This window comes from Emys orbicularis, chromosome 1 (genome assembly GCF_028017835.1).
Source record: "Emys orbicularis isolate rEmyOrb1 chromosome 1, rEmyOrb1.hap1, whole genome shotgun sequence".
NCBI classification, from domain to species: Eukaryota; Metazoa; Chordata; order Testudines; family Emydidae; genus Emys; species Emys orbicularis.
The window spans coordinates 178,853,537-178,977,935 of NC_088683.1; the positions used below are offsets into that span (position 1 = coordinate 178,853,537).

The 124,399-nt window shown below is 43.9% G+C and overlaps 2 protein-coding genes across 5 annotated transcripts; both read left to right on the forward strand.

Moving 5' to 3' along the window:
• The first annotated feature begins 5,510 nt into the window (after window positions 1–5,510).
• On the forward strand, window positions 5,511–20,299 carry CREG1 (cellular repressor of E1A stimulated genes 1). The gene is made up of 5 exons (XM_065420397.1): window positions 5,511–5,706; window positions 8,827–8,952; window positions 11,676–11,998; window positions 17,091–17,210; window positions 20,114–20,299. Exons 1-5 carry the CDS (start codon window positions 5,511–5,513, stop codon window positions 20,297–20,299), a joined length of 951 nt encoding a protein of 316 aa, XP_065276469.1.
• A 17,732-nt stretch (window positions 20,300–38,031) lies between these two features.
• On the forward strand, window positions 38,032–120,264 carry CD247 (CD247 molecule). 4 transcript variants are annotated; one of them, XM_065414248.1, is made up of 8 exons: window positions 38,032–38,184; window positions 101,785–101,891; window positions 107,198–107,251; window positions 110,461–110,547; window positions 111,953–111,991; window positions 114,000–114,056; window positions 115,644–115,692; window positions 119,020–120,264. In XM_065414248.1, the coding sequence occupies exons 1-8, from the start codon at window positions 38,127–38,129 to the stop codon at window positions 119,250–119,252; spliced, it is 684 nt and encodes a 227-aa protein (XP_065270320.1). In that variant the 5' UTR covers window positions 38,032–38,126; the 3' UTR covers window positions 119,253–120,264. The 4 variants fall into 4 exon arrangements, with proteins under 4 accessions (XP_065270320.1, XP_065270327.1, XP_065270335.1 ...); XM_065414255.1 differs by having other exon boundaries at window positions 111,956–111,991; XM_065414263.1 differs by having other exon boundaries at window positions 115,644–115,685; window positions 119,012–119,170.
• Window positions 120,265–124,399: the final 4,135 nt, after the last annotated feature.

A 124,399-nucleotide genomic window follows, 5' to 3' on the forward strand; every position in this document is an offset into this window, starting at 1 on the left:
GCAAAGAGACTAAGAATTGAACAGGATGTCGAGACTCAACTCCCCTCTTACTCCTAAATGGTCCCTTACGTTGGCACATGCTTGCAACTTAAGTTGGTCCCTTAAGTTACCATTGATGGAGGAATGTAGGGGGGCACTTTGGCTGTTCTTGCTGTACCTGTTCTGGTGATAGCAAGAGGACTTAATCCTCCATGGATTTCAATGTGACATCTTTCACCTGGGTTTGTTGCTGATATGTCTGTCCAATAACAGGCCTTCAAAAACCACACTTCTCACCCAAATATAACAATTGCTTCATCTCACTGAGACTCTATTTCAGCATTATTCTTTTCTGGTTTGAGGGGGTTGTGTATTGCAAGAGGGTGTTTTTCTTCACAAAACAGGGAGCGGAAGTTGCCAGCTGAGGTCTATGAAAAAGGAAACTGTTAGGCAAAGATAGTATCACTTCAGCCGTATTTTCAAATGAAGATAGCTGCAGCTGCCCAGTATCAAGTCTTTACTTTGTTTGCCTTCTGTAGTTATCACTGCAACAAACTATCACTCCACAAGGCAAATAAGCCCTTCTCTGGTTTTCCTACAAACAGGATTCCCAAACAGCAGTTTAAATGCGAATACCGTGAGCATAGTCCAGCATTTTCAGTATGACAAAGAGGTTTTTCTTCTTGAAGAAGCAGAATGTGAACATGTAGAATCCTGGTGGATGTTGAAGTCTCAAGACTGGAAAATGTGAAGTATGAATTGTTCTAGAATCCCTTGTGTAAATGGAGGTTTCTGGACTGAAAACCACTAGAAAACCTGAGCCAAACTAGCCACACTCTTTAATTCTGTAAAATCTTTTGGCAAAAAATTTGGGAAGGGCAATTATAGGCTGTAGGGTAGGGGAAGGCAAGGGGAATTGTGTGCCCTTACATACTGCGTGTGTGAAGAGGCCGACAAGTGAAAGATATCCTTGTGTGCACCTATCTGCCACATTGTGTATCTATTTGGTTATGGTTCTTCTCAGGGTATAGTAGTGTCCACGGGTCTGTCTGATGTGTTTGTATATAGAAAGGAACATGTGAATCTTTCTGTTTCTATTCTGTTCAGCAGAAAAAAATTTAGCTGTCGCAAGTGTCATGAAATCAGACTCTGGTGAAGAGGGGTTAGAAAATAATGTGGTTGTGGTCCATTTGGGCTTTGTAGCTTCCCAGCTGATCAATACTGCAGTGGGAGAAGGTCAGCCTAAAAAGCTTAGGGCCAAATTACTGCTGTTCCTGTAGGAGTGCACAAAATGTGCGGGAAAAGGCAGAGGACACAAAGAGCTCCTTCCTTCCCTCCCAGCACATCCCTGGAGGAGGCAGCATATAGCCTAGCTGTGCTCGGGAACACTTAGCACAGTGTTTGCTGGCCTCTTGGGATTTTGGTTATTAACCCTTGAGAGGAGCTCATATACTGTGATGATGGGTACGAGTATAAGAACCTGGACAGATAGATGATATGCAGGGAAATGACAATTCTATGTTCAGAGACTACTGAAGAAGGAAAGCATTTACATTTGGAGTGTATCTGTGAGACCATGTGACTCAGCTTTGTATGTCTGTGCAGCTATTTCATTTGGGTGTGTATGTGAGGGCATTTAGTCTGGGAGTATGTTTGTGAGAGTGGTGAATTATTGTGGGGGATAAGGGGTGTCTGTGTGATGAATTTAGGAAGATGTTTGTTTAGGATTTGTAGAAGCATTCAATACAGGATTGTGTTTTTGTATTTGGCTGGCTATATACACCACTTGTCAGCAGTGATGTTAGTAAGCAGAAGTTGTGGCCAAGTTTCCTTCTGAATCTCTCCTGTTCCAACCCGAACATTTAAGTCTCAGCAGAAGAAAAGGCGATAGTGCAGCCACGGAAGAGACTGCTTTTCATAGCTTAATCAACTCTAAAAGCCAACATCCTGTTTGTATGTAGGGGTTGTACATCAGCTCCTGTAACCCTTCTGTGACAATGGCAAGTTGACAGGAAGCAAATGTGAACAGCCTTTTTATATGGGACCCTCGCTTTTTTAACCCTGTCCTGCTAATTGTGTCCCGAAATATCTCTCCCCACTCACCCCTCCAAACCCTTTCCCATCTCTCACCAGTAAACTAACAGTACAAGCTCCAAACCTCACCCTCCTCTTCAGGGAGTTATCTGCAGGAAATGAAGTCAGCTGGAACGCTTTGTACTATTGACATTTTTGCTCTATTTCTGCAGCTGCACTTAAGCACATTTGAACACACACAAAACCAGCACTAACTCATTGCTCAGGATATCCAGGACCTGCTGGAATTGATGGGAGAGGGGGCAATGTCACCAGGGCGGGTGCAAGGATGTTTCGCGCCCTAGGCGAAACTTCCACCTTGTGCCCCCCCCCCCCCCCCGAGCCCTGTGGCAGCTCTCGGCCCTCCCCTCCGCCTCCTCCCCGAGCCCCAGCTCACCTCTGCTCCGCCTCCTCCCCGAGCACGCCGTCGCCGCTCCACTTCTCCCGCCTCCCAGGCTTGCGGCGCCAATCAGCTGTTTGGCGCCACAAGCCTAGGAGGGAGAGAAGCAGAGCGGAGCGGCGTGCTCAGGGGAGGAGGCGGAGCAGAGGTGAGCTGGGGCGGGGAGTTCCCCTGCGTGCCGCTCCCCCCTCCTTACTTACTGCAGGCGGCCCTCCCTGTGCCCCCCTGCCCCAGCTCCCTCCGCCTAAATGCCGACGATGACAGGGGCGGCCGAAGATCCGGCCACCGCGGTCGCCGCCCAAGGACCCGAAATGCTACCCCCCAAATGCTAGCACCCTAGGCAACTGCCTAGGTCGCCTAATGGGTTGCACCGGCCCTGCCTGTCACCACTGGAGCTCAAACCAAATTAAGGATGTTTAAATTTGAGCTAAACATGATTCCAGCTAAGCTGATTCCTAACACAGTCTGACTGGCCTAAGAGTGCAGGACTTTACTGAGTTTGTAGCCTTATACAAAATAGCTAATGGATGGATCCTAACGCTGTGAGCGTTTCAAACCTACTTGTGAGCTGGGCTGTAATATGATTGTCAGGTGGTATCTACTAACATGGTGGTTCTGCTATGCAGAGGTCAGCACTGTGTAACCAGATTAGCCAGTCCTCCTTCCTAACTCTCAAGTCCCTGTGAAGAAGCATATCCCCGCCCAGAATGTACTGGGAACATAGGAATTGCCCTACTGACAATACTTGATGTGGATTTATTTTCATATGGTGAAATATTCCCTAATTGTCTGCTTTGGTCCTAGAAACGGTATTACATTGAAAGATGTATTTTCCAAAAGCATTGCACTCACTAACACCAGACAAGGCCTCAGTACTTGGTGGGAAAGAGTGACATTGTGACACTTCCCAGAGGTACCCAGGTCTGTGAGCTACCTCACTACCACCTGCCCTTAGCGTGAGGAAGCCTTGTCTGTGTCTGCCAGGGGTCAGGGTCCCCAACTCCATCAGCAACAGGCAACACAAGCACTCCCTTTTCAGCCCAGGTGGGCTCCGCTGTTCTTCATGAATGCTAGCAATAGGCACACTCCATCCATTGAGCATTCCCCTGCAATGTCCAGCCCCTTATCCACTGGAGGGGTGGTCAACCTGAGCCTGAGAAGGAGCCAGAATTTACCAATGTACATTGCCAAAGAGCCACAGTAATAGGCCAGCAGCACCCCATCAGCTCCCCCCTCTCATGCTCCCAGTGCCTCCCGCCCACTGGCAGCCCCACTGATCAACGCCTCCTCCTCCCTCCCCACACCTCCCAATCAGCTGTTTCGTGGCATGCTGGAGGCTCTGAGGGGGAGCAGGAGGAGCTAGGGCATAGCAGGCACAGGGGAGGGGGCGGGAAGGAGTGGAGTGGGGGCAGGGCCTATGGCAGAGCCAGGGGTTGAGCAGTGAGCACCCTCTGGCCCATTGGAAAGTTGGCACCTGTAGTTCCAGCCCCAGAGTCGGTGCCTATAGAAGGAGCCGCATATTAACTTCTGAAGAGCCGCAGAGGTTGGCCACCCCTGCTGACTGGATGCTCACAGAATTATCAGATCCTCTGTTCCCAAAGGAACAGTACACACCGCTTACCAGTTACACCTTAGAACACAACTCTGCTGAACACACAGCCCTTAGATTTTATAGAGAAAGCAAGTATAAGTTTATTTAACAAAGAACAAAGATTCAAATGATAGCAAACAGAAGTATTGGAAACAAAGGGTTACATATAAAATACATTCATAACACGCATTCTAGAGCCTCAATTCCGCTAACAAGATGCCCTCTTGTCTGATAAGGTACTGCTTACCCCAACATCCTTCTCACTGTTTTCCAACCAGTAGCTGAGACCCTCTTTTCATGAGACCAAGCCCCACTGGCAGCTTGCCATCCCAGATGAAGGAAGCCAGGATGTCTTCCTGCATCCCTAGGTATACTAGACCAGTCCTTTGTTCTTCACCTCTAAAACAGGGTCCCGTCTCCCTGCTGTTTGCCTCTTTTTTTCCCTTCTGAAGTCTCAGCAATCTCTTCATTAGCATTTGACTCAGTATGCTAATAGACTTCTATTGTAAGACCCACAATACGCCATGGTCACCTAGGGGGACAAATATTTCTCACCTCCTGTCTGGTGGAATCTGTCTTAAGGTACGCTATCTCTGGGTGACCTGCTCTTAACTACACGGCCTTAAGAACATAGTTTCTAATATATATACATATCTCCTTACATAGTATCCACACATACATTTTACAAAAATTATGATGACCATTGTGGCACAAGCTTTCAGGAGAAACCTTACATGACAGTCTTTAGTGAACTAGTATGTGAATACTAGACCCAGGGATTCTTGTAACCTTTATGCATCCCTGTACCCTCTGCCAGTTGGCATCAGGAGGTCCTTGGGTTACAGACACACCAAACTGCCATTACTGTCTCTTACAGCACCTAAATTTCTTGGGAGATCTCCCATTTCAGAACTGATTCAGCTCATGTCCATGTAGCATGAGAGAACAAAGAGAATGGGAGCACAAAGTGGTTAGGTTGCAAGCATGTGCCATACTGTACAAATGCAGTCACTGGACAAGCTCACCACCGGCCAGGGCCGGCGCTTCCACTAGGTGACCCTAGGCGGTCGCCTAGGGCGGCAGGATTTGGGGGGCGGCATTTTACTGTCCCTGGCGGAAATTCGGCGGCAGGGGGTCCTTCCGCTCCACGTCTTCGGGGCGCTTCGGCGGCGGGTCCTTCACTCGCTCTGGGACCCGCCGCCGAAGCGCCCTGAAGACGCGGAGCGGAAGGACCCCCGCCGCCGAATGCTCTGAGGAGGAGCACTGCTGCCTAGGGCGGCAAAAACCCTGGCGCCGTTCCTGCCACCGGCACAAAACTCATCCTGTCACTGGCCATGGCAAAACTGTTCCAAGTAGAATAAATCACCAGTTTAATATACAGCAAGCCTTAATTTAGATATAATTTAAAAAATACAGTCAGAGCCCAGGAGCTGCGCTAATCTATGTATATTGGTACCAGACGTCAGCATGTCTCTGAATTTGGTGCTGTCAGGTCCAATTCCCAGTGGACAAACGTCAACATCACAGAAACCGCAATCACAACTGGCCTCTTTTTTAGCTGTTTCAACAGAGAGGCCAAGAACTGATTGGACCTTGGAGACTGAACCACATGCTCAGTCCCCTGAGGTGGCCCCTCCTCCAGGAGAGGGTTTCGGGCACATGAGTACAGAACTGTGAGGAGGAAGTCTGTAATGCCATTACCCGTGCGATGACTCTTGTAAGGATAAAGACGACTTCAGCCTCTCTGACTGTCAAGCTGGCATTTTTAACCAGCACTAAATTCACTTTAAAAAATGCTTAAAAAGCATATCACTGGAAGTTGTGTAAATTAAACACACACAGTTTGAATTGGGACCTTTTCCTGAAAAATAAATACAGGCTTATAGTTCTAACATGCAATATTTTTATGTTGCAATGTTTAGGGTAAGTTTTATGCAATTTCCTATTTGTAACAGAACAGGAATTGGCTGATCGTTGGGGCTGATACTTACAAACATTTTTAGTAACAAATTTGCATGGAGGGTCTCATGTGGCATTGAGTGGCTGGTACTTCAAAGCCTTGAATATTTTAGCTTTCTGACAGCACTGTATCAGAGGTCAATCTTTTCTGTGGTACATAGCGGGAAAGTGGCTTTAATCTCTCTGCTTGTCACTTGAATGCAGAGCTGGCTCAGCTCACAGACTGACCATTATCAGGCAGAGATTGCATAGCCCTCAACAAGAATTAGCCAGACAAAGAAAGGGTCCTGTTCATGGAGAGACTATATGATCTAGACAGGAAACTTGCCCCAGCTCACAGCTAGACTGTGGTATCTGAAGAGAGTACTAGTCTAGCCCACAGAAAGACTAAGAGCTGGCTCAGTGCAAAGATGGACTGTGTTATCTGCAGAGAGGGCTGGTTGTTCCCATAGACAGACCAGGTAGGACGGAAAGAGATCTTGCCTGGCTTATAGCTAGACTATTCTATCCAGAGATAGACAAGGCCTAAGCCCAGCCTCTGGAAAGAAACCAAGACTAATTCACTAACAATGTTATCCGGACAGAGGGATGGCCCAGCCCCGAGGGGGGACAGAGGACTGGACCAGCCCATGGAAAGACTGTACTGCATATTTGTTATTTTTACAAAGTGGGTAAGAATGTGAGTTAAAAAGAGAACTAGCAGCTGGCAGTGTTCCCTCAACCTCATTATGCAAGGGCTTTGGAACCCCAAGCTCCTTGTGGAGCAAGAAGAAGAGCCCTTCTCCTTTCTTGAAGAAATATTTGAGAAGAGAGAGAAGCCTAGAAGATTTATTTCTGATGAGCTGTTGATCTGAACTGGCTGGGGTTGGAGGTGCTAATGAGGCATCAACTGGCACCGCAGCCTCCTCTTCCTGATGTTGGGACTATTGCCATTGTTTTGTGATACTTTCAGCAAAAAAGCCATCAGTAGACTCACAGGGTATTTGTCCTTGCCCACTGAGTGCCCAAAGTGACTGCTCATTAAGTGTCTGCCCTACGGCCAAAGTTCAGGATATTTTGCCAGCATTCTTCAGTCCAATATACCTTGTCCAATACAGTACACTCAGCACTGTGCAAGTATGAACCCCATTGAGTCCAATGCACCAAACTGGTACATTCTGGAAGCACTGTTCAGCCTGGTAAACCCTATTCAGTTCAGTACATCCAGCAAGTACTGTTCAGCCTGGTACACTCTGTTCAATCGGTATACTGTATCCAGCAATCTCTTATTCATCTAGTACATCCAGGGAACGATTCTACAGGCTCAGCCCATTTAATTAACTTCTGCAATTCAAACGACCAAAGCTGAAAGAATAGCACCCTCTTGTGACTAGTAGGGGGGAAGCAGAATGAACATTTCAAGTTTAAAGTAAGATAAACATTCAAAGAAACCTCTAGATGTTTGTTGAAACTGTCATGTCAGGAGGATGCTCCAACGTCGCCTTTTCCAGTTATTCCCCCTTTTTAAAGAATGATATAGTTAACAATAGCTGCAGATTTTTATTGCACCGTGGAGGATCCAGTTTCAGGATTCATAATGGCATCGGTAACTTGTGAGAGCAATAGGATCCAACAGGGTCAGACGGCTGGGCACAAAAAAATCCCTAGAAGTGTGTGTAAAATACATAATATACTTCACACACTTCTACTCCTGGGATAATAGTGAAAGGTTCTTTTAAAAATACTGCTGTAGACTGTTTTCAATGGCACTTATCGCCAGACTGGCCCAGCACTTTTGTAACCAAAAGCCATGATTAATGGGAAGTTGGTAATTGTTACTTGTTGACACTACACTTTTGGTCTAATAATTGAAGTAATAAAACATAGTAGGCCTCCTTGTTCTCCTCCTTGTATCTCCATTGTTTACCTTTCTCCTTCCTTTGCCCCATTTGTTCCATCTACTGTATCTTAGGTTGTTTTTTTTCTGTCTTCTTCAGCTGTCTGGTTTCCCTCAATCCAATTTTTCTATAATATTTAATTGCTAACTCCCTCTTTCCTTCTTTCACTTACATTCCTCTCTTTCCCCTCCCTCTCTTTTTTCCCCTGTGGTGTTCTTTCCTTGTTCCACTGGTCTCCATTACTCCCTATCATTTCTTCCCTGTCCCAGTCACTCTCTCCTCTATTCACTAACGTTCTCTCCTCTTAGGCCCTTCTTTGTCCCCAATAACATTCCCTCACATACTCCTCCAGCGGTACTCCCTCCCTGTCAAGGCAGTGGAAGGGTGGCAAGGGAGTAATTAACTATTGTAGGTTCTTAGGGGACAGGATTGCAGCAAGGATTAACAGAAGCAGACTCCTTCTGGGTGAGGGGGTAGTGGTATATCCATATACAATAGTGTGTATATTTTAACAATCAGTCAAATCTCAAAAAAGAAAAAAATTGCTATTGTCTACCTCCCCCCATCCTTTATTGGGGCTCACTTTTTTCAGTACTTCCTTCTTCCCCCCCACCCATCATCCATGCGGTCTTTTCCCCTTCAAAGTTTCCCTCCCTTTCTAAATATATCCTTCTATTAATTGCTATTCAGTCTCCTTTCCTCTCATCTCCAGCTCCCTTTCCTCCCCTATTTTCTCCTTAGCCCCTTGCCCTGAAACTTAACTTCCCCCACACCATAAACAAGGGGACTTGTGTGGCTCTCCCACCATTTTGGTGGGACCCCTAACAGCTGCTTGTGCAGCTAGAGTTTTCTCCCCTCAGTTCAGCTCCATACTCAATAGCTGTTCTCCTATGCTTTGAAGGGTTAGGGGACAGCACCAGAAGAATTTTTTAATCTGTCTCCCACAGGTCTCTCTCTCCCTCACGAAGCCAAGGAGGACAAAATAGTCAGTGAGAATCTTTATTCTACCTGTCTGAAACCACAGGATTGTAGTAAACGGACTGCCAAAGAATGTGGTAAAGTCCAAGGATCTGGTAAATTATCCACCAGTTGAAGTATTTAAATCAAGACTGGATGTCTTTTGCTAACAGCGATGACCTAATTCAAGTACAAGTTTTTAGAATAGATGCAAGATTCACAGGGTGAAATTCTATGGCCTACGTGATAGAGGAGTTCAGGACAGATGATCACAATTGTCTCTTCTGGCTTTAAAATCTATTAAACAAAGAGTGTTGGGGGCCTTCTGGGGGCAGCTATCTATCTAATTTAGGGTTTTATGCTGCCACTCATCACTGTAGTATTTCAGCACCTTCCATGTAAAATCGACAGCAACAGCAGAGTCTCTAGTGAACTTCATCGATTTTCTTGCACTTCATCCCTTTTTGGAGTCAGAACTCTGCTTGGGGTAGTTTGTTTTTTTGGGGGTAGTTGGTAGGGGTTTACAAATAGAAACAGAGATTCATGTTGTGAGCATCATTTATGATGGAAAGGCTTTCTTAAAGCAGGTTTTGCAACGTTTCCCAAAAATGGTCTGATTCTGGATTCACCTGATCTTCTCTAGAAGTTTTCTCTGTTGCCGGATCCCATCGACTAAGAATGCTCTGTCCCCAGCTCTCTCCTGCTTCATTCAGGGTTTTGTGATCTGCATTGTTGCAAAGGAGTGCAGCTGTCACAGTAGTTCACAGAGCAAATTCAGTCTTTTATATAGCTGGGCTTTGAACTATTAATTGATCTATTAAATGCCAACTGGGACTTGAATAGAGAAGAGAGAGGGAGGGAGTGTTCTACTCTGTACTCAGATTACTCTGCCTACCTGTTTCAATGGTATGTTTGTACTGCAATTACAAGGTGTGAGTGCAGCTCAGCTAGACAAACCTCAGCTAGCTTTCATCTAGCTAGCTCAGGTCCCAAAGCAGTGAAGCCAAGAAACCCATGGGGCTGGCACATGCTGAAGCATGTACTGCTGCAGGTTCACTGCTCTGGGACCCAAGCTAGCTAGATTAATGCTAGCTTTGGTATGTCTAATCAAGCTGCAATCACCTTTTGACTGCAATGTAGACAGAGGTGAAAGTAAGCCGGTATGGTCCGGTATGGCTGCACCGGTTTCCGCAGCGGGGATTTAAAGGGCCCGGTGCTCTGGCCGCTGCGGGGAGCCCCGAGCCCTTTGAATCCCCGCCCGAGCCGCGGGAGCTCCAGGCCCTTTGAATCCCCACCCGAGCCCGGCTACCGGAGCTGCGGTGGGGATTTAAAGGGCCCGGAGCTAGCCCCGGGCCCTTTAATTTGCCCCTGAGCCCCGGGGGCTCCCAGCCACCTCTGCAGCTGGGAGCCCCGGGGTGATTTAAAGGCCCTGGGGCTCCCAGCCACAGCCGGTGCCCCAGGGCCTTTAAATCTCGAGAGGCCCCGCCTCTTCCGGTTGAGGCCATGCTAATCTATTAGATGCCTCATCAATCTATTAGAATTCTTTGAGGGGGTCAATAAACTTGTGGACAAGGGTGATCCAGTGTATCGAGTATACCTGGACTTTCAGAAAGCTTTTGACAAGGTCCCTCACCAAAGGCTTTTAAGCAAAGTAGGCAGTCATGGGATAAGAAGAAAGGCCCTCTCACTGATCACTAACTGGTTAAAAGATAGGAAACAAAGAGGAGGAATAAATGGTCAGTTTTCACAGTGGAGAGAGGTAAATAGCGAAGTCTCCCAAAGATCTGTACTGGGACGAGTGCTGTTCAACATATTCATAAATGATCTAAAAAGGGGGTAAACAGTGAGATGACAAAGTTTGCAGTTCATACAAAAGTATTCAAAATACAAAAGTATTCAAGATGGCAGTCAGCTTTGGATATAACTATGAGTTACAAAGGGCTCTCACTAAACTCAGTTACTGGGCAACAAAATAGCATATTACATTCAATGTTGATAAATGCAAGGTAACGCACATTGGAAAACATAATCCCAATGATACGTAGAGAATGATGGGATCCATCATCTAAATTAGCTGTTACCACCCAAGAAGGAGAGCTAGGAACCATTAGGAAAGGAACAGACACTAAAACAGAACCGAGCATAATGCCGCTATATAAATCCATGGTATCCAGGGGGCAGCCCTACCCCCTGCTGTGACGCCAGCCTGGGCCAGCCCTGGCAATATCCATGCAAAAAAATTCTAGAGGGGGCAGGGCGCTTGGGACAAATCCGGGGCGCGTCCAACAGAGACCCGGGCACCAAACGCCCCCTGTAGCCTGGGCCCGGGTGCTGCAAGGAGAGGGAAGAGCGAACCGCAGCAGCTCGCGCGCGCCGCCGCCTGGGGAGTCAGTGGCCTCGTCGCCGCACAGCTGCCCCCCTTCTCCCACGTGACCAGTTTGTTTATGTTTTACCTAACCAGTAGCTAGGTTTGTGAGTGCCACTCACTCCGCTTTAATCCCGCCTCTGCCCGCCCAGTGCGAGTTGTTATTGGAAGAGATTCCGAAGGGGGCTTTATTCGTTGGCTGACATTTGAGTGACTCTTTCCGCCGCACAGAGCTGGTGCGAGAATCGGTGATGTTTACAACCGACTGACTTCATGCCCATTAGCCCCGCCCTCTGGCAGAGCTCATTGGCGGACATGAGAGGGCGGCGTGCGCCCATTGGCTGAAAGCAGAATGACCACGCCCCACTGAAGTGGATATTGTATACCGTTGCGCATCCAACGCGCCTTCATTGGTGGAGACGGCCGGGTGGTGGGTGCCCATTGGCTGAGAATGGTGTGGCCCCACCTCTTCAGGAGGAAACCGCTTGGCCACCAGCTGCAAAGCAGGGTTAGTTACGATCTTAGTTACGATGCTGCTGCTGCCCTGGGCGCTGCTGGCGCTTCTGGCCGGCGGGGGGGCCGGGATCCCGCCGCACGACGACGCGGCGCGCGTGGCCCGCTACGTGGTTCACCAGTGCGACTGGGGGGCGCTGGCCACGCTGTCCGCGCGCGAGCCGCTGCGGGGCCGCCCCTTCGCCAACGTCTTCTCGCTGAGCGACGGGCCGCCCGGCCCCCGCGGCAGCGGCGTCCCCTACCTCTACCTCACCGCGCTGGAGGTGTCCGTGCAGGACCTGCAGGTGAGCGCGGGGCCGGGGGCGTCGGGCCCTGCTCGCTGGGACCCGCCGCCCCGGCTGGAGGAGGAGTGTGGCACCGGGCCCGCAGGGATGGGGCTGGGCGCAGCGGGCGATCGCTGACCCCAATCCGTGCAGTGGGGTTCGCGTCCGTGTTAGCGGACCATCCCCCCGCGGCGGGGCCATCTGCCCTCTCCGCGCGCCCCGGTGCCCCTCAGTGAGTCAAGTGCAATGACCGAGCTCGTCTAGGCCGGTGTGTGTCTTCAGTGCCACTCGGAGGGGACAAAGCTTGATCTAGCAGCAGAGGGGACTGGGTTCCCTATTTTAGGCTACCTTTGAGCATGTCCTTCCTCCCCCATTTGTGAGTGTTGCTGTACCCCTGCTGCGATATCCTGTGTACCCATGGCACACATGCCAGTTGTGATACGCATGAGAGCTTTGCTCACACTGAACGGGTCTCAAGCATGCCAAGATTACTGTTCAAAGGGAATTGGCAAAGGAAGTGTATATTGAGATCTGTCTTCATTTGGATGTTACTAGCACACATCCTTGCCCAACAAGTTCCATAATTAGTGATAATAAGCAAGTTAATAATCATCTTATGGTATGTGGAAATGGCAAGATGCATCACTCCTTTATTGCAATGATCCTTTGCTTAGCATCCTTGCAAAAGGTTCAAATATTAATGTGTGAAAATTTGAAATAAAAGTAGGGATATTGGCATATGAATTAGGCTGTTTTTTCAAATATCTGAGCTAACTTCCTAACCTACTTGCTGCTAATATATTTGTAGTATGTGATATTTTGTTCAGGAGTTGGAACATTCTTTCCTCTGTGACTACTATGACTTGAGTGCTGATTAAAATAGCCGTTGTGGAATACAACATCTGGAAACATCAGAAGTATAATAAAGTGAAGACAGTGAAGCTGCTAAATGTACAGAAGAGGACTGGTGACTAAAAATATTATAGCGCTTGACCAGCAAAGCATCAAGCATTCTGCCCCGGTGGTTCTGTAGATCCCTTTAATGTATCCGTGTGGAATGTTACAAGCAGCCAGAAAAGTAATCTCTAGGCAACTCTTCTCAAACATGTCATGGTAATCTATGACAAAAATGCACCAATAGATGAAACTGCTGAAGCTGTAAGAGGGGGCACTGAATAAAGAAGCAGAGGACTCCAAAAAGGGAAGGGTAGGCACCAAATGAGCCACAAAGGACTTGGGAGCTGAAAAATTGGCAGGGTGTGTGTATACGTCAGGAAAACAAAAATAAAAAAACGAGGCAGCTAGTCCGAGCCCGGATTGACTGACTTGGGCTCACGGGGCTTGCACTGTGAGGCTAAAAATATCGATGTGGATATTCCTGCTTGGTCTGGAGCAGTGGTGGGCAGCCAGTGGGTAGCATGCGGCACATCAGGGTAAGCTGATTGTGGGCCGTGAGACATTTTGCTGAGGTTGACCCTCCCCCAGCACGGCCCCCCGCAGCTCCCAGTGGCTGCGGTTCGCTGTTCCTAGCCAGTGGGAGCTGCGGGAAGCGGCGGGCGGAATGATGGGCCACATGAGGGCTGCAGGTTGCCTACCACTGGTCTGGAGCCTGGGCTCTGAGATCCTCTCACTGGGTTTGAGAGCCCAAATGGGAACATATACAATGCTATTTTTAGCCCTGTTACATGAGTCCAAGTGAGTTGACGTGATTCAGAGTCTTTTGCAGTGTAGATGTACCTGAAGAGCTTAAGAGATGCTCAGACCAAATACTTACTAAATTCATTTATAGTTGAAACAAAAGGCATATGAGAGGAGACAGAGAGTCAGAGTAGCAACCACTGAAAGTCCCTAATCCGCTCCTGCCAAACTTCTTTTCTTGGTTTGGTGAAGAATGAACTAACTAGGCTGATTTAGCACGCTTAAGGCGATAGCAGCAGTTGGTTGTATGTACAATGCAGTAGAGGAGGGGACAGGAGAGGCTTTGTGCACTAGTCACTGCTACTACTTCTGTAAATAATTTTAAAAGTAATAGAAGTGTGTCATGATTCCCACTGGGAGCATGAGATCCAAGAATGAGGAACCAATAGTGATGGTATAATAAAGAAATTATTAAACTATGTAATACCCAGGATGGTGCTACTTATTTTTACATGTCTGCACACACTCAAGTCCCTGCTGAAGAGTGCAGTCTAAAAAACACAGATTTGGAGGAGAATCCAATACGTGCTTTCCCCTCTCTTCCCTCCTGTTTTCCTTGTAAAGAAAACTAAAACATGGGCAAAACAAGCATGAAGTTTTGTTTTAGCCTTTGCCTATATAACTAATGCCAATTTGCCTCTTGAATTAGCTGTCTGTAGTCCTCACCTGGTATGCTGAATGCTTTGTAGTTACCATTTTTCCCTTTTAATTTCTATTTGTAATATTTCATTTATGAAACTGTCTGTTTTAAGAAATATGGAGGTTTGATCAAACACTGCATGTTATGACCCCTGCCTAACTGTTTTGACACTGTTATAGATTGTACTGGTTCAGTAGGCTCTTTCCAATCAGAAAGCTCCCCCACAGATGTTGTATTCTCCTATCTGTATTCTGCTGTTGCAGCACAGAGGTCAACTGTTTGGTTCACCATCACATAGAGACCTGTGCCAGCAGATAACACCAAATAACTATGACTCAGCTTTTTTGGAGTTGAGTAACTTGAGTATCTGCACTGTCATAGTCTCGTGATGGCGGTAGTTCCATAAATGCAGTGGGAACTTGTATAGTGCTTAGGTCACTTAATTTTTTTTTGCTGAAATAAGCTATTCTAATGGAATTTCCCAGATGCACATTGAACTCTTAGTTGTGTTTGGGGGGAGGTGTGAAATATAATGTCAAATGATATTAAATCTAGTGTTTTGAACGAAGACTTCAGGTTCTGAAATCAAAGAAATGCACAAGAAAGTTGGAAACTTAAGCAGACCTACAAAAAGTTTGTGCAGATATCCTTCCTTCTCTAGCTAAAAGCTCTACAGATCTTTGCAATTACAAACTAAATTCATTTGGGGCCTAATTTATATATGAAGCTTGTCCTCAGGAGATAAAAGCCTTAATAATTTCTACTTTATCAGTTAGAGGACCAGAACTTACTTAAATTTTGCCCTTCTTTGAAGTCCATTACTGCTAACCTGGTAAACTGAAACCAAGCTGAGAGGAATGAGGCTTATCTTCTATTATTGGTTAAGCAGACTTGTAAACAGACATGAGTCCTCCGCAATTGGATCTGCACTGATGGACTCTTGCCCCTGTGTGGAACCCCATTGACCAGTAGGGCTTTGGATGGGCGTAAGGGGCTGCGCATGTGATTTGACTACAACATTGGGGGGAGGGTGTTATAGTCTTATAAATATTGAAAATGAAGAAGTTCATGTGAATGTTCACTCCATGATGGGAATGCAGTTCTTTGAAGTATTCCTCTTCTGCCCCCCCCTTTTGAGGGATAACATCGGTTGAATTGTTTGTTTCCTGACATACACTTAGAGCCTGACTACACTAGGGGGTCTTTGCACTGATATAGATGCACTGCTCCATTTTTAAAGCAGGGCTTGCATTAATGCAATGTATCTTGGTTTCAGATGCAACATACCTATACCAGGAATTTGCATCCACATAGCTAATGTGGTCAGGACCCATAACCTGTATCTTAAATGCACACTGACTTTTACCGCCTCCACATCTAGCTTTGGAAGAAAAACTGATTTTCCTGATCTGGATTCTTACTACAAAAGCTTCTATGTAAATTCCTTGATGTTTTCAACAAATTAATTAATTTTTTGTAAAATTTAAAAAATCTCCATGCATGTGTTGACAACCACGAAGTGTGACAAGTTATAGTTAAGGCATTCTCATCATGTCAGCTTTTGGGCCTTTCTAATTTATTCTTGGACAGACACCTGTCATTCTTATTTTTAGGCCAAAAGTGATATATATTTTTTTAAACTAGATAGTAAGTCTTTCAGATATGTTTGTGCTACCATAATGGAGTTGAGTGCTTTTTATTTTAAACAGTTGAAGTTGCTTTCAAGTAGATTTTTACACTCCTGACTTAAACTGGATTTTTAAAACTAGCTTCAAACGTTGATGGAGTTGAGGATATATAGATTATACATTAAATTCAAGTGTTAATGAGGCCCATTTTTTGAGGCCTCCAATTGTATGTTAGACAAATTTTGCTGTTTGAACCTTCTAAACTGTGGTCTTCCAGACCTATTCAGAGGCCATCTATCTAGGGTTTCAAATAAAGTAGTTTTAGAAGAATAATATAACTAGAATAAGAAGGTGGTGACAAATGTTGGTAACTTTCTTCTCACTAAGCATTTTGGGTACTACCTGGAACTTAATTTGAAAATACCTTTTGTGACAATCATTCAGGGATGGGTATTTACCAGAGGTGTTTTTACCAGATAAAATCAAGATTTTTACAACCCCAGGAAAAACTAGTTAGTCCCAGTTTAAGGCATTTAAAAAAAACAAAAAACTGTTTCAAACGCACACCACATTACATGTAGTTTTAGTTACATATTCAGATTGCGGTTACATAAGACAATAGACTTGTATATTTATGATTTTACAAATAAAAAGTAAAGCTGCAGGGGGTGTAATATTAACATGTAACTATAATACTGAACATTGGAATGTCTATATACATATTGGTTTGGTATTTTCTCAAAGAAATTATATATATCATGACTCATGTCATGTCAGTTTTCAATATTGCATAAACAAAAGTTGAAAACATTAGATGATACAAAAAAACACCAATAATGCAGCGTTATAGGCTTGACGCATGCAGAGTTGTAGACTACAGTCCAGCATTCTGTAGCAGAAGACCAGCTTTGATGTAGTGGATAGACCGAGCCTAGTCCTCAGTTTTGAATGGATGTTTGAAAAGATGCATTCTGAACTTGCTGGACACTGATGCAATTATTTTAAACCAGGTTTAGGCTGGTATTCACCAGTACCTGGCATTTCCTGGGATATTGACAACCCTGCAATCAGTTTATTTTAACAAATTTAGTTATGTAATGTATAGTTTTGGTACAGCTTTGCCAATTACTTACTGCTTGTATTTCAGGTGGATGCAAATGCCTCCCTTACAGTGTCCTTGGCACAGACTCCTTACTGCAAGAAGAAAGGCTATGATCCCCAGAATCCCCTGTGTGCCCACATTATCTTCTCTGGGACTGTTGATAAGGTAAACAACTGAAAGTCTGCACTGAACAGGACAGTATTATGTACAAAGCAATACTCCTTAGTGAACAGAGAATAGAAATTTAAGAACTTCTGTACAGAAGTGTAACATTACATACTTGACAGAAAAGATTCAAACTAATCTAATGATTCAGGCTAAGCTCTTTGACGATGTAGCAAGCTAGCTCATAGTTTGCATTGGTAGATTAATTCACAACTTCTGAACAATACTTAAAGTATCATTGAGAGTCTCTAGAGATAATTCTATAGAGCTGTTCTTGGCAGAGCTACTACAGTGAGGGAAGTCTCTAATTTCTGTGGTTCTTTTTTTTTTTTTAAGAACTAACAAATCTAAGCCAATCTTCTGTCAGTGCAAAATAACTTGATACTATTTTAAGTGCTCAGTCCAGTTTTAAGTGACCCAAGTGATTAGGCTTCTACCACTTTGCTTGGTTAACAGCTAGTATGAGGCATAAAATTGTAGGAGTTTAAAGATGGAAAAATTATTGCATCATCTGTTGATCTTCCTGCCGGTGCAGTACAGTATTGTTTCCTACCATTTACTAGTGCTTTTTTCAGTCTAAGTTAGTTTTAGCAACCTTCTGTGGGACACTAGACTCTTTGTCATTCAGCCTAAAATTTTCCCTTTAGCATCATCTCATTACTGATAATTATTCCCTCTTAGCAATACCCTAAATAATTCCTTACTTGGTGTTTATGCCCTTCAGATACATGTACATTATATTTTCCCAATCCCTTAATTCACTGTTCCCACATTTAGCTCTCAATCTTACTTTGTAAATCCGTTCTTCAGTCCCGCATCATTTTTATTACTCATTTGAGCTCCCTCCAGTTTAATATTTTTTTTGATAATTAAGTGCCCAGAAGATACAACTGCACCAGGAACATTGCATCAGCCATGTAGAAAGGGTCTACTACAGTAGTGGGCAACCTGCAGCCCGTCCCTGTGGCCTGTGCTGCTTCCCGCAGCTCCTGTTGGCCCGGAACGGCGAACCGCGGCCACTGGGACCTGCGGGTGGCCGTGTCTGCGGACAGTCAATGTAAACAAACTGTCTTGCGGCCCACCAGCGGATTGCCCTGACGGGTGGCCCATGGGGCACAGGTTGCCCACCACTGGTCTACTACATCCCTGCTGTATGATATGGTACTGCTGCATGTACAACCGAAAACCACACTGGTCTCTTTTGCTGTTTAGACTGCTTGCTGCTCACTATTACCCATAAATGTCTGTATATCAATGTTAGGCTGGGTAGCAAAATATCTCATAAACTTTGCTATCTGCAGTTCCATCCTTGTTTTTTCCTAGTTCAGTTTCTTTCCAGCTTAGGTACTTACTCTTCAATTACTTAGTCTTACTTTCCCTTTTTCTTTTTTATCTAGTCAGGCTATGCCCTCTTTAGCCTTTGAGGATACAAGAATAAGGGAGATGGCCCCCCAAAATATGCATGATAAACATGTATTTAATACACAGTAAATTATTGAACCACTGCAGAACTATTTACAAAAGACACTACTATCAGGCTGCAGTTTGCATAAATGAATAGCTATTGTTGCTGGTTGCTCTCTCTTCAGACAAGGATTTGACATCTTTTGCCAGAGTCTCTGAGCTTTAAAGGAACTAATATAACTTTCTGATTTTTGCTGAAACTTACTTGTTTATCCAAATAATGAAGCTACCATCCCTGCTCCCTACCCTGTGTTTCCTAAAAGTTGTTTCTGTATCAATATTAAGTTATCCACTTGAGAAGTAGAATTAAACCAAGTACTGCATCATTGAGACAGTCACCTTTTTCAGCTCTTGTAGCATGTGCTCTATAGAGGTATCATTTCTAAAGCACACTAATGTGTTGTACATTAATTGCTCCATGTAAACATTGCTGGTGCGCTTCAATGTAGTGCACACGAACAGGGTCTACCTGGACTAATTAATGTGCAATACGTTAGTGTGCTTTAGAAACCGCACCTCTGTAAAGCTCAGTATCCCACCATGTAGACAAGCCTTCGGTTACCATCACCTAGTCTCATTACAGTGTCTCAAAGATTTATCTATGATTTTCCCAAACAGGGTAGTTTCAGTCTGGGGCCCATCTTTGTACCCAAGCAAAATTATTATCGCTTCTTAAAGATATTACCTTACTATTCTTTGTCTGAAACTAGCTTTTCTCTTATGGGGGAAAGAACTTAATGTGTAGCTGAAGTAGTACTTTATTGTGGCCAGAAGAGCAATGGGAATATCAAATATTCTTAATTTCCAAAGAGATCAAACTAGTAAGTAAACAAGTGTCAGTGATATCCAGTAAACATACTCAAGAACGCTCCTCTTCTTCAGGTGAAAGAAACCGAGTATCCTACAAGGAAACTTGCAAAGCTGCTATATGGCACTCTATTATTTTTTACTCACTATTACCAAATGATTGGTCTCTTCAACAGATATAGTCTTTGGCATTAGTTGATATTTTAAAGAAATAATATTGAATAAATGCAAACTTTCATGGGATTTATCTTTCTCCTCACTTTAAATTGTCATACAGCATCACTCAGGGTGCAGTGCTTTTCTATGGATATTGTTTCTCTCACTGGATAATATTTAATTATAAGAGTTACTGCTTGTTAATTTCCAGGGGTGATATTTAGAATGGTGGATATACCCATGCTACAGAGGAACTCCTGTTGGTAGATGTATCTAGCTTTCTGGGGCAAACCTTAATCTGGTGAACCCTCCCTGTCTCTGGGTGGATGTGGGGATACTATAATTTGGGGGGGAAATTTATTTTTTTATCATGTTAGTAGAATATTCTTATTGGCAGTTGATTTAAAATGCCTCTACATTTGTCTTTTACCAATGAAGTTTACATCTTTTGTAATATGTTGCTGGTTACTTGTTAGGTGAATGATACAGAAGCTGTCTTTGCAAAGCTAGCATTATTCAGTCGACACCCTGAGATGGCAAGCTGGCCTCGAGATCATAACTGGTTCTTTGCCAAATTCAACATCACCAATATCTGGGTCCTGGACTACTTTGGTGGACTGAAAACTGTGACTCCACAAGAATATTACAATGTCACACCTTAGTAAGTCCCTAAGTTTGTCATATACATGTCTGTCTCATACTTGGAAACTGCAAACTTCATCTTAGAATAGAACAGCCCCATCAGAGACAGCAGATATGAGCTGTCTTGGGTTGTGGTTTTTTTGTTTGTTTGTTTTTTTTGTGCTTGTTAATGTCTTTCCCCCAAGTGATTTATTAGGTAGATGTAAAGAAATTGCTATAATATGAATATTCCTGTTGATTGATCCCTGAGAGACAAAGCTTTCCCTTTAATAGTTTCCTTCCTTTCACCCTTCTGTATGCACTTCTTGGTATGTGAGCAGGAATTCTACCCACTTGTAATCTTAGCCGGTGGTGTATCAAAAGTTGTGAAATACAAACGTTTGGGTCACTTTCCTTTTTAAGAAGGATCATTATGGACAGTTGTAATTGTACCTCTAACTTAAACATAATTTCCAGGGGGAAGGCTCCTTTGGAAGGAGCACTGAGAGACAGTGCTGTCTCTTTATTAAGTGCAGAATGGAAAGAAATCTTGTTTGGTGTAATGGTTAAGAATTGTGAGAACACTCAAATGTACTTATGCTAGGGTGTGATTCTTATTGTTTGATAGATCATTATACCGGTTGCTGGATTATTCTGAGGCAGAATCCTCAAGAGTCATACACAATGCCTAAACTCTCTTATCACAATACTGGGGTGTCTACAAGTCCTGCTACAGACCCTTTGTCCTATGGGACAGAAGGCTGCAGAATGAAGTTTTCTTGATATAACTTTTTTTACCTGAAAGCATACTGATACATTCAACCTTAATAACTTTTCTTATTTTTACCCTCTTGTAGGTAGAGGAAAATCCTGGATATTATCGACATACAAACTAACTTCCCGGCCTTTCACCATGCTTTCTGTTTCAAGGGAGAATATCTTCTCATTCGCTCCTAGAGCTGAGTTAATACGGCAAAAAAAATCACAAATGCACTCAATTTTTAATGAGCTTGCTTTGTGTATACTCCCACATGTTTGTATTCACATCTCACAAACATTTGTGTGGTTGAGCCTATACTAGCAAGAATGATCACACAAGTGAATTTCCAAATCTCATGTGAGTATTCCTGTTGAGGAAAATGTGTTAATCAGGGCATAGCCATGGGTGGGCCACACCCAGGCCTACCCAAATCTGAGCCCGTGTGAATCCCCTCCCTCCCCTGTTCTAGGGAATGGAGAAGGAAATGGAAAGCCTCTGTTCTTTCCTCCTCCTCCCTAGCTTTTCTGGATTGGCTAGTAACGGCCTCCCCCAACAGGGAGGGAGGGGCGCTACTAGTAGGGGGAACACAGCTGCCCTGCAGGGTCATGTAAAGACACCTCATAGACCCCAGGGATTGGGGAGGGTGGAGTGCTGTGCACCCAGTGGTGGCAGGGATCAGAGCCAGGTGGCGTCAGCTACAGAACAGAGAAACAGGCGGCTGCTTCTGCAGTGTGGAGCCCCGCCAAGCTCTCTCATCACTGCCCATCTACCATAAATTGGGGCCCAGTCAAATTTCTATTTCTAGCTGTGCTACTGATGTTAATCACAACTAATCAGCACAGTTTAAATCCTATGTCTGAGCACAAACAGTTTTACAAATATCAATCTGTATGGTTTTAAACAATTATGTCTAATAAATAAGGCTAAGCTTTGGTCATGGGTATTTATAGCAAAAGTCATGGACAAGTCAGGGCCCTGAATTTTTGTTTATTGCCTCTGACCTGTCCCTGACATTTACTAAAAATACCCCTGAGTAATTCTTAGCTGCTCCTAGGGTGCCGCTGCTCTGGGGGGACTCGGGCCAAAGGCTGGGGCCATCCCCGGGGCCGCTGCTCAGCCGGCCCTGTGGTCAGCCGCACTGGCCGCTGCAGCTGTGGGGGTCAAGGAATCCGTGACCCCCGTGACAGACTCACAGCCTTACTAATAAATAACTCAAGTTATGATTTGTTGTGGATTGTCTGCATGCAGAAAAGGGCTAAGTTTATCTACAACTACTTGAGTATTAGCTCAGCTCTACACATTTCTGTGCCTTAATTAAATCATTTCTGTTTGTGGGTTCTCTAGAAAGAGAGAACTTCTTAAAATATCAGTTATGTTCTGGGTCATAGTCTTTGGGGCAGAGTAAACTGTAACCAGCTACATTCTGCAGTGTGGTCCAGGACTGACGACATCTAGAATATGGAATGGACTATTTGCATCAAGATGGAGAGTGAATTTTTGGGAATCTGAAGGCTCCAGGAACCTCGATTGCACATTATTGATGAGTACAGCTGCAGTCTGAAACACTTCCTGTTTAGGTACTTGTATAGCTCTCATCATTGTAATACAGTGATACTCAGACCTCAGTGGTTCAGGAGCCAAATTAGCGATCAACGTTACCCAAAAGAGCCATAGTAGTGTGAATTCCTTGTTTCATTTACTATTTTGTATAATTATTCTCATTCTCACAGCAAAATGATTGACTAGATAGTCTACAATTGGTTAATAACATAGTAAAAGCATCCTGATTGATTTCAAATCTAAGTTATTAACCACAGTGTTTTAATATCATGTGCTGCAAAGAGCCACAGGAGACGCATTAAAGAACTACTCCTGGCTCCCAAGCCTCAGTCTGAGTATCACTGCTGTAGTGTGTCTCTTATGAAAACTAAATGTATCCCTCAGGCTCCTGACAAGTTGCTGACATAGCCTTAAGTTGGGCAAAGCTTAATTCTTTAGAAATAAGATGCTATGAATAGTGAAAATGTCTGATACTTACATGTCAGTTACTAATTCTTCTGCTACTGAAAACTTCACCATATGAAGGTTAAATCCAGTCTTCATTCTGGAATTCCTCTTCTCACTCACTCATCACTTACATAGCATTTGGCTTGTGAATTTAGTGACTGCACTGTGAAAAGGGGGTCCATTAGTTACTAGTAGCGTCTAACTTTTGAATCCACGAAGAAAAGTTTTTTGCTTTATAAATCTAATCAGTTGATAGCTGAACAACTTTATTTTCTCCCAACAATAGAACTGGTTTGTGGGGCACTTTTTTTTTTTTAAGCATATAAAGAACTTTTCAGTGAGTAACCCAAAAGTGGGGGGGGAGGTTTATGAAATGTAATATAGCTGTTTCATCCTTTGAAGTGGTCTTAGTTCACATTAGCTAATGAAAACACTTCTGAAAAACTTAGTTCCTTGCTCTTTAAAAGTGTCTCTCCATCAAGCGGGATTGAGTTACAGAATTAAACCTCTGTTTGTGTCCTATTTGATCTCCCAAGTGCTAAGTTCACAAGAAGTGTCAGAAAGGACCACGTCAGCAGATTAATTTAAATTGAACTCATAATGAGGAAGTATTGTCTGGTGGCTAGAGCAAAGGACTTGAGAATCAGGATGCCTTAGTGAGTCAGTAGCAGGCACAGAAATAGAACAGTGTCCATGGTTAAATTGTGTAACCTCTTCTTCTCTATAGTGTGGCTGTATTACTATTTACTTTATAAAGTGTTGGAAGATTTGTAAATCACTTTGATTATCTCTGATAAATTATCAGTCTGCTGTAGGTAAACTACTCCCTTCCCTTCTTTGTAAAGGGAAAAATCTAGCAAAGTTACTACATTTTGAAACACTTTTGGTAAACTAATTGGGAAGATAATTGGGAACTGAGGAAGCTTGCAATTTGGAAATGAGTTGTGTTGGATAGATAATGCTGAATCTAGATGCAGAGTGAGCAAATAATTTTATATTAAATATATATTTTAAAAAATTGGAGAGCTCTCAAGTGACTAAATTGTCAGAAGGACTCGTTGCATCCATTCTAATGGAAGTCCTTGGATGCTCTTCTTGTGCTTCAGGAGAGTGACTTATGACTCAATATATTTTATTCTGTGTGAACAACCTCTGGTGCTGGGCATTCGTAACAATTAAAATCTATTTTTATGGTAAATGGTGTTTGGTTTAGTTATTTCACAGGATTTACTAATTTTTTTCCACTTTCCCCCCTGTTCTTGCCATGTAGCTGTTGCTCCTGGATGTAGCTTATTTGCCAGAAGGAATGGGGGAGCAGCCCTGTCAAAGTCTGACTTGCCCTAATCTATCTGACTTTATGCCTCCATCTTCCTTATTCCTTCCCTACATTAATGCTGTCACTTTTTGGTGGTCTAGAGAGCAATCTGATCTGATCTGGGGGTGGGGAGAAGGTTTCATTCATATAAACCAAGACCTAGAGGAGATGTACTATACTGGGGAAGGGAAGGACTCTTTGGGTCAACACTAGATCTAATAGGCAACAAGTCTGATTTTGACTATTCCTCTTTCCATATTTTACCACATCTAAAACTATATTCCACTGATGGTCCTTGTTGCTGACATTTTCTTGTATTCATGACTTTGTTTTTCACTTAAACCTATTGCTCTGTATTTTACTAGTAGTGATCAAAGTGTCTTCATCTTCCTTCTCTTGTATATTAACCCTCTCAGAGTTTTCAATAGTTCTGATCCCTAAATGGTTTTTTAAGACTACATTTTTCCACGTAAGGGATCATTGTTTTTTTTTTTTTTTTTTTTACTGACATTTTAGTTGATCACTGAAATGGGTCACTGTCTTGCTCTTTAAACCTTAAATGTGACTATACTCCTGAGTGTTCTCTATTAAGGTCTGTAAGCAATTATACTCTCTCCTTTGCCCCTGCCTAGCATGACAGTCTCCTTATATTAGTCTTTTCTCCTTGCACAGATTCCTTTGCTGTTCTGTGGGTTGGGGTGGAACCATTTTTTACTACCTTCCAGTAATATTACACGATTGTTTAGGATAAATTGGTTAATATTTTTTTCCAGTAGTCTATGGGGCAATTTTAGATAAGTAATGGGATTTTGGCCTACGCTAGGACTTGGGGCAGGATACTAGGATGAATGCTTCTTTTGGAAAGCATAATATGACAACCAGAAGGATCTAGCCACATATGCATTCTTCCTATCAAAGGTGCCCTGTGTAGGCCTCTGAGCTTCCAGGGGCTTGGATCTTCAGGACTAGTCATAGAATTTAAGACCAGACGGGAACACCAGATCATCTAGTGTGACTTGTATCTCACGAGCCATCAACAGCACCTGCACACTAAACCAAATGACCAAAATTAGACCAAAGTATTACAGGTAACAGGAGACTAAACTATTATATGTTATAGGCAGAGAATAGGTAGGACCAAGGCTCCTGCAGTGGCAGGGAATCCTACCAAATAACCCATACCCACATGCTGTAGAGGAAAGGAAAAAAACCCAGGGTTGCTGCCAGTCTGACCTTGGTCGAAATTCCTTCCTGTCCTCAGCCATATGGCGGTCAGTTAGACCCTGAACATGTGAACAGGAACGAACAAGCCAGAGAAGCACCTGAGAGAGAGAGAGAGAATGCTTGGTGCCACCTTAGAAACTCTGTCTTACTTCATCCAGTGTCCCATCCCCAGTCTCTGATGCTCCAGAAGAAGGAGATCAACCCTCCTTCTCCCCCAGGACATTGGGAGCAGGGCAGGTGGGGAAGAGGAATAATGGAAAAAGCCTTCTTGACCCCTGCAGATGACTGGCTGAAGCCTTTTAGGAACATAAGATAGAAACCAGATGGGAACCCCCCAGCTGAACTTAAGAGATACTAGCTTACGGTGCTAGTGTGGCTACAGGTCTTGTAGAATATTTGGGCTGAAAAAGCTTTTACCAGGTCACTGTTAAGATAGGACAGTTGGCAGGAATCCAAGCTAGTATAAGATACTTTTTTCTGAAAGTAGTACTACTATCATTGCTAATCCAGTAAAACATCTGACTTCCTCATTACTTTGCTAAGGGATAGTAATGACAAATCTTACATAAATGTTCTAGTGTCAATAGATCACTGAAGTCATTTGTTGGTCAATAAGCAAAAGTAGCTTTGGGTTACAGCACAGAAAATGCTGAGAACAGTTAGTCTTAATAGAGCAAGGGACCAGAATCAAACTTTTGGGTTCTGTCTAGTTACTTGTTTCCTGCCCCCACATCACCTAAGTATATTCCAAATACTAATGAATTTATCCTTGCAACATATAATGAGCCAGGAAAATATCCCCACTTTTCAGATAGGACTCTGAGGTAAAGGGAGACTTTAAACAACTTGCTTAGTCACACAGGATGTTTATATCAGAATCAGGAATTGAGTCCAGGTCAGTCTCAGATTGGCACCTTAACCAAGAGACAGTATTTCCTTGAGTTCTTGTTTTTGCTCATTGATTTGCTGTGTGACTTCGCTAGTTTTGCTTCCCAATCTGTAAGATGGGGTCATATTTATGTAGCTCACAGATGTGATGTTTTAACTGTTTGCAAAGTGCTCTACAGCACCTTTCATTTGAGGATCTAAGAACTGCAGAGTATGGGGTAAACATGTCAGAACAGAAATGGATCAGAATAAGTTTTGCAGTTTAAATTACGGTGTTTGAGGCAGTGCTGTATCTTTGATCTTGTACTGCTATACATAAAGTAGTCTATTGCCCAAAACAAATCCAAGCTGAGTCTTCCTTTAGTCATCTAGTTAATTGTGTCATGTTTTAGGCCTGGTCTACACTACGACTTTAATTCGGATTTAGCTGCTTTAATTCGAATTAACGCTTGACCCGTCCACACAACAAAGCCATTTAATTCGAATTAAAGAGCCCTTTAATTCGATTTCTGTACTCCTCCTCGACGAGAGGAGTAGCGTCAAAATCGGTATTGTTAATCCGAATTAAGGTTAGTGTGGCCGCAATTCGATGTTATTGGCAATTCAATGTTATTGGCTACCCACAATGCAACGCTCTGGAAATCGATGCTACTACGGTAGCTTGGACGCACACCACCGAATTAATGGTGCCTAGTGTGGCCGAATACATTCGAATTTATAAAATCGGTTTCCTAAATTCGAATTATATAAATTCGGATTAATCCCGTAGTGTAGACATACCCTTAGAGTCATGTTTCCCTCCCTAAAGACTCCCTAAAGACAGCAAAACATACTCATTGGAGCTGTTTACAACGTTGGTGTTTCCTGTCCAGTAACAAAAGTGGGAAGTATCCAAACTCTAGTAAATAGCTGTATCACTGTTGGCCACAAGAGGGTGCCATAGACTTTAGTTTCTTGGGTTGATACATTTTCAAACTATTACCTAAAATAGATTGATTTTGACCTGTTATAAATCCAGCTAAGAAGAATGGTGGGTCTGGGGTTCAGATGCGTAGAGTTCTCTTCTCAACACTTTAAATTCTTTATGCTCTTCTCCACAAAAGAAGGCATTCTATTACAATTATCTAATAAAACACTTGTAATTCTTTTGTTTTTGTAGTTAATTTGTCGTGAAAGGTGCTGGATTAGCAGCCCTGAAAATTGAAAGTTTTAAATTCACACAACATGTCTAGCAGAGGTGGTGGCATTACAGATTTTCCCACACCTGTCTCAACCTTCTGCTGGAGAAACCACCACCAGTGGTTGACCGGTTTCCTTGTTCATTCAGTCCTTAGCCCAGGGGTCTCAAACTCAAATGACCATAAGGGCCACATGAGGACTAGTACATTGGCCCGAGGGCCGCATTTACTGACACCTCTCCCCCCCACACACTGCCCTCAGCCCTGCCCCTGCTCCACCCCTTCCATGAGGCCCTGCCCCTGCCCCACCTCTTCCCACCCCTTCCCTGTCCCCATTCCAACCCCTTCTCTGAAATCCCCACCCCAACTCCGCCCCCTCCCTGCCCCCAGGGGGTGCAGGAGGGGTGTAGGGTGTGGCAGGGGCTCAGGGCAGGGAGTTGGGGTGAGGGGTGCGGCAGGGGGCTCAGGGCAGGGGGTTGGGGTGCAGGAGGGGTGTGGGGTACATTGGGGGTTCAGCGCAGGGGTGCAGGGGGCTCGGCAGGGGGTCAGGGTGCAGCAGGGGTGCAACAGGGGACTCAGGGCAGTGGGTTGGGGTGCAGGAGGGGTGTGGGGTGCAGCAGGGGGCTCAGGGAAGGGAGTTGGGGTGCGGCAGGGGGCTCAGGGCAGGGAGTTCGGCTGCAGGAGGGGTTCGGGGGGCGGGCTCCGGCCCGACGTGCACCAGGGGCAGGGCCGGCTCCCTGCCTGCCCTGCCCCCGCGCCGCTCTGGGAAGCGACCGGAACCTGGGAGAGGAGGGGTGCAGGGGTGTGTGTGACTGTTGCTTCAGGCACCGCCCCCAGCAGCTCCCATTGGCCGGGAACGGGGAACCGTGGCCACACACACCCCTGCACCCCTCCTCCTCCCCCAGGTTCCGGCCGCTTCCCGGAGTGGCGCGGGGGCAGGGCAGGCAGGCAGGCACGCAGGGAGCCTGCCCTGCCCCCGGTGCGTGTCGGGCCGGAGCCGCTCTAGGTAAATACTGGGGGAGGGCGGGGGGGGGGGGGGGGGCGCGAGGAGCTCGCGGGCCGCAGAAAATAACCCTGCGGGCCTCGTGTTTAAGACCCCTGCCTTAGCCCATCTGCTGAGAGTGGAGACAAACACTGCTGATTGTGGTGGTTCTTTGTCATGTGGACACTTGTCCACTAGCAAATGGACTGAGATACCTAAATCTCTTTTCATAATGGTCAAATAGCCATTGGATAATTAACCTTTTGTTTGCTGCGTATCTGGACCAGATTTGAATGAGTAGCCTAGAGTGTTATGAGTGGTTTGTGGGCGATCAGAGCAGGAGTCAGAAGTCAGGCTGAATCAGGTACCAGAGAGTCAGAGTCCAAGACAGGCCAGAGGGCAAACCAGTAATCAGTTGGCAGTAAGCATGCAGCATCTGGTTACTGGAGGCCAGAGTCTGAGATAGGCCTGGGAATAAACCAAGAGTCAGGCAAGGTCAGAAGCCAGAGTCTGGGAATCTCTCTCTGAAACCAGGCAGGCAGTCTGTATTGTTGCTCAGACAACTCTCTGGCATGGCTTCTGGCTTAAGTACCAGTCCCAGCCAATCAGTGGGCTGCAAGGAGCTGCCACTCAGGTCCTGCTGGGCAGTATTTCCTGCTGGGCCCAGCCTCACATGGTCCTCCCGTGGGAGCCTAGCCAATGCCTCCTGTGGTGATGTGGAGGTGTCACCAGCCCAGAACTCCCATGGTCCCAGGCTTTAGCTGTGCAGGCTCTTACACAGAGGAACAGCATTCAAGGAGAGAGTAATATTTCAAGTACTGAATGGTCTGAGACCTTGTTAGACTAGACTACTACTTGTTTTATGTTCCATCATGGCTGAGAAGCTCAATTCATCAATTTCTAAGGTTAAACTATTGGAGTTGGTCCAAAGGCTTCGCTTCTCCAAAACAAGAATTTGCTTCAGGTCAGTGTAATGGGTAGTTGGTATCATTTGGGTTTGTGCTCTGATTGTTTGGGATGAAGGCATGCAGGTAGTGAGAGACCAGAGAAGTGCTAATTTGCTATCATTGGAGGCTGGTTTATGTAATTTTTAACCAAAAGGCCCTTGTTGCTATGATGATGGTTAACATGCAAACCAATAAAAGTAATGGATTTGAAAATGTTTGTTTTAAAAATTCTCCCTGTTGCTAATCCTACATCTAGAGAGCCCTAGTCATCCTCCCAGTTACCCACTAGATTCTAACTCTCATACCAGCCTTGTGCATATAATCTTTCCAGTTTAAGTAGAATGGATGAGACACTCTGGAACTTCCCAGTGAAGCTTCTTAGGCAGCTGCAGGGGTTACTGCTGAGTGAGAGGAGGTTGTCCCTCAAAAATGTTGCCTGGTGGGTAGAAAGGAACTAGATGTTAGGACGGGTTCTCAGGGCAAATGGTTTGGTGGCTTCAGAGGGCGGCCACCAACTCTTGCTGATGGCCGCTCTCACACTTTTTCCTAAAACACTTAATTAGCTTTAGGAAAAACAAATAAATATGCACATACACACATCCAAATCATTGTAATTTATTTATTGCTAGCTAGTAAGTCTGTTGGGAAAAGTGATAATAACAAACATACAAGTATCACTTTTCCCAGCAGACTTACTCAGCCCTGGCAAGTTTGGGGATAAATTAAGCCCTGGGTGGGGGGCCAGGAGAGGCATCGGGGGGCAAGAGCCTGAAGCCCTCCCCCCTGGGGCCTGTTGCTGTGCAGCTAGAGCCCAAAGCTCCACGGCCAGAGCCTGCCACCCCGCTACCCCAGGCAGGGCCGGATTAACTTTTTGTGGGCCTGGCACCAAACATATTTGTGGCAAGGTGGGGCAAGGTGTAGGGGGGCGGGATGGTCAGTCTCCAGAGTGAAGGGCGGGCTGGGGGCAATGAGGCACAGCACGGCAGGCGCAGCCCCGCTCTGTACAGCCCAGCAGGAGCACACTGTTTACAAACCTGCCGCTGCCAGATGCACACTGGCCTGCCCAGCCCTGTGCTGGCAGCATGCCCCTTCCCCTTGAGGGCGGGCCCGCACCACACCGCCCCCCTGCCCAGTGCCCCATCTTTATGCCCAGAGACCTCCACCACAGATCTCTATACCCAGCCGCCACCCCTCCCAGAGACCTCCCCTGCTGGCCTCCCACCACAACTGCACAGCACCCTGCACACCATACCGCTTGCCCATAGACCTCCCCACTGCCCACCACCTTCCTCACAGTCCCACCATTACAGCCGCACAGCACCCCATATTCCAGAGGGGATTTTGCACCAAAAAAAATATTAAAAAATCTTTGCACAATATTTTAAAATTCTGCAAATTTTATTTGTCAATAAATAAATGTGGAGGCTCCAACATGGCAGTGGGGAACACAGGCCACTGGTTGCATGGAGGTGGGAGATTACCCTGCAGCCTCCCTCCACCCCACCCTGGGACAGGGACTCGGCAGGGAGCTGCACCCGACCCTGACACAGTGCAAGGGCCAGGCCTGCCCCAGAAACACCCTGGGGCCCTGCCCTCCTGTGCCAGGCACACCAGGTGTGGGTGAGCGGGCTCAGCCTGGCAGCAGGATCCAAGTGCAGAGGGACTTATTGTGGGGGGAATCCAGGTGGGGGTAAGAGAGTTCTCTGTGGGGCAATCTGGGTGCCGGTAGCTCAGTGGGGGGATATGGATGCACAGAAGCTCATTGAGGGGTTCCAGGTGCAGGGGCAATGGGACTCTGCAGGGTATCCAGGTGAAGGTGTTTGGGTCTCAGCAGGGGGGGGTCTAGGTGCAGGGGAAGTGGGGTTCATTTGGGTGGGGGTCCAGGTGCAGGTTGTTGGGGCTCAGTGGGGAGGGTGTGTGTGGGGGCTCATCGGGGTGGTACAGATGCAGGGGAGGTGGGGCTTGTCAGGGTGAGGGTTCGATGGGCCTGCTTAACAGGGGAGCCCCAGCTTCTGCCAAGGGGATGCCATATGCTGGGCTCCAGCTTCCCCCAGCCCCCGCTTCCCCCATCCCCTTCTCTTCCCCATCCCATGCCCCTTCCCCACCGCTCCATCTCCTCCCCACCCCACCCCCTTCCTTCCCCACTGCCTCTTTCCCCCAGCCTGGCCCTGCCCTATCTCACCATAGGCACTCACTGTTGTACAGAAAACAGGATGGCTCCCAGCACACAGAAGGGGAGCTCAACCAGCACTAGGACCCAGAAAGTGGCATCTTCTGAGCAGCACCCTCTTTTTTTTAGCCGGGCAGCTCTGTGCTTGCAGAAAGGGAGGGAGGCAGTGGCATGTGACTCTGTGTGCCCCCATGCCTCACCTCTGTTTTGGGGGCACTGCCCCCCAAACTAAGCCCATGGGCTTTCTCAGCTGCCACCTCCCTCCCTTTGCTTCTCGGTCACTTTTGAAAGGGAAGCAAAGACATCTGCAGGGGATCTGTTTTCATTCCCCCAGGAGTACCCCTCACAGAACCCCCAGTGCCCCCCCACAGACCCTCCAGAGACCCACTCCCCCACACCCTTCCTGCCCACCGGCCTGCTGGAAGTGACTATGTCCATGCGTGGGCTGAGCCTCCAGCACTGCTGGGGCCGGTCAGGGATCCCTCTGGCCCCTCGGAAGCGGCACAACCAGCCAGGACAGAGCGGGAGCACGGCCTGCCTCAGCCAGGCTCCCTCAGGACCCACATGCCTGGAGGGGCCCAGCCCACCACTCATGCCCCAGGGGTTAGGCGGGAGAGAGGGAAGTGAAGAGGAGTGAGCGGTGGGTGGGGCCTCGTCCGGGCAGAACCCAGGTAGAGCGGGTTGGAGAGGTGGGGCCACAGTCTGGACACCGTGGCCCCTTCTGAGTGTGGGACCCCAGTGCTGAACCCCAAAGCCTGAGCCCTACCGCCCCCTGGGAATGTGGGGAACTCAATGGATGCCTGCTCCTCCAGCATTGTGCCCCAACTGTCTCCAAAGGAGGGCGCACGGCCCAACCCCTGCTGGCGGCCACAGCAACCAACACCAAGGCAGGGCATCCAGGAGCAACAGGGAGGAGGAGGGGCCGCTACTTTGCCCCCCACTTCCCCAGCCCAGGAGGCTGTCGCCACAAGAAAAGGTGAGAGAAACAAGGAAGAGAACCTGAAATATGGAAATGCTTCAGGGATCACAGTAGTCTCAAGGTGTTCACCATGACTTTATACAATAAGTCAAACTAATACATAATAGCTAGTGAGGTTTGTATAAACATGAGAATAAAGTACTGAAGTTGGTTCATACTTGAAGTCAACACTTTGGGAGTGTGTGCTTTGAAAAGAAGTTCTGGAATTTTCCTACATACAGTCCAAGGGACTGTAAACCTGTGAAACTTGTGACAGCAAAATAGACTACATCAGAAATCAATGTGGAATTAACAGGTCAAATCATTAACGACCAGTGGGATTGCTTATTTCCCTTTCTGTAGGTTAATGCGATTTGCCTACTTCTTACATTCTCTCATAATCAGTTAGGGTCTCCAAAGAATTGTGGTCTGAACAGGTTGTTGCTGGTGTAAGAACCAGCTGCTGCTTTTCAATATCAGGCATCTTGAAAGTGACACTATCATGCTTGTTCAACAGGCTGAGAACTGGTGCATGTTCATAGGTGCCCCACATTAAAGTTCTTCTAATGTCTTAGATATATTTCTAACACGTTAATCAGGCTGAACATTTAAAAACAAAGCAGGAACAGATGACTGCAAGTCACAAGAAACTAAGCAGCGAATGGGAGTTTTCTGGTATAATACACAGACGCCTGTTTATTTCCCATAGGACATGTACACTCACGGACATGTTTAGCTCTTGTGTTACACAGGTGTCTGTTTTCTTCTATTCTACAGTAGCCTGTCACTTTAGATGTGGCAGGGCTTCTGTTTACACTCTGCAGCTGCAAGGAATACTGGAAGCTGAGTGGGAGGCCTTAGGAAAGCAATATTTTCACTCCCAGAGGGGAGCAGCTGTAGTAAGACAAACTCCTCTTCACTGTCTGTTGGGAGCATCTGGAGCAGGAGCCAGGAATTCTTCCTTATACTCCATACAGGGTATTAGCAAATGTGCAGAGAGGGAGGGGATAATACCCTTGGAATGCAACAATTAATACTTGTTGTGCAATCATTACTGCATTTCCAGGGGATTAGCACATAGGGTACGTCTTCACTTACATCCGGGTCCGGATGTAAGCAATCGATTTTCTGAGTTCGATTTATCGCGTCTGGTTAAGACGCGATAAATCGATCCCGGATCGATCCCGGAAGTGCCCCGGATCGATCCCGGAAGTGCTCGCCTTCGACGCTGGTACTCCAGCTCGGCGAGCGGAGTACGCAGCATCGACGGGGGAGCCTTCCTGCCGCGTCTGGACCGCGGTAACTTCGGACTAAGGTACTTCGAATTCAGCTACGTTATTAACGTAGCTGAATTTGCGTACCTTAGTCCGAAGTGGGGGGGTTAGTGTAGACCAGCCCATAGAGGCAATTATAGCAGGGTGAAGTTTCACTTATAAGTTCCAATGCACTAAAATGCAGTGGAGCAATATAGGACTGACTGCCTTGACTGCGGGTTCTCAGGACAAAATTTTTGGTGGCCTCCGAGTGCGGCCATCAACTCTTACTGGTGGCCGCTCTCACACTTTTTCCTAAAACACTTACCAGTAATTAGCTTTAGGAAAAACAAATAAATATGCACATACACATGTCCAAATCATTGTAATTTATTTATTGCTAGCTAGTAAGTCTGCTGTGAAAAATGATATTAACAAACATACAAGTATCACTTTTCACAGCAGACTTACTCAGCCCTGTCAAGCCTGGGGACAAATTAAGCCCTGGATGGGGGGCCAGGGGAGGCATCGGGGGACTAGAGCCTGAATCCCTGTTGCCAGAACCTGGGGCCTGTTGCAGTGCAGCCAAAGACCGGGACTGGAGTCCGAAGCCCCGCGGCCAGAGCCTGCCACCCCGCTACCCCAAGGCTGAACCCCAAAGCCTGAGCCCCACCACCCCTGGGAAGGTGGGGAACTCACTGGGTGTCTGCTCCTCCAGCATTGTGCCCCAGGTGTCTCCAAAGGAGGGCAGGGCCCAACCCCTGCTGGCGGCCCCAGCAACCAACACCAAGGCAGGGCATCCAGGAGCAACAGGGAGGAGGAGGGGCCGCTACTTTGCCCCCCACTTCCCCAGCCCAGGAGGCTGTCGCCACAAGAAAAGTCCCTGGTGGCCGCATTTGAGAAACGCTGCTCTAGACTACATTTTGTCAATATAAGTCAGTAGCTTGCATACCATAAACAGTGATATGCACACTTCTCTTTTCTTTGCAGTGTCTTGTGCATGAATGGCAGATCCAGCTGTGGGCTACAGCCTGCTCACCATACAGAACTACTACTGTCTATTTGGTATCCATTATCTTTGTGTGAGCATCTCCAAAAATGATTGTAAGAGCTTGGTGTTGAATTAGTTTCTGGGGACTACAACACTACCATTTATTGCTGAAAATAGGCCAGGCTCTACAGACATTGTCTCCAATGTCTTCCAGATCCTCCAACAGGTGACAGAGGTATTAAATTTGTCTGCAAGTACTAACTGTAGCAGGTAGGATCAGGAGAATCAGATATGCTGATAACAGATCTGTCCTTAATCCCAGCAGTCTGTAGTGATGATTACAGGTAGGGTCTCTGTGGTAGCAGTGCATGAGCCAGAGGGCAGTGTGTCATTATTTTTATCCCCAGCTTGACTGTGGTGCAGGTTCATTTTTAGTTTTCATTTATTTCCTGTTTAAACTCTAAACCCTGCTGGTTCTTTATACCTCAGGCAAGCACACCCAGCAAGAATGAAAACAGGCTGCCTTTGGCGATGGATTAGCCCCCTGTATCAGAGAAGCTTGTGCTAGGCCTGCCTATGGCCAGAGAGAGACAGAGAGAGATTGGCATATTGACACAGCATCTGGTCAATGTATGCTTTGTGTACTCTAGGAAATTTACCAATCATAGACAACAGGTGTCAGAAACAGGTGCAGCTTAACAATGCTGAGCACAGTTGAAATGGAAGTGTACAGTATACCAAACTGTTCAGTACATTTCCAGAAACCATGGTTAAACCCATCTCCCTCTGCCAGTAATGGGTAATTTCCCCAATAGACATGATGCTAGACCAGTGGTTCCCAAACTTTAACAACCTGTGAACCCCTTTCACTAAAATGTCAAGTCTTGCGAACCCCCTCCTAAAAATGAATATTTCCAGGGATTTTCTCCTTTACCTGAGTATAAATGCCTATTTAATTTTAAAAAACAGCAAAAAATATCCACCTCCCTTTCCATTTCTTATAAGGAGTCTTGAAGTTTAAATCTCCTCAGTGTGATAGATATGCTTGCTTTGATCTGCTTAGCTCTTGGAAGTCCAAGGGCTCCGGGCTTCTGGCCCCGTGCTGCCCAGGGTCCCTAGGGACAGCTCTGTCCGCCATTAGGGAATTTTTTCCCGAGAACCCCCTGGGTTCACGAACCCCAGTTTGGGAACCACTGTGCTAGACATATACTCAAGATAGCTAAAAGCTTCTCTTAAACCTTCAGAGAAGGTCTGCTGTCTCCACTGTGGACTTGACTCACTATAAAGTTGCAAGATTTGACAACATTGCATTGATGAGGGTTTTGTCCAGTTTTGTTATAAATATTCCAAGCAATGGAGTTCCCCACCACTTCCCGGTGGAGACTGTGCCATAACTTAACAGATCTCCCTGTTATGAAGGTTTTTTTTGTATTCAAACTAAATTTCCCCTTTCTTAATTTCATCTCATAATTCTTAGTTACCTCCTTTGTACCAGCCTAAATAATTTTGCTCCTTTTATTGGTCCGTTGCTGCTCAAGTCAATGGTAAAACGCAATCTCATTGGGTAATATTCAGGGAGATGTGTGCTCTGACCACCCCCTTGCTCCCACTGCTGTTCCGTCTGTCCCTTTAAAAATTCTGGGGCCTCATGCCCCAGAGAACTCTGGACTCCTGGGTTTTATTCCCAGCTCTGCCTGCCTTGGCAAGCTAATTTCTCCATCTACATACTGGGCATAATAATGCTTAGCTGCTGTATCAGGCATGCTTGTGAGGCTAATTTAATTCTTTGAGCTCCTCAAGGAAAAACACCGTGGAATGGCTCAGTATTATTAACACTGTGAGCTGACAACAGCTGGCCAACTGACTAAGAAAAGAGCCCTGGAGAATGAAATCTGCCAAGTTACTGTTCACTTGAAATAACTCTTCTGTTACTGCCTATGTAGTTTGCTAAATTGGAACTGGGCTACTAAAAGGTGCCTTGGTAGTCTCCCATTTGAGTCTTTTATTTTGAATTGTATATTAAGTGCTGGTTGAAGGTGTTAGATTGAAAGCCCCAAGGAGTCCTATTAATTCCCAGAGCATAACAGTTCAGGTAGAATCAGGGCAAACATCCCCCCACTGCACCCTGCTAGTGTGTCTCTATATCGTCATGGAGGGACCACTTCTAGGGATGAGAGGGTTGTTCAGTCTCCTGGCCCACTCAGGCCTTTAGTGAGAGGAGATGTGGAGTATGTAGCTCGGACACTGCAATGCCATTGTTTTAAAGGTACTACACCTTTAAATTTTCTAAGAACTCTCCCTCTGTGCAGAGGTCAGCAGCCATTGTGGCAGCCTGTCCAGAGGGCACAGACAGAGTCTCTGCGGGAGAGTGCACATTGTGCGTCTCCTCCCCTACAGGCTGCAGCAACTCTGAGAACAAAATGGCAGCTGAACTCTGAGGCGAGAGAGGCAGTTCTTAGCTATGTAAAGGAAGGGGCGGTACCTTTAAAACAAAAGGCATTGCAGTTTCCCAGCTACCTACACCCAACAGGGGCCTGTTAGTTCCAAAGTTGATGGTGCTTTCCTGTCATGTGGAGACTTGTCTATTAGGAACAAAATTGAGACCAACTCCTTTCACACAGGCCACCAAGTAGCCAAAAGAGGATAAAAACTTGTGGTCACTAGTGGCTGGTTCTGGATTTAAATCAGTGACCCAAGATGAAGAGCTCCACCAATCACCGGAGCCATGTAGTTGTCCAAGGATGATTGTGTTATGCCCCGAGTTGTATTTTCACCTCGGTTTCTGATTTACTGTACATTGGACATACAGTTATATTCCATCTCTTTTGAACTGTGAATGAATATTGTACCATGCGTACTTTATAGGCTTCTTGTAGAAGTTCAGTTGCTGCTGATTTAGAATTTCTGAGGCTCCATCAGAAAAACTAAAAAAAGAAGAGGAAAAAAGAAAACCCCAAACATCAATACCAAGAATATGAAACCAAACCTCTAAAGCTTCCTGGTTGTGAAGCAAAAGAAGGAGCGTGTGTTTCAGCCACACTGCCGGCAGGTGGACTCTGAAAGATCTTATAGACCTTGCACTTCCTGTGGAGGCAGCCAGAAGAACAAAGCCAGTGGAGGTGCCTTTTCTCCTCACCATCCCACTATCTGTTAACTCGCGGCCTCCAGCCCCCAGTGCAATCCGGGGGGAGCAAGATGAAGTGGAAGGGGATTGTTATCTCTGCTGTCCTGCAGGCACAGCTCCCAATTACAGGTAAGGCAGGCTTTTCATATGACATGGAACTATTTTAAAACCCTTTTGAGGTGGGGACAGAACACAACGTTTCTATCGGATCCCCGCCCTTCTGGTAGCAGGAGGGCATCTGCGTGTGAACCTCTAGCATATCTGTCCTCCTAATTATGACTAGTTATGCACTAGTTCAGAACCGGCAGCTGCAGGACTTGCTGAAAATGAAGTCTTTGCTATAAAGAAATCCTTTGGAAGGTGGGGAGGGGCGAACGAGGCAGCAGCAGCAGCTACCTACCATTGATGAGGCCTGCCTTTGTTGTGTCAGAGTAAAAGATACGACAGCTGAATAACATCTTGTAATTAAATGGGGTTTCTAACCCTCCCCCCAACAGTTCTCTCTTTGGGATTTAAAAAATGAAAAGTTGATATGCTGAGTGCAACCACCTTCAATATGCTGCCCAAGAGATACCTTTAATTTAGCTGGATAGAGTTAGGGCTGCGTTGATCCTTAGTGGCACGTTCAGTGCTTGGTTTCCAATAAACGCCACACCCTAGCAGCTCAGAAGCTGCTGTTGAGGGATTAGAGGAAGGGTAAAAAGGCTATGATTCCCCCCATCTTTTTCTATACCTGCACACTTGCTTTCAGGTAATTAAAATGAATAAAGTTTCCTTACCTTATGTGTTTATTTGGTTGGTGTTTATAAACGGACCCCACTCAGGCAGACAGTGGAGTGGGTTTAACATGCAAACATCCATGATTTAAGTTAATTTGGGGGAAGATGGACATACATTTTAATAATCCATAAAATCAAGGAAAACTAGATCAATTTAATTTGCATCTAGAGACTGGGCAGGAAAAGGCCTGAATTTGAGTAAGTCAGCAAAGATGAAAGACAGCGAGGCCACCTTCAAGTGTATGCAGAAAATCCATATGAAGAGTTTCATCCATGTTCTCTCTAGTCAATGTACACAACCAATGCACCATAAACAGCACTTTTACATCAAGTGTTTTGGGGACCTCAATAAACTTTCAAATAAACAAGGTTTTTGATGATTAGGAAAATGACCCAAAGCATTCACTGATGCCGTGCGACATAATCATGTTCCAGTTAACCTGTGTACCATACATTTCAACAGGATTTTAAATTAGATTTGCATTATCTGCAGTAAGTACTCACAGCTACATTTATGTTAATATATAACGAGTACATGTCCATTTGGGATATTAATGTGTTTCTACATACATTGAGCTGTGTGTGAACGTGCACAAGTATAAGATGTGTAACAAAAGTAGGAAAAGCATTTCTTTCGGTCCTCTTAGAATATTTTCAAAATGCACAAAGGCCTAGGCTGTCTGAAGGAAAGGTAATTGTACTTATAGGCACGTAAAGATTTAGAAACTACTTAAGGTCAGCATTTGTTTCTCTGATCCTTCTTCTTTCATTCTTTTATAAAACATCAGTATCTAGCATGCTACAGGCTCTTGCTCTTATTTGTTCTTTTTTAGCAGAAAGGCCGTACTGAAAAAATAGAGCAATTTAATCAAATCTGCTAATTACTAAAGTATCAACTTTATTATGGTCTCTCTGTTCACACACCTTGGGGATAACCACGCTCACAGGAAGAGACTATTTAGCTACGACACACCCTGGACCAAATTTTGCCCTACGTACAATTCCCGTTGATTTAAATAGAGATGGTTGTGTATGTATCTGAGGGCAGAATTTTTGGCTGGGTATTTTCAATATTATAAAGACCTTTTTACATTTTGGAATGAATGTAGAGTAAGAGGATGATAGTGAGATTCCATGGAATTATTCAAATAGTAGATAGGTGCACTAACAAAGATGTGAGCTCTTCACTATTAATTTAGTCTGAACATATTGCCAGGCAGATGACTTTTTGGGGTCAAGACTAAGAACCCTGAATCCGGGACCTTCCATTATTTGGAGTAAATAGGAGCCCTCTTAAAACAAAGTATATTTTTCTTTTTCACAGAACATGTTTGCTCTAAGCAAACCGTCACTAAGTGGAATTGCAGATGGCACTTTACAATGTATTCATACTATGGCGCTCAGGTTTTCAGTCTACTTCGCAATAGGAGTCTGCTTGTTTTGTAGTTAGTCCAGCAAAAGGTAGTCCAGCCCCAGGAATGGTAGCTGAAGAGCAACCATGCATTTTCCTTTTGCTCTCAACAGTGTTGAGCCAAATACATCAAGCACCAGAAACTTTTTTTTTAGAGTAATTCTAGCTATGGACCAAAGCCGCAAAATTCTGATGTAGCCATCGACCCCAGCCCATAAATTTGAGGATGTTCTGAGTTGAGGTTTGACCAATAAAGCAAGAGGAGCTGCTGGAGAAATTCAGATCCACGTTCGGATTTTGGAATGCTTCCCCTTTCCAAAGTTCAGCAGGAATGGATCTGGAGGTCTGGTTCAGGCCCTCCTATAAATATTTCACTAGAAGGAGTTTATGAAAGAAAATAAATATGTTCTGAGTCTCTGAGCAGAGTGATTTTGTTTATCACGCTGTTCTCTGCTGTTTCGGGAAATTCTGTTAAAAGACATTTCTTCTGTCTGTACTGCAAGAACCCCCCCACCCCCCAAAACAAAACAAACAAACAAAAAACAGGAAAAACCAAAAGCCCTGCAATATGCTGCAGTGATGGACACAAACCACTGCAGTTTCCAATAGCAATATGGCAGTGTTTGGGGCAATACTGCCATTTTTCCCTGTGAGGGTGATCAGCTTAATATGAGAGACATATAAAGACATGTGCAACAGGTTCCTAAAAGGGGGTTTCTCTCAAATTCTCCTCAAAATCTCCTGTTGAATTGAACCCAGCACCGGATTATTTGGCTGTAGGGAAGCTAGAACATGTCCACCCTGGAGAGACATCACTCACACAGTTCAGTCAATCAGCATTTCGCTGCCCTATGCAACTGTTTCTTCTACCCATAGGGTAGCATGCAACTCAGGAGCGATTTGCTAATCACCATATGGGTAACAGGAAGAAATGGGCAGCGTTGTGTTTTAAGGGTTCATTTGTTCGTTCATTCGTTCCTTCCTTAAAATAAGTTATTTAGAAGATCTACACTTTAAAAAACAGAAAAAAAAAAATCTTGTTTACAAATACATCCTGGATACTTCAACCAAATGTAAAAAGACAGAATATTTTTAGGTGCCACTCTCCATACCGTCTACACCGTCCTTGCTGTATTCTTGGCACTAATGCAAAAATCTACCAGGGACTTAATTTAATAATTGTGCTTCTTTCTACTCACAATGATTCATTAATAAATACTCAGAAATGGGACATTTGTGCATCAGACAAAATGTAGGCAAATATAGCCCATCTTTATAACAGGCTGTTTATTAAGCTCCTACAGTGCTAAATTCAGTTTCTTTAGCGATCATTATATGTTATATAGTAAGCACTCTCTACTAAAACAATACGATGTTAAAATCTTAATGAGTGAGGTATCAGGTTAATGATTCACTCCATCTGACTCCCCTATGCAAGAGGGAGTGTATTTAAAATGGAAGGAGCCATTTGAAAATATATTTATACATGTCCAGTACAAGTCTATCCTTGTTATACTATTGTACTATGTGGATAAATTGAAGAAATTGGGTAGTTTGCTAATAATGGATGCAAATTCATACAACATGTAGTTTAGATACCCGTTCTTTGTGGAATCAATGCACATTGTTAAATTATGATTTTGAAATACAAAATATAAAACAACAAAAAGTTTTAAATCTCAAAAAATAACACCTCACCTCCCCCCCAAAAAACCATTTAAATTCTAATTAACTCCATGTTTACACCAGTAAGAATTTTAAAATCCTTACCACTATATAACTATAGCCAAGTATTATAAAAAGACAACACCCCCGGCCACTATCTAGAACTTTAAAATGTGTCCGTGAAGAAACAGATGGGGACCTGTTAAATAACATATATGGTACATTTGCTCATTTAGGATGGCATGGGCAGAAGACACAGCATTTTAAAAAAACCTGAGAAAATATCAGGCCTGCTAAAAGCATCTGCTCTGTCTGTGTGTGTGTATGCTGAAAAGATTTCAGTGTCATATGTATATAACTTGGATCAAAACCTACATTAAAATGTTGTTACTGCTTTTATTTTATTGCTAAGAAAATGTCTATACTTACTGAATCTTGGAGAAGTTGGGTTTTACAACCTTTTTTTGATGTGTAATAATGTGCTACCTGATATTTGGAAATTAGCTCTGACTGTAGATCTGTTGTTAACTAAATTCATTTCTCTTCCTTTAAAAAAATATGTGCAAACTGTATCCTTTAGGAATGAGGTTTAGGATCAAATTTTTCAAAGAAGGGGGTAAAAGCTACGCTATGTGAAATCCCACATTGCCATAAACAGGTGACTAGTATTCACATATACAAACCAGATAACTGTGCATGCATATGAGTAGTTGAGTTTGCAGTTCCTCAATTTGCACATGCAAATACTTGTTTGCCGAAAACTGGGAAGAAAATGGGTGCGTGAGTGCTTAGCTGTGTGCAACTGGTGTGTGAGCACTTGTGTGTGTGAAAGGGGTATATGGAAGTGTTTGTGGGTGCACCATTTGCTCCCCTCTTTGACAATTTAGCCATTAAAAACAGAGAAAAAAGACCATACCTAGCCACGCTCTTTCCCCAACCCTTAAACACGCACACCCGTCAGTGCGTGTACAAGTCTGTTCAAGGGCGTGGAAGCTGAATTAGTTTCAAATATTTAAAAAAACAAAATTGCTAGAAACAAACCACTGCAATTTGAAAGCCCTCTCTGCTTTTTGTTTATGGTCATTCCTTATAAGATTGGGTTAGTCTACTGAATTGGAAATGACCACAGTCAACTTGGAGAGAAAAAGAATCCTAAACCAAAGGAAGAAAGAAAATGAAAAAGCTGGGACACGGCCACTTTCTGCACCACTGTTATTATGCTGCAACATGGCTGAAAGCAGGTTCCTGAGCCAATTCAGATATTATTGTGTACAACATACAGCCTATGTGTTATTTTGACATAATCACAGTGAAATAATAATTGCACATCTCCACCTGTCTCCTGATGCTTTCTGAAGAAAATAGTACTGACTGATTTGTGAAATTTCTAAGTGAAGGAGAAGCCACCCAAATAACGTTATGCTCTTTGGATGCACAAATAGTACAGTATAAGAACTTAGAATTGAATAGAAGTGGTGGAGGAAGGGACTGTAATATTACCAAGCAAGTATATAATACAAGGCACAGTAGAACAGAATGGGAGTGCATAGGGGGTAGCAGTGTTGCCAACTTTCATGTTTTCTTCTCAAGTCTTACAATATTTGGTGGTTTTCTTAAAGCCCCAACTCCTGGAATCATGGGATTAGGTGCAAATCTCACCTTCCATTAAAAATAAAAGTTTTCAGTCCTCATGATTGCAATTCAAAGCTAGACAATGTGAACCAGAAAGGCTCAAAAACCAGAAAGCAAATTTCCTCCCTGAATTTATTATTTTTTTAAAATCTCATGATTTTTTGGGGACCTGACCATGATTTTTGAACACTACGGGTTGGCAGTATTGAAAATTCATTCTTTGACTGGAAAGCTATTGAACTTTTAGAACCAGGGAACAGATAGTTTAGAGGGAGAGGGGATGTCCATAGCTTCTTTCAGTACAAATAAATCTCTGGACCCTGTATATTAAGATGCACAGTTCTTAAATGAGAGCTGGAAAATGGTTACTCTCAGTAAACTGCGCTGAGTTTTAGAAAGACACCCAAAAAGCCTACTCTGATGAGAGATTGACAGAGGATTTAGTACCAGGACAGTGTCTTACGCCAACATTACCAGGGCAAAATCTATTGCCAGTGTCTTCATTCTGTGTTTGTCCCCGAAACTGTGAGTAGTGAAAAGAAGCAGACAAAACCACATTTATTTAAAAAAAAAAAAAAAAACCTGACCCTACGCTGGTCTACAAGGACTGGACCCAAACACTGCACTAATGGTATTTTAAGCCGTAGCGTTTTGGTAACTTCAAGGTAGAATATTGATTTTTTTTAAAGTGATTATACAACAAAACTGGGTGAATACTGCACACTTTTAAAAATAGATAGTCATTCAGATTTTGTAATGAATTTGCTCTAGCCATAAACGTGCCCCTTTTGTGTTCACTTCCGATCAACATTAGAGTGATGGAGTTTTATTTGTATAAATGCAGCAACCAAACTTTAAATCCACTTGAACAAACATTCATGTCACAATCCCACCAATGCGTGCCCACCAATCCAGTGATGGACCAGAAACAAATGTATTTGGCTTAGATGATAAATCCCAATTAAACGACACAGCTCGGCTATCGTGTACTGAAGACTGGCAGTAAGATGTTTGCGATCAATCAATCCATACAGTTAAAATAACGTTCTTAAAAAAAGATTTGGGGAAACTCAGATCTGCTACAAACATTCCACAGCGGAAAGCTACATTAATGAAGTATATGGTTCACTAAATTAGATGCACATTTTTTCAGCATAGATCGGACCTTATTTTTAAAACCTCAGTCATATAATATTTCTTTTCCCATTCTCCCATCCTTTGGGACAAATTTCTTAATGAGATGGATAACATTTCTGATCTGCATTCTGATCCACATGGGTGGATCCCTATGCCTGTGTGGAGACTTGTTGAAATTGGCCTATATGGATTGGACAGTAGGTTGGGAGCCTAAAGTCATGGTATTTGTACTGTGCATATACACATCTTGGAGAGAGGCATTTTTGCAGATAATCCTCAGAGGACTTTGCTATTGATTTTACGTGGAAGGTGCTCAGATAATATGGTGATAGGCAGCAACTGAAAACCATAAAATAGGTAGAGTTGGAGAGAGAGAAATTACTTTCATACCAAAGATTTCCATTTTGGATTTTATTTTTGTTTTGATTAGTATTATCAACCATCAATCCAAAAATGTAGCTTTTGTCCGTCAATAAATGTATGCCATCATATCTAAGTCCGCCTCTTTTCAGGGTTTTAAAATGCAGCTGTAAATAATTGTTGTGAGCTGCAACCTGCAGTATATGATTTCAACCCAGGAATCCAATGTATTTAGTCCTTTAAAAGATGTCATACAAACCATCCAGCTATTTTTGAGTTATAATCATCAAAACAAAATTAGGTTCTATGACTAGAGGGCTTTAGTCACCAATGTTATCAGGCTGGTATATTTCACTAACACACAATTCACTGAAAATGCTTAAACAGTGATAATACTGCACAGCATAAAAATGGAATTTTTGTTTTATCTTTCAAAATCACCCATTTTGCATTCATTTTTATCACTGATCTTTACCATGCATTGTACAGGAATTAAACACAAATCATATTTTCATACTAAGTAACTCAGGCTATTTTTTTGTAAATATGAAATGTGTGGCCTGAAACAAATCACTAAGGGCCCTGATCCTGCAACCAGATCCATGTGGACAGACCATTGCATCCATGTGGAATCCCACAGGAGCTCTGTGCAAACTCACGGATTTGCCCTTGCACATCCCATTGCAGGATTGGGCCTTATACTCTCTTTGTGAGCCTCAGTTTGCCCATGTGTAAGATGTAGATAATAATGCTGACTTTATAAGGGAATTGTAAAGCTTGATTCATTAAAAAAGTGTGTGTGTGTATACACACATATATAAAAAAACATTTATTTAAGAGCTTCAGATGAAAGGTGCTATACAAGTGTAAAGCGTGTGTATGTATAATTTTTTTGTCTTTGATCTTATTTTGGTGGCATCATTTCTTATTTAAATAGTTCCCAGGAGGTGTATAAATGGCTGCTAGTCTTTCAATCCACCTTTCTTCTGCATTTGATTTAATTTGTATCTAACTATTCAAATCTGTAAGTGTCTGTCCCCGGATATGGACCAAAATCATCTGTGCTGTACATCCATCGACTTCATGAGGTGCGCCTCAAGGATAAATTTGCCCCTATCCTCCTTTTCTTTCAGCTTTCACCCCAGGTTCCGGGTCACATTCTCTCACCACTAGTAATGGACCTTTTCTGATCATTATGATTCCTGAACTCTGGACGTCCTTCTGAAATTTTTTTAAGCCTGAGTCCTGAGATTTGTGCACGTTTTACTGGGGCCACTCACATGAATAAAGTTAAGCAGGTGCATAAATCCTTGCAGGAGCTGGGCATTGAAAGGTAGATTAAGCATTGTCATCACCTCTGCTCTGATTTCCTTTCCCTGTGCAGGAGGGAGTGCACAACACCCCCATCAGTCATGATTTGGCTCATTTTTCACTTAATTTTTTAAGTATGGAATTTTTAAATTTGATTTTTAAACAAACATACAGAGCTCAGTAGATAGGTGTTATTGTGAAAGTGACCCCTCAAAGTCCAGTGAAAACTGATAGTCTGGTAAAGTTTGATCTTTCACTGAAAGTTGAACATCGCATTCCAGGTCACTTTTGAAGTTGGTTTCTTAAAAGCAAAATTTATTATTGGATATAGCTGAAAAGAAAAGTCAGTTTTCACAAGCCAATTTGACTGTAACCACTTTAAAAAAAAAACACAGACCTAGGAGTATCTCTAACCCTGCTTCAAATAAATGTCTGTTCTTGTGCTGTCGGAGTGGGACAGAAAAACAGGTCTGAACTAAAAAAAACCTCCACAGCTAATATAAGACCCGGCAAGAACAGATAACATTCAAAGGCTTCTTAGAGTACGGCCTGATCCCATCTGGTCCTTAAAAGTTAGTGGGAAATCAATGGGGTTTTTGCCTGTATACGAGCACAGCCGGATTGCATCAAACATAGTGAAATAAAACAAAACACCCATAACCCAGTAGCTTGACTTAGGGTGGGTAAGTGATAGTGGACTGTCATGGACAGCCACATAGCTTGGGCAGTTACCATTCTAGTATAATTATAACCCAGCACCAATTCTAGGCAGTGTGTACTTTAGTCAGATAAGGATTTGCTGCTCCAGAATGTAATCCTCCCCCCCCCCCCATCTCCCCTTGCAAGTCATGTACAGCTTTCCTGAAAACACTGCTACCCCATCTAGCCCCTCTGCTTGAGGGATTGTGAGAGGGCTTGGAACGATTAATTTGTTTAAGACAACTTCTTCCCCAAGCAATTAGTAGCAGTGTCGCAGGCTATGACCGGAAGTTCTGATGATGAACGCTTGTAACTTTGAAAGTATTGCCAGTCCCAACCATTCCAAAATCATGAGTCAGGCCCCAGAAATTCATGAAATTGGCTTTAAAATTATGTTTTAGAAATAAATAAATATGGGGTTCTTTATTTGCCTTCTGGTTTTGAGCCTGTAGGGTTCATTTAGGTCACATCTTCAAGCTTTTTTTCTGTAATCATGAGAGCTAGAAACTTACTTAACTTTTTAATGAAAGCTGAGATTCTCACATAACCACTTGTCTCCAGGAGTTGTGGCTTTAATAAACCATCAAATATCACGGGACTCACCATAAAATCAAGAGAGTTGGCTACATTGCTTTGATCTCCTGCTTTAGCATTTGAGGTGGCCGGAGCTTATGTGAAGTGGGCAGAACTGGAATTCTCTGTTCCCAACCTGTTCATACAGCTAAATTAATCTCTTAGTTTGAATAACCTCAGTTGTTATTTTACTAACCTGCATTCAGACCCAACATTGCTAAAATGTATTTGTTGTTGCTGTGGTTCGGTATGTCTGCATTGGCTGAAGAACAGTAACAGATTTTCAGGCTTCACATAAGTCTACTTTTATAATTCTCTTAAACAAGTGTCAGATGTAAACCTATCTCGCTGTAACATCTTTTCCAAGACGTTTTTATCTGATTTTATCTCTCTCAGCTGCGAAGAAGTAGCTGGCAGGTTTGCCCCCTTTCTCTCTTGTTGTTCTTTTTAGGTATTGAAGCCACAGGCCTGTTTGCTAAAAGTGATCGCTTAGTAGTCTACATATTAGGTTTAAAATACCTATATTTGTTAGGTCAGGAACTACAGGTTCAAACCCCAGCAGGATTAGTTTAGTTCTTCCAAAGTAGATTAATTGAGTGCCATTGTAACGCTGACAGACCCCAGATGTTGGGGGGTGGGATCAAACCTGGGACGTCTGGAAATTAGTGCATGAGCCTCTACCACATGAGCTAACAGCCAACTGTAGAACAGACTCTTTTTTTTTTTTTTTTCCTCTCTCTCTCTCTCTCTCTCTCTCTCTCTCTCTCTCTCTCTCTCTCAGTGGTCTTGCTGCCACTAGATGGGCCAGAACACCACACCCAGAAAGGCGTGTGGGTTACATACTTCCCCTAGCTGAGGAAGCACATCCCGAGCTTTGGAGTCTTCCCAGATGAAATCCTGGACGAGCGCCCACTTGTAACGCCAACAGACCCCGGTTGTCGGCGGGCAGGAATGAACCTGGGACCTCAGTGCATAAGCCTCTACTACATGAGCTAAAAGCCAACTGGCTGTTCGCTAAGGCTGTAGAGCAGACTCATTTTATCTCTCTCTTTAAGTGGTCTCAGTGCCACAAGATGGGACAGAACACCACACCCAGAAGGTGTGTGGGTTAAACCATGCATTTCATTGTTGTTCTTTCAGACAAGAGGTACGACACCACAGTCTTGCCAGTTCTTTATATCCTTTGGGTAAGGATAGTTTTTTGCCCCCCTAGTGCCTTTGCCCCCAAATTTCCCTTTCCACTGATAGCTGCCCTGCACTTCAGAATTGACTGCATTCAGGGCCGGCTCTGGCTTTTTTGCCACCCCAGGCAAAAAAGCCTCCCGCCGCCCCCCCCCCCCCCCGGTGGGGAGCGCAGCAGGGGAGGGCGGCGAGCCCGGCCGGGGCCCCGCTCTCCCCGACCGGCCGGAGCGCCGGGGGAGGGCGGCCCCGCTCTTTCCAGCCAGCCGGAGCGCCGGGGGGAGGGCGGCGAGCCCGGCCGCGGCTCCACTCTCCCCTGCCGGCCGGAGCGCCGGGGGAGGGTGGCCCTGCTCTTCCCTGCCGGCCGGAGCGCCGGGGGGAGGGCGGTGAGCCCAGCCGCGGCCCCGCTCTCCCCGGCCGGCCGGAGCGCCGGGGGAGGGCGGCGAACCTGGCCACGGCCCCGCTCTCCCCAGGTGAGCGCCGCCCCCCTCCAGGTGCCGCCCCAAGCACATGCTTGGAGGGCTGGTGCCTGGAGCTGGCCCTGACTGCATTTCATCAAGTCTGGATTGCCCAGCCAGGCCCTTGCATGTGGGAGGTTCTGGAATGGGCCACAGGATAGCTGCTGCTCTCTCCCACCTGCGGTACACCAGAAATATGAATATTGCTGCCATGTGGTTAGCTGTTACTGAACCCTAATCTTTCCACTCCTGAAGCCATACTTGTTCATCCCTTGATCACCTAGGCCCAGTTCTCCAAACTACTGTGAGATGGGGGTGGGGGGGAAGAGGGATTAGGGGAAAGTGCTAGAATCCAGGCCAGCTCTAGTCCTCAAGGGATATAGATGACAGAGGGAGGTTGAACACTCTGAAATTAGAACACTGCCTGAGGAGTGCTGTTGCAGCAGCAACAGAGCTGGGTGCCCACCTCTCTAATCTGGCAGTCCTGGGCAGTTGCAAGTCTCCTGATAAGAGTAATGGGCTTTATTGGAGAAAATGGCCTGGGAGTCAAAAGCTTGGGGTTCAGTTCTTGGCTCTGCCATAGACTCTGTGCGACCAAGTCACTTAATCTAGCTGTGCCTCAGTTCCCCATGGGGATAATGCCTCCTTTCTCTCATACTTGTTGGCCTATTTAGACTGTAAGCTTTTTTGAAGCTGTCTCTCACACCTTGTACAGTGCCCAGCATAATGGGGCCCTAATCTCAGTTGCAGTTTCAAGGCAGTAGTGTAATACAAGTAGCAATGGGGCCTGCTGTCTTTTCCCATTTTAAATGCAACATAAGGAATTCTCCAGGCTCATCAGCAGGCAGGATTAAGGGAAAAGCCACAGATCAGGTCCCTAGAAAGGGAGTTACCTCCAAGCTACCATGCCCATATGTAAAGTGCTTAACCCTTATTTAGGGCTTTTCAGCCATACAAAGGAAAGGAAATATCATTTCATCTTCCCATATTAGGGTGGGGGGAGGGCAAATTGAGGCAAAGACTTACCCAAAGTCACCAGAAGAATAAATAAAGAATAAAACCCATGTCTTCTAATTCCCAGGCCCATGCCTAGTGATCAAACTACATCGCCTCCTATCTATAGATAGTTCCAAATTCTAATACTTGTGCTACTACTTGTGTTGGTGATGCAGGCTAGGAGACATCATCTGTGAATAGCAGGGGTTCTACTTCCATTGGGGCTATAAAAGTAGAGTCCTATTAAACTGTCTGTCCTCTCCCCTACCCTTTCTGTGTGTGGTGGATAAGGCAAGCAGTTGTAGTGAGTGTGAGTGGATATGAGGTGCAGGTGTGTCACTGGATAAGCATGGGCAGCTGTGTGGCATGTCAGTAAACAGGAATTAAGAGGTTAAGGGGGCACAATGCAAGAGTGTGTGGGGAAAAAAGAAAAGTTGGTTTAGAGAATTGTAGAAAGAGGGAATGATCACAATGATATGGACAAGTAGAAGGAAGAGAAAAGATGAAAAAACATAAGGGAAAGATGGAGCAAATAGAACTTGTAGGAAGAAAACAATTTTATCATAGCTGAAAAGCTAGTCTGAGGGGAAAATGGTTCCAGCATCTATCATAAAAGGAAAGGAAAAGAACTTGAGGGGGGAGGAGGAAGAAAGAAGAACAAATCTAAGAAGGGAAACCTAGTAAGTTAAAGTGTTTTTTTTTTTAAATATATAGTGAACTAGGTGCTCTAATATTACAATGAAATATCAGTATATAATACTAATTTATCATTCCCCTTAGAGAGAGAATTAAAAGTGTATAGGGGCTCCAATGAATTGCTTTCTCGGGAGAACCTAAATCTTTTCTCTACTTACCCTCCCAAAAAATAAACTAGTGCTGCTCTAAAGATATTCCCTGAGCTGCTTGTAACAATGGCTGGGATAAACTGCCTGTATCTTCTAGTCTGACCCTAGTGGTGGAAGAAGTGATTTTCCCCCCCCTCCCCCATATAGATTACTTGTAAACTCCTTTGGGATTAAAGGCATTATCTAAAAGTAAGAAACTGTTTGCTATGCCATTCCTCATTATAATTTGCATACCACTAACAACTTGATAGGCAATTTATAGCTAGATATGAAGACTGGGTCTCTGCTTTTATGAGTTTATAGCCTAAATAGCTCTAAATATCCTTTGATAGTTTAAATGTTGGAGATGCTTACCATTGAGTGATGAATGTGACACCAGTGAAAGGGTTCATTTGAAAATGCTTGCAAGTAGATAGAAACAGTATTCTCCTCTCACAACAGGGTGTGATCAGTCAGTGGGAGCTTGTTGTGCAGTTGTAATGCTTTAACTTAATTTCCTTCTGGAGATCTTGGATGGTGAAGTTCCCATGGATCTAGAATTCTCCCTTTCTAGCCTGCTCCTGCAGTTTCACCTACGTTCAAATTATTTAATGTCCTTTTCCTAAGGAAACTTAGTTGTGTGTTTTCTAATATGCTGCCACATTCTTAATTATTCTGCCTCCACTGAAATGCTGACTATTCTTTAAAGGGCCCTGTGATGCTTTCAATTCTGTCTAGCTAGAAAATTAATCTTGAAATATTGGAAATTATTGCATATGAATGGAAAGGTTTCCATTTTGAATATTCCTCTTTGTGAACGCTTCTTAAGCTTAAATATTGGGGTCTACTGTCGTCTCATAAAGCTGGTATCTCTCTGAGCCAGGAGCAGAAAATCTTTAAGATTCTTATTGTCTCCATGGCTGCGCAAAGCAACTCTGGCTTTATTGCAAGCAGTGTGGCTCAATGGCTAAAGCAGGGGACCGGGAATTGGCACACCTGGGTTTTGTTCCTCGCTCTGTCATTGACTTGTGATCTTGAGTAAATCATGAGAATATGTTTGTGTGTTTCTGCTAGGATAGTGTCCAGGCTAGGATCAAGGCCACACTATGTTAGGTGCTCTACAAAAATAAAGGAAGACACAGTATTTGCCCGAAGAATTTACACTGTATTAGTAATTCATTCACCTGTAAGCAGGTATATATTTGCTTCACAAGGGTATCTAGAGGATTGATTGATTAATTCTGTAAAGTATTTTTGAGACCACTGATGAAATATGCTATGTAAGTGGGACAGTAGAAACAGCACAAGTGTGCAATTTGCTGCCATAGTCTTACTGTTTATAAAGTAACCTGCTCTGCACTGGGGAAATGGACACCTCCCCCCCAAATAAAATAAAATAAAATTCCACCACGCCAGGTTGAACTGAACTGTTGGGATATGTGTAAAAATAAATAATTGGTATAGAGACAACCTTAATCTCTGTAAAATGGGCATAATTTACCTACTGTGCAGTGAAGCTGTGAGGGTTAATTAATATTTGTAGAGCACTTTGAGGCCATCAAAGCAAGGTGCTATAGAAGTACAAAATATGCATTATTTATGCGGAACTCTCTGTTTACCCAGGGAACACTTTACCTCATGGAATGCAACGAGCATGGACTGCCACTTTCTAAATGTTTGTACAGGACCTAGCCCATTGGGGCCCAACCTGGTTGGCCTCTATATGCTAGGGCGATAGAAATGGTGATAATATTAATGGTCTTGTGCAGCTAGTCTTGCTCTCCTCTGCTCCTGTAAAAACACCCACACGGTGGTGTGATGATTATAATGGCTGTATTTCTTATTTGGGCTAGTTAGAGCGTATGGATTATTTGAATTGTTGAACCTTTTAATAGATGTTGCTATGTCAGTAGATGCAGAAATTTGTATCTCTCCTTTATCTCCCAGTTCTCTCTTTCTCCCTCTTCTCTCCCCCCCCCCCCCCGGTGGCAGCATGTTCCCTTTCACGCAGAAAGATAGCTTCTGACTGCTGGGGGCCTGCCCCATGCATTAACTATTTACTAGGCATGAAGGTACCAACTTCAGCTGGGGATTGACTGCAGCTCATTTGCTACATGTGTAGCCTCTGCTGCCTCAGGCACACAGCAGCTCAGACTTGAACTCTGGTGCCCTTGGCTTCTCAGAAACAAGGCATCCTTAGGGGAGCTACATGGCTGCCGAGCTTTTGTTCAGAGTGTTTATGACTTATACAGGGTAATATCTGTATTGTGATTTAGCCAAGTTCCATACACGGGGTCTCTCACACTGAGGGGATAACGGAAAGTGCTCAAAGAGGTGTCTGGTGTTGACCGAAAGCTACTTGGGATTTTCTTCCAAGGATATTTTTCTGCCTGCTGGCCTTGAGGCCTAGATCTGAGAGGGAGGAGAAAACTGAAATATTCTGGAAGAGAATCCCACAGGCAGGTAATATAATTTGGATGGAATTTGCATACAACTGATCAAAATGCTAGCCCTCCAACAGCTGTATATTTTGAGATACCTACTCAGTTTGCACATATGTAAAGACATGTATATCTGGGAGGTATTGACGAACATTCAAGCATGCACATGCAAAGGTACACTTGTGCTGTAAAACAGAGTACATACATATGTGCACTTGCACTCCTGTAAACACATGCACATCTAGGGGCATATGTGCAAACATGCACCGATATCTACTGTATGTGTGTGTGTAAGCACATGTACTGATGTAGATCTATGTAAACGCTTTATGAAACTCATGCCTGCAAATACGCACATGAACACATAAGTACATTGAGTATGTCTATGCAGCAGCAAGGAGCATAGTAAAAATAACAGTGTGGCTGCTGCAGCAGGGGTGGCGGCTTGGGCTAGCTGGCCTAGCACAAACCTGCCCAACTTCCTGAGTATGTACTTGGGCAGTTAACCTGAGCCGACACCCTAATCACCATGGCTACACTGCTATTTTAGCAGGCTAGCTTGAGAAGAGCTAGCCTGTCTGTCCATGAATGCTGGGAATCACCCCTCCGGCTGCTGTGCAGACAGAAACTGGGAAGCAAATCCTCTTCCGTTCCCCACAGTCAATGTTTCATATTCCCCCCCCCCCCCCCCAGGAACATAAGTGCTTCTTAGCAGGCGTTGTATAGTACCATACATGTACATGCTTCGTGAAGTAGTGTAAAATCTGCTGGCACCTTGCCATCACATCTCACACATCTGCTCTAGTGCGAGAAAACATTGGCCGGGGAGAGCAATTGCCTCCCAGCTGGTGCCCAGAGGAGCGGAGCAACAGTTCACTGTTAGCTCTGTGCACCTTGCTCAGAGGCTACCGCTACTGCTGCCTCTTTCTCTATTCTTCCTCTGCCTCCCTTCCCTTGCATGTCTTGTCTCAGCTGTGTCCCCTCAGACACTGCTGTTCTATATTAGCCCTCCCACTAATGGGGGTGTGAGGGGATATAAACTTCACCACCAACCTCTGCACGGAAGAGGCTGTAGCAGCAGAATCCTCTGCCCATCTACTGCTGGCCTAAGAAATGATACAATTATTTTTGTATTAATCAAAAGGGGACTATTTGGAAGTCAGGAAATCCAGGGGTGCGAATCAGAAAACAACCGAAATCTTTCCCTGACCACCCTACACTTACATCCCTGAATTATCCTGACACCCACACAGTCTACCTCTTCTGTATTTTCAACATGTCACCTGCTTCCTACTGTTCCACCCCACCCTTTACAGACTGATGCGGCCACCATCCACCCACTACACACGTCACCTACAATTCTCGCTCCCTTTTGAACCAGCTACAGCTTCTCACCTCTTATTCTCCGTACACACATCAAAGACCTGTCCATTCCCAACCCACCTTCTCACTATAATAAAGAAACCAACAACACTTACCCTCTCCGACAGTCTGCTAACATCTCTTCTATCCACCCACCCACGTATAGAAACGTCCCTGTACTTATCCATCTTTTCAAAGACCTAGCTACCCACATAAAGATGTTCACATTAACCCTGTCAACTTTACAAATAGTAGCCACAAACCCCCAAATGTTAGGCTAACAGGTATTTTACTTTATCTGGTCCACATATGGAATAGAGTTGACTTGTGCATACACCTTTATTGTTAAGAATTTTAAAGATTTGGAAAGTTGTTGAAATACTTAGATGTGTATCTACATTATACGAATGATTTGCTGGTCTGGTCTACCTACAAAATTGTACTGTATCCAAATCCTCTTGGTAACCATCACGTTAGCTGAATGAGGGTTCAACACTGTTTCCTGGTCAGTGGAAACCAGCAGGGCTTTGGAGCGGAGCCTGGAGCTGGAGGGCGCAGCAGCTCCGGAGCAGTGGAGCTGCAGGTTTTTGCCTGGAGCTGGAGCGGAGCCGGAGCACAGCTCCAAAGCCCTGGAAACCAGGACAAACAGGCTACTAAACTGCGTTCACCTAGACAGCTAACATGATTGATGAAAAAATGTGTTCAGATGCAGTTCAGTTTTGTAATGTAGACCAGGTCACAATATTACAGGCATGGGACAGAATTATGTTTGTCTGTGGAACCTTAACTCCGAATTTCTTGACATTCACAAACACAAGTTTGTCAAACTTCAGAAGTCTAATCAATGTTGAAAGTCTACTTCTTATTTAAGGGATGTGTATTTTAGCCTTGACTTGTGATGAAGGTTTATTTTGGAATTACAGCCGCTCTGTACAGTCGACGTTAGCATTATTGTCCCTGCTCTGCCTGTAGGTCAATGGACACACAAAGAGTTCAAACAACTTGCTTCACGTCTTGCAGCGGTAGAGCTGCAAACAGAACGCTGTCTGCATGACAGTAAAAGGAACATAATATGGTATTTGCCTACCCCACAGGGTGTCATGAGACTTAATATATTTGTTGCTAGAATGTATTTCATTAGATTATACAGAGCATTTGGTTGGGGAAATGCATGAAAGTGAGAATATGTAGGTGATAGCTTCGTGAAAGGAAGCTGCTCCTGTTTTTTCTTGTGATGCTTTCTTTCTGTTCTGTCCTCTTGTTCCCTTGATAGGTGCTTTATTGTCTTTTAATTGGCTTTGTGCATCCCAGTCCCTAAAACTTGGCACTATACTTGGCAGCAATTTTGTTTTTATGGCGAAGGAGCTTGCTGAAATATTAAAAAGAAAAAAAAGAAAAAAAAGAAAAAATAGCCAGTTAGTCAGAGCTTCTGCTATGTCCTGAGAGCACAAAGCTTTGTAGCTGGAAATTTGAGGCAGAGAGACAGAAGAACCTGAGAGACACACACATATGCACACGCATGCCCATTAACATGGAGAGCAGAGCTGTGTTAGCTACAACCAAATTTAAACACAAGTTTCTAGCAGCCCTCTCGCATGTTTTCCCCAAATGGTGGAGGTAGGGATTTTTTGTCTGGTCTAAATGGGTTCTCAATGTTATAACTATGTGCTCTGTGATACACTGGGCCTGTATTCCGCAGCATAGCAAAGCTGAAGTCTGCAGTAGAGTGATATTGTCTGTGGCAGCTACAATTAAATTCAAAGCAGGGTTTGTTTTATTAAAATAGAAAGGAATAATATAAGTGCCCTGCTCTGTATTTGTTATTATTTCAATAAAAATCTCCATTTTGGAATGTTCCTACCCAAAATTTTCCATTTTTAGCATTCTGCAGAATCTTGTACTGACAATCTATGAAGAACTGCACTGTAGAAAATGATGTGGAGTGGGAGTGGAAGATGGGAGGTTTTAACAACAGGATAGGGTGCATCTGGGCAAGGGAGGGAAACAGATGAGGCATTTGAAGATTTTAGATGCATCATCTCGGCAGTGCTTTTTCCCTGTCCCCTTTGCAGGCATACATGAAGGTGACTTCAAAGTTTAGGCAGGGGAGTGGGAGAAAGGGGCTTGAACTCCTAGTTACCTACTCCACATACTGACAGAAGCCAGTAGCCCTAATGTATCTCCCCAATGCCCTCCCCTGCAATATCTGCTCCCGAATGTAACCATGATGGATAAGTATGTTAGCTGAATGACTCTAATAAAATGATTAGCAGTGAAAGAGTTAACAATGTTAACATAGAAATTGCCATTAGGTTTCAATGTTAATATCTCCGTTTGGATGAATGGGGGTAGTTCATGCCTCAAGGCTATGGTTTCAGGCTGGCTGCTCATTCAGGAGGACGGAATGCTGCATCAATTTACATTCTGTTCAGGTAAGAAGATTTTTCTTAAACTAAAGGGCAAGAAACATAACTTGGAAAAAAAAAAAAAGTGGTTCCTACAGCTGGAGAATTCTGTGACCACACAGTTGTACATACATGGGAACGCTGGCTGTAACCATGCTGTTGACTGTGTAAAGGTGTTAATAAGGGTTGGCTCTCTGGAGAGGACAAACTCCTGCTCATGCTGGGTGAAGAAACCACCATAGAACCTTTATAGCTACAAATACTGTAGCCAGTAAATCCTGCAACGATGTACGCTTCTTCTTGGGAAAAACTTCCACTGGTGCTGCTTTACAGAAGCTAGCTATGGTGGTGCTAGTGTAGAGCTGCTGGGTAAACTAGTCCTCATCTGAACAGGTCTAGACAATAGGGGTTAAAGTGCTGGTGGCTGGACCATGCCACTGTTCTGCCATTGCTAGAACCAGTGGAGAGCTGCACCATTCTTGCAACAGTATGTGGGAGTTCTTCAGAGAAAACCTCAGTGTTGACTAGGCCCTACTGTGAAGATGGACAGAGAGAGAAGCCACACCGACATTGCAAAATCAACCATGTAGGAACACCCAGTTACAATGTGGTTAAAGCACAATTTGGTCTTGCAGAGTAGACAGGACTGAACTATGTCTTAACCATACCCCTGAACCATGCTATAGCCTTTCACTTCAGCTGGGCTGTCACATGATTTGGGAACATGGCTTGGCACCATCTACACTGCAAGAATGAACTGTGTTCTAGTGCAGGATTTAGAAACTGCCATCTTATAATCGGGTTTTCTTCTCCCCCTCACAGTGTGGTCTTGTGTTTCTACGATTCCGTGCTTGCCACTTATGTTACTTTGCATTTATCGAGTGATTGTCTGGCTTCTCAAGAACTCAGTGCTTTGCAAGCACCAGACCCTCTCAGAGATCCAGAGAGGCCCGGGCCACTTCCAGCTTTTGAGGCCCCTAGCCATAATAAAAATAAAAAATGACAACACATGAAAACAAAATAAGGCACCAAAAAAAGTGAGGCATAATTTGAACATTTTTTTATTTAACAAATGCTTTTCTAGCCTTTTTCTGTGCAAATGCACTAATTATTGAGGAAAAATCTAGATTTCGTGCAATGTCACAGTTGATGTTAAGCATGGCGAGCCCATTCAAAGGCTGTTGTCCCATAGTTGAACGGTGATAGTTCTTTACCTGCTTCAACACATTGAAGGTGTGTTCGCCTGAAGCCACTGATGCAAGCAAACTGACAAAAATACGCAATGCAGTTGTGATATTAGGAAAAATTAACAAGTGTCTAAATTTGAGGGGAGAAGGAGGAACCATCACTAAAAGTAAAAGAAAGAGTAATCATTAAGGGATCAGAACTAAGGGAGGACCTTAAGTGTTTGAAGAGGAGAGTGATCAACTGTACTGAAAGCTGCAGAAAGATCAAGGAGAACCGTCATGACACCTTGGCAAGGAAAGAGGCCTTTGGAAACTTTGGAGATAGTGGATGCCAGAATAGAGGGGATCCAAGGCAGTGTTAAAGGAGAGGAAGTTGGGGCAGGGTTGTAAGTGACCTATTTACAGTGCTTGGAGGTGAAGGGAGATGAGATGCTACTTAAATCTACAAGTTGGGTTGATGGGGAGGGTGGGCAGTAGAATGAGCATCTATCGAGATGGAGAGGGTGAGAGGGAGCACAGTAGTAAGACAGATAAACAGCTGGGAGGGGAATGTGTCCAAAGGACACCTGGAGGGGTTTGGAGGTAGGAAGTAAATGAGACCCGTCATTCAGATACCATGGTAAAGCAGGAAGAGGGATTCTGGGAGGGGAAAGTCCTCTCTGATGTCAGATACAAGGCTCTAATGAACATTAATAACCAGGGACTAAATGCTGCTTTGTAATGGGAAGGCCAAAGTTGGGTGGGAAACTGAGACCTTGAAGCCTCAAGGTTTCAGTCAAACCATCCTGTCAAGGGCAGTTGGGAGCTGGCCTCTGTTTGGGTGTTCTGGCCATCTAATCCCAGGGGTGGTATCACTGTTGTTGGGAAATCCCATGGAATGTGGGGGGTTCATAGAGAGTTGGAAGAAGCCCAACTATCTCCCTGGCAGAACTGCTCCCTCACCAAATGTGCTGTTGAGGCCCTGCTGGTCACCCTCACCTCCCTTGCCCTCCATCGGGGGCTGACCGTATGCAGTCACTAATAGCATAAACATAACCTTTGGGCAAAAAGTGGCAGGGATAGGCTGGCCCTGAATACTAAAGGAGCTGCTACAGGTCTGGGTGTCACATCTGTATCAAATTAGAGACTATATCAGTATTAATGCTAGGGTAACAAATACAGACCAGGCCTGTTACCCACCACCTTCCTGCTCCTTGTTAGAGATTGGTATCTGAGTTAGTCAAAGAGTTGGAATGTGTGAGACATACCAGGGCACAATCCAGACTAGTGGGAAGCTGTCACCCCTGCCCTGAAACCTTGGGTGCCTTGCTGTGGTAGCTCCCACATGGGTCACTCACAAACAGCCAAACTGCATGCAAGCCACGCCCTGAATGTCTGCGTGTAACTGCAACCTGCCAACTATACCCTGGCTCTTGCCAGCCTGGGTTATACTGCAGGGTGACTCCAACACAGGCCCAGTTCCGCAACTTCCCCCAGAAATGTGTGTTTTGCACTGCCCAGTCCTCTGCTAGACAGTACAAATATATTAAGTCTATTATTCCTTTAAGGGTATAGTATGCCTGTGTATTATCTTAAATGGAGTTATCCAGACACTTCAACTTAAACACACTAGATAAGATAAAACAGTCAAACATGTTTACTAAGTACAAAGAGATTTTAAGTGAGCACACGTAATGAGGCATAAGGCAGAATTGGCTACAAGAGAAATAAATATAAAACACTTACTAGTATCTACTTAAACTATTTGAGTTGCAAAGCAAACTTCTCACCACATGCTCCAGCAGACTACTGACCAAACTTTCAGGTCAGGTATCCCCCTCGCCCCGCAGAATTAAATGTCTGTTTCCTTTTGTCCTCTCAGGTGCAGAGAATGAGGTGGCCAGGGAGAGAGAGAGGGGTGCCTGTGCCTCCTTTTTATAGTTTCAGTCCCTCTCTTGAAAAAATATTTCCAGCTGAGACCCAGGAGACAGTCTATGTGGAAGGATATTCCCTGATGGGCTTTTCCCCCCCACCTATTTGACCTTCCTCTGTTTACCCTTCCTGCTTGATGACTCTTTTACTGCTTAAATGAAAATTGAGGCAAGCACATAGTTCTTTGGTTAGGACAGATCTGTTTGCCGACTTCTGCTTGGGCAGGGCTGTGGGGTTTGGAACGTGTGTTAATACCACACGGGGGAATCCTATAACTTAATATACAGTGTTGACACATTTTTGTCAGGCCAATACTGACGAGCAAATTATGAGTTTTCGAATGATACTTACAAGGCATACTTTGTATAAAGATTATTACAATAGGGTGTGCATACAGGGGTGTATTCTGTTACAGTATGTCATGAAATTTAAGTGAATAGTAGGATTGTTTTCAAGGTGTTGAAAAGGACTGTAGAGGGATAGGAAGCAAAGGAGCCATCACATTATCATAATCTGAATTTCTTCCAGATTGGGAGAGGCTGAAATCAAATATCTTAAATGTATTACTTAAGAATTGTTCGGCTAAATTAACGGTAGGAACTGGGGAAGTTTCCAAGTGTGTGCCGGTTGGTGTTGAAAATGAAACCAGGGTGAGGCCACAACCTTTAAAATCATATAGTGGAAACTCTGAATTTATACATGAGGTCTAAGATTGCCACATTAATTCTCTTGGTGTAGCAGATAGAGAACTGAATTGGGAGAACAGGGTCATAATTCAAAATGATCTGGACAAATTGGAGAAATGGTCTGAGTTAAACAGGATGAAGTTTAACAAAGACAAATGCAAAGTGCTCCACTTAGGAAGAAAAAATCAGTTTCACACATACAGAATGGGAAGAGACTGTCTAGGAAGGAGTACGGCAGAAAGGGATCTAGGGGTTATAGTGGACCACAAGCTAAATATGAGTCAACAGTGTGATGCTGTTGCAAAAAAAGCATACATGATTCTGGGATGTATTAACAGGTGTGTTGTGAGCAAGACACGAGAAGTCATTCTTCCTCTGCTCTGCTCTACTCTGCTCTGGTTAGACCTCAGCTGGAGTATTGTGTCCAGTTCTGGGCACCGCATTTCAAGAAAGATGTGGAGAAATTGGAAAGGGTCCAGAGAAGAGCAACAAGAATGATTAAAGGTCGTGAGAACATGACCTATGAAGGAAGACTGAAAGAATTGGGTTTGTTTAGTTTGGAAAAGAGAAGACTGAGAGGGGACATGATAGCAGTTTTCAGGTATCTAAAAGGGTGTCATAAGGAGGAGGGAGAAAACTTGTTCACCTTAGCCTCTAAGGATAGAACAAGAAGCAATGGGCTTAAACTGCAGCAAGGGAGGTCTAGGTTGGACATTAGGAAAAAGTTCCTAACTGTCAGGGTGGTTAAACACTGGAATAAATTGCCTAGGGAGGCTGTGGAATCTCCATCTCTGGAGATATTTAAGAGTAAGTTAGATAAATGTCTATCAGGGATGGTCTAGACAGTATTTGGTCCTGCCATGCGGGCAGGGGACTGGACTCGATGACCTCTCGAGGTCCCTTCCAGTCCTAGAATCTATGAATCTATGAATAAATAAGAACTGGTCTCTATTCCCAACTCCGCCACTGATCTGGGCAAGTAACTTCATTTCTCTGGGCCTGTTTCCCCTGCCACTTTTGTCACATAGTGAGTAACCCCGTTGATTTTACACAGTGCCTAAAGTTAAATGGATGTATTAAGACTTTGCAGGATCGGAGCCTAAATAAACAAGTGACAAAGGGTGGCAGAGGCAACAGGCACAGAAAAATTAAATGACTTGGCCAGGGCCATACACCAGGTCAGCTCAGCAGATGCATAAGTTTTTGCAGGTGCAGCACTATAAATTTTTAGGGACGGGGGCTGTCTTATTATGCGTGTACACGGGTTCTAGAACAATGCACCCTGATCTCTGTTGGGGCCTCTGGGTGCTATTTAATAACACTACCAATAATCACAACATAAAATTGTCATTCCATGGGAGCAACACACACATAACAAAGGTCAAAACTTGTCCCTAAGGTAGGGAAGGAGGTTGAAGCCTGGAGTACAAGGTGAAGGGAAGACAAATGGCCAAGTACATTGACAAAAGCCAGGAGCCAGCATATGGCGAACTATACTCAATACATCTGGAAGAAGGTGTCCTTTCTTTTCCGAGGGTGTTATTTTCATTTTCTTGCTAAAATAACTCACACTATCTGCCTCTTCCTCTGGTGACTCTCCTTTGGTACAGAGAAGGGGGTTTCACCAATGAGGAAGCTGACCCCTTTGTTTTCAGTCTCTTGTTATGCACAGCTTCTGAAATATGCAAGTGTCTGGTTGCTTTCCCCACAACTCAGCGGAAAACATTAGTGCCACCAATCTCTGTGACAGAACAATGGGTGACAAACTGCCTTGTCATTTCAATCAAAGCCACCCGCACTTGTCATCTGATTTATCCAGGGTTAAACTGTTTATTATGCGCTTGCTCAGGGTAGCTGTTTTTCTTAATCTCGTGTCATAAGTGTTGTTGGGTGGCGGTTGGAGTGAAAACATCTGCTGGTTGAAGTGACAGCTTCATTCTGACAACCAGGGATTCTGTTAAAAGAAAAAACAAATGGGGATAAAAATGCAGTGCATGCAACTCCGCAGGGTGGTGCCTTCGACAGAATTAAGGTTATTTAAAAGAAACTCTACCACAGTTCTTGTCTCCTCCTCCTCCACCTTCATGCTCTCCTCATCTCCATCTCCCACCTGAAACTCCGTATCTCCTTTTGTGTGCGTCTGTGTATGTGCGCTAAGAGACTTTATGCTTCAAATCCCTCTTCAAAATTCACCCGTTTCCAGCCACTGATTTTTGCTCTGGCACTACCTTCTTAACATAAATGCAAAAGGAAAAGACAAAGCAGAACCAAATGGTGTAATCTGTCATCCATTGTTACAATGATCACCCAAATGCATTTATCTTTCCTATGTCTTGTCATCTCTTCTGCTTTGTCATTTCTCAGTGTTTTAACTCTCTCTCTCTCTCTCTGTTTTCCTCTTTGCTTCTAGTGTGATCCAGTCCAGTGCTCTGACAACTGGGACTTGAGAGACCTCAGTTCAATTCTATTCTTCACTCTGCCCCCACTCTGCCCCCGTGGGCAAATCACTTCGCCCCTCACGATTTTGGTTTTCCCACCTGTAAAAAGATACTTCTGTCACTGCCCTGTTTGGATCACAGCTGAGAGTGCCAAATTCAGGGCAGACTGTAGGAAACAGGGCAGACACACCCCAAAACAAAAGTGAGCTCCTGTATCGCTATACTAGCTAACAAGGAGCTAAAATAGGGGCTGGATTGCCTATAGGGGGCTATCACCACCCACACAACTGGACTTTTGTGATGTAAGGTTATTAAAACCAAAAGCACCACATATAAGGTTTTTCCAGTTCCAGAGAACCAGCCAAACACCCCAGGTCAATATACAGTTCAGCTCTTACCCAAAAATCAAAAATCACGTTGATGGCCAATTCCTTTAGTAAACTGAACTAAAGAGTTATTAATTGGTTCAAGGAATCCTATACACTGCAACTGATTTTAGAGTCTGTAGGTCAGGATACAGCAGTGATGGTAATTCTGCTAGCTTTCAATAAGTCTCTCTGGATCACCCAAGAATTGGGTGAAGATTGGGGGTCATCAGTCCTTTGCTCAAAGCTTCCCTTTGTTAGAAATCATAGTCCAGAGATGTGGAGCAGGAATGAAGACCAAGAATGATGTCACAGTCTACACCTCTTTCTCCAGGTGCATGGAAAGTTACTGGCACAAACATGAAGTCATCAGTCACATGCCTTGCTGAGTCATGAGGCATTCATTGGCTATGTGCTGCTAGAAGAGACCTTGGCAGGGGTCCCTGGAAGAGCTGATTGTCCTTATTTATTTATTTTTATTAATGGAGATATCCTATCTGCTAGAACTGGAAGGGACCTTGAAAGGTCATCAAGTCCAGCCCCCTGCCTTCACTAGCAGGACCAAGTACTGATTTTGCCCCAGATCCCCAAAGTGGCCCCCTCAAGGATTGAACTCATAACCCTGGGTTTAGCAGACCAATGCTCAAACCACTGAGCTATCCCTCCCCTTAATGGGCCACCAAACAGGCAGGCTAGCTTTGATGTAAATCTGTCTTGGGGTGTTACCCAGAAAGGCAACAGGTTTCTGTTACTAACACATAGCAAAGTTTCATAACTTCATATACATTGATGATACATGCATATAACCAGGATAGTCCTACTTAGCAGACTATAACTTTTCCAATGATACCTTACATAATCTATTTTGTGCAAGATTTATCACAATTGTGCAACGGGGGTGATACATCAGTGATAATACATTAGTGTAAACATTGTCACTTTTCTTTAATACAGTGTCACAACTTCATTTTGTGAAGTACTTGGACAACTGTGGCTGAAAAGAGCTAAGTGAGAAAAGTCAGGCATGTGGATGGTACCGTCTACATTATGAAAAGAGGAGCCATGGCCATGTCAATTCAGGGTAATGGCTTCAGAGAAGGAGTGATAGAAGAAACTAAATTGTTTAGATGCTTATTTTTAAAAATATATAAACTTTTTTTGCATAGTATTTTTCATTCAAGAGTATGACAAAATGCAGTACAGATTCAATAACAAAGTTACAGAATGAAATAACAGCATTAATAATAGACATACAGAATTACATAGTACAGCTGTACATGGCATAGCTGCAGAGTGCCAGAGGGAGAAGGGAACTATTTAAATAGATCTGTTTTTCCAAAACAAATTGCTGCAATTCAATTATTCAGAATAAATACCTTCACAGCAGACTCTTTGATTGGATAAAGTGTACTTTATCCAATGGTGAAGATTTATCCAGGTGAAGATTTAGACTTATGATTGTGTTTTGGCAGTATGCTTATGATCATGTCATGTGTTATGTAACAGTGAAAGTTTATACAGAAAATCACTTTTGTGGGGGAAATACTGCCCACTAACTTGTTTCCACTGGACAACTTCTAACTTTCCAGGGACTCAGCATTTAAAAAAAAAAAAAAACCTGCTACAAAAAGTTTCCTTATTTCCATTCTCAAATACACTGGCCAAAGGGCTGTGATCTGTAAGAGAACAGGTTTGAAGTTTAATACCTCAGGACCCTGCATGCTAGCAATGGGAGTTCAAGCTATATATAGACCAGTGGTTCCCAAACTTGTTCCGCCGCTTGTGCAGGGAAAGCCCCTGGCGGGCTGGGCCGGTTTGTGTACCTGCCGCGTCTGCAGGTTTGGCTGATCGCGGCTCCCAGTGGCCGCGGTTCGCTGCTCCAGGCCAATGGGAACTGCTGGAAGCAGTGCGGGCGATTGGCCGAACCTGCGGATGCAGCAGGTACACAAACCGGCCTGGCCCGCCAGGGGCTTTCCCTGAACAAGCGGTGGAACAAATTTGGGAACCACTGATATAGACCATTGTAAAAGCTGCCCATTGGAATATACAGCACTTGCTCTTCTGCTGGTGTGGGTCCTTGTGATACTGGTTCTCAAAACCATGGCTTCATTCTATATAGAAAAGCTATTTTAGGGTAACTTTTTGAGACTTCAGAAGCTGTATTGTATCAAAGATGCCTCTCTTTATAGATAGGGATGTGGGAAACAGTCACATAATTTTTAAAAGCTTTGTAAAATAGTTTCTCTGTAACATATGTGCTGTGTACAGAAGACATGATGCTGGGTGGGGGATACAAAAGTTTTAGTGACAATCACTTGGGAGTAGCTGCCCAGCTCACTTTTGGTTTCACCCACCCCAAATCTTTACACCACATCGCATGTACTCTCTCTGTATCCATTATGCACAGGTGCTACTGTGAGTAGGTGTGCATGTAGGGCCTGCAAATTGTGGAGGAGAGGGACAAAGCCGGACTATGAAGAGAGTCTTGGCTCCATCCAGGGGCCCAGCAACAAAGAGGGCTCCAGAGTAGTAGGGAGAGCGAAAGAGGAGCCAAGTAAGAGGTTGTGGCTCGGAGAAGGCTGCAGTTTTACTCCCCTTAGCCATAGAAGGGGTTGTGGGGGCTACTGCGGGAGCGGGGACAGCTGAATGACTTGAAAGATGCAGTGCTTGGTTACAATAGCCCTCTTCCATCCTATGGGCATTAATTTGACCCCCTTCTTGGTTGTCTCAGCAGCACAAGGCCAATGACTGAATGGACCATGGAGACTGATTTGTGCTTTCATCCCTAGATGTGGGTCCACCATGGCAGGTTTGAGCCCTATCAATGAGATGGTGTGAAAAAGATTCTGAATCTGTTCCACGGCTCAGTAGGGGATTCAGTCTTCAGGGCTGTCAGTGCAGACCCCTTCACCAGCACTGATTTTCCCACTGAAAAAATAGAAAAAGAGGGTGAGGAGGAAAACAAATGGGTAAGCTTGGAGTGTCTTCCTCTCTCCTTCCTGCAAAGAAAAGGGGGAAGCAGCTGTGACTGGAGCATAGCAAAGATTACACGGTATTTACAGGGAGACGGGGGAAGTTCCTAAGTTACTGTGGGTGCTGCCAGACAAACACGAGGCAGTTTGTAAGGTACTAGCATGTGAAACTCTTGGCCTGATCCTGTGAGGTGCTGAGCACCTGCAGCTCCCACCGAGATCCATAAGAAGAGTAGAAGCTTAGCAGCTCTCAAAAGCAGGCTCTCCAAGATCAGAGACAGTGCTTTGGTCATTCGTGTTCCATTTTCAGCTTGATGTAATTTGTTCTTATCTGACGAAGGGAAACTGAAGAGCTTTTCTGTGTGTGTGGGGGGGGGGGGGGGGAGAAGAGAGATGAAAAGAGTGAGGGGGGAGAAAGGAGGAAAGATCATGAATAAGGTTGGAAGGAGAAATTATGCTGTAAAAGGTTAAACTACTTGGGGAGGCAGCCAAGATGGGAACAAAAGGGAAAGCATCTGTGAGTGGATCAGAGGATAAAAAGCAAAGTATTAGATTAAGGGGGAGAATTGAAGACATGATGCTCTGGTAACTTACCTTTATGTCATCCCCTTCATGTTAGAAATGATCTGTGGAAGCCAAGCTGTGATTCAGGGAAAAAATGCAAATTAAACATCACTTTAATCATAACCTCTGAGGCAATGGTAGAATTGCTCTTCACAAATCTTTGTTGCCAGCAATGAGGGTCGGCACAAAATCCCAATGAAAGCTTTGAAATCCTCTAGTATTTAGCAAATATTTCAGTACTGGCTGAATTTCTCAAGGCTTGGGGGTTCTGTTCAACTACGCTGATCCAGCCCTAATCTGGACTATCCAGGTTTATGGTGGATGTGCACCAGGCCTGAGCTTTCTCTTTTCTAACACATCCCATCCTCAAATGCCCCAGCCATCCCTAGATTAATCTTCAATAGTTTTCAGGTTTCAGAGTAGCAGCCGTGTTAGTCTGTATCCGCAAAAATAACAGGAGTACTTGTGGCACCTTAGAGACTAACAAATTTATTTGACCATGCCTGGCTCTCTGAGTGGGGGTGGCTTGGTGACCCACACCCCAACTGAGCTGGACTGTCTCCTTGTGGGAAGCCTTCTTTTCAGGCAGTCCCTTGGATGGCAGTTCTTCCTCACCTACTTGTTTTTAAAAGCCTTCATAAGGGGCTCCGGGAAGGCTTCTCCCACCACCCCCTTCTCACCTTTCCTGGGGAAGCCAGGCTCAGGAACTTGCACAGAGGCCAATTTATCTTTTTTTTTTTTTTTAAAGAAAAAAAAATAGCAGCACTTTGGGGCTTCCCTGCAACTTATGCCCCAGACTGTACTGTGCAGTTGTAAATCAGTTAGCTTATGAAATCACCTTCCCCCTCCCCACAGGAATTGCTATTAATAATAATATATGGAGATATGCCTATCTCATAGAACTGGAAGGGACCCTGAAAGGACATCAAGTCTAGCCACCTGCCTTCACTAGCAGGACCAAGTACTGATTTTGCCCCAGATCCCTCTAAGTGGCCCCCTCAAGGATTAAACTCACAATCCTGGGTTTAACAGGCCAATGCTCAAACCACTGAGCTATCCTTCCCCCATGCTAACATCATGGAGGGAGATTAAGAGAGGGCTGTCAGTCAAACTTCTCTGAACTTCAAAAAAGCTTTGGTCCAGTTCTAGGAGTAGCTGAAGAATCACTGTTGTGGGGCTTCCTTTTTTTTATTTTAATTGAACCAGTTCATTTGTTCATACTCTTATAGTGTCTCGCGTCTGCGGCTGCGTTTAATTCAGTGATGAGGCATTCAGCTCAATGCCTGTCATCTGACATGTCAGAACCCTCCTTCAAATGTCTTGAATGTGTTCCCTAGTTGTAGGATGTATTGTACTTTTGTTTTGTCCTTTTTTACACCGAGGGAATGAATGGCAAAAGTGCTTAATCTTAATGCAACATTTTGGCTGGAGCACCAACTCAAAGCTATGTTTTCCCCGAGAGCAACTATAATCAAACATATTGCACATTCATTTACTTCTAATATATTTGAATTAACATCATATAAAATGCACCTTAGGTTAATTAAGGATGAAATACCCTTCTCAGCATCATCTATAACACAGCTACTGGAAACATTCAGAAATATCATGGGTACAGATAGGGTCTGAGCCTGCTCCTGGAGCTTGCCTTTGGGAGCAAGACTGGGCCCTCAGAGAATCCATGAAGACTGATGACAGCTATGGTGTTATAGTGCTGTGTACTGTGAGCTCAGAAGGTGTGTTGGTAGCTTTCTAGAGAACTGTACTGAGACATTGCTCTTGACAGAAAGCTGCTGATTCAGTTTCCCTGCTCGCTTGCAGGGCCAAAGGATCCTAGGGGGTGTGAATAGCAAATTACATATAGCTATACAGACTAGAATCTCCCTAAAACCCTCTCTGCATCAGTGTTGCCAGCTCACATGATTTTTATCATGGTATTTGTGGCATTTCGCATTTTACTTATAGCCCCAGCTCCTGGAGACTGTTGATCTACAGGAGAATTTCAGCTTATTTATTTATTTTAAAGCTTTCATCATTGCGGAGGAAAGACTGAAAATGTGACCTAGGACTATAATCCTAAATTTTTTTTTAATCATGATCTCTCATTGTTTGCAGTGTTGTGTTATTCACAGGATATTAGAGAGGTGAGAGAGACAAGCTTTTGAGCCACACAGAGTTCTTCCTCAGGTCGTATGTTGCCCAGAGCTGAAGAAGAGCTCTTTGTAAAGCTTGTGTCTTTCGCCAACAGAAATTGGTCCAATAAAAGATATTACTTCACCCAGCTTGTCTCTCCAAGATCTCATGACTTTTGAACTTCAGAGTTAGTAATACTTTGGCTATGATGATCTGCTTTGGCTCATATCCCGAACTGCTGGGCACTATTCATGTGCCCTGCTAAGCAGCAATCATATCCCAGCTTACCCCTCCAAACACCGACTGCACTTTTGTGTTGTGTGTGAGGTGATTCCAGTTTGTGTAAATGGCTGTGAGTTCCTTTGGCATGTATTGGATGTTTATTCCATCATGTATTCTCTGCTCTCACCTTAATACACGCTGCTCTAAAACTTCAAAAGATCATTCTTGTGTCTGGGCAGCTGTGCTGACTAATAGGAAAGCCTGGTGTTTGCAGTGGGGCAGGGTATACTGGCTAACAGGTTAGATTGAAATGAAGGAAAGCCTTGGTGACTGCAGATGATCAGTCAACAACTTGAGTTGTCATAGCATCAGCAAGTTCTGCACAGACCTCCGCAATGGAACATATGTAGCTACATCTCTGAGATTAAAAACAAACAGGAAAAAACCCCCACGTATGGCCAGAAACACAATTACTTCTGTGAACCATTGTGCGTGCACGTGATGCTGACTCCCGGGGGTCTGTTACTGCCTTTTATTGTAAATTGTAGCAGCGTGCCGCTGAGTCGGCCCTTGCCAAGCAGTGTAAGCCACAGACTGCTGCCCATAAAGGTCAGAGCTCAGCAATGTGCCAAGCATGAACTCTGACAGGATGCCTTGATATATCATTTGTTAAATACTGGCCGTGTACTCAGGACTGTACAAGATGCAAAGGTGCAGACAGTCCCTGCCCCAAAGAAAGTAACCTGCTAACTAAGGTGGAGCGATTTTTTTAAATCAGTGATTTTTAAATAACTGAATTTACATCAATTTAGACTTTGTAAAACTAATCTGAAAATTGTGCTATTGCAACTTGAGATTTAAAGTTTATAATGAACTGATTTATAAATGCTGTTTTTTGTTTTAAATGGAATTACAGTTAGGTAATCTTATTTGAATCTTACAAAACTGCTGTAGGCAACACTCTCTCCCTAGCCCACCAAAATATTGAAAATTTAAGACTGATCCTTCAAACACTTGCACAGGTATGTAAATTAATTCTCACACAGTCTCATTGATTTCAGTTATTCATGTGCTTAAAGCTAAACATGTGCATACGAATTTGCAGCATCAGAGGCTAAAATTGTATTCTTATTCAATTTTAGTGTTCTAAAATCCTTTCAAAATAAAACTTCAGTGTTAAAAAAAGTAATTTAGATGTTCAATAAATTAAAAAGTTCACAATAAGTCTGTCTGTTCACACATGCCTAAAGTTATGCAATAAAACCCATATTAGGCACCTAGGGATGTGATTTTTTTTCAAAAGCACCAAAAGTCATTTAGGAGCACAAATCCAAGTGACTTCAAACTGCAAACTCCTATGGAAGATTATAGCCTGGTCAAATCACTTCAGCTTTCTTGACTTCTGGAAATTTGAATTTATTGGAAGGTGGTGATGGCAAATATTTGGTTATCAGTTTTGAGTTTGTTGTGTTATTGCAACAAGGAAGTTGTCTCTTTCAGCACAGATGAGCATTTCAAGTGTCAAACTTCTTAGAGAAAATAGCTATAACATCTGAAATTCTAACAGTTAAAAAACTAATTACAGACACAAATACAAAACAAATCCTATTAGTGATTTAAAACTATAAAATTAAAAGAAAGTGAAGAACTAGCAACATGTAAATACAAATCAATTTTAAAAAATCATGCTTTAAATAAAATTAAGTGATTTCTATCGATCCTGCTGTTAACAACACTCGGGGCTTGTACACACTACCAGTTACGTCAGTATAACTTATGTTGCTCGGGGGTGTGAATGAGCCAGCTCCCTGAGTGACATAAGTTACACCGACCTAAGCGCTGGTGGACAGTGCTGTTAGCCAGAGAAGCTCTCCCGGCCGACATAGCTACTGCCTCTTGTGGAGGTGGCTTTATCATGCCAATAGGAGAGCTCTCTCCTGTCAGCATAGAGCATCTTCACCAGATGTACTACAGCAGAACAGCTGTTTCGGCGCTGTAGTGCATCTAGTCTAGACTAGCCCACAGTCCTTATTTTCAAAGTGCTTTACAAACATTAACTCTGTGTGTGTGTGTGTGTGTGTGTGTGTGTGTGTGTGTGTGTGTAGTCCGTCGGTTTGACAATGACGTTTTCATGCATCTTTTTGTGGATTCTGGAGTGACTCTGACGTCCAAAGCATGACGCGCATGCTCATGAGTAGATCGGGCAGACAAAGTCATTGGTGAGCATCTTGGTAGCTATAGCAGTAGTATGATGCTTTTCCCTTGCAACTAACAATCAATTATTTCTGTCCTCTTCAAAGGCCTGGAAAGCTCTGAGTGTTGTGTGCTTCCATGCTGATCTATTTAATGCAGCCTTCTCAAGATCATCCGGTTTTATTGCACCAAAGCGTATGCCGTTCTTGATGCTGTCCTTGTAGCACTTTCTGGGGCGGCCTTGATTCCGATGTCCTTGTGCCAATTCTCCATAGAAAATTTTTCTGGGGAGTCGATAGTCAGGCATCCTAATGATGTGTCCAACCCAGCGTAGTTGGGCTTTTATGAGATACTTATGGCATTTGACTTTTGGAGAACCTCCAGGTTGGTAATTTTGTCCTGCCAGCAGATCCCCATAATAGTGTGCATATGGAAGGCCTCTAGCTGCAGATCAAACATTAACTGAACTATGCCTGATATGGTAAATTTAGTTATTTTTGTTTTCTGTGTGATGCAACTTTTAAATGTCTAAGGGTATAGCGTCTGCAGAGGTAGCGGCTATTTTGTGATGCAGTTAATGCATTATATTAGAAGAGAGATACATTGCACTCTCCCAGAGAGACTTTTTAGTTTGTTTATTCTCTTATAGTCACCTTGATTGACAGTTCTGACAACTTGGGGAATCTGTCAATGTACAAATCATGAATTCTGGTTGATATTCTGAAGCTGCTGTTCTGAAACTACAATATCATGGAATTCCTCAATGTGGAATCCGCCATTTGCTGATGGATGGGGAAGGAAGAGGAGGCTGTAGCACATTGCTGCCAGGCCACGGACAATGAAGAGGTGTTACCTTTAATGACGTACTTGGACTGAACAATGGGTGTGCTGAGGAGGGTACCTGAGTGGGGGGAAACCAGTTCGATTAAGTTTCTCTGTGGGGGGCTGGTGAAGTAAGAGTGGAAAATGGCCAGCAACATCACAAAGACCCCAGGTGTTGGTACGGAGACAAACTTGAGGGACTCGCAGAACAGGAGACAGAAAGCCTTGGGCAAGAGAGGGGGAAAGATGGATAGCGGGGGGGGGGGGGGGTCTGGCTTTAATTGTGGGACTAATCAGGGTCAGAGAAGGCTAACCAATCTAGAGAAGCTCCTTGATTCTGAAGACAAGCCATGGGCTGTAGGGGAAGGATCCTGGGCACCCCAGAGGACTCGGCCCCAGCCCAAAGGTCTCGCCAGTGGTAAGGAACTTGAGACCTGGAGTTTTGTATAGATGTGTGTATTGCTTGTGCTATTCAGTAAAGAGCAGTGGTGTTTGGAATCCCATGCTTAGTCTGTTTATCTGGCTCTATTTGATTTCAACTATCATGTGCCCCTGAAGAGTTAAACTGTAAATCCAGGACGCCCCTCTGGCTGGAGGTCTGGGAGAAGGTGTGCTTAAATTAAAGGACACTGAGGGGTCAAAACCAGTCCCAGGGACTAAGCCGCTCGAGTGCAGGGTCTCAGCTCTTGGAAGAGGGTGCTAGAGAGGGTCTGCACCTCCAGAGCATGCCTAGAGACCACAGCAAGGGGTGGTGCCTGCATTTTGTTCAGATTTGAGGTTTAAAGAGCAGACAGGCAGGACCCAATGAGGTAGGCCAGCAGCACAACTTGGGGAGCCTCCACCCAGAGGGGGAACGCTACCAGGGCTGTGTGTGACAAAAGTATAGGGCTTCTGTGACTGCAGTGATCTGTCTTAACAAGTGCACAGAAGCTAAGAGCAACAGAAATAAACAGTTTGGAAGCTAAATGGGGATGGGAGAATAACGGCTGAGTTTAATAAGATCATACTTGAACTGAATATATTGGAGAAGAGGACCATAAACCTGGGCTTTTGCAAAATCCCCAAACCCCAAACTCATCTGTAGGCTACTGAATGATAACATGCTGCCAAAAGAAATGCCAGGTTAGAAGGTTTGCACTGCAAGAACAACTTGCTGTCTCTACTCCACTCTCATGATGTCATCATAAGTCTCTCAGTATTGGGGGGGTTTATTTTTAAAGCCCTGGCTGCTGGAGTCATTACCCGAGTTCCTGGAGACTACCTGAGAATCTGGAGTATCATTTTCAAAAAAGTAAGTTTCTAGCCCTCATGCCTATGGGACAAAAAGCTTGAAAACATGAACCCTAAAGACTCAAGAAGACACCAGGAAGCAAATGAAAAGAACCCCAATTTTTTATTTTTTTTAAACCAACAGATTTTAGGTGGCCTGAGTCCAGCATGTTTGAATACCTGGAGCTGACAATACTGGGTGCCATTATTTGTAACATCTCCTCCTCCAACTTAACCTTTCCATGGGTGTTGCACATTCCACCCTGGGGTCCTGCAGCAAGCTGTGTGGTTAGTGACATATGGCTGGGTTACCCCCAGCTGGTGAATGTGAGGAGCATAATAAAGGCGGTTTCTATCCTGTATATATCTCTGTCTGCAACAAAGTGCAGGTTGGTTAAACTCTGCCAACTGGATCTGGGTCAAAAAGCCTAGCTCGCCCAACCCCACCAGTGCTCCCAAGGCTTGTGGTTAGTGATCCATTGGCAGCTTGTGCCGTGCTGTGACAAGCAGCACATCTTGGCGGCTCGCGTGTGCCTAGGGACGCTTCCTGAATAGGAGGCAGAACTTGGTCACTGAATGAGCCCTGGCCAAAGCAGAGCAGCAAATGGCATGTGAACATAATGGTTTAACTTTCCTCCATTCTCTTTCCGTGCTTCCCTATTTCCCTCCTCTCATCCTTAAATACTGTAGGCTGAATAAAAAATAAAAAATGAGTTTGCTGCTCTGCAGTAATTGCTGTGCCTCAGACTGGAAATGAGGTGATGGTAAATGTCCAGTTTTTAATAGACCCTTCTGTATTCCTTATCTTCCTTTTCATAATCCCACCTGCCCTCTTTCCCCTCCTGCTTTTATCCTGTTCTTTATAACCCTCCCTATAACTCCCTCTGACCCTCTTCTTCTAAGCAGTGAGACCAGTCTAACTGAGAGTGACGTGGCAGTAAAACTGGGCTATGTTGATGATTAGGTGCTTTCATGCTGGCGACAGGCACTCTTTTTCCAACCCAGCGTAGAAGGGAGAACCTGGTAAGGGACCCTGCAGAGGAAATCACGTAGGAGGTCTGAGCACTGCACTAACAGCAAGAACAATTACAAAGGTGATGTGACTTTCTCTGTGCTGTGGCTTCAGGGTTCCTTCCTGCTGGGGTAAGGCAGGGGGTTCTCTCTATCAGAAAAGGAAAGCCAAGCTTGTTACTGAAATGGTCTTGTTGTCACACTGGTGTGTGTGTGTGTGTGTCAGACAGACAGTGGGCCAGATTCATGCCTGTTGAAGTCAGTGTTCTTACACTAACAATTTGTTTGCCCCAGTGAGTTGCATTCTGTGCTGTTGAACACAGTGAAACCGGAAAGGAGAATTTGTGCAGGTTGGGGTGGGGGAAGGAAGGGGGGGGGGTGAGCGAGCACTCCAGCTCTGTGGTCTTCAAGGAGAAAGTAGTAATGGCTGAAGCATAAAGGCTTGGGGGGGTGGTTAGACTCCGAGAAACACCTAATGATCTTTCTGAATTCTATGGTTCTGAAAAATCTCTCCAGACTTCCTATTGGCACCATGATGACAATGGCATTTCTGCCTGTCTCTGCTGGTCCCAGAAGCAGGACACACAGAGGCAACATTTAAAAATGGGAAATAATGGGGAAGGGAGAAAATGAGCTGAATATTTTTGAACTACAGATGTTCAGTGAAGGCTTGATATAGCCTTACTTCATTCTAACTGGTTCTCCCATCTCTGAGAATGGGATGACGTGATTTAGATTAAATAAGAACCCACTGAACTTTTGTCCAAAGTGAACTCTTTCTGAAGTTTGAAAAAGTTCACAGAACTTTTGTTGTAATGCATTTCTACTTGCAAACTAACTCTAGAAGCCCTAAAATATTATGGGAATAAAACATGTCTTGTATTTCCCAGTTGACTAAAATTGGGAAATACCAGAATTCTTGCAATAAAGTCTGATCTCATGAGGTCTCTTGACTGAGCTATCAGGATATGAATCTGAACTTTCGGATGCTTATTCAAACAATGTCTGAACTGTGGTGCATATAGCTATGTAACTGGAAAACCATGTTTTTCTGTCCTGCATCTTTAAATTTCCAAGAGTCTGCGGCTTTGCAGAGGCAGTGGCTGTTGTGTGAGGCAGAGCTGATGCAGCATGTTACAAAGCGCACAAACAGTGCTCTCTCCTGCTCTCTGTCGTGGAAACTTTACTTGTTGTTTTCCCTAAATCTACAATAGAAGTCATTCTGACTGAAAACACGTGATTGCTCTTTAGATATGGAAAAAACATCACATAAACTTTCGGAAGGTCCCTTATCACTATTGTGTGTATGTAAGGAGAAAGATAGTCTCTGTACCAGTAATCCGACTGAACTGATGTGAAGTTGTATAGTTTCAATTCCCTTCTGGCTGCTTCATAGATTCATAGATTCCAAGGGCAGAAGGGACCAGTATGATCATCGTGTCTGACCTCCTGTACAATACAGGCCAGAGAACTTCCCCAAAATAATCCCCAGAGTAGGTCTTTTAGAAAAACATCCAATCTTCATTTAAAAATTGTCAGTGATGGAGAATCCACCACAACCCTTGGTAAATTCTTCATTTCTCCTCTGCTCTGGTATCCTGGCCAAATTCCCACAAAGGTAACTAACTATATTCTGCCTCCCTAAGTGAACCCAGCAGCTTCAAATAATACACAATTCTTCACTTCCTGTGCCAAACTGAACAGGCACCCAGTGCTGGCCAGTCTTGCTTTGTGTAGTTAGGCAGCTGTCGTATTCTACTCCAGAAATGGCGGTGTAACTCACTGTATAAGTGTGGTTTTCTGTTTCTTGCTAATAGCTGGACCACACTGAGGATTGCGAGTTTTAGCTCAGGCTGGTGTGGAAGGGGCAGCAGATGCTGATTCTGGAGTTGCAAAGGAGCCAGATGCGCCACCAGAATTCCAGGTCCAACTGCCAGTCCCTCTGTGAAATGTACCGTGCTCTGTGTTCCCCTTTGGCAGTACAGACTCATAGAAATGTAGGGGTAGAAGGAACCTCCAGGTCATCGAGCCCATTCCATGCTGAGGCAGGATTAAGAATAGTGGCTCTGTGACCATATTTATGTTCATCAGGAGACTGTACTCTTTCTCCTCTCCCCCAGAGAGTGAGAAGCCATAGATCAGAAGTTACTGCTGCTTCTTGCAGCATTAACTTCCAGGGGGGGAATCTGTCAGATATTACATGGCTTTCCTGGGGACATATGCTGCACCCAGACAACTCACTTTGAGATCCACAAAGCCCCAAATGCACAGGAGGATGTTGATGACTGAGCTGCAAGAAAAAACATGTGAATTTGGCCATGCGTTAGTGGAACTCTTGGTTATATTATCTCATATTTTAAAAAAGGACCGAAGAACTAAAAACAACCCAAATAACATTTGGGCCTAAATAAAGGCCCATTCTATATTTAGTTTTTTCTGAGGTAACAATTTCTAGCTCCGGTATTGCAGCTCTCAGCTACTTTGTGTCCTTCCTCAGATAAGCTTGGTGTTGCCTGTCTTTGCTAACAAACTTCTCAGATGTGTGTTTGCTAGGGCGGGTAGGTTTGGGGGGTAGATTAACATCTGTCTTTAAGGAAAGCGTAGTGACTCACTTTGAGGTTTCAGAGTGGCTGGGGGGATGCTAGTGGGGGGACAATGAGCATGTGTCACATCTTCTCTACTGCTGCAGGGTACTAAATTAAAAGGACCTGGCGGTTACGGACATTGTGATTTTTTTTGTGGTTGGTTGCTACAGAAGCTCACAGTTCTCTGTCTGCCAGCAAATGGGAACAAATCTCAGAGGTCAGAGCTGTTGGTTTCCCCAACGGGATTGAGAACCAGCTTCGCAACTGGGTTGCAGAAGTGTCATGAATGATCTCATGAATCAGCTGGCCTTGAGCAAGCAAGAAAGAAAGAAAGTCTGAAGAAATGGATCAGGAAAGTTCTTGACCTTACTGGCATTTAAAATATTCCTGTCTTTGGTCCCCTTTCTTCCTTCCAACCTCATTCAGAGGTCAGGAGGTGTGGATCTATGAAAGAATCCAGTTTGTGCCACAAGAACCAAGTGGAGTGCAGCTGGAAATGTGTTCGGAGAGCCTAGCAGAGCTCCTGGAGCCTAGGGTACCTCTGCTGGCTGCACTGCCTGCCTGGTGGGGAGTATTAGCATGCAAGTTGTGGAGAAGCCATTTCCTGAAGGCATTCATGAAAAGCAGGGTTAGATTGACACTGCCTTAAGGGGGCATGCTAGGAAGAGTTTCTCTCAATTGGAAATGAGGGAGAATTTTCCAAAGCTGGATTGGTGCATAGCAGCAGGCCACTGAGGTGAAATGCCAAACTGGCATCATTTTGCCACCTTCAGGAATTCCAGCACTCATGGAAGCAGAGTTCAGGGGTCAATTTAACACAAGGACAATGGACAGGGTATAGCTAGAGATAACACCTGACATTGTTGCCTCTGTGGCTGCTGGCAGGTACACACTCCGTGTGTCATAGCATGCAACTTTTAATCCCTGGAAGCAAGCTTTCTCATGGTTGGCAGGCAGAGGTGTGTGTTCATGTTCTTCCTTGGGTTTATTAAGCACACTGCTAGCTCTTTCTAATAGTGCCTGCCATGTTAGTGATCCTCTTTATGATGGTGTATGTGTATGTGAACCTTGGGAAATTATGGGCATAATGCAGATGAGGCAACATATCAGCCAGTGTTCATGAACACTTCTAGTTGCTAGCTGTGTGCCAGCATAGCTTTGATTCTTTCTCCTTTTGCAGTTCTGAAAATATGTTCCTCCAAGGATCAAGAATCTCTTTTGGGCTTGCCTGCTTCTCCTTCCCCTTCCCTTTAGATGTCCAAGGTGCCATGTGACTGAGGGCCCAGACTCCTACGGGAGGAAAGGAATATCTGGGTTGTTCAGGAGCGATGGTGTAAAGCTCTGAATTGACCTAGCCCACCTCCACGGTCAGATGTGTGTTCTAATATGCAGCATATACAGAATTTGGTAGAGCAGAGGGGGTAAAGAGAAGGAGGTTTCCAAAAGCTTTGTAACACCTAAAGAAAGATGAGTGCTTGCTAGCATGGAAAGCAATTTTGTAAAAGGAAAAATTAACAATAAGGACAGAGAAATGTAACATAGAGCTGAACGCATATTAGTATTAGAAATATGAAGTTCCCGTCTGCAGAAGATAATAATATACTTTCCCACAGTAATATACCTGCAGAGCTATTAGCTAAACCAGCTCATGAGACTGTTCAACGCACAATGCGCATGCAGGAAACACTGAGCATGAAACTATGCTGCATGTTGAAATCCCTGCTGTGTTTTTGTCCCTTTTCTAAAATATCCTGACTGGCATTAACAGAATTATTCAGACTATGAGTTTCATTTATCTAGATCCCTTTGACAGTAGAGTGAAAATCAAAAGACTAGGAGAACTTCCTGAACATTCTGTGTAGTTGCAGAAAACAATTTTAAATATTCAGGCTATTGGTTTTCTGCAGATACAAATTCTCTGTATAAAAATTGTTTCTCCTCTAAAGGACTTATGACAAGTATTCGTGAAGTCTTATGCATCAGTTGTTTGGGGAGGATTGCTGAGGTTAAAACCATGTAAATATATTTTTATTCCTATCTATAAACATTACTGTGTGTTCTTGTTTTCAAATAATCCCAACCATCCTTTTATCAGAATTAATAAGAGAAGAAAAAACTCTTAACGCTCATGGGAGCAGGATTGGGCCTTCAGGGTGTACGGCACCCCAATATAGATATAGGTGAATGAAAAGAAAGACCCTTTCTTCTCACCCCAGGTACTCCTGAAGATTTGGAGTTACCTACCCCTAATTTTAGAATTATGTTCCATAATATAATCTTTGCCCTATTATGTAAAAACATCTATATTTTTTTTCCTTTGTTTTTGTGCTTGGATTGAAATTGAACAAGCAACAACTAAAACTGCTGTAAGCATCTGCTGTGAGCATTATGGGCATCATGGACCTAATCTTGCTCTCTGTTGCACTGAGGTAAACCTGGCGTCAGTGGAGTTACTCTGGATTTACAACAGTGTAAATGAGAGCAGAATATGGCTCCATAGGTTTATAATTGGGTCTTCTGAACTCTACTAATAATAACCTGGCAATGGAGGTTGAATGAACGGTAAGATTTAAACTGTTCCTCTACTACTAGTGCTCGACTGTTTGTAATACAGAGTATGTCATGAGAGAGTTAATTCACCCAACTTTTGCAGTAAAATCTCAAATGTGAAACATGACCGTGATGAGAAACAAATTGTCTCCATTCATCTGATATACAGGCAAATGTGTGACTTTAAGTATAATTGTATTAATTTACTAAGATAATTTTTTAAATTTTAGAATTATGTCATTTCTAAAATATAGGCTCGGAGAAATATAATTTAATGACACTGAATATTGGAAGAAGAGCACCACTAACTTTTAAATAAGATCTCATCCTTTTTTGTTTTTTTTCTTGTTAGCTACTCAGGTCTCAAATTACAAACCCATTGTATAGGAAATATAATCTTGCACTAGATCTGATTGTGTTCATTCAGCCTGTTGTTGCTTTTTTCTGCAGGCGGTTTTGATAATTTAATGGAACCTCTTAGAAACTGGACATATTCTAATCTTGGAACAACCAATCTAGAAGATGTTTATTTCTAAGTTGCAGCCAGTTGAGAACTTCAATTGTAGCAGAGTATTCAGTGCCATGGTTTCAGCTGTGATATATGGTTTATAAATCTCAATATAAACCTCACATTCTCTTGCTGTCCAGAGAAACCGAGTGTGCAGTATATTACGTAGGAGAGAGCTTTGTCTAGGATTTATTAAGCTCTGGGTAAAATATTTTTTTCTGTTTTAAAATTCATTAGCCAATGCTTGGTAAAAACATATCTTACTCTTCGTGTGTATGATCTTTTTAACAGGCAAAAATGTTATTTGTGGGAGACATGGCCAGGAGGATGGAATGTTGATACAAAGATGATGACTGTGTCCTAAAACAGTATAACCTAGGTCACTCATCACCAAACATGCTAGTCAAATAACTGAATAGAAGCTTCCTCTCACCTTTCAACTGGCTGACTTTCCCCCCTAGGTTTATTAGTGTTACATTGATTATAGTGTTATGGCTGAGTACTGGAGCAGACTGAAGCTCCTACCAGAGAAGGAGAGCTTTGGAAGGTTTGCAGAACTGTTTCAGTGGAACAAGGTATGTGTGTGTGTGTGTGTGTGTGTGTGTGTGTGTGTGTGTGTGTGTGTGTGTGTGTGTGTGTGTGTGTGTGTGTGTGCGCCAATGAGAATTTGGGGAAATCAACCTCTGCTTTTATTTCTCCATTGCAGAGGTCTTTATTTAGGATAATACTTGCATATGAAATAAAAACGCATTTTGATGTGCATTACGTTAAATTGCTTTTCTAGCCCTTTTTATCTGAAGGTAGGGTGACCAGATCGCAAATGTGAAAAATCGGGATGAGGGGCAATAGGGTCTATATAAAACAAAGCTCCTAATATTGGGATGTCTGGTCACCCTCTCTGTGGGTCTTAAAGTACTTTACAGAGGTAGGTGTAATAATTATATATGCAATCTGTTAAGCAGTGACATTTATTGGTTTTGTGTCTAAATGATGCAAAACTGATGGAGAGGATGCACAAATCATGATGTTTGATGTGATTTCTGAAATCTATAATTTTGTTTGAAATAGGAACAGTTGTTCCTGGGTTATATTGATCCAAAGGGTAACTGTTTCATTATTTAACACATCCAGAACATGTCTGCAAGTGTGCGTGTGAGATTCCCAGTGAAATTGTTTGGAGAGTCGTACATTCAAAGGCAGAATTTGATCCTTTGCAATGAGCTAAACTGTCTGTGTCTTCTCCTCCTCTGGTTTTGCTCTCCAGGAATAAACCCTGCTGATGCAGTTCCAGCTTTTGAATGATAATTATTAGAACCGTGCACACTGGGAATTTACAAAAGTGAGGCAATTCAGAGTTAAGGTCCTGCAGTAACTTCATTGCTGGCCTCTGGTGCCTCTGACTTGTTTTATAACCGATTGTAGCATTAATCTGAAAACAGGGCAGGATTGGTAGAAATATCAAAGACCTGTAGAAGAGGGGGAGAAAAATAATTTTACAGGAATATCTGCTAATCTTCACAGCTTCCAAAACTCAACAATGACTTTCCAGTAAGAAACAGCTTCTTGTAATACTAATCATAACTGATGTGAAACATGCAGTATAAAATTAAACTTTCACACTGTAAGTATTTTTTCAGAGCAATATGAACAGAACCCTGTCATGCAGTGCCTACAGTTTTTTGGCTTAGTCCCAGAAACTTTAGGCATTAGTATAATATTCAGAACATTACATATATTCCAAAATAAAGTTGTTGTGTTTTTCTTTTCTTTTCTTTTCTTTTTTTTTTTAAATGCTACTGCATATCTCTGTATTACTGCATGTCTTTTTGTATTCCCTGTGTGGCTAATGCACATTCGCTTAGAGCCCAAACCTGCTACTTCTGAAGTTGATGGCAAAATTTGTTTTGTCTTTATCCTGCATTTAGATCCATGCAGATGGATCCCTGTGCCCTTGCCAAATCTCCTTAAACTCAATTGTGCTTTGCATATGTCCACTCCGACAGAACTGATTGCAGGGATGGGGCCTTAGATGGGAATGGAAGTGTGCAGTTTATTTGCATTCACTTACATTTCATTTGGATCCAATGGACCTGAATATAATCACCCTTTCATCAATGAGATTCTAATAACATTACTCCTAATTTACCCCAGCATGGGTGAGATCAGAATTGAGCATCATAGGGTCTGTACAAGCAAGGTAACTTTTAAATAGTTCTCAAATTGTGGATTTGAAATCATCAGCATTCATTTAAAAATGGCTTATTCTGTGGGATGTATTTTAATTAGCACAAAATAAAGCAGACTCTTTAGTGGAAAGAAGAAATGTAATGTATAATAGCAGCACTAGGGTTTTCATGTGGGATAAACAGCCGGCAGGCTCAACAGAAGTATAATAGACACCAACAATCCTGTACATGCTTGAATCTTTTCTCTTATATAGACATTTTAATTACTCGCCATTGGTATAGTTTTGTAATTGTGCTCTTATTGCTTGTAGTTTTTATGAATGAAAAGTAGTTAAAAGCTGTATGAAACAAATTCAGACCTATCAGAATCACACTTGTACTTTAACACAATTTCAGTTGCATGTAGAAAATAAGTCCGCTTCCAGCCAGCCTTTTTATGTAGCTCATGGTCCCCGAGGTGTCCCAATATCGTAGATTTTGAAAGCTTATTCAGATACATAAGTCTCCCGTCTCTGCTGTATAAGCGCTGGCGATGTGGTGCTGACTGTAAGCTATTTCTAGAGTAAAATATAAACTATGGCCATAGAAATAACCCAAAAAGACACAGATTTGGAGCAACAGAAATTCTACAATAAACCTCATCTTAGTACCTGATCAACTTGGACCCAGTGTTAAAGTCCATAAAATAAATGTTTTTTTTCTCTCCCCCCCCCCCCCTCTTATACTGATCTGTTTTCCAGGTTCATAGTGGTACAAACAAGGATTCTACAGTCACAGAATTAGTGAAAAAAGATACATAATGAATATAATTTATTTTAAGTGATCACTTCAGGGACATGCAATAAATGGTCATCTAAGAAATTAAAGGTTGAACAAAATTGTACTGGAATCCGTCTTGGGCATAAACACGTAGTGATTATGCAGGTGAAAATGCCATTGGTTTGATGGAGTTTTGCCAGCATTAGTAATATAAGATCAAGCTCATAGAGGTACTTTTAAAGCAATCTTTCGAGACGGGGGATTGATCCATAGAGCAGGCTTTGCAATATGAAGAGTCTGACTACCGTGGGAGTATCTCTGATGTTTCTCCTGGAATTATGGAGGAGGTGAATGCATATACGTATATGCAACCAAAGCAGGACTGGGCTTCTGGAATTTCTCTCTGCAGTGTTTTTCAGATAAATATAATTTCCCAGAAAGGTCCAAAAGAAAAACAAATACATTTTGAATGCTATACTCCACAGAACAACAATCACCTTCCCATGCATAAACTGTCATCCCTGACTGCATTTGTCTGACCTGGTCAGAGAGACCTTCCGGGAAAAGGATACTATATTTCTAAGTGATCTATAAAGTACCATCCATATGTAGAGCTCCATCAATGAGATAATTGTGGGTTTACAGTGCTTTTTGCATATTTTACTGTGCTCTGCTTTCATACTCTTGTAATTCAGTCTGTTAATTTTGTTTAGGAATTTTTTTATTAAGAATAACAAGTTTGAAAGTGTGCAGAAGATTCTCCTGCTATGAAGATTCATCCTTAATAAAACTACTATAGATAAAAACCCTACAGTATTCCCAGTAATGGGATGACATCAGCCTCCAATGCTATTGCTCCAGGGGTTTGATCATTACGGTAGAATATTGTGGTATTTTTTTCTTAAGAAATATTTTTTTATTTTAAATGTCAACATGTTTGTTCTCAGAACATATTTTTCTGACTGAGGCCAGAATATCTATAAACAAACATGTCTGCAATTTCTTTTTCCATCTTCATTGTGTCTGGGTTTTTTTACAGCACTCCATTTCCTGACTGACCTGGTTCCGCAGCTGTTTTTTGTGCATAGTTCTTGTGACAGATAGGGCAACTGCCTGCAATATCTTCAGGAAATATTGAGTTTAGATACCCTTCGAGTCCATTGTCTTCCATGCAAAGATTAAGTATTATTGTGGGCCTGGATGATCAAAGGACTATATTGACCAATGTGGCAGACAAGAATCAACTTTTGGGACGATATGTGAGAAGTGGATTTCCTGGGAAATAGCTAGGGGGAGGTGAATGCAAGTACCCTCGCTTAACGCTCCCCCGCCCCCTACACCTCTGATTTTGCAAAAATCCAGCTCTTTGAAGCTACAACCTGAGGAGAGGGCTATTGTCTGCTGACTATCTGTTCCCAGGGCCCCAGAATCAAAGGCCCTACTGTATAAAGGAGTGAGTTTCAGATTCTTGGGTCTGTTTGTTGTGAGCTAACAGTATTGTGAACTTGTAACCACGGAGAAACCCCATGGTGGGGTTTGAATGACCAATCACCTGTTGGAGTCCATGGAATTGGGGTGATCTCTGGTAAGCTTATTAGCATGTGCATAGGTTCCTTTTATTGTTTTAATTTGTTGTCTCTGTAACACTTTCACCTTAAGAAAAAATGTGCTTGCTTAGTAAGGGCTGTGTGGTAACTTCTGTGGGGAATATGCTATTTATAGATAGATAGATTCTTGGAGAAAGCAAAGCAGGCTTGTCATGGCAGTCTGACTTGCTTGGGAACTTGGTGTAGGCAAGGCAGTGTGCAGACAGGAAAAATCCCAGTCAGCAGGGGGGAGACACATGACTTTGCCCGAGAGCAGTGACGGCCAAGGCGCATGGAGTCTAGAATGGGCCTCTTTGCTGGACCACAAGGGAGAGATGCAGATACAGTTCCCTGAACTGTGACAATTGATTCCAGTGACAGAATAGGAATTTCACGCGTGGAGAGGCTGCAGGATTGGGCCCAATATTTTCAGGTGATTTGACGCTGAGTATTGCTGTGTGCAATTAAAGTGGTTTTTGTCAGCAACCATTTTGAATATTGTACTAGTGACAAAATCAGACAATTGACTCCAGAACTGAACAAGCGAGTGTTTTTTGGGAAGGCTTTATTTAAGTGGATCCACAACAGCCGCTTAATTACTACACAATTTGCTTCACTGTTAGGACCAAATAGAATCAAAAGTCTTAAAAGTACAAAAGCAAATGTTCTTTCAGAAAACGTGCCACATTGTGATTTTGTTTTTTTGGTTCAGTTTTTAGGTAAAATGTAATTTTTTATAATTGGCTTCAAAGATAGAAGAGGTTACGCTTCGTTCAGTGCAGATTATGAAGTACTGTAAAGTTTCATTACATATTAATCTTTAAGGTAATTTTGTTTATGGATAGTTGCACACTTTCAGCATTAATTGTTTGATTGTATCAACCGCATTTTTTAAAATGTGATGAATAAATTAATACATATTGTTAATAGAAATGAACTAACAAAACAAGTGACACGCATGAATAAAAACTGATAGACAAAAAAATTTATTGTGTTTTACTTAAAAATTATCACTATCCATTAATGTTGATAAGTTAATTTTATTAGTAATAAAATTTGATACACTCAATGAATACCAACATTTGGTTGATAATTCATGCAAACTAATAATAATTTATAATGTACACATATCGATATGCTTGTTTACCTGAAAGTCTATCACCAACACTGTCTGGCATCAAGGACAGATCTGGGCCCTTCTGGTAAATCTTAAGAGAATTGCCTTTTCCATGAGATAGCTATTGTTCTATCTCTAACTTTTTCTACAGCAAGAGCATTAGAGCTGGGCAGGATAATAGATTTTTCATTCCAGGAGAACTTTTTGAGATTTCAAAAATTTCCCCATCAACAATAGGGATGAAAATTCACTCAAAAATTTTTGCAAACCAAAAATCTGGAAAGAATGGATTTAGGTCAGTTGAAACGTTTCATTTCAATTTCAACTTTTAAAAACATATTTACTATAAATTAACTTCAATTTTGAAACAAGTCATTTTGAAATCAGACAATACAATTTAAAAACTTTTTTCCCCCAACTTTTTTCTAAATGAGAAATTTGAAACCAACCCACTTCCCACAAACATTTTAGGTCTTGACGTATCAGCATTTTCCAACAAAAGACTAGTCAAAATATTTCTGACCAGCTCCACTCAGCACTGAAGTATCTAAGCATATAAAAATTCTTAGCACTTGGTATTTTGAGAGCACTTCAATGCCCAGGAGAGTTAGGTGACTAAATATTATTGTTCCCATTTTATGGATGAAGAAATGAAGGCACAAAGGGGTGAAGCACCTTGCCCAACACCACAGAAGTCAGCGGCAGAACTGAGATGCGGGTGTTTCTGCCCACCGGTCTTTTCATGTTACTAGAATGCATTATTTTGTAGCAAATTTGCCAGCTCCCAATAATTTAAAATCCCAAGTCTGTACATTCACATATACAGCATTCCTTGGTTATATACCATACAAGTAAGTACATCACAAAAATTTGGTAAATGTAAAGTATTACCATACAAAAAAAATGACACTGTAATCTGAGTTGGTGTCCTCCAAAATTGGGTGCAATGCTCCGTTTGTGTAGCAATATTTCATTTTGATTTTAAATTGAAGTCTATATAACAAAGGGTTGCACTGTGCACCGCAAAATAGTGATGGCTGTCAGCCCCAGAGGAAATGATAATTTTGGAGGGGGGTGAAGTGATCACTGTCTTCTCAAAGGACATTTGTGAGACTTAACTAGTTAGTATTTGCCAGACAGTCTGAGATACTAAGATGAAAGGCTCTTAGGACCTCCAAAGCACGGTTGGTTGATTGACATTAGTTAATGAATATATATATATTTTAATTATTTCACAGGCTCCTTTTATACAAGGCTTATGAAATACCTAAATGTTCAAAGTTACATTCAGGTAAAGAGGAGGAGATGCTGGGAGAATGTTGAGGGGAGAATATCTGGTGGTGGTAACAATAATGATAATAATAATGAAGAAAACCCCACCCCAACGTTCAAACTCAACCTCTCTCTTTACTCTGCATTTACGGTAGCTGCATGTATTCTGGCCACGTTTCTCTTTCACCACATGAGAAGGGAACAGAGGCAGGGGAAGTGACACAAATGGCTGTTCATTAAATGGGTCAGCAGCAGGGGACTGAATGTAATGGGAAAGCCTGCTTTTAACCTTCTGCCTGCCTGAGACAGAGATACAGAGCCTCAGACCTTATGACTGGTGTAAACTTCTTTCTGTCTGCTCCCTCCTCATCAGGACATTTATAATTCTCTCCCTGCCTGGCACCATGCTTCATCTGTGCAGTTGCTCATGCATCTACACCCTTGACTATAAACGTACAAAGAAGCCAGCTTGCAAGTATATATCTATACTTGAACAGATATAAAATCACCTCGAGTCACAGCTCTTTGAAGTCAATGCCTACAGTGCATTATGACACACAATGCAAAATAAACCCACTGAACACCCCAGCAGAAATCCATGGGATCTCTCTCCAAGTGCCGCCGATGATGGTTGATGATGATAGTTGGTAATTAGATTTTAACCAGATGGGAATGTGTCTGAGTTAGGTAAACACTACTGTTGCGGGTATGCAGATCAAGGGCAGTGAGCAGAATCTGCTTTCTGGGTAGCACCCTCAATTTGGGGGCATTTCTGAATGAATCCAATCATTTCTCTTGATTATCACTTCTCCCTCCCTAGTAGATAGCAGTTTCATCTAGTGGTTGGAGCAGGGGACTGGGAGTTAAGGCTACCTATTCCCAGCTCTGTCACTGACTTCCTGTATGACCTTGGGCAAGTCTCTTAACTCTTTGGTACCTCAATTTACTGACTCATCTATAAGGTGGTTGTAAGGGTACTTCCCTATATCGTAGGGGTCGTGAGCCTTCATTAATGTTTGTAAAGTCTATTGAGAACCTTGAACGATAGACATCTTACAAGTGCCTTTATACTTTAATCTAAATTTGGATGGCTTTGACTGTCAAGTGGCTGTGCTCCCTACCATGAGGTAAATGAAGGGTCTGCATGTGCCTTTGCTCTCTGGCATGGGCTTGACTTGGCACTCCCAAGTGGGGTAGAAAGCAGTTGATTTCAGAAGAGGAACTGGCGTCATGCCAGCAGGATGGGGTGTGTTTTGCCTGCAGCCCGAACAGTTCTTTCAAGTGCTCACCAGCAGCAGCACCTGCAGCTGCGGCAGCTTTGATCCACGTTGACGGCATCGCAACAAGTTGTTCATACGTTGTAGCTCTTGCTCGTGTGCCACTTCCACGCTGATGACTGGGAGTGCCCCAAAAGCAGATCTATAAAACACTTGCTGCTGTCGTTTCTCCTCCTGTCCCTCCGTCCTAGTTTGCATGATTTTGGAGTGCTGAATTGGAATATATTCCCCAGAGCTGGCATTGAGCTCAGGGGAGAAGGGTGGTGCTTTTTTCGCAAAGCCAGTGAGCTCTGGAAGCCTGAGCCGAGTTTGACGACCGGCGTGAGAGCAAGGCTCTCTTTCCATCCCCAAAAGCCCACTTGGATACCCTGGCCAATTGTCCCTCAATTCTGCTATTATGAGATCACCTCTAGGCATGAAAGAGTCATCTGGGCTCTGTGGCTGCTATGCTGAGATTGTGTTTAAATGGGCTCCTTGTTAGCAGTCCAAAGACACTGCTCAGTTTTGCCTATTTGAGCACAGGTAACATTATTACAAAATCATCCAGCTGCTGGAACTCCCCATCCAAGGAATAGGTATATGCAGCATCAGTAAGTTGAATTTTACAAGATGGAGATTTGCGGGGCTGGGGTGGTGTGGAGAGAAGATACCGATTAGGTTATCCAGTCCAAGACTATTCTCTATACTATTAGCATTCTTCACTTGTGTTCAGCACCAGCAGCAAGCTGGGTGCTGTACAAGGCATAGTCCCTGTCCCAAGCTGCTTGATGCTTAATATCTTTCTAATATATTGTTTTGTTCAGTCTAACTTTAAAATTCCATGTTGGTGGGATGTCCATCTCTCTTGGGTGATGATTCCACAGCGAAAGAGCCTGATGTGAATGTGGCTGGATATATGCACAATAATATATTTACACTTGATCACTCTTGTGTCATCCTTTCTCCAACTCCTCATATTTTGTCTTTCTCACTGTCCCAGGATGCTATTTCAGATAGGGGAAAATTTAGTCTGATTTTCTTAATGTCCTCTGATTACTCCCAGTTATACATTAAATATTTTCTCTTCCTTCTTTGTTTACACCCTTTACAAGTTTGTTGGCCGTTATCAAGTTTTCCCCCTTACTCCTTTTACAGATTAATCTCTTTTTTTTAATCATCCAACTGATTGTCGAGATGAGTTCACAAATTGAATCTTAGCTTCTAAAAATGACAAACACAATTTTAGCAATTCTGCAAATATAGTACCATATTTAGCTGCATATCATTGCAATAATATTGCTTTTTTTCTTGGATATGACATATGATCTCATTGTCAAGACTTTATTGCAAATGTAGGGGAAATTCCCTTTCTAGTGGAGTGTGAAATGTCCTTCTAGACTAGCAGCTGGAAGAATTTGTAGCTACTAAAAATTTCCCTGAGCTGAGGCTTTTTGTGAGGGGATGGGGGCAGCAGCTGTCTATTTACATATTGTCCTTCCCCCCCACCCACCCATGATCTAGCTTGGTCATTTATTCAAGAGCCTTATGCATTTGCCTTCTTGAATGGGGGATATGTGTACAAAAATATATTTGATTGTCCTTGTCATCCTTACCTCACCCTCTCATGTGTTGTATTGCTCTGTACTGGTGTGGTTTTTAAACATGTAAACACCAAAAGAGAGGCTGCTACATTAGACATTTGGTTGTCTGGTAGGGAGAGCTAAATTTGGGCGGGGGGGGGGGGAGAGGAGGAGGGACAAAAAGCTACCACCCACCAATCAATAAATGGAGAAGTAACCAAGCTAGAAGCAACCTTTACAAATATAATACAATAGTGATGGTCCTCATTGCTACAGTATCTCTATTGTAAGCTGTAGAACTTTAGGCATTCCTACGGAATACGATTTTGGTTTCCACAAGGGGACTTGAAAGCTTCAAACAATCTCTACTTCACAGTCTATACAATCTGTTTTATTTGGGCTCCTGACTGTAAACTCCATTAGTCTGTAAAATAATTTCCCAAGGGAAGTGGTAGAAACTGTCAGTTGGGGGCACTTAAAATAGATTGGACAAAGCAGTAGAAAATATACTGTAGGGAACAGTCCTGCATTAACTAGATTTGACCTCTAAGGTCTCTTCCATCTCTGAATATGGTTCTGTGCTCACTCTAGAAAAACAACACCTGTCTAGTCTAATACACCTCTAAGAGATATGTGGCTAACGTCCATGTCCTGAAGCCGCTGGATAGGAGGGTCCTGTCTGCATTATTGCTCAATTTGCTGTCACTAGGAGCCTTAATCAGGTTTGTTTCAGGAAAGCCCTCTGTGCAGAGTTCTTTCATTTCTCAGTTTTGTAAGCAGTTGCTTTTTCTTAGAATGACTGACTGTTTTGATGAAGCTAGGAGTCCCTTTCAAGAGATGAGCAAGACTCTCCCTCCCCTCTGCTTCTGACGGAGGATCAGGAGACATTCAGAGATGAGGATGGTTACTGTGTTTTATGGGTATGTTGAAAGTTCAACTCTTTCCTTCTCCCCTCCTCCTCCTCCTCCCCCCTCTTTTCCCCCACAGCCCTTCAGATTGGGAAGGCAGGTGATTTCTCATGCTTGCGAGTGTGCTATGTCCCCTTGAAATAGCTCAGACAACTGGGAGGAAACTCTCTTGACTTGCTTCTGTCACCATACACTGGACCTTTTTATCCATGGTTTTTATTCTGTGCTGTGGTAGGAAGGGCTCAGATCTCTGTTTCTAATAACACCTTCTAAGCTGTGGCCATACCCATGGAGGAAAGACAGTGCTCTTTTCCCCTGTTCTTGAACCTATTGCTTTCCTCATGAAACCTTCCCATAAGTGTCTGCCTTAAGTGTGCCTAAACACTGGGACTCCAAGGACTTGCCAGGAGCCTGAGGGTTGCACAAAATGGCAAGAAATGGAGCTGTCTGTAGCTTCCTTCATCTTCCATATGGAGGTGTAGCATGTGGAGACTACGGTACCAGCATGCAATGGTTTATCTTTATCTAAGCAGGCTAACTGGCTCAGAAAGAAGATGGGCCCTGCAGTCTGTCTGTCTGGGCTGCCCCTCCATTTTAAGGATGAGAGTAACAACGGACCATGTTGTAGAACTCCATGGGTTGCCAGCTGCACTTTGGCCACTGTGGGTTACGTGCATGGGTGGTGCTGAGCTAGTAGCGAATACAGAGTTCCTCCTGAGCTCTAAAATACCACCTGGGAAGGGAAGATCTGCTGCTGCTGCAGTATCCGTGGCTTTTGGACTCATTCACTTGCTGGTTTTGAAAGTGTCTGGCTTGAAAAGGCAGAGCTAGAAAATCTCTGTCTGGAAACACATTCTGCAACTCTCCAGCTGTGATTGCTCACGTTTGCACATTATAGACCTTGAACATACACTGGGGGAGCCTCCTGAACTCTTATTTCCAGCTCTGCACGGGGACTGTTTACTTTTGTGATTACTCATTTCTAACTCCATTATTTACTAGACCCATAAACAATTCTGCACTTGCTAACTGGGGAGGTGTGAGGTAGCCAGTCCCTGTGTTCATTCTAGGGTGACCAGATGTCCCGATTTTATAGGGACAGTCCCAATTTTTGGGTCTTTTTCTTATATAGGCTCCTATTACCCCCTGTCCCGATTTTTCACACTTGCTGTCTGGTCACCCTAGTTCATTCCCTTCTTGGCTCGTTTCCTTCATGCTGCTTCACCAAGGTGCCTAAACTCTGGCCTAGAGGATTCCCCTCTACCCCCATCCTGTGGTGAGAGAGGTGTTTGGTCCCCATGTTGTTCAGTCCTGGGTTTCTCCATAATGTACACTTCAGCCCCATATTTTTGTGGCCTGTGATATTAAGTGAGCAAATAAACTAAGCCAATAGCTGATGCCTGAACTACTTTTTTTCTTCACAAAAGCAGCTCAGCACTTAAGGTCAGCAATAGAAATAGGGGTTGTTCCTGTCCTTTCCCAAAGGAAAGGAAGCATGGGCTAGTGAGTGGAATATATGGGCAAAGATCTGGATTCTGTTCCCAGCGATTCCAGTGCCTTGCTGAGTACTTGTTGGCAAGTCACATACAGCTGAAATTTCAAAGTTGGTCACTATTTTGGGTGCCTCAGATTTGGGACAGGGATTCTTTTTATTCTGTGTTTGTACAGCACCTAGCACAATGGAGTAGGACTCCTAGCGGCACTAGTGCACTATAAATAATATTTGATGCTCAGCTGCTGAAGAGTCAGTCTTATAGCGTCTGAAGTGCTGAATAGCTGCAGTTCCTGTTGACTCAAATTGGTGTTTGTGAAAGCGGGGCCCAACGTGTCTGAAGATGGGAACTCAAAATAGTGACCATGTTAGAAAATGTTGGACTTAATTTCTGTGCTTCAACTTCCTTATTTGTAAAATTGGCCTAATACTATCCTTACAGTATAAAGGGGCAGCAGGCCTTAATTCCTTAATGTTTGTAAAGCAACTTGAGTTCCTTGGATAGAAGTTGCTATGAAACTGCAGAGCGGTGGCGGTCTAGAAAAAATGACACCTTTATCCAAGTTACAGAGTATAGAGGCTGCAGTACCCAGGCTGGGTCAGAGGGTAGTGCTAAGGGGCTCTAGAATCCCTACCCCTCCATCTAATTGTCTGTCTAGATGGCTCCTTTAAAATGGAATATAAAGCTTCCTGCTGCCAGCAGAATGTATCCAGAATTTCTTTTGTATAAAGGTTCTTATTCTGTGCTCATCACTGCAGTATCTGAACATCTTAATGTAATTAAGCCTGTGATTCAGCAAATCACTTACGCATGTGTCCCAATGTGACTACTACTCACATACATACTTAAAGTTAAGCATGTGCTTTGTTGAGTTGAGGCCCAAATGAGCAGGATGAGCAACAGTTGGCTCCTGATTGCTGGATTGTGAGAGGGATGGTTGGGTGGCCCTGACTCTTCAGGACTGAAGCACCTAGAATCCCTCAAAGCACAAGATTGAAGCCTGGCAACATCATGTCGGCTTTTTGTTGTTCTGAGGCAAGTAACTGAGTTGCTTGGAGAGAAGCCCATAAAATCCATCATCCTGGATGAACGCGTCAGATCCCATGGCACTTTCTGCATGAGGGGTTTGCCTTGGTGTCCTGGCCAATTCTCCTCTGCCCTTAGGAGGATGGAAGTATGTATGTAGGTTATGAAATGTCTGAATAGCACCTCTAAGGTTGTGCTTTGAGACAAGACTAATGGGCTCAATTCTGTTAGCGCTCACCAGTTCCTAGGAGACGCTGGAGACCGGCATTCGTGAAAAGTGTTGTGAGGCTGCTAGTCTCTGGCACTACGTCAGTAGGGGGGAGGTGCGGGGGTGTGTGCATGCTGCGTGTATGTGTACATCGGATAGATAGATGACTGGGAGATAAGCCCCTGGGATTGCAACATAGCACAGGAAACCTCGCGCTCAAGAGACACAGCTGTCAGCTCTGAGTAGAGGGGTTGAAACTGCTCTCTGTAACCACACCGAGCACTCGGGCTGTGTTCAGAGCTGAGCTCTTCTTTGACTTCAGCATGGCTCCTCTCTCTCAGGCCCACAGGCTTCCTCTCCTTTAGTTACTATTTCACTCAATTCTCACTAAGGAGTGAGGTGGGTTTGGGGTTTTTTTTGTTTTCTTTTTAAGAAAAAGGTGCAATGGGTTACCCTTGTGGGAACTGGGAATAGTCTATCACTTTTCTGCTCTGTGGGGTATAAATGGGGCCCTACCAAGTTTACGGTCCATTTTGATCAATTTCACAGTCACAGGATTTTAAAAATCATAAATTTCATGATTTCAGCTATTTCAATCTGAAATTTCACGGTGTTGTAATTGTATTGTCCTGACCCAAAAAGGAGTTTTGTGTGCGTGTGGGTGATAAGGTTACTGTAGGGGGGGTTGCAGCACCGCTACCCTTACTTCTGCGCAGCTGTTGGTGATGGCGCTGCCTTCAGAGCTGGGCAGCTGCAGAGCAGTGGCTGCTGGCCGGGAGCCCAGCTCTGAAGGCAGAGCCACCGCCAGCACCAGTGCATAGGAAGGATGTCATGGTGTGGTCTTGCCACCTTACTTTGGCGCTGCTGCCTTCAGAGCTGGGCCATCGATTAGCAGCCGCCATTCTCTGGCCGCCCAGTTCTGAAGGCAGCAGAGCAGAAGTAAGAATGGCATGGTATGATATTGCCACCCTTACTTCAGCGCTGCTGCTGGTGGGGTGCTGCCTTCAGAGCTGGGTGCCCGGCCAACAGTCGCTGCTCTCCAGCCACCCAGCTCTGAAGGCAGCACAGAAGTAAGGGTGGCAATACTGCCACCTCCCTAAAATAACCTTGCAGCCCCCCTGCAACTCCTTTTTGGGTCAGAACTCCCCGTTTGAGAAACGCTGTTTTCCCCTGTGAAATCTGTAAGGTATAGGGTAAAAGCACACAAAAGACCAGATTTGCACAGGGGGAGACCAGATTTCATGGCCTGTGACGTGTTCTTCATGGCAGTGAATTTGGTAGGGCCCTAGGTATAAATGCAGAGGGGATTAAGGCTGCCTCAGTGGTATTTGGACTCCAGAGTCAGAGGGGACTTTGGAAGTGGTAGTAAGTCTGCAGCGGAGCAAAAGAGTGGCTGCTTCCAGCTGACCACCTGCTGTGGAGGGGTAGCCTACTTCACTTGGGAGGAGAGTCTGTCTGTGGGAGGCGGCTGGGAGGAAATTTCTCAGGAAGTCTGGCTAGCGATCTTAAACACTACGTGGGTTCCACTGTGTAAAGTTCAAACTTTGTGTTACAAAGCCCTGCATGACTCTGTCCCTCCTGCTTATCCGCCCTGTGTCATTCCATGTCTCCTCACATCCCTCTGCTCTGCCTATCGTGCCAGCCTCATCCACCTGAGTGACGGCTTCTCGTGCATTGTCCTTAGGCTGCCACTGAGCATTTACATATATGATCAAAGTACCGTATAGATCCTAGCTAATCCTCGCAACGTCCCAGTAAGGAAAGTGGGTAAATATTATCCCTGTTATACTGGTAGAGCAGAGACATAAAGGTGCAGTTACTCACCCAAGGCCACGCAGTGAGTGAGTGGTAGAAGCAGAATTAGAGCTCCGAACCTCCCAATACCCAGCCTTACTGCCTTCCTGAGCTCATCCACAAAGCCCTGACCATCTTTGCAGTTAAGTTCCTCCTAGAGACTTAATTGTGTGTGATGCCTAAGGTGAACTTGCTGACTATCTGTGACAAGTTTCAGGAGTAATCTGGAAATAGCTTACTTGTTTAAAATATTAAGATAACAGCACCTTCTCTCTCTTTAAATTAAGCTCCTTAGGGCAGGGATTGTGTTGCATTCTCTGTTCAGAAAACACCTTGTGTTACCTCACCCCATTTGGACCATCCCTAGTGCCTGAAGGTAGAACCTCTTGCTTTAAAAATGTTAGTTGTCTATTGTTGGACTCATCTAGCTGGGAGCAGCAGCAGACTCATAAACCTCTATGGATTGGCCACTGAGGGAACATGTAATGCGCACTGGATGGCGGAGTACCCAGGACCTATGGGCACTACTGCAAATAATCATTAATATTGAAGGAGCCCTGAATCCTATAGGGGGATTATTAAATTAAAAGTCCTTATTCTGTTAAAAAGAATTTTCACAGATTTTAAAACTTCAGTGTGTGTGTGTGAGAGAGAGAGAGAGAGAAATCAAGAGGATACTGTCCAGTGCATGTCATTGTATTTGTATCTTAGTATGTTAACGTATGACAGTGAATGGACACAGACACTTTCACTGTCGTCTTGTCCACAGTGAGCCGTTGATGAGTGATTATGCCTTAAAGCAAAAATATCCCCATCCTTTTAAGCCATTTAAAATAAATATAGGTAAGCGTAAGCCTGCAGCTTCTGTGGTTAAATGAGTTACTGGAGTGTGAATTATCAAAGCCAAAAAAGCCCATTTATCAAAAGATAACGATAGCGCAGAGCCCGAGTTACAAAATGAGAAGCCATTTAAGAGGCCTGCGCAGGGTTTAATTCCCTTTTTACTTCAAAATATCTAAATACATATTTCCGTGTTCACCATATACCACACATGCTGTAGAAAGTATGTTAATATACACAACAATAGATGGTTCTCTCATAATGTGGTTCTGGTCTACTTGTGTGATATTCTGAGGAGACCTCTTGTCTGGTGCTCTGAGCAGCTCTGCGGCAGGTTCTTTCTCCCTTGGCTACTCTGGGTTTTGCTGTCTGCTGTGGGGGTGGGTGGGGCTTGAGGGGGAGTGGAGGAGGGGTGAGCAGGAGCAGGCTTTCCAGGAGCAGCTTTCTTATTGCCTTGTCAGGCTAGGTTATGGTCACTCCTTGCCTGTCATTCGCATTGTCCCAGCTCATCTCCTGCTTGTCAGTCTTGAGGCCCAATTCTGTAAACCCTCACTCACAAATATTATCATTTTTATTTTGGAAGCACCTTAAAGGCGTTGGTTGGGGCTCCATTGTGCTATGCACCGTATAAGCATAGAACAGAAGATGGCTTCTGCCCTGAAACGCTTTCAGTCTAAAATAGTCCCATTGCAGTGACTTGTAGGACTAATAGGTGTTCACAGCAGAACTTTCCTTATTACAAATATAAGGAATACAGTAGAATCTCAGAGTTATGAACACTTCGGGAATGGAGGTTGTTCGTAACTCTGAAATGTTCGTAATGCTGAACAAAACGTTAGGGTTGTTCTTTCAAAAGTTTACAATTGAACATTGACTTAATACAGTGTTGAAACTTTACTGTGCAGGAGAGAAATGCTGCTTTCCCTTTTTTTTTTTTTTTTAGTAGTTTATGTTTAACACAGTACTGTACTGTATTTGCTTTTTTTTGGGAGGGGGGGGGGTGTCTCTGCTGCTGTCTGATTGCATACTTCTGATTCCAAATGAGGGGTGTGGTTGACTGGTCAGAACCTCCATAACTCTGAGGTTCTACCGTACAATGAAAGAAATGACTTATCTTTGGCCAAGGATTCAGCATATACTTGATCTTAAGTCTCCATTTATAAACCTGTTTTATTTATTCTTATACACCCTACTCTTTAACAATGAAGCAAGAAGGTGTCAGGTTCTTTGTCATTCTTGAGTTGCTAAGGATCAAAAGGGTTTAATCAGCTAGAAAGAGAAGCCGAGAGGATTTAAGCACTGAGGAGGCTGGTCTGGCCCTTGTATCTTTGAAACTGGTGGCAGGTTTGAGGCGTGCCATTATGTGTGAACGGGGATTTCCTGGATCTGGCGTGCTGGCAAACAGGGTACCTCCTAAAGTCAATGGCCCTGTGCCGCTATACACCAGGCGCATGCCTTGAGCTAAGGCTGTACAACAAAGTATGGCCTACTGAATGATTAGAACAAGAAAATGGGCATTGGGACTCTCAGGTTCTGTTCCCAGCTCTGCCATAAATTTACTGTGGGATCTTGAGCAAGTGACAACCTCTCCTTGCCTCTGTTTACCCTTTTGGAAGTGGGGTATAATCCTATATCAGATGAGTGTGGTGGTGAAGATTAATTGATTATTTGTAAAGTATGTTGAGTATCCTTTAAAAGGCATTTATAGAAGTGTTAGAAAATGGTATATGATCCTTTCCCTAACTTCTATACTTAGAGCTAGAGTGTAGGTGTGGCAGGGCAAGTAGTGGAAGAGTAGCCACCCTGAATACATACCTCTCTAAGATGCTACACAATTATTCAGGGTGGCTAGCCCCTCCTGCTGCAAACACTGCCACGGCTATATTAGTATGCTAGCTCCATCAAAGCTAGCATGGGTGTTGTGACAGGTTGGATCACAGAAACCCCCTTGGGAGCTGCCACCCGAGGTGCCAAGACTACCCCTGCTTCTGTTTTCCCTGCCAGCTCAGGATTCCAGCACCCTGTCTTGCTGAGCGAGACACTCCAGTCTGGCTCCAACACAGACCAAGGGTCTGAATCACTTGTCCTAAAGCTGCAAGTTTACCCAAAAACAGCTCACAGGAGTGTGCTTGTCTTTAGCACTCAGATGCCCAACTCCCAATGGGGTCTAAACCCAGATAAACCCTGCATAAAGCTTATGCAAGGCAAACTCATAAATTGTTCGCCCTCTATAACACTGATAGAGAGATATGCACAGCTGTTTGCTCCCCCAGGTATTAATAATACTCTGAGTAAATTACTAAATAAAAAGTGATTTTATTAAATACAGACAGTAGGATTTAAGTAGTTCCAAGTAGTAACAGACAGAACAAAGTAAGTCACAAGCAAAATAAAATAAAATGCGCAAATCTATGCCTAATCAAACTAAATACAGATAATCTCACCCTCAGAGATGCTTCAGTAAGTTTTTCTCAGACTGGACACCTTCCAGGCCTGGGCACAATTCTTTCCCCTGGTACAGCTCTTGTTCCAGCTTAGGTGTTAGCTAGGGGATTCTCCATGATGGCTCCTCCCCCTCTCTGTTCTCTTCCACCCCTTTATATATCTTTTGCATAAGGCGGGAACCCTTTGTCCCTCTGGGTTTCCACCCCCTCCCCTCACTGGAAAAGCACCAGGTTAAAGATGGATTCCAGTTCAGGTGACATGATCACATGTCACTGCAAGACTTCATTACTCACTTGCCAGCACACACATATACAGGGAGACTCACAGGTAAACAGCCATCTGCAGACAATGGGAGTCATCAAGATTCCAAACCATCATTAATGGCCCACACTTTACATAATTACAATAGGCCCTCAGAGTTACATTTTATATTTCTAGTTTTAGATACAAGAGTGGTACATTTCTACAAATAGGATGATCACACTCAGTAGCTTATGAGCTTTGTAATGATACCTTACAAGAGACCTTTTGCACAAAGCATATCCCATTTGCATTATAGTCACTTATTATCAATTTTTTTATAAAACTATCCCAGTTACATTATATTCACTTATTGTCATGTTTTTATAAAACCATGTAGACTGCACAACGTCACAGGTGTGTCTCCTCAAACTGGATATTACTCCCCCAGCTCAAGTGTAGACATACTCTGTAAGTGTATGGTTTCTAAGCATGTGAAATGTTTTGAATTGAATGCCAATTCCTAGTTTAGAAAAATCATTTTAATGTATTGACAATTTCATCTGCCTCAGTGTAATAACCCATTCAGTTTAAACACAACTAGCAGCGAACATTTGTGTCCTGGAATAAATACTTGTATAGTGTTCACACTAGAATTTACAATTGTATTATCAAGTGTTAAAACATGACTAAAAGTTTGAGTGTACACAAACTCTCTGTATGAATACAGCTCTTTAAATCCATCACCATTAACTTACTGGACACTTTGATCCTACAGAAGGCAGATTTCCTCACATTGATGTGGCTGTTATAGAAAAAACATTATCTGCAAAAAAATTTATAACTAGAGCTTTTTAGAGTGAGTGGCCTATGTGGGGGAACAAATCAGAATAGAGAGCCAGCATATAGAACATTCTATTCTGTAAAGGTTTCTATACTGCCCTCATCAACCGTAATATCAGCGTGTGTTCCAGTAATGCATTAAGCAATGTGACTAACATCTATCGTGTGTGGTGCATGGGAATTGCCAGGCTGGATCAGATCCAAGGTCCATCTAGTTCAGTATCTTGTCTGACAGTGGCCAGTAGCAGATTGAAAAGAAAAAGGAGTAAGAACCCCGCAGTAACAGATGTGAGTCTCATCCTGATCTCTAATAGTTGGAGGTTGGCTTAGACCCTGGAGCATGAGGTTTTATACCCCTTCCAAAAATTTTATCCAGAAGTATCATAATTCATGATATGTTTGATATCTGTATTAATGACAAGTTTGAATCTTGCTAAAGTCTTGGTCTCAACAACTTCCTGTGGCAACAAGTTCTATAGTTTAATCACGTTATGTGAAAAAGTATTTCTTTGTATCCGTTTTGAATTTGCCACCTTTTTAATTTCATTGTGTTATGAGACTGGGAACTTCTGTTCTCCCTGTCTACCTTCTCTACACCATTTATTATTTTATATACTTTTATCTTGTCCCTTCTTATTCATCTCCTTCCTAAGGCGAACAATCCCAGACTTTTCAATCTCTCTTCATAGGAGTTTTCTGTGCTCTTGATACTTTTTTTTCACCCTTCTCTGAATTCCCTCTAATTCTGCAATTCAAATAACCTGTTACCTTCCTCCATTTCCTGGAAAGGTGATCTTTCTCTGCTTTTTAGATTACCCTGTAGCCTTTCCTCGACAGATAGTTCTGGACCTGAACCCTCGATCTAAGATTGCTCCAACTTCTGGACCTGACCTGTTGGCTCCACAGCTGAACTTCTCAGCTCTGGCTCCTCTTTTTAGTTCTCTCTGAACAGGTGTAGTCATGACTGTAATAGGTGCCAGTGGAGTCAGGGCATTCTGCTGTCTGCCATAAGATGGGATCGGGAGGTAACCGTCATCATGTCATATGACTGGGCCCAGGACATAAACACCAACGCTTAACAGCATTTCTATGTCACAACTTCTTGTTGCCATGACTCCCTGCAGGGGATAATGTTGGATTCTAATGACCAACTTGATGGGTAATAGTTGTTTGTCAGGCATTCTTCAAATAACTGCATTGTAGATCTTTGACCATAGATATGCAGATATCCTAGTCACCCGCTAAACTGCACACACATGCCACAGGGAATAGAACTTGGACTTTCTGCTTCATAACAGTCCTCTTCAGCCTCTTGCGCTAAAAGAGAGTCTTCCTTTACTGCCAGTTGCCTTAGGCCTTTTATGTCCTTTTGCAGGCCTCCAGCCACTATGGGGGTACATAATCACACACACACTGAAGTGGCTGTTGCTCTGTTGAGTAGAGGGCAGCACTGCCACATACACGCCAGCCTGTATATTATAATGCAAATGACCTTGTTTTTATTAATGTACTTGGTATTTCTGTATAGATGCTGCACCGGTTCCAGGACTGACAGACCCGAGACTGTGCTACATACTGGATGGGATCCTCTTCATCTATGCAGTCATCATTACGGCCCTCTTTTTGAAAGCTAAGGTTAGTCTAATCGCCACAGTGTCTCCTCAAAACACGGAACCATTTGGTGTTTGTCAGGCTGTATGTGGGCTGGGAAGTGGTTGGGGGAAGATCAGATTTTCTTGGATAGTTGCCTGGCTTGAAAGATGATGTATTAGCCTATGGTCTTTCGGCTGTCAGTAAAAATGAGAAGTGCTGGGTTTGCAGATTCAGCGTTGTGATGCCTGAGAGACTTGTGCTGAGCACTGGGATCTGGCAGGAGTGAAAGCAGTTCAGTATTTGAGTGCTGAAGAGGTAGGGAAAGCCTGGTAGGATTATTGCAACTTCCTTCGTGGGAAGGCCTTTCCTTTTCTGAAGTGGGCTGTGAGCACTCTTAACTGATTTTGTTTTTCCAGAGCAGGGCCCAGAAGTGCACGAGTCCCAAGCGTAAAATGCAAAATCTAGCAACACGTTGCAGCTGATGATCTGTCTTGGTGGGTTAATTAAAAAGAAACAGGCAGTGCTCCTGCAGGAGTTGCACCCACTCACCATCAGAATATGGAAAGTACAAGGAGGGGCCTGGGAGATTTCAGAAAGTAGCCAACTGAGTCACTGTGGGTGATGGTGGCAAGGTTCCCCAGAGTCCGCATCCTGTGGGGATTCAGCATCTGCAGCATTTCTTCTCTCTCCACCTTAGAACTTGCTTGTGATTTTTCGCTCACGCCCCACCTTTGGCCTAGTCTTTGGACGAGGTATCAACATAAAGAATAATGCCAACTAGCCCCAGCCTGATATCGCCTCATTCAAGCTGTGGTCAGTGCTCTTCCTGCCTTTATGCAACATGACGGCCATGTGATAATAGTTTAGCCCTGAAGGCTCAGGGACCCCAACACACCCTGCCAACAGAGCAAGGAATTATGGGTCTGGTAGCCATTATGAGCACATGTTTATTATTGTGCCATGGGGCCTAGTCAGGGTTATGAAAAGACAATCCCTGCCTCAGAAAGATCACTATCTCAACTTATGACAAGACAAAATGGGTGTATAAAACAGACAAACGGGAGTGGGGAAGGGGGACAAAATATTTTGCAAAAGCATCCACATTTTGCTGATAAACAGTAGCCTCTGCTTGCTGAGGCATTCTCTGCTAGCAGTGTTTGCAGGCATCGCAGCAGAGGAAGAATTTGAGGAAGGATAAAGTAGTGGGTCTACCAATTTTGGTGAGGAATATTTTTTCCTTCTGCACCAGGCTTGGTGCGGGAGAAGTGGGCAGTGAAGACGGGCATTTTTGCCAGAGAGGAGACAGTGTCAGAGGGATGGATGGAAACTTGAACACCAGTGGCTGGGGAACTCTAACTGAACTCCATGTAGTTCAACTGTTCCCAAACTTCAAAAGTGACTAGTGATGTTGGCTGTCTCAGGTGAAAACTCTTAGACATAATCTTTCCCTGAAGGGGAGGAATGGAGAGGAAACCTCACATGATAGATGCCAGTCTCCTTGGCCCAGGAGCTGTAATGGTATTTAGCCTCCTAACTTTCATTGACTTCAACGGAATGAAGCCTAAGTACCTTGGTGGTTCTGGGTCCTTGTTAACTCTGTACGCTGCTCTGATACTACAGTGGTGGACACGGTATCAGAGGCTGCACAGAATAGGTAGGAGATGCTGGGTCAGCACTGCGAGTAGGTTTATGTCTCTTTGAAATGAAGAGACCGTGATAAATGGAGAGAAAGGAATACTTCATGAACAGGGTCTGAAAACTTAGGAGAAATCCCAAGCTAAACTGTGTTTAAAAAAAAACACACCCCACCATTCTGGATGTCGAGTTGGGGATTGGTAATGGATACATGGAGTCTTAGGAGGCTTGGCTCCGGCTGAGAGCGGTGACAGGGGTAAGTGGGCAGTGATGGGCTGTTGTTGACCTCTGATGGCTGTTCAGTGACCCATGAAGGGAATTGGTGGCTTCAGTCCAATTCCCCTCAGAGGCCAATTTAAGGGAGCTGGGGGGAAGCACAAACCCCCCTTTCTGCTAAAAGCAGAGGGGAGCATCCCTCCTCTCCCTGGCTTAGGCAAGCAGCTCTTCCCCAGCATCTTCAGCCCCCAAACCCATTCAAAATGGGCACCTTCCTTGTCAGCCTGCTGCAGAGAAGCCAAGGATTGAATAGGCCTGGAACTGGATCTCCCTTCTCGCGGGTCCCTCCCAGGCAGGGCGGAGGTGTGCTAGTTGGGGCGGGCAGAGGGGAAGCTTGCCCTGCAGCTGCTGGCACTCATCTGTTCCACAGAAAAACAGTGTCCCAAGGCAGCGTATCCACCACGAAACAGATGAAAGTGCTGCTCTAGGACTGCTCGTCTGTGTGAGTCTGCCAGAGCGAAAAGACAGACAGACAGATGCCCCCCACACGCACATTGTACTTGACTGCGGGAGTCATGGACCTGCCCTGCTGTTGGGGAAAGAGAGCGATCATTAGGGAGGGCTCAGTAAAATTGCCCAGGAGCGTGTGAACCTAGAGCAGCAGGATGCTGAAGCCGAGGTGAACTAGCCCAGCAGTTGCTTGTTCCCAGCCCAGAACTCCTCTAGAGTGAGAAACCAAAGTGAGAGAAATTCATTCCCCTTCTAAGGTTAGTGACAAATTTGCAGGGTGATTTGAATATTAGCAGCAGGTGCATGTAATCTGCTTGGAGATGTCCTAGGCAGTGGATTTTACCCATAGGAGATGGAATAGCCTACCTTCTGCAATGTGTCTAGCTGTTAACTAAATGTGTATACAGTAATAATTCAGTGATAGCAAATAAATAAGTTGCTGCTTCAGAGGAAGAGGCAAGAGGACCAACCCATCCCTGGTACCACTCCATTTAGTTAAGATGGAGCTAAAAAATTGGAGTCTGCAGACTTCCGAGTGTCCTGATGGGGAGAGCAAAGAGGAGCTGTTCTGATTCCCCTCAGCCAGAGGAGTCCGTACACACAAGTCCTGTCTACCTGGTGTTCTTCCCTCTAGAAAGTGGTGTCCGTATACGAAGTTCTGTACATACATGCAGTGCAAATCCCTTACCTAAATTCATAGTTTAGGGCCAGAAGAGACCGGTCAGATCCTCTAGTCTGATCTCCTGTATATCACAGGCCATTAAATTTCTCCCAGTTACCCCTGTATCAAGTCTTGAAACCCTTCGGTGTAGACAAACCTTCCATCAATCTTTTGCTACGTAGGCATGCCTGGGGTAGAAAGCTTTTTGTGTGATGCTTTCTTGTGTAGAAAGTTGGCTACAAAGAGGCTTTGCTGAATTCCCCAGGAGACCCGGAGCAGCTTCAGTGGGATTAAAAATGTAACCGTTTCCCCAGCAGATCTCATAAATTACTAGAATAGAAGCTATTTTGTCTTGTGGCACTTAGAGGCTCTGCATGTCTGTAAAGCTGGTCAGTTCTTTGCTTTAGCTATTGGGCTGTAGAACTGGTCTCTCTCCTGGCTGCTGCGTAGGCAGAGCTGAGGGGGCCTTCAAAGAACTGCTGGCTATCTCATTGCCCAGTAATGGAATTGTATTGAAATGAATTGATATTGGCCCCTGACAAGCCATCAGCATGCTTTGGCCATCTTTGCTTTGGCAGGGTCGTTGTGACTACAACGGCTCCAGCCCCCTTTTAAGCCTGCTACAGCAGCCGGCAAGCACCTTCAGACTGCAGAGGTTGTGAGATCCATACTGATGGCTAGAGCCCCTCCTCACCCATGCAAGGCTGGGGTCACAGATCTTAAACGCAAGTTATGAATGTGCTGTCTTTGGTAAGCGCTTTTAGCTGTAAGTGTGACGCTAACGGGTATACAGCGATGCCTGAGTCCCTTTGAAGTAGTGGAGGTGGGGGATGCCCCAACATGGCAGGCACAGCTGCTCTATAGAGATGCGCTTAGAGCCAATGTCCTACTGTACCTGATTCAAAATGGCCTGGGCAAAGCACCCGCCTTAAGGAGCGGTCACAGCTTCCAGGGATCAAACTGCACTAGCAGACCTTGTAGACTCCGTAGGTTTGGGACCTGGTTACCCGAGATCATCTTTCTCCCCATGAATACATACTACGCTAGTCAGGATCAGCAGAGGCTGAAGTCGAGTGCCCTCCATGAAAGTGAGGAGCTGCTAGCAAGGTGCTCTCTGAGGGTCCTCTATTTTGAACCCCACCCCACAATCTGTTGGAGCCCAGACTTCTTAATCTTCCAAGCATGCAGCAAAGCTTGTCTCTTCTCTCTCTCAGTAAGTCTGCTGAGGAGGGCATCATTTGACGTGGATATATTTATGGGTGCACGTTTGTCTGCTTATATTGTGATTAAGGTATGAGATAGAGGCCCAGAGCACTGGATGGGCCCCTAGAGATGCATCTTTTTAAAATGAATGAATAGGCAATGCAAACTGACCTTGTAAACTCCATTGTGGTAAGAAGGGGGGTTTAGAAACTCTGTAGCTTACAGTCGGGACAGGACTAAATGTCAGACTAAGTTTACATTGCTGGAGTCTGTCTGCTAGTTTTCAGCATATAAAGCAAATCTGAAATGTTTAGGCCAAGCTCCTTTTGAGCTATGAGAGGTTAAAACACTTGTAAAAATTTGGTGGTTTTTCACTTTTTGAAAAATCTCAGAACTCAAATGGCTGCTTTTAATTTATACGCTTTCCCTTCCTCCCTCTTCCCCTCCCCAACCCCCCCCCCCCCCAACAACAACAAACAACTAAGCCTGGGCAGGCCAAGGAGAAGTGTGTGTGGCTGGTTGCAAGAGTTGTGGAGATGGGAGCAAAAATATTCAGACTTAAGAGGAAAAATTTCAAACACCCCTCCCCAACCTATATAGCACCTTCTGCCATTGCACAGCCTGGGGACTTAAAAGGTGTCATTAGTTTTTTAGAGCTTGATCCTGCAGGGCGGGGCCCATGAAAGACCTCATTAATGCTAGCAGCCCTTGTCCTTGTGAGAGACTTTCCAATAACGGACTGCATTCATTGGCTTGGAGCACGACGGTGACCCTGCCGTAACATGCCTGTGTGCACGTGCACAGTGGAGGAGAAAACTCAGTAGGAAATCCTGTCTGTGTTTAAGCTTCCAAAGGGCTGTTGTAAAGCACCATTAAAAGCACGACCAATCCCTGAGAGTGGACTGAAATACAAAGGAAAGCGCCCGCAGAGAGCAGGGCAGGAATTTGTATAGATTTTTGGCTCTTTTAGGCACCCCAGATGGCAAACTCTTGATGGCACTGGCAGGGCCACAGGCTGTTAGTCTGTAGGTTCCCCACCTAAGGTAAGAATAACTCCCCCAGGGGCTGTATCTACTATGCTGCTGTTGCCAGGTGCTCACTTTGCTTTCTCTCTCTTTTTCAGTTCAGCAAAGCCCCTGAATCCCCAGCACTGCAGGGCCAGAATGACGTGTATAATGTAAGTGACTGCTGCTCTTATGTCAACATGTTTTTAATCTGCTCATCCAGACATGCTCTCTCCTCTCCTCCTGCTGTCCTGTGAATGAGATGGCGTTTTTCTGGCCAGAAGGCTCTCAGGATGGGCTGGATGAGGCAGACTAATGAGGAACAATCACAAGTGGGCAGTGTAGTAGCTACAAGGGGAAGTGACTTCCCACTGGGGCTAGCTCTTAATGGCTCACCTTGGGGGAAACTTCCTTCTCACTCACCTGTTACCAACAGAACACTAGGACTCTGGTTTAAGGCTTGACTCTGTTAATATGCAGGAGGTGCACTTGGCATGTCCATTCACCAGAAGGGTAGGAGCAGTTAATTCTAGTATTGAACTGGTGCTCTCCAGTTGGCAGATGCAGCCTGTCCAATGCATGCACAGGGGCTGGGGTGTGCTGTCTGTGAGTCCATGAAACACACATGTGCCCATCTGCATATGCTTTCCTCTACAGAGGGCCTGACCCTGCAGTACTACCTCACACTGAGTAGTATGTACTTATTTGAGTAGCCTCATTTAAGTCGCCTGCATCTTTTCACTGCTCCGTGTGATAGGGTTTAGAATATGGATCTCTGGAATGCGACACTTTAAGGGTCAAATGTGAACTCTTCCCAGATTATTTATTAACTATTGCTTGAATGTTGCATTGTGGGTTGCTGGAAAGGGAGTTGACCATAGATGGTCTATAAGGTACCAAGTCTAACCTCTATGCTTATAAAGAGTACTCTAGTAATGGACCAGAGCACTACATTTGTAATAGTCATAGTACAGTATGTGGAGCTATTGTACAATATTATGTATTTTCACAAATAAGTGTCTGTCTTTTTAAAAAAAAACAACCCCACAATGTCTCAACGTGCTGTTGATCTCCTGACAGGAATTTATTTTAGATTTATTAGAATTTTATTATTTTACCTTTAGAAATGAAGGAAGGTGGTTAAAGGTTTATAAACTAATATATTTACACTAATTTTACCTGTTCTCAGGTAAAGAGGCTGGCTAATGCTGAGGGATCAATTTAGTTCTATAGCTTTTCTTCTACACACTTGCCCCCTGTCAGTTTCTCTCTTTGCTGATAGGAACAATATGGCACAGCACAGTGGCATGACTATCTTCCATTCAACCATGACAAGGCACTAGTATAGTAAACTCTTGGGAAGGGGAAGGGGGAGAGAGAGAGAGAGAGGGGTCACACTACCCTTGCTTAATTAACCAGAATTCAGCATCAGACCTAGAACAGGAACATCTTGTAGTGATGTTTTACCTGCCTCTCAGGCTTGATGAGACTAGAGTAAGTGGAAGAGCCTACTGGTCAGAGATTGATCCTGTCTTGAGCTGCAGGAAATGGATGAATTTCAGTGTAAACCGAGACTCACTGACCTACTGGGGTCCAGATCTAACTTCAAATCCCCCAGAGGTAACATTTGGAGGTTGGATTTTTATTTGACCCTGACAGCTGTCTGGGTCTGAATTTGGATCCAGCATTAGAATCCAAATGGTGGAAATCTCATTCCACCATTTTTGTTTGCTTGCTTGCCCGCCCGCCCTCCCTCGGCCCCTGTTCCCCCACATCCCCTCTGTCTGCAGGGCCCCCACTCACTGCTCCTGTGTTTCTGAATGAGGCATCCACAAACCCCTTCCCATACCTGGCTTCCAGGTATTTGGCGCTTTGCAAGAGCTAGTAATTGACTTGATCCTCTTCTCCCCACTGAGGGAAGCCAGGGGCGGCAGCAGCAGCAATGTCTGCTCGCTGCGGGTGTGCCGCACAGGAACTGCACACCCAAAAACCTTTGTGTAGTCCCTGAGGTGGCTCCATTCAAAAGAGCCCAGGAAGGGTGGAGGCCTGTGGCTCTTCCTCCCAGAAGACAGCAAGGGTGAGTGTGGAATCTAATGGGAGGATGGAGCAAGGGGACCTGGGCAAGATCAGAGCTAGACCCCAGAAATAACAACTGTCCATTTCCAGGTTTTGGATTTGAATGGAAGATGGGGTGGGATCAGACATGCAGAATCTGAGCACCACTGGGGGGATTCTGGTTCTTCTTTAAGTAACAGGGATCACTTTATCTCCTGTGGCTCATGAGTCACCGTATCGCCATTGGTCTAGTCATGTGACTTGCTGTGTATCCTAGAACATGGGAAGCACCAGACTGGCTCAGACCCATGGTCCTTCTTGACCAATATCCTATCTTTTATAGTGGCCGATATCAGATGATGAAGTGGACGATGCAAACAACTCCACAGTAGGCAGATGTGAGAATCTGCTCCTCATGAAGTGTTTGCCTAGCCCAGATAGATAGAGATTAGTTTAAGATTTGAAGCATGAAAGTGTTAGATCCTTTCCAATAATCTTTTTAGCATTAACTGTTAATCTCGGAATAGTCTTATCCATATAAATGTACAGTCTCTTTGAATCTTGCCCAGTGCTTGACCTCAACCTCAATCAGATGGCGACGGGATCATCTAATTGCTGAATGGATGAAAAAGTATTTCTTTTGTATGTTTGGAATTTGCCATCTTTCCAAGCCCACTGTATGTCCCTTCGTTCTTGTGATAGGAGACAGGGGGAACAGAAGCACCTGATCGATCCTCTCTTTGTATCATGCCTTATTTGGGGTACTTCTATCATGGTCCTCTTGTATTTGTCTACTTTGTAAAGTAAACAATCCCCATCAAGAGTGAGCTCCGGCACAAGGTTTCCTGAATTTACTGAATGCAAATCTTGACTTTTTAAAGGGGAAAAAAAATCAATGGTGTAATGTCGTGGCTGATGTAGATATGGCATCAGTGTATCTTCTATTAAATAGAATCAAATCCGCTCCAGTGTATGAGTATACATCCCCAGCTACTAGAGGGAGACAGTATAAAAGCCATAATCCTATTTCAACTAATGGTGATTTGCCTTTAGCTCTAGGGGCAGGGTCCTGTGGTTCTGGGGCAGGAAGATCTGAATTCTAGTGGATAGACTAGCAAGTAGGGTGGCTGGTGCATACAGCCCTAGCTCATTAGTGTTGATTATTTTCCCTTTAAAACTACTTCTTGGCTTATTTAACAGTTATAACTTGTACAGTAAATTGGATGTTGAACTAGAATTTCCTCTCAGTGTTAACTAAGCCAAGACCAAAGCTGCTTATTAGCAAAGTCTCTGTCACTCTGACTACTTTTCCTTTTTTTCATTGCAGAAATTGTCTCGTACAACCAGAGATGAATATGATGTTCTGGGAACTAAAAAGAGAGGCTCTGACCTTGAAATGGGAGGGAGAAATCAGGTAACTTCCTCTGACCTGCACTCTTGTTTAACTTTCCTTTTGTGCTTAACCTCTCTCAAAGATGTGCATGTACCTATTCACACGATGTCCTGAGTAGTGTGTACAGGGCACCATTATCCTCTGTTAGCCACGCACGTCTGATGTGCCATCTCTGCTGCCCCACACGACTTGTCCACAACCGGAGTAGATGCCTTAATGCTAAAGCAGGTTACTGGAGATTCTCAAGTGACAGTTTAACCTTAAGCAGGCTTTTGCAGCTGGCACGCTGCCGTGGTGTGGCTAGAATTGAGGGCTGCTGGATAGTGGCAGTGCATCTTATTTAAAGGGCAACATAAACTGACTTGGTTCTGGAAATCCTGCACCAGCTCAACTTCTTGTGACGAGGGTCCTTCATGCCCTTAGCCACAGTGGGCATAGGGCTAGACGTATTTCACGTAACCCCCTGAAACCTTTTCCTGGCATAGCTATGTTGCTGAGGGGTGTATGCGTTCTTTGTTTTTTAAACCAGCAGAGCTGGGCCAGCACAAACTGCACTCTAGATTGTTTGGTTGGTTCAGGAAACTGACCCAAGCTACGTGCAGTTTTGGCAGCATACCCGTGTCCATTCTAGGAAGGCATTGCTAGTAGAGCTCCACGGCTGCTTTTTTTTTTTAATCACCTCCCTAACATAGCTGTGCCCGCAACCATCTTTAGCTTAACACTCCCCCTGCTAGCTGCTCATACTGCAGCCTGTAGTTAACACTCTTCATGTCTCTCACAAGGCAAGGGATGACCTTGGATAAAGACAGAAGAGTCCTAACAAAGCACAAGGCTGGAGTCTTTGATGTGCAGACAGTAAAATCTTCACCCCTGCACCTTTCTTAGGAGCTCACAACAACCCAGAATAGGAAATCACACTCCATCTCAAACCCAACGGATGTGGGGGCAGGGCATACAGGGGCTGAGTGTCTCACTGTAGAGCTGTGTGACACTTTAGCAAGTGCCAATGAAGTAACATAAGAGTCATAGTAACTGCACTTGCTGAGACCTCACTGCTGTTGGAGAGGAAGAGGGAGGGGACGCCTTCCCCTTGCTCGGGGTTTCAGGGTTTTCCTGCTGAGGACAGCTATGCAGATCAAGGGAGGAAGGATTAGGTTTCACTAAGCATAAAAAATAAAAATAAAAAACAACTCCTTCAAAGCAGCAGTAGCTCTTCTACCCACATCTGTCCAGGTGCCAGGCTGGAGAGCAGTATACAGAAAAAGATGGCAGTAATATGCATCCACTGTGTACATTGGATACATAGAAACAGGTCAGTACATAGCCGTAGCTATGAAAACGGCATGGTTAATACACAGCCATATGCACAGAGGTAAAGGATGCTGACACTATGTTGTATACTCAGCTCTTCCCCTTTGTTTTTCAGCAGAGAAGAAAGAAGTCGTCTCAGGACACAGTTTACACTGTGAGTAAATTAAGGAACTGCAGGGTGCTAAGGGCAATGTTTGATACACACTCTCCCTCTCCCTCTCCCTCAGCAATGTCTGTACTGATGTTGTGGGTCAGGTTTTGGATATGTTCCCCATGCTGGCACCTTTCCCCAAAATGAGTTAGACTGACCTGCTTCATAGGGGGAGGATGGGGACGGCACAGAGATATATGGCCTACCCCCCGCACTTACTGCCCTAGTCTATGGAATATTTTTGTTTCCAGCTGGCCCCCTGCCTGATCTTTCTGAAGCAGCATTGGCAGAACTTCCCTTGTAACTAACTGCATCCCCAGTAGCATCTTACTTGGGATACTGGTTCATTAACACAACCACAATGAAGGGGAACAACATCCTACCCTAGGGGGTAGCAGACAACAGTAGTGACCTGGAGAGTTAGCACTGGAGTCCTGCTCAACTTCTCCCTGGGTTTTCATCCTGTGTTGGGAATTTTCAGCTGCACTTGGGAGTCAATCGGTTTCCCTTACAGACTTTCAGCACCACCTGAGTTAGCAGGGCCCTGAGAGTTAGTAAATCCCTTCCCATAGCACATCCAGGAGGATATCCTCTTTCTCTGACCTTGCAGAGTTCCTTTTGCTCCCTCCCTCTATAGCCTGAGCAGTACCCTCTGCCTGGCCCTCAGTTCAGTTTCTCTCTCTAAATGGGGTGCCCTGAACCTTGGTGATATGGTGGCCACCTTACAGCCAGAGGAGCTGTTCTGAACCTTGCTTGACCCTGGGATTTTCTAGTGAAGGAGCCAATTACCACTTAGTTGAGTTGGTGCTATGATGAAGTACTGGTAAAATAAATAGTCCGTTCGATTCCATCCATGCTGCATATTCATTGGCTTGCCCCATGCAATATGCTATACAAAGACCAACTGGTCTGAGGTATAGAGGAAAACACTGCACATAATACTAATCGATCTTGAGATGCTTCATGACTACAGTCCAAGAAAAGTCATCTGGTGGTGTATGAGAATGAAACAGGTGGCTGAAGGCTAGCCAGACTCAGCCAGGATCTGTATGGGGTGCTGTTACCACAGTTAGAAGTCCACGTGGAGAAACTGAACAGTTTCTAGTAAGAGTTGGAGTACACCATGGCTTGGCAAAAAGTCCCTTTTTATTTACATGGGTACTTAATGCACGTTCAGAAAACAGCCAGAGAGTGGCACCCTGCCGCATGCTTTTTGCAGCTGATGATGTGCTTGTGGGGGAGAGCAAAGAGGAAATGAAGGAAGATTTCAGAGAGATGGAGGGGCATACTTGAAAGAGATGGCATGAAAATCAGCTGCAATAAAACACAGTATAGGGGCTGTAGATTTGATACCTTGCAGGAAGATGCCAAGACTAAGTCTGGAGGGCAGCCATTACTAACAGGTACAGAAGTTCAAGGACCTAGGTTCGATAGTAGAGGATAAAGGTGAGCTCAGCAATGAACTTAAGCAGAACAGGAAAGGCATGGACTAAATGGAGAGAAGTGAGCTGACTGCTCTGCAATAGGCAAATGCCTAGCAAATTGAAAACAAAGATATTGCAAGACAGTAACGAGGCCTGCACATTTGTATGGCTCCAAATTCTGGGCACTGAGGAAGAGAGAGAAGCAGATCTTGAATACAGTGGAAATGAATGCATTAAGCTGGATGCTTGCAGTGAGAAGGATGGAGAAGAAGAATGGAAGAACATATAGGAAACAGGATTTTTAAGTTTAAGAGAAGGGGTGGAAGACTCAGAGCCAGACATCATAGAAAAGGATTTGATTAGCTGTCGAATTTCCAAGAATCTGCATGAAGAGAGACTGGAATGGAGAAGGTCTCAAAGAACCAACCTCATATAGATGGAACTAAGGCTAGGAGTCGTCCGAGGGAGGGGAGGGATTAGAAGTGAAAGAGAGGGAAAGGAGAAACTCTGCAGTGGGGCTAAGGATATCAATGGGGCTAGCATGGCTTCTTACACTGCTAATGCTGTTCTCTAAATTTGGTTGCCAGTCTTTGCAGAAGGACAAGATGGGCGAGGCATACAGTGAAATTGGGAAGAAGGGAGAGGTGAGTGGTACCTTTCTTTTCAACAAGGGCAGGTATAATGATGCTAAGAATTTTCCATCCCATATAAGAGGTTCCCACTACAACACACATCCTCATGACTATCACATACAAGGTGAATTCCCGATTTAAAAAAAAAACCACCACCCCACTAAAGCAAGAATTGACTTCTTTCCAGTAGCAGCTGCAGTCTACTAGTGCTTTCCAAACAGCTAATACATTAAATATTGAAGTGCTTTGAGAGCTACTGATGAAAAGCATTCTACAAAAAACAGGTATTATTATTAATGTAACTTTTACTTTTCTGTTCATGACTTGAGTGCAACCTGAGAGGTTAGACAGAAGGTAGCATCCCATGGATACTAGAAACAAACGGTTACACCACTGCCCTTATGCAGGGCATTCAGTTCTGTGCCTGCAGAATAACTTCAGGGAAAAAAATTAAATGTGCTGGTTTTTAAAAACCATTATACTAATTTTCTTCCTTCCCAGCTCAATTTAAGTTTCAGTGGAAAGTCTGAAGAAAATCGGTGCTGTAGTTTCAAAGTTCTGAATGTTTAATACCAAGTGAATTTGGGAATATATATCGGTTTGCAGCCATAATTGGAAAAAATCTGTTGTGCACGCTTGGGGCACAGTTTACAAGTGCTCCAGTTTCCCCTCTCAAACGAAATAAAGGCGCTCATGGTTCTGGGTAAGGATCATACCCTTGCAGAGTTTCATCTCTCAAGCATCTTTATGGTAGTTCTTGCTAAAATTGTGTAGGTAGACTTGTTTTAAAAAATTTAAATACCCCTTTCCTGTCACTCAAACAGGTACGGGCCTGGGCTCAAAGTTCCAAACAAAAATTCACCCACAGAAAAGGACAAATTGGAGAATTTCATCCTCAATAAGAGTATTTGGTTTCAGAAAGCTGTGAAAACAAGGGCATTTAGTGTAAACTTTAACTTTAGTGGGCACTACAGCTGATAATGTTCACCTAACCCCCTCAGATGGGGGGGTGCATGCACCTTGTCACTCACCCTTTCGTACATACATTGTAGTGCACAAGGACTGCTGCAGCGACTCTTTGAAATGTCACACTTGGAAACCTGCATCTTGCATGATGCTGTGGTCAGCTGGTTGATCTGACAAAACACCATTCCAAGGGAAATGTTTCATTGATTGATTGACATCCAGGTCATAAGGCAGGTTTTTCTTCTGAAAGCCGAGAGACAGACAGCGGTGGGGCTGTTTACATGCATGTCATTTTACTGAATGCTGTCTGAGTTTGTTGTTTCCTAAGGGGCCCATGAGTGCTTCCTTTGCATCAGAAGCTGTTCACAAAATTAATGCTGGGTGAATAGCTGAAGGTTAGGAAACTTACTGCATTGTCCTCTGTATTTAATAGAGTGCAGAGTCACTTAGCCCCCACATGGCATGCAGCAGTCACCACCTGAGAAATGAGGGCTATTTCTTAATTGTATCTAGCCTATAAAATAAGAGGCACTTTTGTGAACACTATATATTGAAATACAGTAAATCACAGCACCCCCACTACATAAAGCAGTAGTGGCTATTAATCCATGGCTTCTCTTTTACTTCCCAAAGCACCAGAGGCGGCGAGGCAAAGGGAATGATGCTGTCTACCAGGTAGGGAGTGCATACATAGCAATGTTCTCATCCAATTCAGTGATTTGATTGCAGCTCCTAACTGTACGTCTAACCTTTGTTTGCTAATGGATGATGCTAGGGGGCTTCAGAGTGTCTGTCTGACCAGAGGTGATGTGCTGCTGCTGCTACTTCAAAGCTAAGACCACCCCACTGTAACCCTTGGTTAAAAGTAGCCCAGATCATCTTGAATGTCCCTGCTCTTTGGATTCGCTAGCAGGAGAGGGAGCTGCTCTACACTAGTTCCAAAATTCTGGCAGCTGGACTTCCTAGAAGCATCATTTGCTGCCTCTGTCTGCTCTATAGCCTCTGCCCAGATAGGCTGTAACATGGAAAGGACGTGTCTGGTTGTTCTTGAAGTAGCCCGAATTACCTGCTGTGTAATATGACCAACTGTTGGTGAATGGCTGCCTAGCATCTGCAGCGACTCAAAGGTAAAATCAAAAGCTTAGTTCTCCTGGACAGCTACGGTCAACAAGCAGCTTTCGTTATCTTACAGAATTGAACAGGCAGGTTCATTAGGGGATTTTCTTTTGCACATATGGCATTGACCACTAGTGGAGAGGGTAGGGTAGCAGCAGGGAATGGAACCAGCACTGCAGCACCAGCTCGAACTGGTATTTTTACCTGAACCGGAAATGAAAGAAAAAAAATTAGGTGAGGGGTTTAAAATAAAGGTTCGGCATTTTTAAGCTCAGTATTTTAAGCTATTGGAACTTATTTTCATGAGACAATAAACAGGCCTGGCTTGAGGCTTGTCTACACGAAAAAGGCTGTAGCACTTCAGTGAAGACGCTGACAGGAGAGCGTCTCCGGTTGGCACAGGTCCTCCATCTCCCCAAGAGGCGGTAGCTATGTCGAGGGGAAAGGCCCTCCTGGCGCCAGAGCACTGTCTACACCATGAGTTAGGTCAGTATAACTGTGCTGTAGCGACGCACTTAAACCAACCTAAGTTGCTAGTGTAGACCAAGCCCTAGTATAAGGAGAATAGAAGGAGGCAAGTCCACAAGCATAGGGAGGGAGAGGAGCAGCTTAGGAGCTGCCTGTACACCAAATGAGGCAGCAGGGGGCCCAGAGATATAGGAAGCATTGCTGGATATTTGTATGTGCCAATAAAAACCCATGGCAGTGAGTCCCAGAGCCCAGGTCAGCTGGCTCAGGCTGAAGCCCAGTCTTTGAGACTGGTTTCAGAACCAAAACATCTACACTGCTACTTTTAGCCCCACCACCTGAACTCTGTGAGCTCATTGGGCTGGGCTCTGAGACCCTGTGCCATGGGTCTCTTATTGCTGTGTAGATGCACCCTCTGAGGTTCCCCTGCAGGGAGAGAACAGGTGGAATGCTCCCTGGTCCTAGGAGTTAGTAACTTTTCAAGCTCAAGGGAAAAAGGTAATAGCTCTCCATCCCCTGGGGCAATGCATTCCTTCAGATGCTCCCCCTGAGGCAGGGCCCATGCCCTAAATTCACTTACCCTTTCACTGCAGAGGTCCCATATAGGAAAGAGCAAATGGTCAAAGATGTGATCGGAGGGAACTAAAACAAAGTGTTCATGAAAAAGTTTAACATGAGTTTTCATAGTGTTTTCTGTTAAAGTTGAAAAATAAATAAATGGTCAAAATAAAAAAAATAGCTTCAATTTTAAGTTTTAACTCTTTGAATTTACTTCCACCAAGACTGAAATTTGATGTGAATCAGTTCAAAACAGTAACCAAACTTTGTTTTGTTTTGGTGGCTTGAAGCAGAACGGAACTGAACCAAAATGTAGACTTGACCCCGCCCCCGGATACCAGCCCCGATGCCCTACTCCAGTCCTGAAGTTTATTTGGGCTCTTGGAGGAGCCTGGCAGATGTATTAAAGGCACTGAAGCTCAGATGATCATCTTATATTCCCTAGGGAAGTTCCTCATGGAGAGTCAAGGTGGGGGAACAGGGGGGAAAAGAGAGCTTTTTTCCCTTCTCTCCTACACTTAACTTCCGGTGAGCAACTTTGTCATGGTGGTCATACTTGTAGCTGAGGACTGAGTGGGATCTCCCTGAGAAACTTTCTCCACGAAGGCCTTAGTTGCAGGCTAGATCGCTACAGATTCCCCAGTAGTAGAACAGAACATTTTTACTGAAGCGGAATGGAGACTGACTCATGCTACAGCTGGGTCGTTGGGTTACTGGCTTGGGATGTGGGACACCCAGGTTAAAGTCTCTACTGGGCCTGATTTGCAGTGAGCTGGGGTAGGAAAAAAAAACCCTCTGATCTCAATCAGGCAGAACAAAGACTTGAACCTGGGTCTTCCACATCCCCGGTAAACGTAACTTACACAGACCCATACCTACTTGAAAAGTTGCCATGAACCTGAATTGTCATCGGCTGGTCAGCTCTAACCAACCGCAATGATTTTGTTCAAGGCCGGTTTCAACTAGGCCCTTGTGAGATTATAGACTCTCAGAAAGGTAGGACTGGATGGATGACCAAGTAAACCTATGAATGTTCACTATCAGCCAATGAGCTAAGAAACATACCTTTAAAGCGGCACAGAGCATCTTGCTTTTAGCCAGTATCTACAGCCTGCAGGAGTCCCCAGCAACTCGTTGCTCAGTTAGCTGTAGATGGAGCCTTTGGGCCTCAAGTACCCCAGAATCTTGTGTGCTGGTTGTTCGTCACTTTAGTATACTGTTGCAATCAGTGCAAAGGATGCTGGGACAAGTAAAGTAAATAAAGCTGAGTGGTGCCAAAGACCATTTTGGAATAGAAAATCAGAGGGGTTGAGGTGGACTGAGCTGGGGAGAAAGGGATTGATGAGCACTCTTCCATCTGCAGTGCTGCTGCCATACCAAATGCACTAGGCTGGTGGCAGGAGTTGGTGTTAAACTCAGGTGTCCTGGCCAAATTCCTACTTGGGTCAGTGCAGAGGGAAATTTAGGCAGGCAGAATGCACTTTCAGTTGGATATAGCTTATTGCGGTGTGTAGCTCTACCTAGCTGACACATTGTCCACCATTCAAACATAGCCACGATGTGAGTGAACGTGCTGCTGCTGAGGTTAGTATTGTAAAGCACTGTGTGAGCTTTCAGGAGGAGTTACTATAGCAATGTTTGTCATTAACCCGTATTCAGCATGCATCTTACCTTCAGGGTAAACTGACGACCATTGACCTTTCATCTTCAAGGGAAATAGTGATTTGAACAAGTGCCTCTCATCACTGCTACAGAATGGATTAGTGTGCTGAACACCCGCTTCCCACTTCAGGCAAGACTAAAGGCAGGCGATTGGTCCAAGGTCTACCTCATCCACCTTACCCTCTTTCTTCTTTCAGGGACTCAGCTCCGCAACCAAGGACACATATGATGCCCTCCAGATGCAGCCGTTGCCCCCTCACTAAGTGGCATTCGTGCAGTGGACGGGCAAGACTGAGACAAGTCCAGATGCTTTGGGCGAGGAGAGAAGGGAAACAATCATCAATCCAAAAAAGGCCATTCAGTCAACACCCATTTTTTCAGGACTGCAAATTATATATGCGTGGTTCATTGCACAAAGTAGGACAAGTCTGGATTTAGTTCCCCTCCTCCCTTCCCCACTTCAAAACTATACAATCTCAAGCTTTAGCTTTTAAATGTACATATCTGTAAAACTATTCCTAATGATAGTGGCTGTTTTGTACCAGCAAGTGTTGGGCAGGAGACTAGGACGTTGGGTTCTCTTCCTCCTCCTCACTGAGCTGGTTTCTCTGGCTATTTAAAATCCCCCCAAAACTACACCCTATTTACCCACCTCACAGGTGGTTGACATTTAATTACTGGCTAAAGCACTTTTAAGGTCCTCGAAAGGAAGGTGCTATAGCTACACCCAGTATTATCTACAGGAAGACTAATCTGCATCAGCATAACTATGGCAGTCTAGCTCCAATATTTTTCTGCTGTAAATTTAGCTTTATTTCTAAGTTGGTTTTAGCTGTGGAGAGCTGTTCTTACTGTAAATGACGACATGTTTCTAGAGTGAAAGACAAATGCTAAAAGCAGGCTCTACCTTGACAGTGTGAGGAGGATTCAGTGCTAGGCTGCAACAAGCAATCAAGAAAATAACATCCCAGTGTGACCAGCTCTTGCAGCACATGGACGCATCCAGAAATGCTACTGGAAATATATGAAAGCTAGGACTCCTTTACCAGCGAGGTTCCATAGTAAAAACAGGAGTGGTGCAGCATATACATTATGCTCGAGAACACTGGGAAAGTTGGGATTTAATTAAAAAGGGAAGTTTTTTAATCGACAATCCAAAACTTGACTTCTCTCTTCCCTCACTGTTGCTCAATCCACACAATTTTTTAAGGGATATTCCTTCCCCACTTAAAATACAGCACCGAAGTATGTTCCTGTTATATAAAACAATGCCAACAAGTGATGAGTATTTTGCTAAGGAAAGTGTACAAAAGCCAAAAGAAATGTAAGAATTTTTAAATACCTGGCAGGATAATTTTAAAGATGAGGAGTACAGATTCAACACAAAGGTGATGGTGGCTCAGCAATTCAGATGTTTTTTGATGAGGTAATAAAATGGATGGGGAAACCATGGATGTGTAAGTGTGTTTAACTGAGCCGTGTGCCAGTCCTGCTGTTGCTATCCCGCCACAAGGGCTGCCTGCACCCACCTGAACAGTCACAATTGTGATGTCAAACTAAGCCAGGCTGGACAAGGTTAGTACTTGCTGGAAGGCTGCCATCCAACTATTGCTGAAATCTGTGCTGGTGGCAGCAATATCTTCAGGCCTGGTCTGTATGTAGGTATTTTTTTGCACTGCTTTAATAATGATATTGGTTTAGAAACAGGTAAACTTACTGAAATGAGCTATACTAATATAAGCACCTTTTATAGTGATAAAAATGCATCTGCAGTGGGGTGTTGGTGGTTCTACCACATTTTTTTGTACCACCTGAACTATATAGTTTCTAAATCAATATAAATACTGGCGGTAGACAAGCCCCTTAACATGCCATTGCGGGCCCTCTCAAATATAAATTTTTGGACTTACTATTCCTGTTGTGAGACAAAATGATTAGAGGCATGGAAAGATGGAGTAAAGGGGATATGCTAGAGTGTCCGCTAAAATAACGAACAGAGAAGGTAAATCCAATACTCATACTTACCCTCTTTCATAATACAAGACCAAACTGCCAGTCACTGAAATTAGAAGACATTGCGTTTACAACTGCCAAAAAGAAATTGTTATATACAACACAAATAAGCTAGGACCTAAAAGCTATAGGGCAGTAAAGCCTAGAGTTTCATATGAGATTTTTTTAATATGTGCTAGGGAATAAGACAACCACTAACCTGGGGGAATTAACAAGAAAGTTCCCGTTTATGCTGTCTCTAGCTATGGGAGGATGTTGGCTCTCAGAAGTTCCCTCTAGTATTTCTTCCAGGACTCGCAAGGCATCGAATCTGCAAGGTGGTTTGAAGACTAACAAACTGGCTTTTGGCAGAGGGGCTGGCCCTGGTGCTATGCACATGGTAATTGCATCCTTTCCCATTTTCCAAATTCAGTCTTTACATTCAAGAACCTTTGTCCACAGTCCCAAGAAGACAACCCAGGCTGCTGATTCTCTTTTAAAAAAGAAGAGTGGACAATGCAATGGTGGCAGAGCAAAAGCTTCTCGATGAGAGCTGATCACCTGCAATATCCTGCAGTCTGTTCGGCACAACTGACAAATAGCAAGAGGGAACATCTCTCAGGCCCAGCTTGGTGGATCTGAGGAACAGAAATAAGGAGATTTTTGCCCTCCAACTATTGATGTATTTAAAAACCACAAACAAGTACATACATGTTAAAACACTTGGAAAATGGTTTAATGATGTTTACAACAGAAATGAACTGTACAGTTACAGTAAGTTTAATATATATAAAAAATTACAGCAGACAAATGCATCTACACAAAATCTACCATTTCATCCTGATTCACTGTAATCTACACAATCTCTCAATGCCTACAGCCACCTGCAGGCAGCCACTGGGGAAAAAAATAAAGGGCATCTTTAAAGAAACAGCATCCCTTTTATCCATCCCCCCCCCCCATCAAGAAAAAGATATCAATTAGTTTCAAAATCATAGGGGTCTTTCACATTTCAGTCTCAAGACCAGATGAGAATGTATTTCATCTGGGTACAAGTATCGCATTAAGGTCCCTGACTTCAAGTGTTCAGCTGACCCCAGGTGTACAAGTGATAGTATAGGAGGAGAAGTGAGAAAAAGGGTTAACACCCAGACTGCAAATTTATCTTTGGCTGAAGAGACGCATAAAAGGATCCCCCCACAGGCTATTCACTATTCACAACTCATTGCTTCATTAAAAGTTATTGGCCAGCTTCAGCGGAAAGGTTTTTTTCCCAAATTCCAACTTTTCACTCAAAGAGAAACTGATGTTTTCAAACTAATGTGCTTCCAAGCTTTTTCTTAAATAAATCTCGGGCCACTTTCTAACTGCGCCGCCCTCCCCCCCCCGCCCCCCCGCCAAAAAAACAACGGAAAACACCCTTTTACCCAGTTATGTAAAAAGTAAATTCAGGTCTTTAGAAAAATTAAGGATGCTGTCTCCTTAAAAAAGAAATAAGGAATCCCAGCTGGGAATGGCAGTCAGTGAAAATGCAATCCAAATTGACAGTCTGGTGGAAGGTTCATTATGGAATATTATGTACACTTTAGAACTTTTTAATTCTTTTTAATTATGAACACCTAGGCAGTGAAAACTGTTATGTTAATACATACATAGACACACCCAAAACATACAAAAATACTATTATTTCAAACTACTAAGAATAGGACAGTTCAGTTATCTCCATGCTATGACTTTAAGAGCATTACACTGAAACAAACAAGAATTTAAACGACAATTCTTTTAATATCCCAGAAATATACCAAAATATACATCTAAGCTTTGGAATTACTGAGGTTAGACTAATGCAAGTGCTGGGTAATCGTACTTAATACACAAGTCTAAGGTTCTGCAGGAAAGAAATTATCTTTGGTATCTGCATCAGGCTAATATTATTAACATTTGGATTTTGCTTTGGGATAGAGCTTGTATGACCCTAGAACCAAACACCCCCCAATCAACTGAGATTAAAAAGATCCATGTATAAAGTTCCTTCATTTGCAATCCCCCCCAAAAGTTAAAAAGTCACAGGCATCTACCTAGCATAAAAGGTTGAGAAATACAATGCATAGTTGCACAGTGGTGCTGCAAAAATAATAAAAATATAGAAAAAAAGAAACTAGAGGAGAAATGAAAAGCTTTTTCTTCTTTCAGAGATTTCTCACAACAGGACAGCCTCTTCCAAGCAGTTACGGGGGGGAGGGAAAAAAGCTAAGAAGTGCACCTCAGCGTGTATTAATCAACATCACCCAGCCCCCAAAGGGTTAAAGCACCTATCAGAGCAGCCAATCATGCACCAATGTCTTCAGCTTCTCAACCAATCTGTGGAGTCCCATTGGCTGCAGCAACCCATCTGCTCTCCCAACCCACCTTTCCCAGTGGCTGCACCCTGGGTTTTTGTGAGCTTAAAGAGCAAGTTTCCTCCACAACACATTAGCAAAGGGTGGGATGGAAATTGCCTGGATCAGGTTGAGTCCATTTTGCTGTGGAAGAGCCACACAGTGTCGGGCCATGGGAAGCCAGGCATTCCACTTTAGCAGCCTGCTGGGAACCCCCTTCCTCCTCGGAACCCCCTTCCTCCTCTACCAGGGCTGGCCTCACAGATGGGATTGCTGAAGACGCCCCTTTGTCTTTGGTTTGTTTGTTTGTTTTGAGTTTATACAATCATTAGGAAATCTTTGGTTTTGGCTGGAAATTTTAAAAGAACAAAACAAAACAAAGAAACCGCCCCCCCCGGCTTATAGCAGCGCACCGTGACCTGTCAACGCTTCTCTTTCCCATGGGGGTGGAGGAACTACATTCAAAGTAAAGGTGGAAGGGATCAAGGATGCAGCTTCTGGACAGCCTGGGGGATACAAGATTGTCAAATAATAAAGAAGAAAATTAAATATTTGGAGAATTTTCTTTTTTGGTCCTTTTTTTTGTTTTTGTTTTTTTAAAAGGATGAGTAGTGTCTGCGCAGCACTCAGCTGAAAGAAGCCTTCAGGGACCTGCCTGGCCCTGGAGTTTCAGTGAAGTCCTGACACCAGGAGAGCGGGGAAAGGCAGTTGTGGACGTTTCATGCACAGACTGGAGGGAGGGTGCCTTTGGATATTCACAGACTAATCGAGAGGACCCCTTGTAACCAAAAGAACTAGGAGAAGATTGCAATTTGCCCTCATTTTGCAGTAGCTTTTAAGCAGCGACATTCAGAGGCTTTAGGGGGTCACTCCCCAGGTTGCAGGTCACGGGCTGCTATATGCCAGAGTTCAACGTTAATCAAGGGAGGGAGGGCAGACTTGGCAACTCTGTAGGGTTTGGAGAAAGTTAAAGCAAGTTACTCAGTTACGAGTTAGAAATGAGGTATACGACAGCTCCTGTACCTGTGGCGGATAAACACCCCACACCTAGCCTTAGACACTACTGCAGAGGAAGGAAATGGAACAACAGCAGCACTGGCAGGCATGGAGATGGCTACTGCACTGATCCTTCCGATAGACAGTGGGCACGTGATGCTCTCCAAGGTGATCAGCACTTGCCCCCCCACCAGAACTGCCCTATTCACATTACTCCAA

What these genes read in the sequence shown, in the direction of transcription:
- CD247 (XM_065414248.1), top strand. Translation starts at nt 38,127, where the DNA reads ATGAAGTGGAAGGGGATTGTTATCTCTGCTGTCCTGCAGGCACAGCTC. An exon ending in GCCAGAATGACGTGTATAAT is followed by an intron (nt 107,252 to 110,460) that starts GTAAGTGACTGC and finishes TTTTCATTGCAG; the next exon opens with AAATTGTCTCGTACAACCAG. An exon ending in TGCTGTCTACCAGGTAGGGA is followed by an intron (nt 115,693 to 119,019) that starts GTGCATACATAG and finishes TCAGGGACTCAG; the next exon opens with CTCCGCAACCAAGGACACAT.
- CREG1 (XM_065420397.1), top strand. Translation starts at nt 5,511, where the DNA reads ATGTCTCTGAATTTGGTGCTGTCAGGTCCAATTCCCAGTGGACAAACG. An exon ending in AGAGGGTTTCGGGCACATGA is followed by an intron (nt 5,707 to 8,826) that starts GTACAGAACTGT and finishes TGTCTCCCACAG; the next exon opens with GTCTCTCTCTCCCTCACGAA. An exon ending in TCTCTGGGACTGTTGATAAG is followed by an intron (nt 17,211 to 20,113) that starts GTAAACAACTGA and finishes GTTACTTGTTAG; the next exon opens with GTGAATGATACAGAAGCTGT.